Source organism: Melopsittacus undulatus, chromosome 14 (genome assembly GCF_012275295.1).
Source record: "Melopsittacus undulatus isolate bMelUnd1 chromosome 14, bMelUnd1.mat.Z, whole genome shotgun sequence".
Lineage (NCBI taxonomy): Eukaryota > Metazoa > Chordata > Aves > Psittaciformes > Psittaculidae > Melopsittacus > Melopsittacus undulatus.
Genome location: NC_047540.1, coordinates 1,688,806 through 1,821,301, shown reverse-complemented (window position 1 = coordinate 1,821,301; position 132,496 = coordinate 1,688,806). Strand labels below are relative to the sequence as shown.

The 132,496-nt window shown below is 47.5% G+C and overlaps 8 protein-coding genes across 11 annotated transcripts in view; 6 read left to right on the top strand and 2 right to left on the bottom strand.

Moving 5' to 3' along the window:
- The window catches only part of DNAJC8 (DnaJ heat shock protein family (Hsp40) member C8), an 8,373-nt gene extending 7,362 nt beyond the window's left edge, over window positions 1–1,011 (bottom strand). Inside the window, exon 1 of the mRNA XM_034069319.1 lies at window positions 782–1,011. Within this exon, the coding sequence (XP_033925210.1) occupies window positions 782–850 (69 nt within the window). The 5' untranslated portion in view covers window positions 851–1,011. The remainder of the gene's footprint in view (window positions 1–781) is intronic.
- A 144-nt stretch (window positions 1,012–1,155) lies between these two features.
- On the top strand, window positions 1,156–1,966 carry ATP5IF1 (ATP synthase inhibitory factor subunit 1). Its single transcript, XM_034069320.1, has 3 exons — window positions 1,156–1,302; window positions 1,481–1,593; window positions 1,672–1,966. The coding sequence occupies exons 1-3, from the start codon at window positions 1,213–1,215 to the stop codon at window positions 1,811–1,813; spliced, it is 345 nt and encodes a 114-aa protein (XP_033925211.1). The 5' UTR covers window positions 1,156–1,212; the 3' UTR covers window positions 1,814–1,966.
- Window positions 1,967–4,861: 2,895 nt separating this feature from the next.
- LOC101869197 (heterogeneous nuclear ribonucleoprotein R) lies at window positions 4,862–22,649 on the top strand. 3 transcript variants are annotated; one of them, XM_034069119.1, is made up of 11 exons: window positions 4,862–5,015; window positions 11,015–11,180; window positions 13,441–13,559; window positions 13,975–14,082; window positions 14,733–14,846; window positions 15,972–16,148; window positions 16,785–16,920; window positions 17,999–18,204; window positions 18,868–19,017; window positions 21,020–21,141; window positions 21,329–22,649. In XM_034069119.1, the coding sequence occupies exons 1-11, from the start codon at window positions 4,941–4,943 to the stop codon at window positions 21,939–21,941; spliced, it is 1,986 nt and encodes a 661-aa protein (XP_033925010.1). In that variant the 5' UTR covers window positions 4,862–4,940; the 3' UTR covers window positions 21,942–22,649. The 3 variants fall into 3 exon arrangements, with proteins under 3 accessions (XP_033925010.1, XP_033925011.1, XP_033925009.1); XM_034069118.1 differs by having other exon boundaries at window positions 4,874–5,015; window positions 11,012–11,180; XM_034069120.1 differs by lacking the exon at window positions 11,015–11,180 and having other exon boundaries at window positions 4,867–5,015.
- Window positions 22,650–39,448: 16,799 nt separating this feature from the next.
- On the top strand, window positions 39,449–46,575 carry CNKSR1 (connector enhancer of kinase suppressor of Ras 1). Its single transcript, XM_034069435.1, is given in 21 exon segments — window positions 39,449–39,547; window positions 39,801–39,958; window positions 40,123–40,313; window positions 40,398–40,482; window positions 40,700–40,741; window positions 40,971–41,168; window positions 41,261–41,320; window positions 41,476–41,544; window positions 41,928–42,047; window positions 42,178–42,257; window positions 42,682–42,851; window positions 42,854–43,014; window positions 43,240–43,270; window positions 43,367–43,539; window positions 43,621–43,694; window positions 44,037–44,108; window positions 44,202–44,275; window positions 44,461–44,525; window positions 44,593–44,683; window positions 44,840–45,015; window positions 45,706–46,575. Coding segments are annotated over 21 exon segments (2,343 nt in total). The 5' UTR covers window positions 39,449–39,495; the 3' UTR covers window positions 45,907–46,575.
- A 1,668-nt stretch (window positions 46,576–48,243) lies between these two features.
- Window positions 48,244–73,766, top strand: RLF (RLF zinc finger). Its single transcript, XM_034069282.1, has 8 exons — window positions 48,244–48,456; window positions 53,371–53,525; window positions 57,749–57,830; window positions 61,931–62,063; window positions 63,471–63,673; window positions 64,667–64,803; window positions 66,278–66,419; window positions 68,468–73,766. Exons 1-8 carry the CDS (start codon window positions 48,244–48,246, stop codon window positions 73,199–73,201), a joined length of 5,799 nt encoding a protein of 1,932 aa, XP_033925173.1. The 3' UTR covers window positions 73,202–73,766.
- A 4,458-nt stretch (window positions 73,767–78,224) lies between these two features.
- Window positions 78,225–92,096, top strand: ZMPSTE24 (zinc metallopeptidase STE24). Its single transcript, XM_034069376.1, has 10 exons — window positions 78,225–78,360; window positions 79,683–79,829; window positions 82,728–82,814; window positions 84,958–85,074; window positions 85,300–85,452; window positions 87,009–87,150; window positions 88,080–88,240; window positions 88,664–88,768; window positions 89,873–90,016; window positions 90,316–92,096. Exons 1-10 carry the CDS (start codon window positions 78,244–78,246, stop codon window positions 90,538–90,540), a joined length of 1,398 nt encoding a protein of 465 aa, XP_033925267.1. The 5' UTR covers window positions 78,225–78,243; the 3' UTR covers window positions 90,541–92,096.
- A 1,340-nt stretch (window positions 92,097–93,436) lies between these two features.
- Window positions 93,437–118,990, top strand: LOC115946430 (lysine-specific histone demethylase 1A). 2 transcript variants are annotated; one of them, XM_034069351.1, is made up of 20 exons: window positions 93,437–93,737; window positions 95,114–95,279; window positions 100,078–100,137; window positions 102,913–103,046; window positions 105,394–105,472; window positions 106,187–106,279; window positions 106,946–107,052; window positions 108,341–108,422; window positions 109,001–109,095; window positions 110,550–110,692; window positions 111,230–111,320; window positions 112,027–112,161; window positions 112,899–112,972; window positions 113,819–113,930; window positions 114,328–114,460; window positions 115,208–115,395; window positions 115,574–115,688; window positions 116,593–116,720; window positions 117,349–117,495; window positions 118,179–118,990. In XM_034069351.1, the coding sequence occupies exons 1-20, from the start codon at window positions 93,477–93,479 to the stop codon at window positions 118,362–118,364; spliced, it is 2,529 nt and encodes an 842-aa protein (XP_033925242.1). In that variant the 5' UTR covers window positions 93,437–93,476; the 3' UTR covers window positions 118,365–118,990. The 2 variants fall into 2 exon arrangements, with proteins under 2 accessions (XP_033925242.1, XP_033925243.1); XM_034069352.1 differs by lacking the exon at window positions 100,078–100,137.
- Window positions 118,991–119,996: 1,006 nt separating this feature from the next.
- On the bottom strand, window positions 119,997–132,199 carry RNF19B (ring finger protein 19B). Its single transcript, XM_034069417.1, has 9 exons — window positions 131,540–132,199; window positions 126,587–126,792; window positions 124,631–124,775; window positions 124,102–124,264; window positions 123,380–123,494; window positions 122,802–122,942; window positions 122,295–122,502; window positions 121,176–121,307; window positions 119,997–120,704 (listed from the first exon to the last, which is right to left on the bottom strand). Exons 1-9 carry the CDS (start codon window positions 132,121–132,123, stop codon window positions 120,278–120,280), a joined length of 2,121 nt encoding a protein of 706 aa, XP_033925308.1. The 5' UTR covers window positions 132,124–132,199; the 3' UTR covers window positions 119,997–120,277.
- Window positions 132,200–132,496: the final 297 nt, after the last annotated feature.

Sequence of the window (132,496 nt, the reverse complement as noted above, 5' to 3'; positions counted from 1 at the left end):
CTGCCTTCCCGGGGGATTACTACACCAGTCATCACTGTTGCGTACTACAACTCACAACCCCCTTGTGCATCTGAAACATGCATTTCACTCACACACAGCAGAGCAGCTTTCAGTCAATTTTACAGCATGACAGTGTTGTTAACATTTCATTTTAACTGTACAAAAGCGCTTCTGCTTGGGTTTTGTACAGCTGTGGCTTTTCCCCTCACTTTGCTCCTACACCATCACTGTCATCCCGATTCCTTGGAAACCTGCTGCGCTGCTGCTTTCAACCCACCTATTGAACACCTTAAGTGACACTGGCGCACGTACCCAAGCCTGCTTCATTCTGACACAGCTCATTTAGCTCTGTTCACGTCGCAGCATTACCAAACCAAACTGTGCTTTTAACACTTAACGTTCACCTTTATTCAGACAAACAAGCACCCAGAAACCGGCCCCACGTTCGTGTGGACGGGCTCAGCAAACACCTCCCCGGGCTGCCGGAAGGGCTCGTCCCGGTAAAAGGCCGAGCAGCGGCGCACGGTGGAGAGAGCCCCGGGACGGCTCCCACGGGCGCTGAGCGCTCGGCTCCGTCCCCGCTCACCACGGAGGCTGCTCCGGAAGGAAGCGGCAACAGTTCCGCCCCAGCCGCTCGCCCCCTTCTCTTCCCTCCACCCACCATTCGCTCCCCGCCCGCGGCCCAGGGCCCGCCCCGGGGCCCCGCTCGGTGCGGCCGGGCCGGGCCGGGCAGGCTGGGCCGGGATCGGGGTGCGCTGAGGCCGCGGCTCGGTCCCGGTACCTCGCTATAGAAGGTAAGGAACGCCTCCTCCGCGGCACCGCCAGCCCCGGGCTCCGCCGCCGCCGCCATTGCCGCCGCCACCACCACGTGACGCGACGCGACGCAACGCAACCACACGTGATCACGGCGTTTAAGCCGGCAAGGGAAGGGGCATGTGACGGCGGCGCAGCGCTGTTAGCGGCAGGCGCCGGTCCCCTCACTCCCCGTGGTGCGGCCTGAAGGGACCGAGCGGCCCGGTCCGGTCCGGTCCGGCCTGGCCTTGCCCCGGGGGAAGGAGCTACCGCTGCCCGGCCGCTCTCCGTGCGCTCCGCACCGGGCCGCAGCACCGCAGGCAGCAGGTAGGAAGCGGTGACTGCGCAGGCGCGCGCCGTGACGTAGCGGCGGCGGGGGGGGCGGGTCCCGTCCGCGCAGCGCTCCAAGGGCAGCGGGCGATGGCGGCGGCAGCGGCGGCGAGGGGCGGCCTGCGCGGGGCCCTGGTGCTGCAGCAGCAGCGCTGGAGCTCGGGCTCGGGCGCTGACCAGGTGAGGAGGGGGTTGCCGGTGTCCGGGGGGGGTTGCCGGTGTCCGGGGGGGGTTGCCGGTGTCCGGGGGGGGCTGCCGGTGTCCGCGGGGCTCTGCCGGTGTCCGGGGGGCTCTGCCGGTGTCCGCGGTGCCCGCTCACCGCCGGGCCGTGCCCCGCTCACCGCCTCTCTCCCCGCAGCTGGGTGAGCTGGGCAAAGGCGCCGGGAAGGGCGGCGGCGGCGGCGGCGCCATCCGTGAGGCCGGAGGGGCCTTCGGGAAGAAGCAGGCGGCGGAGGAGGAGCGGTACTTCAGGTGAGCGGGACCCGCGGCCTCCCCCCGCAGCCACCGCCGTGTGCGGCTGCTGCAGCGTGCGCCGCCCTTTGCTTGCAGGGAGAAGGAGAGGGAGCAGATCTCGGCCCTCCGGAAACACCATGAGGAGGAGATTGATCATCACCAGAAAGAGATAGAGCGGCTGCAGAGAGAAATCGAGCGCCATAAGCATAAGATCAAGGAGCTTAAGCAAGATAACTGAGCCGACACTGAATGTACCCGGCCAATGCTGATTGTGGTGTAAAGCAGCGTTGAAGACTGTATGTATGCTTTGGCCAACATAATCCAAATTCCAATTATACTGTGGCCTGTAACAATGTCAAATAAACTGCTCAGTCTCTTTGCTGTTCAGTAACTGCTTAGAAATAATCCACTGTTTTGGGGTTAACTATAAGTGTGATTCCAATGTAATGCTGTACTCCTGAGCAGGCAGGCCTGGACAGAACTGCCCTGCTTTCATTAGTTACAGCAGTGGAGTCACTGCTTACACTTGGTGTCATAATTTTACAGGTAAAGCTGTGAGAAAAGTTGGGGGAAATAGTACCTGTGTAGAGAGCCCTTCACACTAGAGTCACATCTTAAGGAAGCTGTCACTGGGTGTAAAGGGGAGGTGACGGTTCTTTTGTTATGCTTAGTGTTCAGTGTCATAAACTGGGAGGGGAGCTTAACCATTCTAAGTTCCAGTGACTTCACATGTGGTGGTGTGGACTCCTGAGCAAGACAGATGAGATGCTGACTACCACTTGAAGGTTCTTTGTGGAGGTAGTCACCTGGTGGTGGGGTTTTTCTGTCTAGTTCTCAATGTTCCTTTTGTAAGTCCCTTTCCAAAGAAGGATGCATTGAGATTAATGTTCATAGAATTATAGTCACAGACTGGTTTGGGCTGGAAGAGACCTTAAAGTGCATCCAGTTCCAACCCCTGCCACAGGCAGGGACCCCTTCCACTGGAGCAGCTGCTCCAAGCCCCTGTGTCCAACCTGGCCTTGAGCACTGCCAGGGATGGGGCAGCCACAGCTTCTCTGGGCACCCTGTGCCAGCGCCTCAGCACCCTCACAGAGAAGAACTTGTGTCTAAGAGCTCACTTCAATCTCCCCTCTCGCAGGTTATGCAAGTTCAGTCACATCTGTTATTTTAATGTAAGAAATCTATCCTGAAACATACAGTGGATTACTGGAATGTGTGTGTGGCCTTACTGCACCAAGACTGACAAGAAGGGGTTTTGCGTAACAAGAAGGGGCAGGTGAGAAAGCAGCCTCCCTGTCCAGCTCTGCACTGTCAGATCCCCAAGTGCCTGAACAGGTTTAGTTCCTCCCACTGGTAAATCCACCTCTTGTGAGGTGCTACAGTGGAGCTGGATGGAAGTAAGTGGCTGAAGGACCCTGTTTGAACAGAGCCTTTGATGCAGAAATTGCTGTGGTGAGTGGCTGGTACCTGGTACAACCCCAACCAGCTGCTCTGCTTGGGCTGCTCTCACTGAGGAACATTGCAGGTTGTGGTTGTCTGCAGAGTAACTGATGGCACCAGTGACGAGTCCAGGCCACGTCATCTGTGTGATCAGGCAACTCTGGAGCAGAGCAACCAAAATCTAAAGCTTGAAACTGGTAAGGCTGCAAGGATGGTGCTTCACTCAGAGAACAGGCCATAGAGAGCTTACTGTTCTGGGTTTCCTCAATTGCTCTGGAATGGCTGATGGCATGAATAGCCACCACTCCATCCCACAGGCACAGGGGTACACAAAGGAAGGGATTCTTCTCCCTGCCAGCACTAGTGCATCCTGGTCATTCATTGCTCCTCAGGGTTGGACTGACCCTGCTCACAACACCCAAACCCTCAACAGCCACCAACACCCCAAATTCATGAAGAAAAGCTTAATTTCTTGGAGTGGCCTTTATGTTTCAGTGAGATGCACATCTCTCCTTACCCCTGGACCCTCTGTCAGTATCTCATGCACATAGATCATGGCCAATACAGCAGCAGGAAAAATGCACTTATTTTCAGTTGAACCCAAGCTTGTGATGATTGCTGCAGTAAACAGAAGCTTCTACCCCAGGTAGTTTCTGCTGTGTCCTATTCAAATAGAGGGTAGACATAGACCAGGCATTAGGCACAAGTTCTCCCCTGTGAGGGTGCTGAGGCACTGGCACAGGGTGCCCAGAGAAGCTGTGGCTGCCCCATCCCTGGCAGTGCTCAAGGCCAGGTTGGACACAGGGGTCCGTTCCAGGGGACACTGCCACGGATGGGGCAGGTACAGCCTCTCTGGAACAATTACACCTCCTTCACACTAGGTTAGACCCCGCATCCAGCAAAGAGGAGCAGTCACTACTGCCAAACCCACGGAAGTAAGTCACAATCCACACGACAAGCAGCACAGCTGCCACCGGGCAGGTCCAGCGAGGCATCACACTCCACACCAGGTGAGTTTGCCTCGGCTTCTGTATCAGAGCACTTCTATTTCCATCAGGCAGTGCACGCAGTGTACCCATGCTCCACATGAGCAGGGATGGAAGCACACATCCTCAGTAAGCCGCACAGCAAACACAGTCTTCGGGAGCGTCACTTCGTGGTTAGTCTCCTGCAAGGGCCTCCTCAGAGTAGAAAGCTGCAGTTTTTAGCTCTTCACCAGCCCCAAGAGGGACCGATCCAGCCGCACGCAGACGCTGTTGGACACGGAGCTCCGGGTTGCAGCCTGCCCTAACCCATTCGTTGGCTCTCCCGTTATGCAGCGGCGAGACCAGGAGATGAAGGCAGCGCAGCCCCGCCGGTGCCAACAACCCGGTTTCCTCCAGACGAGCATAGCTGTGGCAGCGAGAGCCTGCCCGACCCACCCGGCACCCGCACGGAGCCCTCACACACAGGCCCTGAGGGGCCTGAACCGCAGTTCCTGCCGTTCCCTCCAGCCCTGCGGGGCCAACCGAGACCGGCTCCCCAGCACCGGCGGGCGGCAGCGGGGCCCGGGGGCGCTGCCGTGTGCTCCGGCTCCGCCCGGCCGCAGGGGCGGTGCTCCCGCTCGCTCCGCACGGCAGAGGCGGGGCAGGGGCGGCCCCTCCGCGCTCCTCTCGGTCCCTTTGTTCAGGGCCCCGCGGCCGCCGCTGCCCCTTTAAATCCGCCCAGCCCCGGCCCTACCGGCGCGCCGGCTTGAAGGAGCTACGCGATTGGTTACGTAGCCTCCCGCTCATTGGTCCCCGGCAGGATCCGCTCGTCCCGCCTCCCCCTTCCCATTGGCTCCGCCGGGTGCCCGTCCAGGCCGTGCGCTGCTGAGTGGGTGAAGCAGTGGTCCCTGGAAACAGTTCCGGGAAACCCCGCGTGTTGCCGGGGTCGCGCCGCCGTCCATGAGGAGAAGGAGGAGCGCGCGCCATTTGCCGTCGCTGCTTGGGCCCGAGCTGCGCCGCGCAGGCCCCGCTCCGGTGAGTCCCCGGGGGGCGCCGGGGCCGCCGGGGTCCGCCCCGCGCCGACTGCGGAGCTCCGCGGCCGGGGACGAGGGCTCCCGTGTAGGCCCCCGAGGCGGGGCGGGCAGCGCGGGCCCCGGGTAGGCCCGGCGCTGTTGGAGGCGGCCCCGGGGCGCTCTCGCCGCGGAGGGGAGTGGGGCGGGCGCGTTCCCGAGGCCCGGCCGCGGTGTGCTCGCTCCGCAGGCCGCGGCGGGGCGGGCGGGCCGGGAGTTGGCGCCGGGGAGCGGCCCGGGGGCGGGCCCTGCGGCCTGGCGGGGGGAGGGCGGCGCGGCCGCGGGCCGAGGATGGCCCCGCTCCGCCCGCGGTGCGGGTTGGGTTTGCGGGCGGCCGGCAGGAGGGACCCGCTCCGCTCGCGGTGCCGCTGGGGGCTGGAGGAGGCTTTCAGCGGGAAGCGCGTCGGTGGTGCCGGGGTGAGGCAGGGCGCGGGGGGAGGCAGAGCTGCCGTGCTCGGCTCGCCGCCTCGGGGTCGCGTTCAGCACTTGGGTCGGGAGAGTGATCCTTGTCAGGGGCTCCGGAGGGGAGAGGCTCCAGGATTCCGTTGAAGACGTTGTGTTTTCTTAAATGATATTTTACTAAATGCCTTTACCGAATCTTCAAAAGTTTTGCTAAAGTACGTCATTGTTACTGTTAGCTTGAAAATCAAGCTGTAGTCACTGGGTTGTAGCGGCCGTGGTACCTGTCAGTGTGTGAATGGGGTTAATTCTGTATTTAAACTATGCTGGACTTGCTTGATTCCCTTTCCCCGTGTATCATACTGAGGGATCCCGCTGGCAGTTTGTGCTGCAAAGGATGTTAATGCTCATGAAGCTCTTCTTTCATTTCTTTTCATTTTGCTTTTTTTCAAGACTGCACTTTGTTTAACACTGAATTTTGACCTGGCTTGTGAAAGTAAAGGTAATCCAACCTTAGTTGTGCATCGTGCAGTGTACTGTGCTTTTCCAGCCTGTGCAAACTGGGGTTTGCAAACTAGCAGAGTGTGCTTGATAATTTTGTATCCTAGAAGCTGTTTCCCAGGAGTGTTTAATATCCTTCCTTCTTGTGTTTACTGTCTAGATGGGAACACTCTTGGGATACCGTTTGAGTCTGTAGCTGACGCTCAACCGACCGATTTTGTCACAAAAAGCAATACTCCTTTCTTGCTTAGGCAAAGTCCTCAGGAATTCTTTGAGGATAAGTTAGACCAAAGCTTGTGTTTTTGGAAGTGTTGTTTTGAGCTGGAGTGCCATCAAGGCTGTACCTACAACTCAAACACCAGGTGTGTGAATGGCCAAGGACAGAAATGAGCATGTACAGATGTTACGGTTTGGGTTAGCAGCTGCTGATGCCATCCGTGTTGTATTCTGTTGGTGCTGTGTGCACTGTGCTAACCTGCTGTGGTAAAGCAGTCTCCAGTGACCCTTGTGTAGATACTGAAGTGTAATTTCTCTATAGGCTGTGCTAGTTTCTTGCTTAGTGTTATGATGGAGGTTCTCAGAGTTTTTCATTCCATAAAGTTACGGAATGGGGAAGGCTGAGACCTGTTGGCTGAAGGGATGAGGGTGCTGAATATGTTGTAAAGAGTGTCTGCCACTGAAATGCAGGGATGGAAACCTGGCTGATGTGTGAGGCTCTTCAGGGTGTTACAACTTTGGAACAAGTCATCATGTAATTCGTGCTAATAAACACTTAGTATATCATAATTAAGCTATTAAAATGTACTTTCTGTGATTGAATAAGCTATGGCTATGATGCCTTCATGTAAAAAATAAAGGATGTGCCAGTAATGTTTGTGAAAAAGTGAGGCTTTAATAAATTTCCTAGTCAGTCTTTTAATCGAGTTCTTATCTTCCTCTCACTTGTGTTTCTTCCTGTTTTGACAAGGATCTTCTTGAAGTGTAAGGTGTAATTATAGGGGCTACATTTGTTTTCTTGTGGATCATTCAAAACAAAACTCTCCCCCCAAAAATACTCCACAACTTTCCCTCAGTGCTGTTTTTAATGTAGGATAACTTGAACATTTGAAACATGATGTATAGAAGGCATAGTAACATAATCAAGTTGAATGGCTTTGGTGCAGAGTTTTTACATAGGATTTAGCTATGCTTCCTGTGCAGCTGAGCAAGCCAAGTTGAATTCCTCCATGAAATCAAGTTAACTAACAGAAGGGTGGAAACAAACACTGATGTATAATCACTGGGAAGTTGGTTATGGTAGTTTGAGGTATTGCCCCTATGCCAGCAATTGCCATTCCTGCTCAGATAAGCTGTTACCAAGCACATTTTGAGTTAACCAGACTGTGAATTTATAATTAATTGGAGTTATACTTAGATAATCTGTGGGTGGCAACCTCTGTTAGAGGCATGGTATAAAATACAGGGAATAGTGATACTGCTGTTTAACCAGTGTTGGATAGAGGCTGAGATCAAGTTTCCGTTTTCAAGATGCCATTTGCTATCAGGCTTAGGTGTGTGATAATATTTTGTTTTCTAGGAAAAACACTATTTGAGCCATTTGATTTATTAAACATTAAAAACAAGGATGTTTCTGGGTAATTTGGAAGCACCTGTAGTTTTAACACCTCCCTCTTGTCATATGAGTAAAGCTTCAAAAAGGGACTAATCACTTTGCAAGTTACTCCTCAGAGATGCAGGAGTTCAAGGTGAAAGATAGTGGCTGGCTAAAAAACATGTTTTATATCATGAAGTACTCACATTGCTGGCAACAACAGCATGAAGTTCAAAGCAAGACAGCCCCCCCTTCCCCATGCACTCAGTCCTAAGGTGATGAAGCTCAGGAGCTTCTCCGGTACTGGGGGAAATTCTCTGTGCCTGTATAAGGTTGCCCCCAGTGTGTCTTTATTGCAGCTGCTCACTTGGTAAGCACATTTTTGTGTATGCTCTTTTAAATTCATCCATTTCTGCATGTTTTAAAAACAAATACATACCCACACATACTGATATACATAATCCTTTATTTATAATCCACACTTAAAATCTTTCCAGTTCAGCCAGTCTCCCTCTTTTCTAGAGTTTCAGTTCACTTAGATGAAAACCTCTTGAGTGCAGGTGGCCTGTCATGGGCTGACTCACATGGACATGCTGCACATGCAAACAGATAGCACTCTTTCTTAAATATGCCTGTAGTATTTTTTAGAGGAGAAACAGAAATGTTAATAAAATCATTGTGTGTTTTCCATTCTGATAAAATTCAGTTGAATCTTCTTGACAACTACATGAAGTTGATATTATCTAAGAGGGTGAGCTAAGTGGTCATGCAGAGCTGTGACTATCTCTGCTGAGCTGAGAGTGCAGATTCAATATTGTAAGAGATGTCATTTTGCTTGTTGGTGATCATTCAGGAAGAAAAGACAGTCTAATCTCAGATTTCAGGCCAAGCTTGCAATGTGTTACTATAGCTGTGAAAAGAAACATATTTCTTCTGGATGCTTTTGAGGCCTGAATATTTTGACATCCATGTCACTTCAGAATTGTCCAGAGTAGATTTCTTTAAGAGTTTGTGTGACAGGAAGTAGCTAAAATTTGAGCACCCAAACTGCACTTATCTGGCTGGTGAGCATGCACTGCATTTGACTTTGAGGATACTAATTCTTAAGCTGGTGAATTAAGATGCTGAGACTTAATTTACATTGTCTATGAACCTGCTTAAAAAGGCATCTGATCAGCTGTGGTGCTGTGTAATAATCTGCTACTTAGGGGTTAGATATTGCTCCACACACTGGTGTGTGTTTGTGATGAAGGCAGAGATCTCGTGCCATTGGGCAGCAAATCTTGCCTGTCAGATGTTTGGGTTACTGAACTGCTGATGAAGGCTTTCTGCCTGGATGCAGAAGAGCTGTCACCCTTCTGTTCAGCTATGGGCAATGCTGAAAGCAGTGCTGAGCTTTTAGGTATGTGACACTTGGAAGCCACTTTGGGGTCACAGAAAGAAATGTCTGAGAGCATCACCATAAGCCGTTGATGTTTAGAAGGTACTTGGAAATGTTTCAAATCACTTTCCTGTATTTATGTATTGGCCTAGCCTCACAGTTCTTGGTGGATTTTCTTTTGTGTGCAGAGAAGACAATGTATGTGTAAATAACTGATTTTACAAGGCAATAAAAAGGAGAGAACACAACGAACCCCCCTCTGTATATCTTTCTTGTGTATATTGTCTTGTGCATTTTTGAGATGAGGCAATGAGGATGATATTGTCCCCAGAGCATTGTCAGTTTAACTAAACATCTTCTGCCCTGTGCTGTTTCAATCTTGCAGAGGCTGGCTAGTGAGCAGACATGGGGTTTAGTTTCCATTATCTTTGTAAGCTAAAGAAATTTCAGTTAGTGTTTGAGAGTTCAGTTATGATGAGTTCAGTTGTGGTGATAGATAAACATTACTGTAGTAGTGCTCTGCAGATGGTGTTTTTCTTTTTTCTTCAGTCATCAGGCTCTAGTCATGGTTACTTCTAAGTAAACTGAATTGCCTAGAAAGCAGTTTCTCTGCACCAAATGATAGAATGTGTGTATATATGTGTATGTGCTGTGTAGCTAAGGAAAACTTTCCCTTACTAATTGCATAAAGAAGTGTGGTACCTGACAGAGAAACAGTGTGAGGCTGCATTACATCTCTTTAAAATTGCCCTTCAAGTCAAGGCATATTTATTAAAATTATTATTTTTTTGTCTGAAGAAAAATGATTTTTTTTCCTTGCTCAAGCTTGCAGATCTTCATAGGATATCTTCCAGCAGCTCATGAGCTGTAGTCTAGAAGGGATGGGTATAGGGGTGGCTGCTAGAGGTGTGGTTGTGTTTGCAGACTTGTCTTGCAGCATAGTAAATAGCTTGAGGCTTCAGCATAAAATACCCGACTGTTCTTGAATCGTCCTCATACCTGTATTCCAGTACTTAATTGCGTTGCTCCAACCGTGCTGCATTTGTCTATCTGGTTATCATTTCACTTCTGATTATTGACTTCTTCTGTATCTTTTGAAGCCTGAGGCTTGTTTTGTTTCTATACCTAACAGCTGATCAACCTAATGTTCTCTGCTGGGTAGTTGAATTGTCTCTTGTCAGCCTTTTTATTTTGAGAGTATTAAATATCAGTTGGCTGGTGAATTGAGAAATTGAAACGGGTTGTAATGAATTGGGCATAGCCCACTGGAATTGTCTGAGAAGATAGTTGTGCATTTTTCAGTGCACATGTGTAGAATCAGTTTGTTGATTCTGAAAGCAAGTCTTTTTATTGATACAAGAACTGAAGATGCTGCAGTCATGGCTTCCTTTTAAACCAATAAGTTATGTATTATAAAAAGTAGCTATGATTTGTAGAGCTCCTATTTCAGTAAAACTGCAAACATGGAAACACTTCAGTTGCAGTTTCGAACTATAATGTGCAGTAGAGTGCAATTACTCCTTTTCTCTCCTTCCTGAGTCCTACCAGTGTTGTGGGGAAGTGTTGGGTTAGTCTTCTGCAGCATGCTGGGTTGGAAGGAAGACACGGCAACAAGCCAAGAAAGCAAAAACTAGCAAACAAGTATTGACATTTTTATCCATGAAGCTACCCTGCAGGGTTGTGTGTTCACTGCGTTTTGAACGATTGGTTTTGAAGTAGAGGAATGGGAAATGAAAATAGCACTAGTTCTTCTGGCTCTTCTTGGTTGAAGGATGTTGTTCTCATGTCCCCGTACATTCTAGCTGCGCTGGTAACCAGTAACTTACTGACAGTGAAGTTTAGACCTTGTTATGTACATGAAGTACATTTTTAAAGGAATCATGTCAATTCTTCCATGTACATTTTCCATAGTATTAAGGGTTTTACTTTCTTTTGAAACTTAGATCAGCTGCATCCAGAAAGTATTAAATAAAACTTTTGATACAGGTCATTTGCAGCATGTATACAAATTAGTTTAGATAAATCATGCATTGTCCTACAAACTAGTTATTTCTGGCTTATTGTAATATAGCTCCTGAATTTTTTCCAGCAGCATAATAAAATGGCTAATCAGGTGAATGGTAATGCGGTACAGTTAAAAGAAGAGGAAGAACCAATGGATACTTCCAGTGTAACTCACACAGAGCACTACAAGACACTGATAGAGGCAGGCCTCCCACAGAAGGTGGCAGAGAGACTTGATGAAATATTTCAGACAGGTATAATATGCATTTCTTGTTTCTGATTGGTTATGAAAGTGAGGGCATACCATTTTCAAATTTTTTTATAGATTAAGGTTTAAAAATTCATTGTTTTTGATCTGTGTAGCTCTGAATGTTTTGCTACTTTGACTTCCCTAAAGGCAAATTGGGTTTGACATTGACTAATTACTTGACACATCCTTAGTGTTGTATGTGATATCTTAGTTGCTTTAGGGCACAGAGCACTAGTTCTAGACATCAAATAAAGATGTATGTTTGAGAATACTAAACTGTACATTTTTTTGGTTTTTTCCTTCAATCCGAATCATTATTTTGCTTTTACTTTTCTACTGTCAACTCCTCACAGTGGTTCTTAAACACTCAAAGGCTGGATAGGTAACGTAGCGAGGGAAGCAATTAGCTTGTCTTGCCTGGGACTACATTTGAATTGAGTCTGCCTGTGGATTTTTTGTTCTCTCTAGTTTTGAGTGGACAGTTTAATCCATGATGGTTATTACACTGAAATGTTCAGTTTGACACTAACAAAGTTGAGGACTAAGCTATCTAGCAAACCGAGTAATACCTTGCTGGTAGCAAGTGGTCTCTGCAACTTCTAGAGAGGTGTCTTTATATACAAAGGTTTTCCTATTTTGTTTTTGTACCCCCCCGCCTTATTACTATTTTGTCCTATAGCCAGAGGCTTCCTCTTCCTCTTTAGAGTGTGTTCTGTGAACAGATTCATAAGAAGCAGTAGTACTGCTCTATGTGCTTATCTTGAATGCCTTGGTGGCAAGGTGACAGTTTTTGTTGAAGAGAGTCAAAACTCCACTGATCCAAGTGAAGGCGGTTCAAAACCAATACCTTCCCCATCTTCAGTATGATACCTGGCTCACGTGGGTGATGTCCTTTGGAAGTCATTCACTGTGAGCTTTCATCAAGCCTTTACCAGCTTTTACAGGCTTTAGACACAATTTCTAACTGTGGATCACGATGATGTGCACTTGATGGTTTGAGACAAGGTGTAAGTGCCTGGGCAGAGGAACTTGTGGGGCTCTAACACGTGTTGCAGTTAGGTTGTGTTGTGAGGAGTTCTCAAGGGGTTTTAAAAGCTTTTCAGCCCAGAACCTGACTACCTAGTGTAAATCCAATGCATGAGTAACCTGAAAGCATTTATTCAGACTTCCTCAGTGCCATTGCAGATGTTCGCTTTGTGCGGGGGTTTGTCAGTGAAGCGAACTACTTCTGACACCCAAGCTAAATTTGGGGTTGAATTTAAGGGATTTTTAATCTGCTGAGGTCTTACATGAGAGATACAGGTGCCTTCCAATATGCAGGATCACTTCTGAAATGTAGTCCTTGGGCTTGGCACTACTGTGCGTTTTTGAACTCTGTATTTTGGAGGTCAAGCTGTTGCAAAGCATGTGGAGTTCTTGGTATCTCCTAAATTTTGCTGTGTAGTTTAAAAAGTGCAAATCTTAAAGTCTATACTTCTTGCTCCACAGCTTATGCAAGTGCATTACAAAAGGGAAGAAACTACCTGTAAAGATCCTTAAAAAGAAAAGAGTGTTTCAGAACTGGTCCAATGTTTCTTGGGGGATTCTGTACCTGTAAAATTAACATTAGCCTTTTCGGGTACATAGCAGGGCTCGAAATAATACCTTTTTGAGTTCTGGTTCTTGGAACTGCACAGAGCACCACAATTTTACACATCTAGCAAGTCCACTGATTTTTGCTTTTTGAAATCGGAGGAAAGAGGAAACAAACCATTCTACTTCCTTAAATTTTCTGGAGCTCAGCTTCTCAAGGGTCTGCTTGTCAGTCAGGTAGCTCCTTTTTCAGGTACAACAGGATACTTGTAATGTTCACATGTCAGCTTACTCTAGAATAGCTCCACTCAAGAGAGGGAAGTGTGAAACTTAAAACGAAAGACAAACAAGCTCCAAATTACTCGAAGTGAGCCAGAGGTCATTGTTTCAAACCCTGGTGTGTGATACTGCCTTTGTGCAGCAGATTGCATTCCCGAATGTTAGAGAACTCTTACACATGGGCTATAAGCTTGTATATTAGTTAGTGCTAAGGTATATACATTTTAATTTAACTTTTTTCATTGTTGTACTCATGTTCTTTCATATACTTGTGTAGGAATATGTAATTATATTAAATGTATAATTCTATTGCTATGGAACGTAACTTTTTTGACTTTAAAAGCAAACTGCATAGTTCTTAGTTTGTATGAAATTCAATAGAAATCTGTAACTTCTTTATCTTTAACTTTTAGGGTTGGTAGCTTATGTCGATCTTGATGAAAGAGCAATTGATGCTCTTAGGGAATTTAATGAAGAAGGAGCCCTCTCTGTATTACAGCAGTTTAAAGAAAGTGACCTGTCGCATGTACAGGTAAGGTGAGAGCTCCAGGTGTGCGAGCACATAAGTGTAAAGAGTGTTCTGGCACTACTGGCTGGAGAGTTGTAACTTAAAAATTCATTGATATTGTTGTATTCTTATTTTTCAAGCCCAAATCACAAGCCTGTTTAGAATTGCCTTAAATGTGTAGGTATTGGAGTGCAAAGCTAAAGCTCCCAGATAATAAAAGTGAGTGTACAAATAAGAAAATAAGGTAAAAATACTCTTTGGAATCTGACCAGTTTTTCCAATCTGACAAGTTTGTTCAATTGATTGTTCTATTTTGCTAAAGGATTTGTTTGTTGCACTGGTGTAGGATGTAGTGACCTCATGGTCTGGAGGGAGATTCAGTGGATTCCCAGGGCTTGTCATACACACAATTGAATTATTTTGTAAATTGTATCTACAGAACAAAAGTGCATTTTTATGTGGAGTTATGAAGACCTACAGGCAAAGAGAGAAACAAGGCAGCAAAGTACAGGAATCAACGAAGGGACCAGATGAAGCAAAGATTAAGGTAACATTTAGAAGCTACTGATTAGTCTGTACTACCACATACATCACGTGTACAGAGACTGAAGTAATTCTGGATGTACTTAAAAAGCATCAATGCTACCTGGAGTAGTTTATTCCCACTTGGCTTTAAAGACATGTATGCATGATAGAGACTTGGGAGTGTGCTTGTTTGAAATGCAGAACTTCCTGATGACATCATTGCCAAGATGTATGAACTTACATAAGGTCATTGAAAACACTGCTATCTGTGTAAGAATTGTCTTAGTTGTCCTTTTATATTAAATCTTTTACATATTCATAAAATTACTTTGAGACTGATTTGAACAAGGTATTAGTGCATTAGGAAAGTTTTCTGTTGTGCAAAGACCTAACTGTGGCCTGGTGTACTGGAGTTCTGAGGGTACTATGTATGAAGTGGAAAAGAGAGTTATTTCCAGGCACCTTGTAGTATAAAAATGATGCTGTTTGTGGTGGTAGTTTTATAAACCCCCATAATAACATGTTTTTTTTGTAGGTTCTGTCTGTCCATATGTACCTTGTGACAAGGAGCAGATAAGGAAATGCTTATTTTAGGCCACTTTTTTTATTCTTTGTATTTTATCTGCTATCCTCCCCCCTGTAACTAATGTGACTGATCTTTTACTCTTGCAGGCTTTGCTAGAGAGAACTGGTTACACTTTGGATGTAACTACAGGACAGAGAAAATATGGGGGCCCTCCTCCAGATACTGTATATTCTGGTGTTCAGCCTGGCATTGGAACAGAGGTTAGTATGTACAGCCTAATCTGACTGTTGTGCTGTATTTTTGTGCGAACTGATAAGAAATACATGACAATAAACTGTATTACAGACAAAAGTTCAAAAGTATTGCAGAGGAAGACATTCTTCCATGTGTCTTAGTCTTCCTTACTCATCAGTATCCTGCAAAAGGCAGATAATAGGATGATGTTGGGAAAGCAGATGGAATATAGTAGGAAAGACTATGTAAAATTTTGAAGATGAAAATAGTTTATTAAATTGTCAGACTTCGTGGTCCACCCTACTAAATTGTGTTGTGCATCACTTAGAAAGTGACCACTGTAGGTATTAGCTGTATAGATAGATAGAACCCTGACTTGTAGGTCTTTGTAAGACTTCAGGTGACAGCAGCAAGGTTTATTTCATGCAGTGTGCAGAAAGTGAAGAAGACTTTGGTATTATATAAAGACACATACAAAGTTTTGAAGGGGGTGGCTGAGATTAGTAATTATTAAGGAATAATTTATTGTCTTTGTGTTCAAACACTGGAGCATTCTTCCTGCAGAGGTTGATGCCCTGAGCCTGTTAGTATTTAAGAAGCATTTGGATGATGCCCTTAATGTGCTTCCAACTGAACTATTCTGTTCTATTCATGACTGAAGATACTTGACTGATGCCAGAGAGGGACTCTTCCTCAGGGACTGTAGTGACAAACAAGGCGTGAGGGGTTTAAACTGAAAGGGGAAGTTCAGGGCAGATACAAGGAAAAAGTTCTTTACTGTGAGGGTGGTGAGACCCTAGCATGGGGTGTCCAGAGAAGTGGTGAATACTCCATCCCTGACACTGTTCAAGGACAGGTTGGACAGAGCCTTGGGCAACATAGTCTAATGTGAAGCTTCCCTGGCCATGGCAGGAGGTTGGGATTGAATGAACTTTAAGGTCCTTTCCAACTCAAACCATTCTACGATTCTATGTAAGGCCAAATACTAACAGTGGGAGGTTTAGAAGACTCAGGAGATGTTGGAATACTGGCTGCAGTGTTTCTGCTGTGTTGGTTTCTGGGCTACGTATCTCCTTTCCCAAGAACTTCTAAGTATCAACAGTTTGGATTTCTAAAAAGCTTGGTTTAATAAGTGTCCTCTTCCTTTTTAGGTTTTCGTTGGCAAGATTCCCCGGGACTTGTATGAAGATGAACTGGTACCACTCTTTGAGAAAGCTGGTCCCATTTGGGATCTGCGCCTCATGATGGATCCTCTTTCTGGTCAGAACAGAGGTTACGCTTTCATTACCTTTTGTAGTAAAGATGCAGCACAGGAAGCAGTCAAACTGGTGAGTAACCTACTTTCCAACAGATAAGATAACGTAAACAGCGTATTGATAATCTAAGATAATGAAGTCTTTGAAGTGTTAAAGCATCCATTGAGACACTCAAAATTTTCCTTTCTTAAAAACTGCCTCTTGATTTCATTAAATGTATACAAATAACCCACTTTTAGGACCAGTCTGCTATATCCTACTGCAGTCTGCTGGAGTACTTGGGTGATTATACTAAGAGCTTACTTTATTCTTTAAGCTTCACTGTGTTTAGGTTTTATCACCCTTCCTACTATAAAGAGCTGATTGCAGATGCTTCATTGTGCTGCTGTGCTGGAGGAGGTCTGCCTTGGTGCTCTGTGGTTTGTGGTGGCCTTTATTTCTTTCCAATGGCAGTTCTACAGTCAGCTGACTGCACGGAGAGCTGACTTGGCCTGCATCTGCATGGTTTGGCAGTGGACACAGAGCAATCCCTGGAGTGAGAATGAGAGACAGCAATCTGACTGGGGCCCTGGATCAAAAAATAACGCAAAATACTATGACTGAAGTAGTATATAATGAAGGAAATAGCTGATACTATGATTTTGGGGATCTTTTTATCTGTATTCTTGTGGATAAAGCAAATGAGTGGCCTTTTTTTCTTTTTCTCAGTGTGACAACTATGAAATCCGTCCTGGGAAGCACCTTGGAGTATGCATCTCCGTGGCAAACAACAGGTTATTTGTTGGGTCAATTCCAAAGAACAAGACTAAGGAAAACATACTGGAAGAGTTCAGTAAAGTCACAGGTAAGTCCTTCTTAATGATTCCTTCACACTGAGCCCAAAATACCATTCAGTCTCTTTTGTAGGTCTGGTTATTTGACAGATGTGTTCAGCCATCATTTAAACTATTTCCAGGTTGGATTCCAAGTTTGTGTCAGGTAGAAATTTTATAACTCAAAAGATACTTGATGGTGAAGTATGAAGAGCTTAGTGTCTGTTTAACTAATTGTTATATTAATGATGTTGTAGGTTTACAATTTGGGATAGAAACAGCACAAAGGATCTCAGGAAAAAAAATCAATGGTCCCAATTGTGTTACCTGTTCCAGCTTCCTGTGTATTTGTAACTGAAGCTGCTTTCACAGCTGAGATGTTTTTGGGGAGCCTCAAATGTATTGATGAGGAATGATGGGAAGAGGGAATACTGAATCAGTTTATATGGAATGTTACTGTAGAAATGGTTAATGACAGGTAAATTTCTGTGCCGGTTCTTCAGTGTTGTTCCTCAGTATATGCCACAAGCAGGAAGAAGAAAAGTCAGCTCATCATTGAAGGAGGATTCTGCTTTAAATATTAGATTGAGGTCCTGATCGCCTGCTCTTCTTGTTCCTGTAGGAAAGTTTTAACCTACTGCTTCTTTTTTAGGGTTACTATCTATAAGTACTTCAGGGAAGTGCTAAAAACAGAAGGTGAATTTTCATTTAGTTGTCTCTCCTTTTTTTGGAGAGATGTGGAAGAAATTCTTTCCAGCTTCCCTTGGAGACAGGGGAAATGCCACTTGTTAATGCTGACTGCTGCTCAAAAGTGTAAAACTGGTTAAGCAAAAGACAGAGAACTTGCACTGTGTGAACTGTTCAGGTTGATGTTTTGCAGAGTCTTAAGTGTGAGGTAAGTTTGTTCTGGAGCATTTCACCTGCTAGGTGACCTCTTTCTGGGTAAATTGAATGGACATCTCGTTTGTTCTGCTTTTCTGGTACTCCCTTCCCCTTTCAAGTGCTAAATTCAAAGGCTGTGTAGTACAAAAACCAGTGAAGGCATTTTAGAGTAGACTGTACTACTTTTTCTTTCCCTTTGAAGCTAAATAGTAAAGACCTGTTTTTCAGAGGGTTTGGTGGATGTAATCTTATATCATCAACCTGATGATAAAAAGAAGAATCGAGGATTCTGCTTCTTGGAATATGAGGATCACAAGTCAGCAGCACAAGCTCGCCGTCGCCTCATGAGTGGCAAAGTAAAAGTGTGGGGAAACGTTGTGACAGTGGAATGGGCTGACCCAGTAGAGGAACCTGATCCAGAAGTCATGGCAAAGGTAAGTAAAAACTGAACAGGATACTCTTGTGCCTTGGAAGGGACTTCTTTGTGCCATAGTGACAATTATTTGTTCCACTGAGCAATGTTAGTTTTGAGGCAGAAAAAGCAGTTAGAGGCTGTGGCATGGGCTGAGCACAGCAGGTTGGTTGTCATTGTAAGATGTTCAGAACATACTGTTGCCATTGAAACTCTTAGTGTGCAGTGTTGTCCTCCTGGATTGGCACATCAGTTTGTCATATGCTTCTGTGGATAATAAATGTGAGGTGGGTGTTTTGTAAAGCTGTTTTCCAGAGTGAGGTGAAGATGGAGTTCAGCATAGGGAATGACGTGCTCTTTGTCCCTCTGTTCTGGGATAACTCTTTGCTGCTCTTGAAGTCTGTTACTAAGATTTTACTGGGATTTGTAGCATCCCAGAAACTGAAAGTTGGATATTCTTCTGGTGATGGAAGGGAACTGTGGAAGAAGTTGTAGAAACTTCATACAGGTAACTGAGGCCATTTTTATTTATTTCTATATTTTTAATAGGTAGAGAACCTTTTATAAGGTTACCCAAAATAAGTTAATGGAGAGGAGACAGGAACAACATTTCATTGTTTTCTGTTGGTTTCCTCTGTGGTTTGACTTCTAAAGATTTCAACTTTCATTGTTATTTTTTCACCAGGTGAAAGTTTTATTTGTAAGAAATTTGGCCACGACTGTGACAGAAGAAATCCTGGAGAAATCCTTTTCTGAATTCGGAAAGCTGGAAAGAGTAAAGAAGTTGAAGGATTATGCTTTTGTTCATTTTGAGGACAGAGGTGCAGCAGTGAAGGTAGGTCGAGTATTCTTTCCTCTCAAAATCGATACGAGCAGTTGATTTTGTACAAGTGGGTTTAAGCAATTCTGTTAACAGTTAATGTCTAGATAAGACAATTTGTAGAGCCCATTGAATAAGGTTCCCATTATGAGAATTTTAACACTAATAATTTTGTTCCTATGATTTCAGTAGCTAGGAGGATGTGAAACTTGCAGAGTTAACAAGTAGACTGGAAAATGAGGTATAGACCAATGCAGGAGAGTCTAGAGAAGAGGAAAATAAAAAAAGAGCAACCTAGACAATATTTCTGAGGAAACACTGACAGAAGGTATCAGTTGTCTCTCAAAGACCCCTATTTAAAGTGTGTAGTTTTGCAGTGCCAAGGTATTAACTAGAAGTTGCAAGGTAATTCTGAATCTCCTTGTGCAGGGGAGAAAAGTGGCACTAACAGCTCCTTTAGCACATTACCTGTTTTGAACTGTACATGCTCCTGAGGAGGTTTCTTAAGGTTATTACTAAAGCTTCAAAGGTATCTTCTTTTGTATCTAAGAGCAGTTGAGAAGGTCATTAATCTCTGCTACTTGTACTTAAATGGGCTGAATTGCATAGAAATTACTCCAACTGTTTTCAAAGCCATAGTTTATGGGGGGAAGGAGGAGGGGAGGGAAGCGTTTTGCAGCTGGGAGTCTTGTGCAAGTATATTTATTGTATGTGGTGTATGTGGCTACATTGGCAGTTCAAAGGCTTTTTAGTCAACCTTGTTAATAACTTTATAACAATTTAATTGCTTACAATTTTCCTACCCATCAGAATATGGTTTTACAATACGGTTGAGTTTGGCTTCAGGATGAATGTCACTCGTATTTGGTGAAGTTGAAGTCAGTTTGGGTAGGTTTAGACCATGTCCAAAATGAGGGTGAGAGACTGTTGACAGAAAGGGTAAGTCAGAAAGACCTCTAGGTCTTTAACACTCTCCAGTCCTTTCCCAGTAGACCTTAATTGTAAATGCTTTGTTATATTTGAGCAACTGAAAACAGCAGATGAGAAAGCAGAGATCAAGTGTGGAACAGCAGAGCATCAAATGCTCGCCTTCTCTGAAACAAGCTGGAACACTGCCACATCTGCCCCATGTGAATGAGTTATGGCCACTAAACTGGTGTATGAATTTTGTGAGATACTTTTGTGTATGGGTGTGTTGTGTTTTTGTGAAAGCATCATGGTATCAGTGTATGGAATTGGCTCACTGATTCCAGTGTCTGTGTTTTCATACCTTCTTTGGAAACAATTGCTACCATGTCTGATGGTTTTGAGTCATGTGGCTGTACAGGTGTGCAAATATTAATACCCGTAAATGTTAAATGCAAAGCAGGTAACTCCAGGTAAAGAATTAGTGGGTGTAGTCCTAATCATCCTCTGTGTATGAAATTCTCTTTGTGTATATACTTGATCATTACAAATTGCACATTACTTTTCTGGAGGATTTTTGTCTCACTTAGTGGAATCACCAAGCTTTTGTCTTTTCCCTTAAGTATGTGTCCTCAGATACACTCTGTCCTCAGAGGCACTCTGAATGTAGCACATTCAACCAGCCAGGAAGCCCAGCTGTAAAAATACTTTCTTGTGTGTGTGTGTATGTGTGTACTCTACCTGGCTTATAAATCCAGTGAGTGTTTATATCAATGTGAGTAGTGAGAACTTCTGTCAGTGTGTTTCTGAAATGTTTCTAGGGGATATAGGAACATAAAAAGCCATGGAGTTATGTCTTGATTTGTGTAATGCTCAATATGCTTTAATCCCATTCCTTTATGATATAAATAGAAACTTCTTAAATGCTGCTTCACTGTAAATGGTGGGACTTGAAAGAATGCTACCTAACATTCTGTTGAAGTAGCACAGCAATGAAGCACATGGCATAGGTCAGCCTGGAGCAGCTCAGCCATCTGTTTTCTTTCACTAAGTTTGCTCCCTTTTAAATGGAAACAAATTTTTAGCTGTTTCTCTTCTAATTTGTGTACAGGCTATGAATGAAATGAATGGGAAAGAGATAGAAGGGGAAGAAATTGAAATAGTGTTAGCAAAGCCACCGGATAAGAAAAGGAAAGAACGTCAGGCTGCCAGACAGGCCTCCAGAAATACTGCGTGAGTGTTCATTCTTGCACGACTCTATCACTGCAGAGTAAAGTTTGGCTGTAAAATAAGAGCTAGTTTAGAAGAACCTAGATGCCTTTTCTCTGTGTTGTGTGTTATTAATCAACAAGGGGAAGTTTATGCTGTGTTTTCAGACACTTTTGAAGATAAATAATTGCATGTTTCTTTTTCTTAATAGGTATGAAGACTATTATTACTACCCTCCACCTCGCATGCCACCTCCTATTAGAGGCAGAGGCCGTGGAGGGAGAGGTGGATATGGCTATCCCCCAGATTACTATGGCTATGAAGATTATTATGATGATTATTATGGTTATGACTATCATGACTACCGTGGTGGCTATGAAGATCCCTATTACGGCTATGATGATGGCTATGCTATAAGAGGAAGAGGAGGAGGAGGAAGGGGTGGGAGAGGTGCCCCTCCACCACCTAGGGGGCGGGGAGCACCACCACCAAGAGGTAGAGCTGGCTATTCACAGAGGGGGGCACCCATGGGACCGCCGAGAGGAGCCAGGGGTGGGAGAGGGGGTCCTGCACAGCAACAGAGAGGACGTGGTGCTCGTGGAGCCAGGGGCAACCGAGGGGGCAACGTAGGAGGCAAGAGAAAGGCAGATGGGTACAACCAACCTGATTCCAAGCGCCGTCAGACCAACAACCAGCAGAACTGGGGCTCCCAACCCATCGCTCAACAGCCGCTCCAGCAAGGTGGTGACTATGCCGGTAACTATGGTTACAATAATGACAACCAAGAATTTTATCAGGATACTTATGGGCAACAGTGGAAGTAGACAAGTGAGGAGGGATTGAGAATATTGGAAACATAGAATTGGCAATAGCTCTACATCCTTCAAAACAAAATTGGCTTAATGTTTCATCCTTCAGTAGCGATTGGCTGCCATTTGTATTGGGCTGAAGAATCACTCTATTGTGTATATACTCGAGTCTCTTAGTTTTCTTTTTTCATAAACGCACTTGGACATTACTGGGCTTGCAGAATTCCTGAACTCCATATGGGGTTTCAATGCTATTATCATTTTAGCTTCATTTTAGCAGTTTAAAAGCAGGAATGGCACACTGTTCAATCATGATTTTGCAGAACCTCTGGTTTTGGACAGGTTTTTTTTGTTTTTGGTTTTTTTTTGGTTTTTTTTTGGATTTGGGATAGACTACATAGGGGTATGCTGTACATAAAAGTAAAAGCTAGTGCTTTGTCTCAGTAGTTTTAAGAAATTACAGCAAATTAAGTTTTCTTGTATTGAAAATAACATGATTGTATGTTTTGCATTCCTAGAAGTAGGTTAACTGTGTTTTTAAATTGTTATAACTTCACACCTTTTTGAAAATCTGCCCTACAAAATTTGTTTGGCTTAAAAAAAAACACGTCAAAGCCGTGGCAATTTGTTCCTTGATGTGATTGTATTTCCAATTTCTTGTTCATGTAAGATTTCAATAAAACTCAAAAATCTATTCAAAACATTTACCTATTTCAAATTCAATTGTGTCCTAAAACATTCTTTCATTGGTAATCCTTGCGAAAAACATTGTTTTCAAAGTCGAACTGCCTATGTGAGTGATCAAATTCGTGCAAAATTCGTTGTGCTTTCCAACATGTAGCACTGTGGACATCAGACTGAAAACTAGGAGAAATGACAGCTTGCCCAAAGGGCGCTCTTTGTTTAAGTGCTGTTCAGTAACTTACCAGCATCTAATTTTGGAACTTTATTTTTGTTGCCTTTTTCAAAGTGTTGAAACGTGTCCAAACATTCACAGCGATCTAATTGAAATCGAATCTGCTCACGTAATGTGGAGAAGGAAGCAGAGCCTACAATGGTGTTAATTTGGTTCCTTTTTATTATGCGCTATGGAGTCCTTCCACATTGGAATATTCAGCGTACAGACATGTAGGGAAATGGTTTTGATCTCAAGCATCTTAGTCTAATTTAAGATTCTATTTGACTAGGAATGAGGACTATAAATGCGCTGCTGTGGCACAGTAAACTTGACTTCTTGCTACAGAGAACACAAACATACTCTCTATATTCTGCTTGTTTCTGTCTTGACGTTTTAATTTGATGTTCTGCCATGATGAACAATTTGCCGTAGAATTCTCATGCCTTGTAATAGAGGCTGTTTAAAAAAATATGGAATTACCTTTTGGGGGCATTACTAGCTACCTTATTGGGGTATTCTGTGTTGTTTTGACCCTTGTCTTGGACATTCCCAGATGTCAATTTTAACTGGCAAGTCATGACATTACTCGTCTGTTGCATCTGAGCCATTCTGTACCCCAATGAAGAACATTTGCTTCTCAAGAAAAAAAGAGAAACAAACGGATTGAAACTTTCTCTAAAGAAAACTTTAAAGTAAAAAACCTTGATTTACAGCATTCTAAACACAGACTATTGAGGAAGTTAAACTTCAGTGGTCATACTCCTCCCTTTGTCTTCTATTCCTGTCTGGTGTCTCTCAAGTGAGTTATGTCAGAATGTGAACAGGCAGATGAGCCTTCCCATGCCTCACTGTCGTGGGTCTGGTAAATGATTGCATGGTTTGAGTTTTGACCTGAATTAACATGAGGATGTATATATATGGTTCTCTCACAGTTTGCCCTTTGTTAGGCTCTTCTTTTCAAAGTAATAGAATTGCTCATAAATAATTTAAAGTGCTTTTTGAAATTAGCTTTTAGGATGTTAAAGCCTTTTTTTGGGGTTTTTTGGGGGGGGATGTTAATTCATAAAATTAATGGGGCCAAGTACTGTCCTCTCTGTTCCTTACTTGAGCAGTGAAATCAGAGGGGTATTGCCCAGGTATATGTTTCAGGCTTTTCCTTGTGGTAAGCATCTGGCTTGTAATTTTGTTTTAATACAGGGGTTTGCTGTCCTACAAGTATGACTTTCTAGTAACTGTATAGAATTTGTGGTGGTGAGAAGAATCCTGTAGTCCCAATAAGTATTTGCTTTTCAGAAATCATTGTAAAGAGGATCTGATACAAGGCAGCTTAACTGGAATCAAATTTAAAGTGCTCTTCATCCTGGAAGGAAGATAGTGTTCATGGACTGAAGTGTTAGCCCAGGAGAGGTGAAGTGCCAGTGCTGTTTATGGGGGGTGTGGGGAGGAAGAGAAACACTTTGTTATAATGCTCACAGAACAACTAAGGAACAGAAATGTTAAAATTGTCTTCCTTAAGAACTGCAAAGCTACATCTTGTATTTATTTCTGCCCAAATCACCATTTATCCTATATTTTTATTGAAAGTGAGCTCTACGTTCTTAGAATTGAAAATTCAAGTCAGTAAAAGTTTCTATTTGCAAGATACGCCAAGTTCTTTGATTTCCATGGATAACTCAAAATTAACCATTGAAATTTGCAGCAGGACTTTACTGCTAACGTGTACTGCAGCTTACTCAAGTAGTGGTGTATGCTGAACTTGATCTTAAAATCATGGCAAAAAATCATTGCACAAAGATACTGTAGCACACTGGAAAACTCTGCCCTGCCTGATGGCAGATACTCAAAGGAAGGAATTTTGCACAGCTTTTGATATATAGTCAAAGCATAAAGAAATAAATTTAAATTGACTCTCATGCATCTGTTTTGATCATTTCTTCAGTAGAAAGTAATAAAAATGCTCTCCTAGAATATGTTGAAAATGGATTTCAACTTACAAAGCCGTATTAAGCTTTCATGAGTGTCCTGTTGGCGCTGGAGGAAGAGCCATGAAATGGGATTTTAATAATCATTTGATCACTCATTTACAGCAGTTGCTTAAATGTCTGTATCGAGAAGGTGTTTGACTTGAAGTAGGTTGCCAGATTCATAGCAATTCCAAAACATGAGCAAAAGCTTTATACAGCTATTGTGTTACAGACTGACCTTCACCTTATGAGCAAATCAGTTCCTTAAACTCAGCTTTTGATTTTCCTGATTTGTAACCAGAGTTGCATTCTCCCAAAGCATGAAAGGTTTAATTTTTGTAGTGCTGGTTTATTTTCAGGACTCTGTAGTCTAATTATGAAATAAATGACAACTGAATTACTTAAACCTGCTCAAAATAAAGTAGAAGATCACCACATGATTTTGGTGACTCTGTATAAAAACGTGATCGCTCTTTGTCCGCTCTGCATTTGTTCATGAAGCCCATTTCTCTATTTTGAACTACACAGGCAGAAATACAGAGGGCACTCTTATTATAAGGCTAGCAGGAAAACAGATTTGAAGTATTGAGCAAAAAGGCGTAAACCTCTTGATAAAAGATGTTTGGCACTTGGATGTAAACCCTTAATGCAGATATACGTACTTTCAGCAAGGCTTTTGTTACCCAAAAGTGATTGTGGCCCATATGTAGGGACCCTCCTGCAGATCTGTCCTGACTAATCTGGGATGGTGCATGAGTAGAGTCGAGTATTTGTGTCATTAAAGATTGCCAGTACAGTGAAGATTTGCCAAGTTGAATTGTCATTCACACGTAGATCAGAGCCTTATAGAAAGAGTGTTCCAAGTGGTGTTTCCTGTTTGTTCTAAAGAAAAAGTGAGAAACCCAAAAGTTAGAGCTTCTGTTAACTTAGAATTAGAGCGAAGCTGTTGTAATCTAATGGCTTAAAATGTCTTTTGAAACCCAGAGTGGATATGATGAGTGTATATTAGTTCATAAAATGTTTAGAGTAGGGGCAAACCCCAATCATTTGCCTTAAAAGGGAAACCTTAAACTGTTGTTCTCATTCAAACAAACCAGTCGAGGTGGAGCTGCAAGATTTGGTTATTGATCGGGAACTGGAAATTTTAGAGCAGGAGAATCCCTCTGAAGAAATGTTTTAACAACTCGGAGGTTACCAGAAGCTCTCAAAGACAGTTCACAATATATTGCATCCCGTTTTCTGATGTCCAGAAATCTGCAAGTGTCAATTTTGTGTTTTAACTCCTTCCTTTTACCTGACTATCAGGGAAGTGTGCTTGAGGCTGACCTGACATGTCATGATGTGGACTTGCTAGGTGGGGTTCGCAAGGGACAGTAACCTTGGAGTTATCGGTAAGACAACTTTCTTTCTCATTTCCTTCAGTAAAGGGCTGGGGTGGGAGGAGGGAGGAGATGAGCTCCACAGCCCTGAGCCCTGGAATATTGTTGAAAATCTGCCATTACCATGGAGAGATTCCAAGCACTGAAGGTAAAGGTTAACTTTAAATACATCCATGTCCAGGAGGAGCCTGGCATAGGTTCATACAACTGCAATACATGGGAGAATAAAGCTGAGTTTCACTTCAGAAGAAAACGATGTTGTTTTAGGGATGCCAGAAGTGTAACATATTTTGAACACTAAATTGTTTAATGAATCCAGGTAGGGGTTTGTCCCCTCCCCAAAGCAAGCAAACAGCACACTTCCTCACAGAGAATGCTACTGAGAAATGTGTCCAAGTAGATTTCTGTCAAAGAATAAAATCTGATCTTGCAAAGAACAATAAAACTGGCATATCATGAGTTTGGCTCATTACTGATCATGATAATGCTTTGAAGGCATTAATTGAGAGAGAATTGCCATTAAACCAAGGGACAGCTGTAGCTGATTGTGATATAAAACCATCTGGGTTTACTGAGCATCATTTGTGGTGGGCATGATTCTAGACCAAGAGCAAAAGCTGAAGAACAGCAGACTCAAACCTGAAATACTTGGGCATGTTGAACCCTTCATGGCCCCTGCTCACCTTTTGCACATTCCCTCAGCCAGAAGCATCAAGACCTTTCTTTTCTTGATTGTACATTTACGCAGTACTTGGAAAGGAGCAGAGAAGCTGGAAAGAGCTTCCTAGGCTATAGCAGCATTCCAGGTTCAGTCATTCTTTGTCGTGGAACTGAATAGCGTTGCCAGTTCTGACGCCAACTGCCGAAGAGATGTAACTGGTGAGTAGAGGTATTTTGTAAGGATTTTTGAGATCTGAAGTGTTTGTTTAATTCCAGCTGCTCTTTGCTTGGCATCCCTCAGTCTGAGAACAGTTTTGATCTCACAGAGTTGAAGGATCCCTGTTAGCTCTGGGTTCTCCAGTCTCTCTAATCACATGGAGATCCTAATGAGGAGTAGAGTAGGACTTGTTGAATGTGCTCTGGTTCCGTATGCTTCATGTCCTGGTGATGAAGCAGATGGCAAGGTGGTTGTGGGGGGCAAAAACCCACCCTAAGTGGATTAGCTTTTGGACTTATGGAAGTGGGAGATAACTGTAGGAATACACAGTGGGCTGTACTTGCACAAAGCAGAAACATCAGTCTCCTACCAATGAGGTTTATGAACTCAAAACACAACTTCAAAATGTGTTTCTGTGATTATAATCTGACAAATTACATTAAATGCATAAAAAAGAGCAGACCAAACTTCAGTTCTGCCCTCCTTGTTTCAGACACAGCAACACTGTGAGAGGTGGGTTGATTCCCATTTCAAGGAATGAGTATCTGTGGCATCAGAACCTGTTTACAGGATACCCTGACATTACCGTCAGACATTTCAAATTCAGCAGGAAATGAATACCCACCTTGAGTTTAAGAGGGAATGTAGTGTAAGCATTAGTTTTGTGATAAGAAAGGAAATCTAATCTGGAGAGCACTCAGGTGTCTTGGCAATGGATGGGCTTTTCTCTTCTCACATTTCCTGCTGTGCTGCTTTAACTTCTCCAGAACAAGGGGAAGTGAAACATTGCACGAGCTAAAAGTGCTGTAATTAAAAATAGTTCAAGTGCATAATTGAAGATAGTATCGGAATGCCTGTACTCAAGAGAGCTCAGTACGTGTGGCAAGGCAGTAATTCAGTGTTTCTTAGGCTCATTTTTAACCTATTCCTGGATGCAGACTGCTTCCTGAAAGAAGCCCTGGAAGCACATTCTAAGGTGCTTTAATCTGGTTCCATAAGTCAGTATATTGAACCAGTGAGGCAGAGAATTGGCATAGCTTTTTGATGGAAGTACCTATAGAACAAGCACCAAAAAGGGTAAGAGCACCTTGTTTTAAGTTCCATATGTGGAGTAAAAGACCAGAGTTCTTGAACTCATCCTTGTGCGTTTTCAGTCCATGTAATTGCTATTACAGCTTTTGCTCCCCATTGTTCTGGGTGAGCTCTTTCCTCCTCTTTGTTCTGCTTGGTGCTGGCAGTAGCAACACTGAGACCACAGGAGAGCAATTCTTCCTGCTCTCAGTATTGTGCATCCATGAGATTGTAGCAGCTCGGAAGAACCATTGCAGTGAGCTTTGTTTTCATCAGTGACTTGTGCTCTGTAACATGCCAGTACTGCAGGAGCTGGTCTGCAAGGAGTTGATGCAGTTATGTTGAAATGCTACCGACCTCATCATCCAAACCAGCTCAATTAGTAGCATTTTCCTAGAGGTCCTGGCTGAGGGCAGATACTCAGTGTGCAACAGGAAGAGATTCCAAGCAACTGATCACAACCTTGTGAGCTGGTGATGATATTCCTGTTAATTCAGTTGTCAGTCACTGATCCCACCACTTACCCAGTAAAGCCTAGAACAGAACAGAAATGATTCTTCCTGTAAGGCAGCAGGTCAGGTCTGTTAGTTAATATTTTATTTATCACTGTATTTCCCCCATGAACAGCCAGCAGGAGTAGCTGTTCTTAGGGTATGAAATATGCATTTCAGTCTTCTTTCCTTTGTGGCTACTTTGCTTTGCTGGCTGTTACTGTGCACTCAGGTGTTTAGGTGGTTTCCAGTTGAAGGAATAGGAACGAAAGTGTTCTGCTTCTTCATTCTTTGATGGTGTTGGAAAGAGCAGAGGTAGAAAAACCATTTAGCTGAGGAAGTCTTAAGCCTGTGGCCCATTACGAGCTCCTGGGAGAGGTTCTGCTTTTAGCTAGAGGGAAAATTTCCTCTTGTCCAGCTTCTCATGAAGTTCATATTGAAGAGCTTGTGCTGATTTGGTGCTTCTTGGCAGATCTTTGATGCAGAGCTCTTCTGTGAGCTTGCTGCAAGTGGGAAGTGTGCTGGAACTGCTGCTCTGAAGGCTGGGATGCATTTCAGGCACATCCTTGTTTTCAGTGCAGAGGAATAAATCACTCTGTTAAATACATAAAATTACATCATTAGATGCAGAACAAACTCTTCCTGTGGGTGTCTTTGCACAGGTCCTGGGTATTGTGCATCTAATGAGAACAATCTAGATGAGCTCTTAGGCGCAAGTTCTCCCCTGTGAGGGTGCTGAGGCGCTGGCACAGGGTGCCCAGAGAAGCTGTGGCTGCCCCATCCCTGGCAGTGCTCAAGGCCAGGTTGGACACAGGGGCTTGGAGCAGCTGCTCCAGTGGAAGGGGTCCCTGCCCATGGCAGGGGTTGGAACTGGAGGAGCTTTAAGGTCCCTTCCAACCCAAACCAGGGTGGGCTTTGATGATTCTGTCTACATTGAAGTATGAGATCTTGAGTTACTAATCTTGTCAGCACTTCTAGATGATACGTCTTGCATAGGGATGTGCTTATTATCTAACTTTGCATTTAATTTGCCCATTTTATGCAAATAAAACTTCATTATTCCTCATGCCTGTGAAACATTACACATGCATTTTCCTTAATGTTCCGTGTACACATTAAATATTTTCCAGTGTGTTTCCTCCTGTGTGATTTCTCTAATGGCAGCTGATAGAAAATAAATGTGCTTTTTCTTCTCTCCTTTCATTTGTTGCTTGACTTACTCCTGTACTTCAGCCTCTTCTCTCATGTCAAATAGATGTCTTCAGCTGCGTGTGTTCATGAGGATGTGCAGTGTAGCGTGTGACATCTAAAGGTCATCCGTTAAGCCTGTTTCACGGGGCCAAAGTAGGATCTGTGCAGTGAAGACTGTACCTTCCACATTGCAGGAGCCTGCTCAGGTGTGAGAGGCAGCTCCACAAATGTAGGTCATCTCTCTTTCATTGGAAATAGCTTCAAAGCTGCTTTAGCAACTGAGCTGAGCTTTAAAAGAAAAGCTGCTCAAGAACATCAAATGTTTGGATGCATCACTGGAAGTTGCTGAAATGAGATAGAAACCTGCAGGTACATGAGTAGTGCAAAGTGATCTTTCTAGTATAAGATCTGCCTAGTGTGGGACTGGCCGTGTGTGTTAACATGCATGGAAGAGCAGCAGTGCGGTTGTCCGGCTCCGTGTTGCTGGGAAGAGTTCCACCCCTCCTTCAACCAAGAAACAGTAAATAGATTTCAAAATCAGTTTGAATTTAAGACTATAAAAATCAGTGCTCTTCTCTTACAGCACAAAGTGCAGAGTCTGGCATGGAGGGTTTAGGTCCAGTTTTGCAGTGGGAGTCACCGTCCTCAGACGCAGCACTTAGAATGTTTATTCCTTTCACTTGCCTCATTTTCACTGACTTTTTACACTACTTTAGTGTTTTCTGCTCTCTCACTGTATAAAAGCCATGTAATGGTGTGCTTGGGATTGGGGTATGATAATCCCGTAAGGCTCTTCCTGCAGGGCAGAGGTTTCTGACAGATGAGCAGAATTCCTGGGTTTGCTAGGTTTGTGTGGTTTGCATTTGCAAGTACAACTGAAAGAGTGTCAGCAACTGGGGTCTTGTGAGCATAAAGGTTTTCTACTGGATTAGGCTGTTTTCAGTGCTGTTTGTATGAGAGAGAGAGGAGTTGAGGTGACTTAGGGAAGTTTTCTACTCAGTACTTCTACAGAAAGACTCTGGAGAAACAGGGGGAGAGAGGAAGTTCTACATCAGACCAGTACAATCAGTCATGGCCTTCATTAGTGGAGTAGATGTAGTTTGTTTCATCTCCTTCATTAGTGGAGTAGATGTAGTTTGTTTCATCTCCTTCATCAGTGGAGTAGATGTAGTTTGTTTCAGAGGCAAGTAACTTCTTTTTGCTGGGTGGAATAGATACTGTGTGTTTGAGTGGAGAAGCACGAGTTCCCTTATTTCTCACTAGCAGTGAGAGACTTCTCATTACTTAGGAAGTGGCAGTAATACTTCAATATACAAAACAATGAGAACAGCATCCAGCCCTTCTGGCTTATTGCCCATAGCTTCCAGCTCCACATTATGGGGAGCTGGAGGGTGTGTTTGGCGTGCTTCAGAGAGCCATGGCTGGGGAGCTCCAGGAGACCTCTTGCTGGAGAACAGGCTGGGATCTTACACTCCTGTTGTGACACTTTCTTCCTCCTGCTGCACTTCTGTCTGGCATGAAGTGAACTGTGAGTAACTCTTGAGAAACTTCTGGTTTATTATAGACACTATTTTAGGCACTCAGGTTGTGTCTCTGTACCCAGGGGATTGCTCTTTTTGCATAGCTGTGCTCTTCAGTTGATAAGAATCTTGCCCAAGAAAGATTTCCATGTGGGTGAGTCCCAGCCTGTGGCGATGCCGCAGGTTGGGGCTGCAGGGCAGAGCTGCTCTTCACCTTCTGATGCATCTGTCGACTGATGTTCTGCAGAAGAGTAAATGAGGGGAAAGAGGTTGCTAGAGCACAGGTACACATCGCGTGGTTTCTTATGTTGGGTGTCTTCTTAAACCTGTTAGACTAATATCCAAGTTCAGTACTTTAATCTAGCTCAATTGTAGCCCAGTGCTTTTTGAATTGAAATGGCTCAGGCAAACCTTTGTTTTGAAATATTTCTCTTTGCTGCTTACAGTTTTGCACACAGATTTCAGTTGTATCCTGATGGAAGGAATTTTGGCATTCCAGTAGATGGCTCTTCAGTGCCCCTTTTGCAACCCACACTAGGAAAAGGATGGAAAAAGGAACTGACAGATAGAGGAACGGGACAGAGGATTTGCAGCACTCTCCAGCTTCTTATCAATATTTATTATTGTATTCAGTATTTCCCTTTTCTAGGTGTTTTTTAGGTTTCCTGGACTTAGACTCTGCTCCTTTCAGCCTCCTGTGTTCCCCATGCATCCTGCCAGCACTGTCAGAAGGCTTGACTCATTTGCCTCCCAGTTTAGAACTGATTCTCCTTGTGTATGTTTTACAGAAGGGAATGAATGATATTTCACTTCTTCCTGGCTTTCTGCACGTCTCAATGGGAATGTTCAGGAAGCTTTTAGGGAAGATGAGGTAGAGAAGGATTTGTGTGACTGCCCATTGTATTTGAGAAAACCTTTTTGGGTATGACCCAAGTCATCGCATTGATTACAATGAGGGTGGTAAAACACTGGCACAGGTTGCTCAGAGAGGTGGTGGATGCCCCATCCTTTGAGACATACTGGGCCAGGCTGGATGTGGTGCTGAGCAACCTGGTGTAGTTGAAGATAACCCTGCTCACTGCAGGGGGGTTGGACTGGATGAGCTTTGGAGTTCCCTTCCAATCCAGCCTACCCTATGATTCCAACACAAACTATTATTTGGTGATCTCGGTGTCTTCTGAGATGCCTGCAGCTTTGCAAGGCTTACATGGAATATTTGTGAGACTTGGTAATCCCATGTACTAAGAAAGGCAGAGCAGGATGAAAATCGATTGTATTCTTAGACATGGAGTTCAGTGCCTGCTTTTTTAGCATGTCATTTGGATTGAGAGAAGGGGAATTGAAAAGAACAGTTCTGGTATTGACTGGCATGAAGAACTGAACAGCACTGCATCTTCTGGATAGAGAAGAGCAGACTTTGGGGAGCTGACAGTTGGTAAGACACTGGTGCAGCTTTGCTTTGCCAGCCTCTGTGTCCCTTGCAGTGTTAAAAGTGGGGCTTTTGTAGCTTCTTTCTTCTGCTGCTGGTTTGCCAGTATTACTGATGAGAGGTATTGGCATGTTCTTAACACCAACCAGAACCTGCACACCATTACCTCCCCAGCCAGTACAGCTGTTGCTGTGGAGGCAGTGCAGCCCCTGAGGGCTCCAGCATCAAGCCATTGACCCTCCTGATAGGAGGTGTCTGTGCTGGGTTCCCCAGAGCAGTATCACATCAGGGTGTTCACAGAAGGGTCCAGGCTGTGTGCAGAGCAGATGGAACTCAGAAAGCAGCAGGGCCAGACTCATCCTGTGCTTGGCTGCAAAAGCCTGGTCCTCAAGTGACTTGACCTCCCTCTTTGTTCACAAACGTATCGGGCCCTGTACAGAAGTGTTCTGTCCAGTTTCTCTGGTGAGAGGGAAGTTCCTGATCTTACCAAAACACAGACAAAAGCAGGGTATAACTTTGCTTGCAGCTTCTTATGCTTCCTCTTTGTGACCTTTCCTCCTTGGGGCTCAGGCCCTTTCCCCTTTTCACAGGTCTCTCAGCCTCCCACCCATCTTAGGTTTACAAAGAAGTAAAACCTTTCCAGTCCTCTCATTCCCTTTGGTGGGTTCTTGTCCACGGATACTGGTAGAACCTCCAGACATTGCTTAGAGCCTTGGTTGATGCCTGAGGTGTGGCAGCAGTAGGTAACATTTGGAGGTGATGCTGCTTCATGGACTACAAACATCTTCCCATTCTGTTGAGCTCATCCCACCTCTGCAGTGCTGCCTTCCTAGCACTGCTGAGTGCCAATGCAGAACTTCTGTATTCCAAAACAAGAGGCAGCAGGAAGGCTTTATTGGCTCTGGGGTTTTGCTCTGTTGTGCAGGTCCTTTTTGATTGTCCTCTTGAGACCCAAGAGATGACTTGGGTCCAGAGTTCAGCTTGTTTTGAGTGAGCTTTTGAGCTTTATACCTAAAATATGATGGCAGAAACCCATGAACCGACTTTCCTTGTTGGAACAGTTAATTTGCTGCTCAGATCCATTTGAGGTGAGTGCTTTTCTCCTACATCCCTTGTTATCAGGGTTGTGGCCTGTGCTGGATCATCAGCCTGGCTTGACAGGCAGCTCTTGACATCTTTAGGGTTTGAGAAATGATTTGCACTGGTTTAGGGCAGTGATTATGATCACAGCTGTCAGGTGGCTCTTGAATCCTTAAATTTATAGTTTCTCCAGAGTTGGTGGTTGGTTTCTATTCGCTGCTTTTGGCCATTAGTGTTAGAAGATGCTCTTGGGGGAGGGTGGTAGAGCCCTGCCTCCTGTGATAGCGCCTTGCTGACGGTACCTTGACAGGTATCATCACTTAGACTTGCGTAGGCAGTGAGAGATCTTGCAGCCTGGTTGGTTGTCATTCATCTGAGCACATCAGACTCATTTAAGGTTTTCAGTCCTTGCCTGTTTTTAGTGGATTTGTCTTTATATAAAGAGTAAGTAAATGCCAGATAATGTCACTACTGCACAGCAGCCTGTGTAGACACTGGGGAAGTGACTTGCATTTTGTTTCCTCTGCAGGATATTCAGGTTGATCCATCTTTGACTGAACAGTTTCTCTCTCCTTGATGGGAAAAATAATGATCTGCTCCGGAGTAGCTGGGATTTCTTTTTACTCTGCATACTTAAAAGAAGCTTCCAACATGTGGTAGGAGAAACAGTTCAAAGAAGAAGACCTGATTTGCAAAGCCAAGGAACACAGATACTTTTTACATACCCTTACTAAAGCCTCAGACCAAGTGGCAGTCAAAGACTTAAGTGTCAAAATGGCTTAAATCAGCTCTGGCAGTGTGTAATTTCTGTTAGGGAGCTGAAGCTGTAACTCAGGTAACTGTGACTGTCTTGCTCCAATTTTAGTCCTAAGCTCTAGTTTACAGGCAGTTGGACAGCTGCAAAGAGTTGTGGCTTGTTTGGAAGAACTCATCAGGATCCAAGTGTACATCAGTGATTCAGGCCATTGGATGGCATGTAAAACAGATGACTTGCTTCATTTCACTTACCTTTGGCTTTACACTCGCAGAGGTGGAAGGACAGTGGAATGCCTGCTCGGGCTAATTCCAGTTCATTTAAACCCTGTGTGTATATGGCAGTTGATTAGCTATGTTCATCTGAATATGACTAAGCAGCAGTCTCAGTTCAGTTCCTCACCACATTACTGAAGAGGGCAGCAGAGCCTTTCCTGAGGCTGTGCAGTCTGTTTTAGTCACATTATTTATAATAGAGATCTCATTTGCTGCTTTGTTATTACCATCATTATGGTGCCAGCTTCCTCTTTTCCTTGGGGTAGGATTAGGGGACCTGTGCTCTATTATAATAACCTTTTCCCGTTTGAAGTGTAATTATTTCTACTCTCATCTGGTTTTAGGTGATGGAAGGAGAGACACTGAGATGGGCACATGGACTTGCAACGTGAACTCATGACAGCAGGTACTTGTATCAGGTTCCAGTGGTCTAAGGTACCTGGGTAAGGCATGGGTGCTGTGTGTCTGTTGGCCATGGTTTTCTCTGGTCTCAATGTGTTAATTTCAGTGTTCATAGAAATGTTTGTCTTTATTTATAGCCTATCCAAGAGCTGTGCTGCGGCAGAGAAGGTAAGAGCTTGGGTGTTTTACCTCTGGGAAGGTGGGGATATGAGAACCAAGCCTTTGATAGTTAGTCTTGTCTGGTTCTTTCTCATATAATCCCTCAAGTTTTATGGACAGATGTTGGATTGATCAAGTGGCTGCTGAAACCATAACAAAATGTCAAGAAACGGGGTCTTTCCAACCCTGACCATTCTGGGGGGGGGGGGGGTCTGTGGTTTTAGCATTGGAGAGGCAAAGAGACCCATTTGAGACTTAGATTTTTAACCCTCTCTGAAGTGTTGTTTCTTTCTGTCCTTTGAGTTGCAGACCCAGATGAAAGTGACCCATCTGTTCAGGGAGCTGGTACCTCATTGTCTTCATTGAGCATCAGTGTCTGTGTAGTGCTTGTTGCTAGAACCCATTGAGTTACCTGTGCTCATTCCTTTGCTGTGAGTTTAGCTGAGTGTTGCTCTCTGCTGTATGGGGGGACACTGCTGGTTGTTATCAGCTGTGCTTTAAAGAGAGGAATTCCTGTTTCTGGTAAAGTTTAGGTCACATCTCTTCTGAAATTGCTGTCTCTATTCTCTGGTTTGGGTGATGAAGGCCCTGCCTGTGGATCTTGTGTCAGCAGGTAAGTCTGGATTGCTTCCTTAGGTAACCAGGCAGATAGTCTCAGTTACGCTTTGCTAGGTAGAACTCTGTGTAGACAACAAAGTTTTATTGCTTATGAAGAAAAACATGTAGTGTAAAACCTGAAATCCAGCTTACCTTGAATTAAAGCACATAAAATCTTAGGAGATACAGTATCTTAATGGCACAGCTTGGAAGAATGATGTAGGAATTCTTAAGCATGAGTCTTGTTGTAATGGCCATTACATCTCTACTTTTGCAGCTAAACACACCAGGGATGAGCTGTCCTCTAGAAGAACCCCTGCATCTGCCTCTCTTGGCAAGTGGTCCAAGCAGTGACATACCCATGTTAGCAGTTCCAGGTGGGTGTGTTACGTGTATTTGAAGTCTTCTCTCTTGTTCTCTGCAGTGTACTAGAACCTACACGTGCTTTGTATAACTCGTTTCCTACCTGCTCCTCTTGTAATGTCCAGTTTTCCTAATAAACATCTTTTGAAGTCATTGCTTTGTGCCTGTTTTCCAAGGGTCTGAGTGTTCTCATGTGTTGCTTGTCCTCAGTGATGTATTCCCTTTGGATCATGCAGGGAAGAGAACAGAAAGGCCTAATGGCTCCCGTTGGGTGAGAACTTTAAACTGCCAGGTCAAAATATAAGACCTTTTGTAATAGTTTCTCTGTTCTGAGTATTTTCTTGGAGCATCCTGATGACTGGAAGATGATGAGGAAACAAATTGGAAGTTGTGATGTGGTTTGATTCCTGTGAAGTGCCAGGCCCTGCAGGGAAGTTCAGCCCTATGAAGTTAAGAGTTCCCTGGCACTTCCATGGATACCAAGGCTTTGGCTTCATCCTGGTTGGTTTTTGCTCCAAAGGAGGACTGAGCAGAGAGCAGAATGCACCCAGTGGTCCTTAATGTGCAGCCCCTCACTGTGGTTGCAGTTCAGATTGCTGCCGGGGGGAAGTGGCCTGTGTGCCCACAGGAGGTGACAATCTGTGTGTGTGCATGTCTGTATTTACTTACAGATCCTTCTGCAGAAGCTCCCTGGTGTGTTGTGTAGCTCAGTTTGGCTTTGTTCTCATTTCAGCTGTGCAGCCATTACCAGAAGCACTCAGAAATACACCTTTTTTCCATGCTTAATCTTTTTCACATACAACGTTGTACTTGTCTTGCTGAGCAGCAGAAATGAACAGTCCATACAAACAGCTACTGCAGAAGCAGTAAGTTCAGGAGCTGCCATGAGATGATTTTGGAGCCTTGCCCAACCAAGATTACAGTAATCCTATAGCAAACATCTTCAGCACATTACAAACCATCCCAAAGTTGTGCTGTTTGCCTCAGCAATAACCCTCTTCAAACACAACCTGCTCCAGTACCTTGGTTTGGCACATCCCAGTGTTGGTGCTGTGTGTGTAGCACTGGTGTAGTGGGCTGGGAGGCAGCTTGCTCCCTGGGAAGAGGATGCTGTGATGTTGGATGCAGTAGAAGTTCAGTGAATACCTCTTCTTAGGGGAAACAAATAGGTTAAATCTTGTAGCTTTACTATCCTTTGGGTAAACAAACTTCCTGCTTCCATGGGGTGAGAGGGGAGACACTTTCAACCAGGTCTGGCCTGGAAGCATCATGGGCTGCTTGCAGATGAGGAACCATCCACTGCCCTTTGAATCCACCAGAGCATAAATAAACCTGTTTTATATCTGCTTTGATTGTGTGAATTCCTGCTTGTTGCAAAGGTATCTGTGAAGTGAAATCTCATGTCTAAGTTGTATTTTGGGGAAGGAAGAGGGCAAAGAGCAATGTGCACACCTTGTGCTTTCTATAAAGTCACAGAATGGTTTGGGTTGGAAGGGACCTCAAAGCTCATCCATTGGCAGAGACCCCTTCCACTGGAGCAGCTGCTCCAAGCCCCTGTGTCCAGCCTGGCCTTGAGCACTGCCAGGGATGCAAGCTTTCTCTTAGCTGCACATCAGTGGTGTTGCTGTGATGCTCTATGAACTGTAGGTGGCAGGGATGTTCCAGCGTCGCAGCATCTCTACAGCCCTGCGTGGAGAAGTTTGAGCAGCGAGTTGATACTTGATGTATCAGACACAGTTCCACAGGGGAAGCAGGGATTAAAGGAGATGGATTCAGTCATTTTAACCATCCTATTGTTCTATTTATAGTGAGTTCTTGGTTCTTGGACAAGGTGTGGAGAGTCTGGGATTTGGTTCATTCACAAAGGCAGCGTTTCTCCACAATGAATTCCTCTGTTGTGCCAAACACAGAATGAGAACCTGTTTAAGAATCTCATTAAGGTTTGCTTCTCCTTTCAGCAGACCACTCTATTCAAACTGTGATAAATCTATTCTGACTTCTTCCTGCTCATCTGAGACTCTTCAGTCTCCACAGAATCTGCTTTTCCTCATCAGGAAAGCAAATAAAGCCAAGCTAGAACTAATCTCCTGCTGCTTCTAAGAACCATGTCATTCCTTTGTGCGTGTGTCTTCTTACTAGCCCAGCAGTGGTTACTGTACATGCCAGAAGGACCTGTTACCATGCAGCTTCTGGACACAGGTTAACAATGTAAGTAAGGGGCTACAAGGAACCTGGAGAGGGGCTTTGGACCAGGGCCTGTAGGGACAGGCCAAGGGGAATGGCTTGAACCTGCCCGAGGGGAGACTGAGCTGAGCTCTTAGGCAGAAGCTGTTCCCTGTGAGGGTGCTGAGGCCCTGGCACAGGGTGCCCAGAGAAGCTGTGGCTGCCCCATCCCTGGCAGTGCTCAAGGCCAGGTTGGACACAGGGGCTTGGAGCAGCTGCTCCAGTGGAAGGGGTTGGAGCTGGAGGAGCTTTAAGGTCCCTTCCAACCCAACCACTCTGTGCCTGGACTTGGGATGTTTGTTTTAGTGGAGGACAGGTCCTTGGGGTGTTTGGTTGTTTCAGTGTCAGTTTCAGTACAGGACTGGAATTTTGAGTGTTTGTTTCAATGGAGAACTGGACTTTGGGGTGTTTCTTCAGTGGAAGACTGGACTTTGCAGTGTTTTAGTGGAGGACTGAATTTTGGTGTGTTTGTTTCAGTGGAGGACTAGACTTTTGTATGTTAGTTTAGATGCAGACCTGGACTTTGGGGTGTTTGTTTCAATGGAGAACTGGAATTTGGAGTGTTAGTTTCAGTGCAGGACTGGACTTTGGGGGAGGTTTGTTTCAGTGCAGGACTGGACCATGTGTTGTCTCTGGTGCTGGGCAGCTGAGTGGGCACTGCAGTTTGTGGGTGCAAATTACCTTTTAGGTAGGAGGAGTGACAGGAATGCGGGTGGCACCATCCCGATCCCTGCCGGTGCCGCCGCCCGGAGCAGGCCCCGGCTCCCGTCGGTCCCCGTGTGACTCACGGGGCCGCGCCCGGGCCTCGCCCGCAGCCCGTCCCGGCTGCGCCAATGGGGCCGCCCTGCGCTGGGCAGGTGAGCGGCTGGAGCCGCTCCTGTTCCGGCCCCGCCGCCATGGAGCCCGTGGGCACCTGGGGCCCTGCGCAGGCTGCGGCCTGGCTCCGAGGTGAGCACCGGGGGGGGGGACCCGTGGGCTCCGTCCCTGGGTCCGGGCCGGTTGGGGGGGTCTGTCCCCGGGTGCCCTATGGGCTGACACCGGCTCCGCTGCCTGCATGGGGCCGGCGCTGCTGCAGCCGGACACACCGGGTACAGCCGGACACACCGGGTACAGCCGGACACACCGGGTACACCGGGTACAGCCGGACACACACACCGGGTACACCGGGTACGGGTGCACTGACCCGGTGCGGCCCGGGCAGGGTTGGACGGTGCCGTGCAGGGTTACCCGTTCGAGGCCTGGGGGCTGGCGGGGCCCGAGCTGCTGGGGCTGGGAGCGGAGGCGCTGGAGGCGCTGGGAGTGCGGAGCCTGGGGCACCAGGAGCTGCTGCTGGAGGCCGTGGAGCAGCTCCGAGCGCTGGTGAGTGCGGCAGCCACGGGAGGGAGGACGGACACGGGAGGGAGGACGGACACGGGAGGGAGGACGGACACGGGAGGGAGGACGGACACGGGTGTGCTATGGGCTGCGGTGCTCGGGGGCAGGATACGGAAGCGGCTCCGCTGCCCTCACCCCTGTGCCCGCAGGAAGCAGGGCTGGGGGGCACCAGCCTGCGGACCCTGACCCGGAGGCTGCGGGACCTGGCGCAGGGCACCCGGAGCCTGGTGCTGGGGGGGCTGCAGGCAGGGGCTGCCCCTCGGCCGCCCTCCCTCACCCTCCTGGCTCACGTCGTGGACCTGGTCCGGGCTGCCAAGGGGCTCTTCTGCTGGCTCAACAGGTGTGGGGTGGGTACGGGCAGGGGGGGTGCTGGGTGCCCCCCACATGTGGGGCTGAGCTCTCTGCCCCCCACTTCCATACCCAGGTACCTGTTCTCCACCCTCAATGACTTCTCGGCCAGCCAGGACATCGTGGTGCTCTGCGCCCAGCTGGCAGAGACACTGCAGGCGGTGGGTGCTGCCCCGAGGCCATGGTGATGGGTGTGATGCTGGGGGGGGGGGGGGGGATAGAGCCAGTCCCTGCTCTATGGTCCCCCAAAGCTCTGCCCGTTGGAGTGGGGCAAGGGGGGATGTGGTACATGAGGGGGGTCCCTGTGGGGCCTGCCCAGCTGGGATGGAAGGGGCTGAGCCATCCTGTCCTGCTCAGCCCCATGTGTTGCCCCCCCAGGACTGTCCTGCGGCCAAGAGGGACACCCGGATCCTGCAGATTGTGAGTGCTGGGTGAGGAGGGGTTGGCAGGCACGGGGGGGGGTTAATGCTGCCACAGCCCCTGCTGAGCCCCCCTGTCCCCTCCTGAGCCCCCCCTGTCCCCTCCTGAGCCCCCCCTGTCCCCTCCTCACCCCCCCTGTCCCCTCCTCACCCCCCTGTCCCCTCCTGAGCCCCCCCTGTCCCCTGCTCAGCCCCCCCTGTCCCCTCCTCACCCCCCCTGTCCCCTGCAGTGCCAGCACATCGAGGGTATCTGTGAGAGCATCGTGTGCTGCAGCCCCCCGGCCCTGCTGGACCGCAGGGCTGTGCTGCAGCGTGTGGAGCTGCAGGGCAGCCCCCCCGTGTCCCCTGGCACCCTGATGCTGCCCTGTCCCCTAACGCCACCCTCCGAGCCCTTGGGGAGCACCCCCCACCTCTTCACTGCCCCACTGGTGAGTCCCCACCAGCCCAGTGCCCCCCAGTGCCCCCCAGTGCCCCCCAGTACCTGGCACCCCCCTCACACCTCCCTCCTGTGCCCTCCCAGGGTCTCAACATCACCTCCACCACCTCCTGCCTGCACTTTGTGTCTGCAGCTACCTCGGAGGTGAGTGAGGGGCTCCCTATGAGCCCCCTGAGCCTCCCAGTCCCGAGCTGGGGGAGCACAGCCTGGCCATGGTGGGAGCCCCCCCTGCACCCCAGTGCACCCCAGTGCACCCCAGTGCTGTGCCAGCTCAGGGGTTAACCCTGCCTCTGCCCTAGGCCCTGGCTGCCCATAGGGGCCTCATCCTGCCCGGAGATGAGATCGTGCAGGTCAATGAGCAGATTGTGGTGAGCTGGAGAGCACATGGGCACGAGGGTGGTGTGGGTCTAACAGTCATGGATGGGGAGCTGCAGGGCTGGAAGGAATTGGGGGGGATGGGGCCTGTGGGGGGGACATGAGGGGTTGGAGGGGGTGACACAGGAGCTGCATCCTACAGGGATGGGAAAGCTCTGGGGGTCACAGAAGCCTGGGAAGGTGTGGGGAGCCATGGGAGTGCATAGGGCTGGGAGGCCATGGGGCAGTGTGGGGCTGGGGGGCTATGGGGCAGTGTGGGGCTGGGAGCCCATGGGGCAGTGTGGGGCTGGGAGCCCATGGGGCAGTGTGGGGCTGGGAGGCTATGGGGCAGTGTGGGTCTGTGTGTCCCCTGTGGGTCACCAGGCAGTGCATGCAGGTGGGTTGGACACGCGTCAACCTGGCAAAGAAGCTGCTGGAGAACGGGAGCAGAGTGACACTGGTGCTGAAGAAGATCCCCCTTGACCCACCCGGCTCCCCACCCCCTCCCAGGCAGCAGGTGAGTGATCCCAGCGCTCCCAGTACAGCCCCAGTGCCACACTGGGAGCACCGCAGGGATGGGGCAGCTCCCATCACCTTGGTGGTCCCTCAAGCCAGGACATCACCTGCACCTGACTCTCCATCCGCAGCTCCTGGAACCATTTGTGGATGCTGCAGAGTCCTCCAGCACCAGAAGCAGTGAGTGCAGCCCCATGTCCCTGACCCCCAGGTGAGCCTGGTGCCTGGCACCCTGACTGCCCCAGCCCAGCCCCATGGAGCCGCATCCAGGGCTCCTTCCCGGCAGGATCGGTGCCGGCAGCGCAGCCGCTGCTGCACATGTGCTGGGAAGGTGCCAGGGTCTTAAGGAATGGAAAAAGCAGCAGTTGTGTTTGTAACTCATTCACTTGGAGACGTTTTCATGGCGCTGGGTCTATATTTAGATGTGGCTTTTCTCGCTCCCGGAATGGAAACACACACATGGAGCCGGTAGCAGGAGCCAGGCTGGGCTCTGACCGAGCTGGTGCCGTTGCCTCCAGCCCCACTGCTCCTTGGGCAGGGGGAGCTGTGGGTGCCTGAGCAGTGTGGGGCTGCTGGAGTGGGACCCCCACGGTGCTCAAGGGGGTTTGGGGCTCAAGGATCCCTCTTTCCTCCAGTGCTGCTGACTTTGACTCGGGGCCAGACTCTGCCCTGGACCCTGTCACGGACGAAGAGGCAGGAGAGGACAAGAGCCTGAGGCTGCCCAGAGAGGCTGTGGGGCAGCTGGCAGCACTGCCCTGCTATGGTAGGAGGGGAGCAGAGGGGGTACATGGGGTGCAGCGGTTACCCTGGGGCAGAAGCTGCAGCCCCCATTGCTGTGTGCAGGTGCTGCAGAGGAGGTGGCGCAGGACAGGGGCTCCCCTCCGGGCACCCCTGCTGCAGAGCTCAGCCCCATGGCAGCCCCTGCGGATGGGGCTGGGGGTGCAGAGCTCAGCCAGCACCGTCAGGAGGTGAGAACTGGTGGGAGAGGAGCATTGAGCCTTGTGGGGGGACACAGACACTGTGGGGCACACAGGACATGAATGAGCTGGGCAGCAGCATGTCTGTGTTGGGGGTACAGGCTGGGGGGGTCTCGGGGCTGTGGGTACTGCTGGGGGGCAGTTGGGGTTACCTAATGCTGCTCTGTGCTCCCCCTGGTGCTGTCCCATAGCACTTGGCTCTGTTTCCCTATCCAGGGCAGCCCCCAGAGAGGACACAGACCCAAAGGTGAGTGAGACCCTGTGTGGCTGCTGTGCACAGGGGCTGGGGGCTCCCCCTGCTGCCCCCCCCCCTGCTCTGACCCCCCCATGCCCCTGCTGCCAGGGGTGGCGACCAGGCTGAGCCGCCGGCGGGTGTCGTGCCGGGACCTGGGCCGGGTGGACTGCGATGGTTGGCTCCTCAAGAAGAAGGAGCACGTGGGCTTCATGGCCCACAAGTGGAAGCGATGCTGGTTTGTGCTCAAGGGACACACATTGTACTGGTACCATCACCCCAACGTGAGTGGTACCCCCGGGTGTGCTTGGGGCTCCTGTCCCCAGTGCTCGCATGGGTAAGGGACACGGTTGTCTCCTGTGCAGGATGAGAAGGCTGTGGGACTGCTCAATGTGGCCACCTATGACCTGGAGAGCACAAGGGAGCAGAAGAAGAAATAGTGAGTGGGGTTTGTCTCACCATGGACATCCTGGCTCTGGTGGGTGATGCTGTCCATGGGGCACATGGGTACCAGCTGCATGTCCCTGTGCCCATGATCGGGTCCCCCTGGGGCTGGTGGTGTCCCCATAGGGCTGCAGGAGTGTCCATCCCACAGCATGGGAGCCCCTGCTCTGAGCAATGTGTGTTGTGCTGCTGGTGGTACCTGGGACAAGGATGAGCTCCAGAGCAGCTTCAGTGCAGGGAAAGCTGGGTTGGGATGGTTGGGGCTGTGGTGCAGGAGAGCCTGGATGTGGGCTCGGGACTGGCTCTGGTGCTGGGTAACCTGCTTGTCCTGCTCCAGCGTGTTCCAGCTCTGCCATCAGAGGTACAAACCCTTCATCTTCGCTGCAGAGACGTTGGCTGATTTGAGCATGTGAGTAAGGCACCAACCAGTGCCCACCAGTGCTGGCCCCATAGCACAGGGCTGGCCATGACCTGACTGTCTCTGTGTCCTTCCTTTCCCCAGGTGGGTCAGTCACTTAATAACAGCCAAAACAAAGCACACGCTGGCACACCAGTCAGTCCCAGACAGGGAGGAAGGTAACCCCCGTTCTGGGGCTGGGAGATGGGGTTGGTTCCCTGGGGCAGATGGTGGGACCCCCATGCCCGGTCCCTCATTCCCATCATCTGGGGGAGATGTGGGGATGCTCCATGACAGGAGGGCTGGGGGGGGCCAGGGAGGGGTTCCCACTCCCTCTGCTGTCACTGTCTCCATTCACCTGCAGACTGCTACAGTGAGACAGAGGCTGAGGATCCTGATGACGAGAGCCCCAGGCCTGGCTGTGACCTGGTGAGCTGCCCTTGGGGACACCATGGGGGGGATGGAGGATCCTGGTCTCACCCCATGTGTCCCTCAGCCAGGGAAGAGGTTACAGAACACCCCAGATAAAGCCCCACTGCCCCCGGCTTGCAGTGAGCCCAGCAGCCCCCAGCCCTGTGCATCCACGGGTGAGTGCTGGGGGTGACATCTGTCACCTTGTGTGCACCCCTTCAGTTGGGGCCTCCCTTTGGGGTGCATGGGGTGTAACCGGATTGGGGTTATCTGGGTGTGAACCATGGGGTGTGTTGGGATTCTCTTGGGGCTGAAACCTGTTCCCCACCCAGAACCTAGTGGGGAGGACCTGGAGTGCCTGATGCGGAGCCTGAAGCAGGGGGGGGTGTCCCTCATGGGGCGGCAGCTGACGCAGGAGCAGTACCGCAGGTCCTTCATCCGCCGCAGCAAGAACCCCCTCATCAATGCCAAGGTGCACATGGTGCGCGCCCTGCAGAGCACGCTCAAGGTGGGAGCCTGCGGCCCCCTTCACCCCACAGAGCCCCCCTCACCCCACAGAGCCCCCTTCACCCCACAGAGCCCCCTTCACCCCATAGAGCATCCTTCACCCCACAGAGCACCCTTCACCCCACAGAGCCCCCTTCACCCCATAGAGCATCCTTCACCCCACAGAGCACCCTTCACCCCACAGAGCCCCCTTCACCCCACAGAGCATCCTTCACCCCACAGAGCCCCCTTCACCCCACAGAGCCCCCTTCACCCCACAGAGCACCCTTCACCCCACAGAGCACCCTTCACCCCACAGAGCCCCCTTCACCCCACAGAGCACCCTTCACCCCACAGAGCCCCCTTCACCCCACAGAGCCCCCTTCACCCCACAGAGCACCCTTCACCCCACAGAGCACCCTTCACCCCACAGAGCCCCCTTCAGCCCACAGAGCACCCTTCACCCCACAGAGCACCCCTCACCCCACAGAGCACCCTTCACCCCACAGAGCACCCTTCACCCCACAGAGCACCCCTCACCCCACAGAGCACCCTTCACCCCACAGAGCACCCCTCACCCCACAGAGCACCCTTCACCCCACAGAGCACCCTTCACCCCACAGAGCACCCCTCGCCCCACAGAGCCCCCCTCACCCCACAGATCACCCTGCCCGTGTGGGGCTGCCCCACATCACCCCCTCTGTCCCAGCAGGCGAAGCTGCTGGAGCTGCAGGCGCTGGAGCAGCTGCTCAGTGATGCTGCCCTCACCTCCGAGAGCTTCTCCCGCTGGAAGCAGGAGCACCAGGAGCTGTACCAGGAGCTGCAGCAGGGCTGGACCAGGCGGCAGGGCCAGGACCAGGACATGGGGCTTGGGGCTGAGCGAGGCCTCCCCCAGGAGGGGGCTGAACCCTGAACCCCCCCCCGATGTGTCTGCAGTGCTGTGGGGCAGAGCGGGTGCTGTGCCCATGCAGGGATGTGTGCAGGACATGGGTGAGGCTCAGCCCCCAGCATGGACCTGCCGCAGGAAACGTGGCTCCTGCTCCATCCCCTTCCCTTGGCTGGGACCTGCCCTGAGCAGTGACTGTTCCCAAGGATGTTCTGCCTCACCTGCTGCTGAGGACATGGGATAGACCAAGGCTGCAGATCCCCACTGGGCTTTGGCCTATCCCCAATGCTAACCCTCCATCGCTCCACTTTTCTCCCCTTTGTCTCTCCATTTTCCTCTCTCATTACACTTCTCTCTTGCTTCCATCCCTCTCATTCTCAGTATCCCCTTTCCTAGCTCCTTGTGCCACACTTCCCTCTGTACACCACCTCGGATGCCTCAGAACCTACCTGCCAAAGTGCAGGTGTCCACCCCCTGTTCCTAACCCTAAGTGGCCAGGACAGGAAGCTGGTGCTGGGCATCACCTGCAGATGGTGAGCTCCGGACAGTGCCACCACCATGGCAATCCAGCCTTGCCTTGCCACCTAAAGGACCCCACCTGGGTCCTGCCCCCTCAGGTGCCCCAAGCCCAGCTCTGAGTGCACCCATCCCTAAACAGCCAGTGCTAACCTGAAATAAACTGGTTTTGTGTAAGGATACCCACTGATGGATGCACTGCTGAACCCTAACACATCCAGGAGCTCTCGCTGCAGAATTAAAACCCTGAGCAGGAGCAATGTCCCCTTTTCCCTATAGCCATTACTGTGACCCTGGGGAGGGGATGAGCTGTGTAGTGACACCTCACAGGCATAGGGAAAGCTTAACCTAAACCTCCAAACACCCTCTGGAGTCCTGGAGCCCAGCTCAGAGTGAACCCAGGCCCTGCTCCCACACCTGAGGTTACAAAGCTGCTCATGTCCTTGCCAGGCCACTCTCCATCATGTTGGAAAAGCTGTGGCTGATAGAGGGGAAGCATCACACCCGGTTCTAGGTATACATATACATATATAAGATATATATGTCTACAGATATGTAGCTGTACTATGAAAAGGGCTTGTAAACAGCCAGTGGGAAGGGGCTGTGAAATCCCAAGTACCTGCCATGGGACAGAACACAGGCTAAGGACAATGCCCTGGCCCTAAGGGCCTTTAATGTTTCTCCAGGATAAGGTTTCTCTTCCAACTAAGTCAGTGGTTCCCATACACATACATCAGTATAAACATGTGTTTTATCTGTCCATATATGTGGGTGACCTGGTTTAGTGTGAGGTGTCCCTGCCCATGGCAGGAGGGTTGGAACTGGGTCATCTTAAACTCCTTTCCAACCCTATTCTATGATTCTGTGTATGCTTTAAACACGTATAAGGTGTATGAAGGTGCATAAACACATGTAAAATGTCAAACACATCCTGCAGTGTCTGCTGTTTGCCTGCAGGTGTACTCGAGTCTCACTCCTCCCCCTGCCTGTCCAGTGTGCCCAGTTCCTGCAGGATAAACCAGAACCATGGAATTACATTGGAAAAGACCTTTAAGGTCCCAAGTCCAACGCTCACCCCTGCCCTGCCCCATGGCCCTGAGGCTGTGTGAGCAGGGCCGGGGGCCGCAGCCCGTTCCACTGCCCGAGCACCCCCCGGGGCCGGGATCGCTCCTCAGCCCCGGTCTGCAGGCAGCGCCTGCCCTGCCTCAGCCGGGCACCGGCACCGGGACCGGGGCAGGACACAGGGCCGGACAGCGGCCGTTCCAGAACGTTCCGTTCCGCTCGCTGCGTCACAGCCACCGAACCCGGGGCCGGGGGGTCTCCGGGGTAACCGCTCCACGCTCGGCAGACGCGGAGGCACAGAGGCACCGAGCCACGGGGTCCCGGTGCCACCGGCTCACGGATCCACGGATCCAGAGATTCCCGGATCCAGATTCCCGGATCCACAGATCCACAGATTCCCGTATTCCCGGATCCACAGGTTCCCGGACCCACAGGTTCCCAGATTCCCGGATCCCCGGATCACGGACCCACAGGTTCCCGTATTCCCGGACCACGGATCCTCGGATCCCCAGGTTCCGCCCCCGTTGAGTAGCCCGAACCGCAGCTGGGTAGCCCGGACCCGGGTCCCTCCGGGGGCTCCGGTCGCTGCCGGTACCGGACCGCTCCCCCCCCCTCACCGGGTGTAAGGGGGGGGGGGGGGGGGGGGGGGGGCGGCCGCCCGCTGCGTCACGTGACGCCGCTGGCCCGGCCCCCCTCCCGCTGCCCCTGCCGGCGGATCGGTGGGGACGCGCGCCGGGCAACGGTCACATGCCCCCCTCCCCCGTCACGTGACGCCGTCCCGGGACGATGAAGTCAGCGGCGGCGAGTCACGTGATCGCTGCCTACGCGCAGCGGGGCCGGGCGCAGATGGCGGACGCCGAGGCCGAGGCGGCTCCGCGGCCGGAGGTGCCGCGGGTGGTGACGGCTCTGCGGGCCCGGCTGTGGCAGCTGCAGGCCGAGCTCCGTGAGCAGGAGGTGTCGGAGCCCTCGTCCCGCAGCTACTGCCGCGGCTTCTGCCAGGTACGGGACCTGCGGGGCTGGGCCGCGCTGCGGGCTGCGGGCCGGGCCTACCCCCGGCCGCCGGAACGGGGATACCGGGGTGGGGCCGCTGCTCGCTGCGCCCCCGGGGGTGCTCCGGTACCGGCACCGCTGCACCACCGGGCAGGCCGCTGGGCTCCGGCAGGGCCTCGGCCGCGGCCGTTGGTGCGGCGGCACCGCGCTCTCGGCTCCGCTGCTGGACCTCCGCGGTGCCGCTTGGTTCGTTCCGTACCGGGGGTCAGGGCCGTGGGTTCGGGGTCGGTTGGGGTCTGCCGTGGAGTGAGCGATCCGTGCTGGTCGGTGGGAAGGCACTGAATGAGCTGCTGTGGGCTGGGGATCTGGTCCCAGTGCTTGTTAATGCAGCTCAGGCTGAGGATCAGCAGGGTCTGAATTGAGCCGTTCGCTTCCAGAAAAAGAGCAGAATTTGGTTAAATTCGCAGTGATAAAGAGAACTTATTCTTAAATGAATTCTTTCAGTGGTTCATTAGTGTTTGCTTCCACCACCATCATTTAGCATGAGCTCTAAGGCTGTGTAAGTGTTGCTGGGCTGGGGAGCTGTCCCTCTTGAAGCTGAAGGGTTTGTGCTTTCTAAAATGCAAAATAAAACCTGGTTTATGAGCTAGTTTAACCACCTTCATCTGACACAACCATTGTGTTTGAATGGAGATTGGCAAAGCAGGGCACCAAAACAATCCTCCTGGTGCATTATAGGTAAGTGGCGTTCCCCTTCAGAGTCCTGGGGTTTACATTCACAGCCTGTGTACTTTGCCATCCCATGCTGGGAGGATGGGTAGCGCATCCCTTACCCCCACAACAGGAGTCTGTTTGTCAGGTTCCAGGACTCTTGGTTCTCAAACTGCAGGATGCTGTTGCCTACTGCTGGGTATGGCCCAGGTGAAGCCAACTGCTCAGGTCTGTGGTCCTGCAGTGACACAGAGCCTGGGATAACCTGGGTGACTTTCTTGCTGCAGTTGTTTCCAGGGGCATTCATGGTATAACAGCAAATACTCAACTGACACTTCATAGAGGTTCTCAAGGTGGTCAGCATACACAGACATCCAGTCACTGCCTTAGTTTGGTACAGAGGAAGCTTTAGAGGTACTTGATGACAGACAGTTCTGTTACCTGAAACACCCTATTAAAGGCTGTTGCTCAGAATATGCACCTCTTCAGGCCTTTGTGCCGATGTTAATGGTGATCTTGTTTTAGAGCTCTGTGATAATCCAGGTAAAGATGAAAACCATTTATCCCGGGTTGCCATCAGTTCAGGACATTTCTGAGTGTCGTGACTGTCATGACACCAAGAGATACAGTGGAAGGTTAAATGGTTACTCTGGTACAGAAACTTCAAACTTGAATTTGTGATGTTATTGTGCAGTGAAACCACTGTGTTCAGGATGTACTTTGACATCTTGGTTTCTCCTGACTGGGGATGTTTGTGACTGTGGCATTGAGTTTGAGAGAGAGGACTTAACAATAACTTAAGGTCTGTCCCTATGAAATTGAAGGAGCTCAACTTAATTCTGTATTAATGACTTGGAGGGTACCACTGGTGTCTTGGCACAAGCTTATTAAACTACAGCAGAACATGCCTAGAGAGAGGCTGAACTTGACTGGCCTTAAATACAATCTGGGGAAGTAGCTGTGATGAGGGTCATCGCCATGGATGTGCCATCATCCTGTGTGTACATCTGTGGTAAGGTCCTGGAAGGTGTTTTGTGTGCCATGGAAGTTCATAAAGTTGCCAAGACACTGCCAGATCAGTAGCTTTCCTATGCTTTGAGCTGTCCGGATGCTCTGTTTTACTGCATGTAAACCCATGCTGCCATGTGCAGCTTTCCAGTAGCTCTCCCTGGAAGTGATGCTGGATGGCATGATTGCCTTGAAGATCCCTCTTTTTGGAGCAGGGGAGTAACACTGATGTCATGAACCTCATGAATCCTCACTAGTGGCTTGGCTCTGCAATTTTATACTGTACAAGCATGAATGCTTTGCATATTCACCTTAGGGAAAACCTGTTTGTTGTGAACACTGTGTGAGTGAGCTTGTGCTATGGAGAAAGTTACCAGTGCAGCAGATGATGTAGGACATCAAAGCATCCCTTCTGCCAATGCCCAGCATGTGCTGGCTTTCTGCAGTGATTAAAGGTGACACAGCTGAGGATTGTCAGTTGCAATCTGGTGGTTTGAAGAAGTGGAAGTTGTTGGTTTCTCGTTTGTGTTTTTGAGGTTTTTTTCCTTAAAAGCTGTAATAACAGGTCAGGCAACTTGGAGTTGTTTGAATAGGTTCTCAGCAAGGAATTGATGCTTCAGAAGAAATGCAGCTAAGCAGGTATCCCAGCATTGCAGGACATAAGGACCTAGGCACTGTTGAGGACCTGTAGATGACATGGTAGGTGGATGTGTGTCCTCAGAGCTTTGCACCCCACTCATGGGTTAGATGTGTGATTGTAGTCCAAGGAAAGAGGATAGGATAAAGTTGAAGTGGTTGTGTGTTAATCAGACTTAAAATGCTTGAATACTCTCTTCAGGTAATGAGACTGGAAGGCAGTAATTGGTTATAAAACTGTTACTTGACTGTTCCTTCAGCACGTGGGTTATGTGTTTCTGACAAGTTCAAAATGATCTAATTTTACCTTTATAGCCTGCCAAGAGAATTACTGAATTAGGGGATTACTGAACTTGTATTGCTTGTGAAACAGCAAAAAAGGCTTTTAAGAGCCTCTGTAATACAGTTACTGCGTTTTGCTTATTTATTAGCACACTGATACTAATAGCACAAGAATGTTCAAACCCATGTATCTTTGAAGTCCAACTTGTTAATAAGCCTCTTGCCTTAAACCTGTCTTACACACTGAAACCAGCAGTGCTCGTCTCTGGGGGCAGGTTCTGATAAATGGCTACTCAATGAATGGCTAACATTAGCTGCAGGACTCTTGGTCTCTGCTGGGACTGCACTCAAGCAGTGGTGCAGCATTTGCTGGTAAGTTTGTTTAACCTTAGGGAACATTCTGCCATGTGTTATGGGTTTATACAGACCAGATCATTGATGATCTCAGGGTCTGTCTATATAATTGAATACTAAATTTGGCATTTTAAATAGATTGGGTTTAATGGATGTATTTTTAGAGGAGTGCAGAGTTTTGGATGTTTGTTTCTGTAGTTGCTACAGGAGCTTTACTGCTGGGTTTACTAAGCATAATAGCCATCAATTGGGTCTCTCTAGAGACTACAGCTTGACAGGCTTTGAATGTAATTTAATGCTTCTCATGCCATATGTAATTTGAGTTACATGGTCAAGTCCTTCATTAAGCTGTTAGAGAAGCACTTAGGCTGGGTTAGTTAACTAGTCATTGCTTCTGCTAATGATCTTTGAGCTTTGTTTAAGGAAGATCCTTGTACGCTTTCAATCTTCCTTATGTCTATAACTGTTAATGTTGTGTGGTCCTTTGGAGAGTTGGAACTTTTCATTCACCTGAGATTTGTGTTACTGAGTTGTAGGAGAATAATGTAGGAATTGGGCTTCATTTTTACTGATGCTTCAATGGTATTTTTTGTAGAGAGTGTTTTTTCTCTGAAGCATCACACATGGTTGTGTCAGTCTGATGGATAGCTGTGTTTGGTTTCTACCCTAGGGCTAGTGTTGTACAGCTACATCACTGATGTAATTCCAAATAGCCCACAGAATAGTGTGAAGTTGGCCACTTGTTTCTTGCTGTGTTCAAAGTTAGGCTTCATCTTAGAGGCTTCTGACTCTTATGACCACACTTGGGTTTAGGAAGCTCATTGTAGGATCATCAGTAGTGTCTTCCTTCCAGTCATAATCTGATATGATCCTATGTGTGTGTTTATAGGTGTTAAAATAAATCCTTTGACAGTCTCAGCTTGAAGTAATTTGAAGCCTGATATGACCTGGTCATCCTCTTGTGACATTTTGGCTTGTATTAAATGATAGGATGGAACACTCTGAACTTCTTTTCCATACGATCTTGGCCCTAAGAGTTGCACAAACCACAGTCATCATCTTCACTGGTTTGTGTTTTCTTTGCAGCTGGTACCATGTTTGGCTTAGAGAGGGATTGTAACTGGTAAGGACACAGGCATAGTGCTGTGGAGTTGCAGGAGGACATGCATGAGGATGTTCTGTATGAAACAAGCTGGTAGTGGAGCTGAGGTCTCCAGTTCAGGGCCCTACTTGCTCTCAATGTTCCTTTACAGCTGTAGGAAAACACCAGTTTTATAAAGGTTGGGAGATAATTCCTGCCATCCCTGTGCTGATCTTTGAAATGACTTTGATTTCTCTTTAACCTGCCTACATTTTCCGTTGCTTCTTCATTGCTGCCTCTGGATAGTGTAGGATTGCTGTGGGCAAGTAGTAAAATGTGGGGTAATTCCGCATGTGAAAACTGACTACATAAAAATGATGTGGGTTTTGTAGCCCTTGTAAGGGCTTCATCTTTAACACACCACAACCGGATGGTTTGTTCTTCATCTTGAACTTCTCCTGTATGTGTCTGCATTCTCTCTATAAATAAAGATTCCAGTGTTACATGTGGGCTTCTGTCTCCATAGCAGTTGAAGCAGAGTGCAAAACTCCTCCCTGATTTTTAGCTAAACAGTTCACATTGTGCCAACTGCATCCAGCTTGTTCCTCAATAGAAATTCTGGTAAATTCATCAAAAATAACAAAATAAATGCAATTATTTTTGTTTTTTAACAAAAAGGAGAATTTCTTTTTGGGAGAAAAGCTACAATTTTATTTCTCCTTCAGAGTAAAAGTTGCTCATTTCCAGGAATCCTTCCACTGCATGTGCTCGATATTGCATATTGATGATTTGGTTTGTAGCTGAAAGTGGGTGATGATGAGGACTTCTAATGCTGACTCCTTTTCTTTCAGACACTGCTGCAGTATGCCAGCAGCCGGGGTGCATCCGAACACATTTCACCTTTTCTGGAAGTGTATCGCATCTCCATCCAAAGCTTTGCTAATGCACGACCTTACCTGACTACCGAATGTGAAGATGTTCTTCTGGTACTTGGCAGGCTGGTGCTGTAAGTTTTAAGTTGGTACATTATCTTCTTAATAAATACATAAATGAGAATATGGGCTTTACAAATGATAGAACAGGTGGTTGCAATAATGGGGTGCTTCATTTGACAACTGTGTTTGATTTATTATCTTTGATTACTATTGAATGTCTTAAGAACTGGGTTGGTTTTCTATCATACCACAAAAATGTGCTTGAGTATTGCTAATGGATGTGGACAAGCTGTGAGGCTTCATTCTGCTGTGTCAGCATAATCAGGCAGGTACTGGAATTCTGAATGTAAGAATGATTTTCTGTAGAAAAAGCTCAGTGTGGTCCTCATGGAACAGAAGCTTTAATACTAGACCCATGCATGGATTAATGACCCTGTATCACTTGCTGTGTGGTTGCTGCTGTCACTGTCCTCTCAGCATGTTCCTTCTGAAAAGGATGAGCTGGTTTGTATTTATGGCAAGCAAGTTGTGCATGTGGGTTGTTGCTGCAGGATAGCAAAGTGGAACACGGTAGTTCAGCCTGAGCTTTTTAACGTGTGCCAGTAGGAATGACTTAAAGCACAATGACTTAAAGCACAGCAATTCTTGGGACAAAAGAGACAACTATTTTACAGGCCATCAGCTAAGTTGCAATAGTGTAGTAGTGCCTCCAAGTCTGTTGGAAGTGGGAAGCTGCTATTTGTGATTGAAAAGAGTAGCCTGAGGCCTTTCATACACATTGGAGGAGAATCAGTTGCTACCTTTGACCTGCAAAGATAACTTGATGTGCTGGTCATTCCTTGCTGGTAAGGTTTTATCCGAAGGAGGAGGATGAAGATCTAAAACCTGGAGTATAAAGGTCACCATGAAGTAAAAGTAATTCTAGGACAGGTTTTGAGGGAGCTGTTTTCTCTTTGTTGTCAGGAGCTTGCTCACTTTGTGGTCTGAAATCAAGTGTTCTTTTCCAGAAGGATTTTGCAATGAGCTCCTTGGTCAGCTGTGGGGCTTTTTGTGATGTTGTAACTTTCAGTCCAAGCTCAGAACCAGATATCTCTGTTTGATGCCTTGAGTTCTTTACGTGGGTTTGTTTTGAGTTATGAGAAATATGTGAACTAGGAGTGATTTTTGTTTTCCTATTTAATCCTTTATGAAGAAGGAGAAAATTTGTCTTGTCTTCTCTGAGGACTTCAGCTGCTAAATCATTTACCTGGTACATAATACAAAATATCTGTGTTGCTTTTGCAGACTGTCCCTTTATGGATATTGTCATCATCATCATATTATTGCTTATTAGCTTGTGTATTCTGCCTGTTTCCCACTCGTGTCACTTAAAAGCTTGTCTTTCACTGTCTTTGTATGCAGGTCATCCATCCCTGCTGCACTTTCTATGTGTTTTTGCCACTGTTAGATAATTTGAGGCAGGAATCCCCATTCTTTGTCAAAATTGCTTTTCTCTTGTTGAGAAGAATCTGAATCTTCTGTCTCTGAGTGAGAGGAGTTTGTTTGCTGTTCCTTGTGTATTCAGATAACTTTGTGCTGGAGGACAGAGCAAGGCTGACTTGCTGGAATCTCCCCTGTTCTTGTTATGATTACATTTGAGAGGAATCTAAAGAATGATCAAGACAATGTGAGGTTGCAGATAGGGTGAGGTAAACAGCATGACTGAAGTCAACTCTCCCATGGTTTTATTGTGCATAAGAGTTTCCAAGGAAGGGAGAGAGGAGTTAGATGAGGGATTTCAGGGGGAAAGTTAAGTTCCATGAGGGAGGAAGGCTGTTGTTTGGGTAGGGACATGAAAGTGTCCTGTTGCCTTGTAACTGCAATTTTTGGGTTGGGTTTCATCATGCATGCTGTATATTTTGAGACTCGAAGCCCAGTCAGAAATGAAACAAGCTTCCTGTTATAAAGCAAAAGTGCTCTGCTTGCTACTTCCCTTCCAAGAGAAGGGAGGAAGAACTCAGCAGGGTGAGCCACTAACAGCAGAGCTTGGCATTGCTGTGGTTTTCCTTGCCACCTGCCCAGTTGTGTGCTCACAGTAATAGGTGACCTGATGTAGAGACTGTGCCACCCATAATGAAACATGATACAGATGCAGCGTGAGACCTTGTTGGAGCACTCTCACTAACCTTAGGAAGTAAAAGGAAACCTTGGAGTGCTGCCTCTTTAGTTTACAGGTTTGGCAGATGATTGTGGTGAACAGGAATGTTCTCCTTAGCCATGGCCATGAAGGGACATACCTGCCTTGGTCAAGGAGAACTTGGACTTCTTGTTCCCACAGCCCAAAGAACAACCCCCCCAGTATTACCATACCAAAGGGGTTGTCCCTCTAGAAAAACTAAGGAATTAACCATCTTAAACGTGTCTGTCCCTGAGCTGTGATGAGCTGACTGTCCTCAGAGATCTCTGGAAGCCCTTGGAGCTCATCTTTCTCTCTTCTGCAAGCACTCTTCTTTCTGAGTGTACTGTGTGAGAGGGATGATGCATTCCTGTTACCAGCAGTAGGACCACAATGCTTTAAAGATCTAATTTCAGCTGGGTTTTTTCACTGTCCAAGTAGCACCTTAAGGGTTAAGTATAGAAAAATGATTTCTAAAGCCCTGCTTTGACATTTTGTTTGAAACCTGATATTTTATTTAACCAATATATCCATGAAAAAGTAATAGTCGAGAAAAAGTGTTCCCAGGAATTAAGCTTGGAAGTAGACGGGATTGGTTCACTTGTAGTCTGAAAATGAGCTGAGCATCAAAGACCCTCCACGAGCACATTGACCATGTAGTTTGCAAACGTTTTATTGGTTGCAGATCGTCTCTGTATGATGTCCATGAAAACTGGACATGTAGCAGGTCCCTCTTTGGGTTTGTTTGTAGGGGGTTTGCTTATGTTAAAATAGAGTTCAGTTACTGGGAGAACTGATGAAGGTTTTTGATAGTCTGATAGCAACCACCTGGGTCTGGACATCTGGGCTGGTGATAAACTTGTATTGCCAAGCTTGGGTACAAGGGAGAAGTAAGTCCTGACTCCTGTGTAATACTGAGGCCTGTGGCAGCTGGAATATCTGATGGTCCTGTTGCCCACTTGATGGTGAACACAGCAGTGATTGAGATCCCAGTGCCTGATGTGAATGATGTCTCCACTGTGTTGTGTAGGTAACTGAGCTCCTCAAATACAGCAGCTCCCTGAATTAATAAACTTGGAATTCTATAATCTGATCTAGTGCTGATTTCAATTTGAACACCCTTGATGTGTGTTCTCAATGTGGATGGGGTGTACTTGTGCCTGGTAAGCTTTGCTCTTCGCACCATAGATACTTGAATGCTCCCATCCCTTTATGAAAGATGTATAAAGTGCTTCTAGGAATCTGTTCTGCTGGTCCTTGTCTGTGCTGAGGCACCCCTTGGTACAGCTGCTGCTGCGAGGTTACTGTTGGGAAGATGTTCTCTAGGTCAAGCTGTTCTGTAGCTTTGTTTTCTTACCTATTTCAGCACTGACACTGCTAGGTAAGGCTGACTTTTATTCTCCCTCCAGGCAGAGACCTTGAGGGCTCAAATGAGTTTTATTCAAGATGAATGTTAGGATTCTTTTGTGAGAGGAAGGAGCAGAAACGCCGTACTGCAGTGAGCAACACTGAACAAAATAGTTGGGGCTCTTCAGCCTGGAGAAGGATGAGTGGAGACCTCAGAGCAGCTTCCAGTGTCTGAAGGGGGCTATAGGGATGCTGGGGATGGACTCTTCATTAGGGACTGTAGGGATAGGACAAGGGGTGATGGGTTCAAACTGAAACAGGGGAAGTTTAGATTGGATCTAAGGAAGAAATTCTTTCCTGTGAGGGTGCTGAGGCACTGGAATGGGTTGCCCAGGGAGGTTGTGAATGCTCCATCCCTGGCAGTGTTCAAGGCCAGGCTGGACAGAGCCTTGGGTGAGCTGGTTTAGTGTGAGGTGTCCCTGCCCATGGCAGGGGGGTTGGAACTGGGTGATCTTAAGGTCCTTTCCAACCCTAACTATTCTATGATTCTATTCTAAAATACCTTGGATTATAAGAGTGACTGTGATCTCATCCTAGCCAGGCTGTACACAGTAAAAGGAAGCACTCTTTCCATATAACTCCTGCCTGATTCTGGGGCTATTTCTCACCTTTGTTTTGTGCAGGCAAACATGTTTCAATGTGACTGTCATTTCTTACCTGAATGCTAAGTAATGCCACAGATGTTCAGAATGTGTTCAAGAACAGCTTCCTTACTTGCTTTTACTTTTCCAGGAGTTGTTTTGAGCTACTGCTTTCAGTTCCTGAAAGTGAATTGCCACATGAGGTGTGGTTGGGATTCCATCGGTCCATACAGGTAAGTGTTCTGAATTTCCTTCTTACAACCTAAATAAATAAAGCTGCTGTTGTGTCCCTCCTCTCCCCTCCTTCCACTGCACTCCAACTGGCCTGGATTGCTGTTTTCCAGGTAGCAAGAGTTTCTGAGCAGCAAAAACCAACTGCAACAACAGTGTTGGCAGCCTTAGGCTGTAGTTTATAACTACATAGTCAATGACAGTTGTAGCAAATCTTGGTCTTTCTAATGGTGTGTGTGAGAGAAGACTGAGTTAGATGAGTCTGGCTGTGTTTGTACATAGACTCTTCCAGGATGAGGGCCAGATCTGCTGCTGCTATGATTTTAACTGTGACTGTGACGTGTGGATGTGGTGCTTAGGGTCAGTGCTAAGTGTTAACCCCAGCTGGGTTAACAGTTGGACTTGATGATCTTAAAGGTCTTTTCCGATCTAAATGGTTCTGTGATTTTTGTGAGTCCACTTTTGTTGTCTCTAAGCAAGACGAGGGTAGCCTGTGTGAAATGAAAACAACATGTGAGGTTGTGTGGCAGGAATCCAAACACAGACATTGTACAATGGCAGCAGTGAAAGGATGTGAATATAGATGAGCAGATGCTGTAAAATACAAGTGAAAGGATTGGGCAACAGTCCCCAGCAACAACAGTCAAACACCAACAGGGCTCTTGATGCATGCAAACCCAGTCTAGGGTCAGAACTCTGGAGAGGCACTGTGGGGATGGATGTAATCTGGTCAGCTGAGGAAGATAAACCAGTGCATTCAGAAATGGCTTTAGTGGCAGTAGAGATGTATTGTCGTGGGAATTGAATATGGGTGATGGAACAGGGTTCCCTTCAAACCTAACAGAGTGTGAATGCTTCCTTTAGACAAGTTTTGTGTATTGAGGGTGAGCATAAAGTGAAAACCTTTGTGACCCTGTACTAGCTGGTGATAGCACCCAAGTCTGAGGATAAAATGATGCACACAGACTTCCTATATGATCCTAAATGCCACTTACAAAACTCTGCCCAGTGCTTGTCTACTTGATAGGTACAAATTTAGGTCAGTTTGTTGGTTTTCACTGGCATATTTAAAGTTGTCCTGAGGCTCTAACGAGCATCTTTTGGCAGCAGCAGACTTGAGTCAGGTCTGCAGTTCACCTGCCTCATCCTCCTGGCATTTAGCTGCATGTGAAGTGGGGATTGATTGTGCTTTAAATGTTAAAAACAAAAGAAGAAACAACCCCACTCGTCCCCTGAGGCTCTTTCTGCTAAATTTGGTTTCCTGATCCAGCTTGCACAGGAAGGAAATAGTTGAGAGGAGGAGCAGCTGTGTGACTGTCAGGGTTGTTTAAGTGATGTTTTCAACTGCTTAAGTACAGTCTGAAAACCTTGTGTGTTGTAGCTCATGTATTGGTCTCAGTGCTGTTAGTTAGGAGCAGTTTGAGCTCTGGTTAAGAACATACAAAGCTACTCACATCTTTAGGGTGCAGCTGTAACAACCCTTTGTGAGCGATGCTTCAGGCTCCAAGCCAAAAACCAAGCAATTGGGTATGATTTTAAGCATCATACTTTGCTCTCTTTGCATCTGCAATTAGCACCAACTCTTCTACTGATAACAACTGATTTTTATGTGGTCTCACCAGTAGCTCACTGTAGTAGTAGTAGCTGTGAAGGAAGTTGAAATGAAGGTATCAAAACTGCTTGATTGTTGCATTCAGTTGTGAGGCTTTTTAGCTGTAGTGCTCCTTAGCATGTGGAATCCTGCAGTACAGTTGTGTTTGGAAAGAACTGATGTGTGCTTTTTCTGATGTTGGTTTTGTTCTTGCAGCCAGAGAAGAACTAGTGTAGGACAGAAGCACCAGTTCCCACTGAAAGTGCTTCCAGTATGTCCAGTAAAGGCATTGAATATGCAGTGCTCTGAAGGTGTCTGTTGTGGGAGCTGGAGCTGGAAGGGAGCTCCAGTTACCTGATTCAGCTCTTCCTTCAGAGTAAGGGCTATGCTGAATCAGGTTCCTTAGGGCCCTTCCCCACCAAGTTTTAAGTGTCTGTAAGAATGGAGATAGCACAAAGTTCACGTAGTCCTTTCAAAGTGAGGGTATTTGAACAGTGATACACTTCCCACACACACTCTTCACAGACTTTCCCTTTATGTGACCTGTTGACTCTGGACAGCAAGAGTCCAGCTCCAGCTGGGGAGTATAGTGAAGATAAGGCAGCTCTAAAATTTAGAGGCCCTCCGTGGCCTTGGCTGGACTTGCTCTGCTGTGGCAAATGAGGAGTAGAGGACAGGCAGTGGAGTCTCAGGAATCCTGCAGGGGAATGAACCCTTTGCCAACCTCCTGCTTGTGCTGTGCTTGGAAGCGTTCAGCACAGTTTGCCTGCTTGCATAAGGGCTCACTGCTGACCTGTGCTTTAATTACAGACCCAAGAGGCTGCTTGTGCTACGCTGGAACCTGTAGCCAGCTTGTCACCAGCCTGTACTGACACCTGGGGTTGTGCCAGATGCAGCCTTTGGTGTTTGTGTTGAACTTCAGTACCTCCCTGTCAGTGATGCTCTGCAGCCTGATCAGTGTCAGGTGCTCTCCAAGTCCTGCACAAGCTGTGAGCTGGCAGAGAATGTGCTTTGTCCCTTTATTATCTCCCTTGGCTTCTGTCTGGTAACACATCCCAGCATTTCATCTGTTGTGCTGCTTTGTGCCCCTTCTCTTCTCCAACTCTGACACTAGTTATAGGGTCCAGGAAGGGCAAAGTGCAGACCTTAACAGTAAAACGTGAGGCAAAGTTCCTGAGTACTGTGGCCTCTGTTATTTGATGCTCTGTCTTACTGAGCTGTTCTCAGATTTCTCTTGAGCTTTCTTTTGCTTTCAGTCATGTTTTCCTCAGCAAAGTGAAGACCAAACAGATGCTCCTGTCCTTCTGTTTGGACCCCAGGCACCAAGCCTTGGGAGACATGAAGTCTGATAAGCACCTGAAGGTGGCAGACAGTCAGATAGGATTTTAACAATGACAACTGATAACTTGTTTTGTTTCCTTCCTCCTTTCCCATCTTGCCTATTACATTAAAGACTGGTTATAGCTGAAATCAAGTCTGTTCAAAGGTCAGTCAGGACATTGTTACTTTAATGTTATGACTAGCATAGGAAGATTAGCCCAGCAGTGGAATACAGTAATACTAGCTTCTGAAATCAGGAATACATTTTGTGCTGTCTTATCAGCTTACACAGGAGCATACAAAATGTGCATTACTTCTCTTGTGAGAGCCCATGCTGCAGGTCTGTGGTAACTCTGGTATTTCCAGTGGTTATAGCATTAGCTCCATTTAATTCTGATCATTTAGAACATGGAATTATGCCTGATGTATAACATACAGAGGCTATTGAAAGCCAGCCTGAGGTTAATAACAGTGTTAGAAGTACTGCCCGCTAAACCCACAGCTCAGTAGAACCAGGGGACATGTCATGTATCAAATCAGTTCCTCAATGTGAGATGTGTTGTGGCTGCTGTGAGAAGCAGTTTTACTGACTCTGGAGTGAAACTGCCTTCAGTTACCTTCAGTTTTTCAGTGCTGGTCACCCTGGATGGGTTTTCCTGATGGAGACCTGAAATGCTGGAATCTCTTTGCAGTTGCCTTTTTTCCTGCATTAGACTCTCAACTTCTCTGCATGTGAAATGTTTCATCCTTCACTCCTCAGATTGCCAGAATTAAAAGTGTTAGGGCCCTAATCTCTCGTGGGTGTTGTGCTGTGGGCATAGGGTTGGTGGATGAACCCTGTTGAGGTTGGGGGGTCTCTGCATCAGCCTTCACAGCATCAGCACTTACAGGACTGGAAATCTCTGGATGTTGGAGTGAACCATGGGCATGGTTTATTGTATGAGGAAATCTGTCTTCAGTACAAGGATGTTTTCATCTTAATAAAGGAAATTATTTGTGATTGAGTTTGGGCTGGGTTGGGAGTGTTGTGCATTGCAGAATTACAGCTGCAGAACAGGCTTTTTGACTTAAGCCTTTCCAGTACTTTCAGTACGTTGAGATTGGGAAGTTTGGGACAGATAATGTAAAATGACATCAGTTTAATTTTTAGCAGAGACTTTTAATGACTTTTTTTGTTGTCCCATTTTGTAGGATTCCCATGAGGCTTTGCTGGAATTTGGGAACAACAACCTCCAAATCCTGGTGGATATCACAAGGGAAGGAATATGGAAACATCCAGTTCTTATCAAAATTCTATCCCAGCAACCAGTAGAAGCTGAGGAAGGTAAGAAGGTGATTCCAGAGATGATGTGTGGGTATTAAGGAATGACTTGGTGCAGTTTTGGTGGGGAGCCAGTGATTTGAAGTCAAAAGAGAGCTGCATTTTAAATTGCATTGTGCAGTAGGATTCATGTGTGGCTAAAAGGTAGGTGCATAATGTGGCCTTGCTAAATCAGCTTAGCTTGGGCTCTGCTAGCCAGCAATTGGAATATTTTGAAGCTCCATTTTTTAATCCTTTCCATCATAAAAATAGGGAAATTTTGCTCCCTGAGGTGGTTTGTTCTTCAGAACTTTGTTTTTAAAGTGTGTTCCTGAATGCATCCCAGGGAGGAACTGTGCCTCCCCACACCCTTCAGAGGTATGGCAAATGCAGGAGGGGCAACAGGAGTGTGGAGGTTTTAGTGAGCTCTGGGCTTGGAAGCTCAGTGTGTTTAGACTATGGAAATATGATCCTGAATCAGCAAATGTTGAGAGGTGAGGAGGGGAAGGAGCTTTTAGCTTCATGGAATTTTTGAGTGTGTTCTCTTAAACTCTTCATTTACTCCCTGAATTGTTTTCATATCTATTAGTGGTACCAGTAAGTACTTGCAGGTATTTTAATCCCTCCATTAACAGTACATAAACCACATGTACAGACATGATGATGAGTAATGTGCTTCACCTGGATAGATGTTGAGTGAGCAAGCCTTGAGTCCTTCCTTAATGGGGATCTTAGGGCCACCTTGTTGGGATAGCATTCTCTTGCATCAAACAGGATGGAGATTGAAGCACTGTTTTCCTTGATAAATATGAAGCACAGTGGCATGTACAGATGTAAATTTTAAGAGAGGAGGCTTGTTTCCTAGCAACTGGAGAGCTTATTCCCAGCTTTTTCTACCTTCTCTGTTGAGGTTACTTTAATGTGAAGAGTCAGCTATGGCAGGAGCTTACTGCTCAGAGGTTTTCCTCCCAAAAATGGAATCTAGCACCATAGACTTGAAGCTTAAGTCTATATTTAGAAAATAAAACCTATATAGCAAATAAAATCCAATGGCTCATTAAGCAGACTTCTGTAGAATACTAGTGAGTCTCACTATGACCATGTAGTACGTACATGGCCCCTAAAACAGGTTTTCTGTTTAGGTGCACTTTGAAACCCTTCTGCTCACTGGTGTAGTGTCTGTCAGGAGATGATGTTCTTTCATTAGGACAAGAATTTAAGTGCAGAAAGCATGAGATTGTTCTTGCCTTGTGTTGTGTACAGTCCTCTCTGATTACTACTGATTCCTTAGCTACCCATCTCACTCACACAGATTTTATGCAATGGTTCTTCCTAAGCAAACTGACCAGGCTAAGACAAGTTTGTAATAAAGTACAATGTGATGTCAGTGAAATGTGAGCTGTACATTGGTGTTCTTTCTTCTTTTCCTAGCCAATAAACTGATCACACGAGAAGGGCCTTCCTTTCTGCAGATGCGAATAAAGCATCTGATGAAGTCAAACTGCATCCCACAAGCTAAATACTTGTCAAAACTGTGTGCAGAGTCCTCAGAAATTGCAAATGTCTCCCCTTTTCGCCAAGCCTACATCACATGTGTGTGTTCTATGCTGCCTAATGAAGATTCCATTAAAGAGGTTAGTAATCCACAGTCCCTTTTCCAAGTACATTTATCAAGGTTTTTATCATTTCTGTAATACTAAGAACTGAAGCTGAAGAGTGAAACTGTTGCAGCAGAGTTCCAAAAAAGAAATGAACTCTTGCAGGCTGCAGTAGGGAAGAACATTTGTATTAACTGCTGGTGTCTTTCATGCTTACATTCATAGAATCATGGAATGGTTTGGGTTGGAAAGGTTCTTAAGATCATCCAGTTCCAGCCCCACTGCCATGTGCAGGGACACATTCAACTAGACCATGTCGCACAGGACTCTGTCCAACCTGGCCTTGAACACTGCCAGGGATGGAGCATTCACAACCTCCGTGGGCAACCCATTCCAGTGCCTCAGCACCCTCACAGGAAAGAATTTCTTCCTTAGATCCAACCTGAACTTGCCCCTGTTTCCCCTGTTTGAACCCATCACCCCTTGTCCTGTCACTACAGTCCCTAATGAAGAGTCCATCCCCAGCATCCTTGTAGCTCACTTCAGACACTGGAAGCTGCTCTGAGGTCTCCACGCAGCTTCTCTTGTCCAGGCTGAACAGCCCCAATGTTCTCAGCCTGGCTCCATACAGGAGCTGCTCCAGCCCCTGAGCATCCTCGTGGCCTCCTCTGCACTTGTTCCAACAGTTCCATGTCCTTATGCTGAGGACACCAGAACTGCACACAATGCTCCAGGTGAGGTCTGACGAGAGCAGAGCAGAGAGGCAGGATCAGCTCCTTCGCCCTGCTGGTCACGCTCCTTTTGATGCAGCCCAGGATACAGTTGATTTCTTGACCTTTTTGGATCAGAACTAACATAGATGAACCCATGCCATGCTGTAGCTGAAATGTGTGGTATGAACTCTGGGTATTAAAGGAGATGCAGTGTTTGTTTACACGTTTGTGAGACCATTTCCTTTGACGTGGTAACCACACATTTGTGTTGGAAACATGCTGAGAATAAAGTACCTTTTCTTTTGTTCTCTTGCAGATTGCAAAAGTGGACTGCAAAGAAGTCCTGGACATCATCTGCAATCTGGAATCTGAAGGACAAGAAAACACTGCTTTTGTTCTGTGTACAACATACCTTACTCATCAGCTTCAAACAGCAAATGTGTATTGCTCTTGGTAAGTACTGCTGCTACTCCTAACTGTTCCTCTCTGTCCTCAAGGCAAGAGAATAGAGCGAACACATTAGAAAGCTATGTAGAGAAGGTGGATCTTTAACTTTAGAAGTACATCAGACTGAAGTACTTTCTAGGTAACTTGTAGCAAAATAAATAGGGACTCATCTTGCTACAGCAATAGAGCAGTTAGAGAAAAATAATGTTTAAAAAGGAAACTGTTGGCATTGACAGTAACGCTTCAACAGTGTAGCAGCTCTGTAAGGAGTGCTGTCTGGGTTGATATTAAAGCCCTAAGCTTTGTGATTCCACAAAGTATCTTGTTATTCAGTTCTTCACTCTTAACACTTAGACCCATGAGAGTTTTTGCCTTTTTTAATGTCATCAGCAGCAATAGAAGTAGTAGGAAGGTACTAGTAGGAAGGTACTAGTAGGAAGGTACTAGTAGGAAGGTACTAGTAGGAAGTAGCAGAAGCAGCCCCCCCCCCAGCATTTATTGTTAAGATCTCTTTGTGACAACTGTGGCTGGATTTTTGCTTACAGGAACTAAAACTGGTTAGAATTAGGTCGTGTAACTGTATAACCTACAGTTCCTTCTGACTAATGAGTCGGGAGCGATCAATTAGAGCTGTAGATCTGCCTACATGAGGCATCCCAGTCTGGACCATGATGGGGCCTGCCTGAGGTTGACTCTATGCAAACCATGGTGCAGCTGTAACATGAGTAGGTATTTCCACAGCTTTAAACTTGGCTAGCCTAAGTGACAAACAGTGAAGGCTTAAGGATGTAAATGTTGGCAGAGTCTAGTGACACAAGTATGTTCCTACTTACTGAAGATGTTAGCAGATTCTTGTCACTTGTGCTGAAGTCATGTTGTTATGTCTACACTATTGTTAGTGGGCTGAGCTAGTGGGTGGCCTTAGGGAGTCAGGCAATTCAGTCCATAGAAGAATGTGATCCTTAGCATTAACACAAGTGGCATTAAGTATGAACTGTAACCAAGCACAGCTGCAAAAAACTCTCCAGACTGATCTGCTGGTATAGGTTTGAGTTTACTTTGAAGTCTAAGTAGATACCTTTGTGGAGGTGCTGAGGCCCCAGAGAAGGTGTAGCTGCTCCATCCATGGCAGTGTTCAAGGCTAGGTTGAACAGAGCTTGGAGCAGCCTGCTCTAGTTGAAAGTGTCCCTGCCCATGGCACAGGATTGGAACTAGAAGAGCTTTAAGGTCCTTTCAACCTAAACTGGTCTATCATCCTCTGATTAAATAACAGGATATATGTGATGTCTTGATCTGATGCTTGTTTAGGAGTAATGTATAGTAACAGTTCTGTGCAGCATCTCAGAGACTGGGACCTGATTGAAGTGTCTGCTGTCTTTTACTAACACATTGTTGTGGTCAGCTCTGGACTGAAGAGTGCAGACTGGCCAAACTCTGTATATCCACAGTGGTTTTATGTTCTGTTTTTAACTCTTTACAGGGAACTGACACTTTTCTGGAGCAAACTGCAGAGAAGAATAGATCCCTCTCTAGATTCCTTTCTGGAAAGATGTCGTCAGTTTGGCATCATTGCCAAGACTCTACAGCATTTATTCTTCTTGATAAGAGTCATCCAATCTGAAGTAAGCAAGCTGCAGTCCAGTCTTTGGACATGCCCAGAACTGTTTATGTGAATTTACTGTTTTAATAATTCTTCTGAACTGATCTGAAACACAGCTTATTTCATTAGTCATACTTTGAACTGATCTGAGATACAGCTTATTTCATTAGTCACACTTCCTGATTAAGTGCTTCATAAGTTACTAACAAAAACCTCTGAAAAATGCCTGCCCTTGTAGGTTTGGGTCAGCCTGGCACATCTGGACTTGTGCCTCCTGTTCTGATGTCCATCTTCAGGAAGCTGCAGAAAGCAGTTTTTATGAACTTATAATCTCTGTTTGAGGAGTAATGGAAAGACTTTGATACATCTACACAGGAGGAGGGTGCAGTGGGCTCTTTATAGTAGAGCAGAAGGGATGACTATGGTTAATCTGGTATTTGCTCCATAGGAGGTTTCTGTCTTCCCTTGATTGCTGCTCTGAGTCTTGGAATTGGCTAGACTAAAGCTTTCTGTGTCTGGTCACTGTGAGAGCATAGATTTTTGGAGAGCTGTCCTGCATTCAGCAGCAGCAGTCATTTTTCTTCCCCCTTAGTAGCTGGTGCAGTGCTGTGGTTTTGATTTTCAGCTGGGAACAGTGCTGATAACACCAATGTTTTTAGTTGTTGCTCAGTAATGTATAGTCTGACCAAGGGCTTTCTGAGCCTCATGCTCTGCCAGGGAGGAGGAAAAGCTGGGAAGAAGCAGAGACAGGACACCTGACCCAAACCAGCCAAAGAGGTATCCCATACCACAGCACATCATGCCCAGGATGTAAAACTGGGGGCAGTTACCCAGAAGGGCTAGATCACTGCTCGGTCAGGCTGGGTATTGGTCAGTGGGTGGTTGTATTCTCTTCCCTTGTTATTTCCCTTATTACTGGTGGCAGCAGCAGTGGTTTGTGTTATACCTTAGTTACTGGACTGTTCTTATCTCAACCCATGGGAGTTACATTTGTTCCATTCTCCTCCCCATCCCTCTGGGAGCTGGGGGAGGAAGAAGTGGGAGGGTGAGCAAATGGCTGCAGGGTTCTGAGTTACCAGCTGGGCTTAAACCACGACAAGGACACATGAAAATGAGTCAGGCACACTTTAATGGAGGAAAAGCAAGCTCACTGATGACAGGATTTGATGGTGACAGCTCCTTCTCCTGGGGAAATGGCTTTTTGTATTGCTGTCTAGCAAATAAACACTGTACTGAGTTAAAGAAGTATTGCTTGACTTCCAATGCAGTGCACAGAGAGTAGAGAAGCTTGCTAATTCTTTTAACTTCTTAGCTCCTTTGGATCTTTACCATCTGAGCTACAGTGGATGTGGTTGAGTCAGCCACTTGTCATCTCTCTACATTATTCATAAGTATCTTAACTGTTGCTTTACTAACAGTGACTAAATAGTTCATGCATTCAGGTTCTTTATGCTGAAAAGTATGTTTTTGGGACAAGGTAACTTCCAATTTTGTCCATGTAGAATTTGGAATACCCTGCTTTTAAAGCCAGCATGTGAGTAATATTTGTAGGTATCTTCCTGATACTGTTGAGCAGCACCTCAGTGTTGTAGACATTCCTCAGAAGATGTTTGGAAGTGACATGCCCATTGTCTTCATCAGGAATCATTTCTGCTACTGTGCTGCTTATGCTGTTGAAGGTTTTGTTGCAGGGTGTGAATTGACATTCATTTCTTTATGACACCGTATCACATCTTCTGAATTAATAACCTGTGTGGATGCTGTGGGAGCAATGCCTATGGAGGATGTACTCCATTCTCTTTTGGACATCTGAGTTATGGGTCAGAGTCAGTCGAGGAGAGAGGAATTAGAAAGATGTTTTGCAACACCTAATGCCTGAACTAGTTTGTGTGGCTGCTCCACAGTGACTCAGGCACTTACTGCTCAGGAGCCTGAACAGATTCTGACTGGGCTGTAGGCTCCTGGGTGTTCTCATTGTATGTTTTTTTTTCATAGACCAGTTCTAGAGGGAATGTGCTTATCCAAGAGAAGTAACATTTGTTTTGTGGCTGTTTATGTGTGTTTGAACAGGCAGAAGAAGCAGGACTCGCAGTGTCTGTCCTGTTATGTGTGAGAGCCCTTCAGATCCGCTCAAATGGAAGCGATGAGATGAAGACATCAGTCTGTAAAACAATTGCATGCCTTTTACCAGAAGACCTTGAAGTCAGAAGAGCTTGTCAGCTCACGGAATTTCTACTTGAGCCAACTTTGAGTGGATTTAATGTGTTGGAAGAGCTCTATATGCAACCAGATCAGAAATTTGATGAAGAAAATGCACTGGTTCCAAACTCCCTCCGTTGTGAACTGCTCTTAGCTTTAAAAGCGTATTGGCCATTTGATCCTGAGTTTTGGGACTGGAAGACTTTGAAGCGACATTGCCTTAAACTGTTAGGGAAAGCAGCTTCTGATTCCGAGGACGATGCAAGTTGTAATATGTCAGTCAATGAAACTGATATGCTAGAAACTTTCTTTAGTGACTACGAAGAGTCAAAGGAACATAAATACTATGATGGAAAAGACACAATGTACCACCCTAAAGAAAAAGTAAGAGTAAAAAAGCCAATTGGTTCTTCAGAAAGATACCAGAGATGGCTTCAATATAAATTCTTTTGCGTGCTTTGCAAAAGGGAGTGTATAGAGGCCAGAATCCTGCATCATTCAAAGATGCATATGGAAGATGGTGTTTATACATGTCCGGTGTGCACAAAGAAGTTCAAGAGGAAGGAGCTTTTTGTCCCTCATGTAATGGAACACGTTAAAATGCCACCCAGCAGAACACACAGACCTAAAAAGAAAATAATCCTGAAGAAAGAGAGATCCCCCCAGAAGATAACAGCTTCCAGCAGCCCCCCCCCAGCCTGCCAGGACAAGTCACATCAGCTGCCCGAGAGCTTTGACAACGACACACAGGAGTACGTCACATTCAGCCAGCTGGAGAATTGCCAGCTACAGGACAGAGACATCTACCCCTGTCCCGGAACGGATTGTTCCAGGGTATTTAAACAGTTCAAATACCTGAGTGTACATCTGAAAGCTGAACATCAGAACAATGATGAGAATGCAAAGCACTACTTGGACATGAAAAACAGGAGAGAAAAGTGTGCTTACTGTCGCCGACACTTCATGACATCCTTTCATTTGCGGGAGCATGAACGGGTGCACTGTGGACCTCAACCCTACATGTGTGTGTCAATGGATTGTTATGCCAGATTTGGGTCGGTTAATGAGCTTCTCAATCACAAACAAACACACGATGACCTTCGTTATAAATGTGAGCTAAATGGCTGTAATATTGTTTTCAGTGACTTAGGGCAACTTTACCATCACGAGGCACAGCACTTCAGAGATGCATCGTACACCTGCAACTTCTTTGGTTGCAAAAAGTTCTATTATTCCAAATCTGAATTCCAGAATCACCTCGCTGTGCATAACATTGAAGTGTCAAATGGGGAAGTGAAGCAAGTCAAACTTGAAGAGTCAGTTTCAAAAGACAAATGCAGTTACCTTCCAGAGTCTCAGCTGCTTGAACAGTCTGAAAATCCCAGTCTGAATGATAACTTGGATCCTTCAGGCTCTCAAGAAATCACACAGATTAAGGAAGAGGCTCTCTCTGACAGTGAAGATCTAGACAGTGAAAGTAATTGCAGCCTTCATAGTGGTGAGCACAGGTCAGGTGCTGCAGTAAACCAAGGCCAGATGTCTCCTCTGCTGATCGAAACAGCAGCTCACCATCAGTCAGTTCCCGGTTTTCTCATGTCCGAGGAAGGAGTCTTCCATCCAGCAGATGTGAAACAACAGTGTTCCAATGTGGCAGTTTGCTTTGATGGAAAACGAATCTCCTGTGGTTTTGAAGGCTGCTGTTCCAAGCACAAAAGTACCAGAAGTATGCAAAAACACCTTCGCAGGGTCCATCCATATAACTTTAAAGGGAAAAGAAATATGGAGATGAAAACTAAAGACTTTCTCAACCTGTTGAGTGAGGCTCAGGGCAGTAAATCCCCTACAGACATTAACACACAGTTAGGTCATAGCTCAGATACAAATGCTGACTCTCCAGAAAGTGTGTATGGTAGTGTAGATGCTAAAGGAAGCAATGGCCTGAAGGAAGAAACTTATCCTTCTTCCCCAGAAACATCTTTTTACAACAGTTCTAAAGACTCCAGTATTGAAGATAACATGATGGAGTTAATGTTAGGCTTAAAGCATCTGAGCTTAAAAAATTCCAATATTCAGAATTCTTCAAGGCACAAGTCGTTTTTGGGTTCTTTACAGCCCTATTCATCTAGGGATGGCAAGTCCCCTGAGTCAGAAGATGAAACTACCTCAAAATTCCAGCTTCAGGAGCAACAAGATAATTTACCCAGCCAGTACCTTACTCAGCTGGCAGCTAAACCCTTCTTCTGTGAATGTCAAGGGTGTACGTGCGAGTTTGTGACCAGAGAAGCTCTCCTAATGCATTATGTTAGAAAGCATAACTATTCAAAGGAGATGGTTCTTCGGTTAAACATGTTCCAGCATCGGTACTCGCCATTCAAGTGTCATATTTGCCAAAGATCATTTACAAGGAAAACCCACCTTAGAATTCACTATAAAAACAAACATCAAATTGGCTCCGAGAGGGCAGCTCACAAGGGGTGTTCCAATGAGAAGTTTGACCATGTAGGTTTATGTAGAGATGACATCCATAAAGCCAGCAGTGTCCCAGCCCCTGTCCGTGCACCCAGTGTGCAATTCAATGAACGTTCCAACCCCTCTGAGCAGCCGTGTCGTGCGAAAAGGGAAGACTGTAGTTCTGAGACAGATCTGGAGTCCAATGAAGAGACAGACAATAATGTGGCAAGAAAACCCTCTAACATAGCTTCTCTGGACAGCCACAGGGAAGAACTGGAAGCAAGACAGGGAAGAGGAAGCAAAAGAACGGTTGCTAAAGGAAACTTATGTTATATATTGCATAAGTACCACAAACCATTTCATTGCATACACAAAAGTTGCAACTCGGCCTTTACTAACCAGAAAGGTTTGATTCGCCATTACAGAACTGTTCACCAGTACAACAAGGAGCAGCTCTGCTTAGAAAGAGACAAAGCAAGAAAAAAGAGAGAACTTGTCAAATGTAAAAAGATATTTGCATGCAAACACAAAGACTGTGGCAAACGTTTTCTGTGTTCTAAAGCTCTCGCTAAGCATTGTAGTGATTTCCACAACGAACACTTTGAGGATCAAAAACTGCTTTCTGAAGCTGAATCAGCAAGGTTTGCTTGTAACCAGCCCCACTGCCCTGCTGCATTTTGTACCTTTAATAAGCTCAAACGGCACCTCATAGATGAGCATGCCAGTGAAGAAAAATTAAACAAGGACTTTGAAATCCATTGTGACCTTAATGGCTGCGATCGGATTTTCACCAATTACAGCCACTACTCTCAGCACGTGTATTTCCGGCACAGCGAATACTACGACAGCCTCTTCAGGAATCAGAAAGAGGAGGAAGAAGAGCAAGACAAAGCTAAAAATGAGCAGAGTTATTTGAAAGACGGTTTTGATGTAAGCAAGCAGAACGGGAAGCCGTTAAAAGCTAAAAGACCCAGCAAAAGTAGAGAAAGGCATTTGATGAACTTCAAAACAAAGGAGGAAGCCCTGCAGATGTGCAAAGAGAAGTCCAACCAGACCCAGTACCCTTGTATGGTTCAGGGATGTTTGTCCGTTGTCAAACTGGAAAGCAGCATAGTGAGACACTACAAGCGCACGCATCAGATGACCAATATGTATATAGAGCAACGGCTTCAGAGGCTTGTTGTGTGTGTTAAGTGTGGTGTCATGACTGAGAAGCAGTCCTGCTCCGACACGGCTCCAAGCTCGGATAAGAAAGGTGTCGATGCTCCTCCAGAGGATAAATCAGCTCATCCTGAACCTGCGCAGGAAAGTGACAAACCTCTCGTTCCAAATACTGACTGTGAACCTCAAGACGTAAGCAATGAAGACCAAAAAAGACTTCCATCGACTAATGTGAGTTTTGATGATAGTGCCTTTATGTATTCGGGCACTTTAAAATGTAACCACAGTTCAGAGAACACCTCTTTTGAAGAGCAAAACATCAGGGAGACAGTTACATGTAAAACTGATGAGCTGTCTGAAACGAGTGAAAAAGAGACTAGCTCTTACTTGCCTGGTTTACAATTAGAGTTGCCAAGAAAGAATGATCCAGAAGGAGGTCAACATAGTGCAGTAAGTCAGACTACAAAAAGAAATGTACTTTGTGCTACAAAAGACAAATTTCATAAGCCTCCAGTGTCCAAACCATTTGATTTAAAGACATTTAAACCAATGGGATTTGAATCTTCATTCCTGAAATTCATTCAGGAAAGTGAGGGGAAAGATGATGATGATGATGACGATGTGGTGGAGGAGGCAGAATGGGACTCTACTGAGCAGATGCCAGTAGAGGAGACCTTGAAACAAGAGGGAGACAATCAAGGGGAGACACCAGTAAACAGCTTTGTAGATGACAAAAATGTAATCATAGCCCCAAATTCCCCTGAGCAGCTAACAGAAATCCAGCCCCTCTTGTCAGAGTCATCATCTGCCCCTTCCTTAGAAAACCTGAGGGCTATCTTGGACAAGGCACTAACGGACTGTGGGGACCTTGCCTTAAAGCAGCTGCATTACTTAAGACCAGTGGTTGTTCTTGAAAGATCCAAGTTTTCCACACCCCTCATAGACTTATTTCCAACAAAGAAGGCCGATGAGCTTTGTGTAGGAAGTACATAAGTAGTTTTGCTTAGAGCAGATTGCCTCCACTACTGCTATATGGGGAGAACTTCAAATTAGAACAGTAATTGTTACAGTACACACTGTTTAGGTTAGTTTAGACTGTTTAATTCCATGAATGTATAATATCTGTCAAAAGTATTGGCCAAGTTAATTTAGCTCCCCATTTTTTTCAATGAACTATGCTGATTTTGGTGCTATTTAACACAACAGAATACTGGGGGCTTCCTCTTGAAGAGTAAATGTGCATGATTGTATATGGAACACGTACTAGGGTACCAGGGTTTGGGGGGCGATGGAGTTATTACTTGACTTGAATGTGCACCCTTGGGTGCTTTGTGTAACATATTGTACACTACAGCATCTTATATTTTTTGAGTTATGAGTTTCAATAAATTACAGTTTTTCACCCATTTGTTTACTGTACAGTAAATCTTTAATGTAGTTTACTTGTAATTGAATTTGGGACCATTCTGAGTGCATTGGACAATGTTGCTTAAGTTTTATGCATTTGTAGATAATTTATCAGACTGAAACAGTATAGATAAAGTAAAGTATTATTTTATCACATTCTCTGTGCTTTTTTCAGACTTGTATTATAATGAGTACAGGTAGGAAGCGCTTGTCACTTGCAGATGAGAAAGTCCCAGTTACATCTAAAGCGAGAAGATGCTTCTTGAGACTGTACGGCACAAAAGGGTTTGAAGAGCATTGGCAGATTTATGTCACGTGAAAGTATCAGTGCCCATTTCGGGTTCCCTCGTTAGCTTTTTTGATAACAAATAAACCAGCTGGAAGTTTCACCAGAGGAGTAATCTGATATTTTATCATCTGTTTCTTGTTTTTCTGTGTGTCATTTCTTGTTGTACTTCTGGATGCACCATGAGGCCCAGGGTCTCTTTCCCTTACTGGTATTTTCCAGTCTCTCATTAGTGAGGATGCTAATGACCAAACAGCAATCACAGCAAGCCTTGCAAATGTTCATCTTCTCCAGTGTACCTGACCGTGCATCTCTCTGCCTGTTCTACCATGAACATTGGAGTGGGCTCACTTACAACTGATTGTCAAAAGGCACAATTCAAAATGTAGGTTTGTAGGTACCACACATCCTTGTAGAGTGAGTAACAAAGTAAAATACACAGTGGTGCAGCCTTGCTACTCCCTTTGGAGCATAGCGTCCTACTTCCTTCTGTCAAGCTCCAGTCTGTGGATCTAGCATTTTAAAACCGAGTTTACATTTCTGGTATACTGTTAATGTGAAGTCCTGCAAACCTGCCACCAAAGACTTTGCCACAATGCAATACAAAATCACCTTTATACAGTCCTGCTGTGCTTAAGCTGAGCATTAAAATTCTTCAGTGTTCAGCTTTCCTATGAAAGTAACTAATCCTGCCACTTGTACAAACAAATTTGCATATGAAGCATGAATTTTATGACAGTTGTATTTTGTAATCCCACAGCGTGGTCACGTGTGAAACTTTCAGTTCCTCGAAGGTAACTTGCTCTTACGTAGTGAGAGTTGCTCAAGTCTGTAAACTACCACCCCTATACACAGACAAGCTTTGGCAGGTTACATCTCTGAAGTATTCTCTAGACCCTGGTGAGTTAGCTGCTGTCTTGAATTGCTGTGGGCAAGGTAAAGAGACAGGCATCATTTCTGTCTGTCAGGTATGGAGACACTTCCTGCTCTGTTCTTCAGCCCAAGAGCTGTAGTTAGGAAGTGGTGCATGGGTTTTCCTCAGTGGTCAGACACAAGCACCTTGAAAGCATTTTCCTCTGGTTATGTGGCATTCTGGGCACAACTGGGGTTTTTTAATACAGAGCTCTCAAGTTGTATTCATACTTGTTGTGAAAGATACCAATCAGAGGCACAGAATGGTTTGGGTTGAAAGGGACCTTCAGAGCTCATCTAGTCCAACCCCCTTGCAAGCAGCAGGAACATCTACTTCCCACTTAAAAGAGATTGTCTTATGTTTCAGATACCAGATGATTTGGTTCAACTTTGAACTCCATTATCACCAGCATGTATTACCTTCTGAGCAAGGTGATGATGGATGTCTCACCATCCAAATGACACAGTTTGAGTGCACATGCTGATTTCTTCTTAGGCCCATTTATCTGATCTTTCTAATTGCCTACCAGTGGTGGGGATCAGGAAGGGGGACCTCAGAAGGATGTGTCCCCAGTACTGCTACAGCAACCTCTGTGGATTTCAGCACCATCTATTGCTGTCTTCACTTAACATTACAGTACCAAATGTGTTTTGACTCCAATACTTGATTTCCATAAGGGCTCTGTATCTTTCCACTTCCTAAGATACTTCATCTGGTTCATGCCTTCAGAGTGATCTGGGTTGGGCAAAAACCATGACAAGAAAGGCTTAAAGTATTTTAACACTGATGAATTCTTTGGTCCTTGCTACAAAACCATGTAAATGTGCAAGCAGAGGGAGTGGGAGAGGGGGAGAAGGGGATTGCTGCTCTGCTATTGATGGCAGTGCTGGTACAAGTCAGCTCTGAATGCTCACAGAGGTGCCTGAGGCACTGAATGTTACCACCAGGAGGGTTCTCTGCTTCTCCTCTGTTCCTGGCTGTAATCTGCTTTCATCTGTGTCTGGCAAATGAAACAGCTCTGGCACTTTTTAACTCCTTGAAACATTAGAAAACTAACCCAGTAATAGCAGCATACAGTTGAGTACCTCTAGCATTACAGGGCAAAGAAATAGGGCTGCAACTCAAAGATGCAAGTTATTAATGCTATTGGGGCTACAACTAATGTGAGAGGTATGTATCCCATTTGGATGCCTTCACATGCCTGCTTAGGCCTTGCTCAGGCTCAGTATCCTGACATCTCTCATTACCCCAGTGTCCCAAACTCCGTATGTCAGTCCCTAAGCAGGATTCTCTGCTATAGTCCAGTCTCTCCAGTTTTCTTCCTGAGCTTGTTTCCCATCTTGTCCTCCTTTACAAGAGTAACCTCAGGCATTGTCTCCTCACCCACAACTGCAGGTCCTGCCCTTTGCTTACTCAGTGGCAAAAATTAACAGCTCAGACTGGAATCACAGCCCTCCTCATTGTCCTGGGCTCAGCACTAACAGCTGTGTGTCTCCTTCCTAGCAGCTAGTGCAGTGCCATGTTTTCAGCTTTAGGCTGAGAACAGTGCTGATAACACAGTGATGGTTTAGCTGTTGCTGAGTAATACTTACCCTGATCAATGACTTTTCAGTCTCTGCTGGTGAAGATCAGAGAAGCCGGGAGGGATCAGATTCGGGTGTGAGTGACCAGCTGGGCTGAAACCACAACACTGACGTGAATGTGCCCAGTTCTGCTCTCTCTGGGGCAATCTCCAGTGGCTTGACCAGGAGGGGCCAATTCCTTTGGATTCTTCCCTGGTTTAAACAAGGAAAGAACCCACATCATTGGCATTCCCCTGCAGCAGTGTCTGCCTGGCTGCAATGGGAAGTCCCAGAGCAACCAGCCAAACAAATGACTCTGTGGAACATGTGCTCTTCCAGCCTGGTTTATCTTAAACAGGACTTAACAGTTTCCCCTAGAGGAGTCATTGCAAGACTTCCCCATAGGCGTCCCTTCTGGGGAGGGCAAGGACAAACCCATCCAGCCATCCCCGCAATGCGGTGTGGAACTCACCCCCACTCAGGTGCTAACCCCATGTACCTTTAGGCCTTGTTAACCATACTTGCACAAGGTGCTGTGGGCTGCAGGGTGCTCAAACCTTTGCTGGCAACCATTGCTTGTGTGACCTGCAGCTCGAGTCCTTGCGCTGTGGCCATGCTGGCAACAGAACTTCTGCCCCCTCCATGTTCCACCTCAGCACAAACCACCAGGCCTCAGCATGGCCTCCATGTTGCTGCAGTCACCCTGGGGCTCACCTTGAGCTTTGGCATTGCCTCCAGGGGTTTTATGCTTCCAACAGTTCCCCTACAGAGGCTCTCATGGAGGTTTGGGTGGATCACCATGGTGGTGGCACTGCTTCAGAGCTCCATGTGCTGTGTGAGGCCCAGCACCTCCTTCCTGTCCTGGTACCTCGTCTGTGGGAGCAGGGATAAGGTGTCCTCCTTTATCCTTCATGGGCAGCTTCAAGCCTCCAGGAAGCAAAGTCCTCATTTCCAGGGCTGGGCTGTCCTTGATTCTGTTTTATTTCAGTATGAACTAAAGTCCCCAGAGAAAGGAGCTGATCCTGCCCCTCTGCTCTGCTCTCATCAGACCTCACCTGGAGCATTGTGTGCAGTTCTGGTGTCCTCAGCATGAAAAGGACATGGAACTGTTGGAACAAGTCCAGAGGAGGCCACGAGGATGCTCAGGGGCTGGAGCAGCTCCTGTATGGAGCCAGGCTGAGAACATTGGGGCTGTTCAGCCTGGAGAAGAGAAGCTGCTGGAGACCTCAGAGCAGCTTCCAGTGTCTGAAGGGGGCTACAAGGATGCTGGAGAGGGACTCTTCATTAGGGACTGCAGTGACAGGACAAGGGGTGATGGGTTCAGACTGAAACAGGGGAAGTTTAGATTGGATCTAAGGAAGGAATTCTTTCCTGTGAGGGTGCTGAGGCACTGGAATGGGTTGCCCAGGGAGGTTGTGAATGCTCCATCCCTGGCAGTGTTCAGGTTGGACAGAGCCTTGGGTGACCTGGTTTAGTGTGAGGTGTCCCTGCCCATGGCAGGGGGTTGGAACTGGGTGATCTTAAGGTCCTTTCCAACCCAAACTCTTCTATGATTCTATGATTGTAAATGCCACTGCCTCATCACACTGTGGTCAGCAAAGCTAACACACTTGTACCGCAAACACTGAACTTCCATAACATCGGTCCCTTCATCTTCACCCGTGAGCATCAGGGGAGGCTTCTGCCTTCCCACCCCTCGCCGCTCTCCTCCTCCTCGCCCAAGCCCCTCTGGAGCAGCCGCTACCGGCCCCCGGCTGAAGGCCCCGGCTCAGCCCCGCTCCGCTCAGGCCCCGGCCGCGCCCCTCCTCGGTCCTCCGGCCGCCAGGCGGCGCCGCAGCGGGCGGACGGGCGCTGGCTCGGCGCGGCCATGGCGCTGCCCGGTGCGCTGTGGGCTGAGCTGCCGGCCGAGCAGCGCATCTTCTGCTCCGTGCTGCTCTTCTCGTGGGCCGTGTACCTGTGGGAGGCCTTCCTGGCGCACCGGCAGGTATGGGGGACGGGGGCTGGGCCCGGCTGCTTGTGTGGGGCCGGCCCGAGCGGTGTGGGGAGAGCTGGGCCCCGGCCCGAGCGGTGTGGGGAGAGCTCGGCCCCGGCCCGGCCGAGGCAGCGGGGCTGGGGTTTGCCCCCGGCGGGTTCCGGGTGCTCTGGCAGGGGGAAAGGGCTGGGGCCGGTCGTGGATCCCCTCTATGGCGCTCCCCACACATGGGGAAGCTGCCCCGGGGGCCGCTGACCGGCACCGCTGTGAGGAGGGGGGGTTGGAGGAGTCTGACCCCGTGCGGGGTTGAGCGGCAGCGGCTCCATCACCCAACAGGTTAGGGAATGGGAAGAGCAGGAGTGGGAGAAACCCCCCCTTGGGTTGAGGTAAGGGCGGCCTCATATGTGAAGGGGATGGGGAAATAGGCCCAGTAGTGCTGCAGAGGCAATTGCTCACCGCAGCCTGCGAGCAGGGCACTGCCGGGTCAGTCAGGCTCCAACAGCAGCCACCTTGGAAGTCACCTCCCCCCCTCTTCTTCCTCTGCTTCATGTGTTATGGTTCAGTGTAGTTTGTACAGCATGGGATGTCCTGTGGGTAGCTCGGGTCCCCTGTCCTGGCTCTGTCGCTTTTTGGCGTGTTCCTGGGGTGGAATAGAGAGGGAGAAGCCTTCGGTGGTGGTTGGCAGCAGGCAGCAGACTGGTGTTAGCCACACTGGTCACACATGCAAAGCAAACCAGCACCCAGGCTGCTGTGAGGAAGTGAACTCCATCGCTGGGGAAAGCTCTTGTGAGCCATGAGATCAGGTGAACGAGCTGCCCGGTCCTCTGCTCCCAGCAGGAATGCATTCTGAGCTGATAAAGGGTAGGAGCCCTTCCTTGGAGAAGGGATAAATACACTGGGACAAGGCAGTGGGTGGGATAAGGGCTTTCAGTCTTTAAAACTGTGGAAGTTGTGAGTACAGCAACGGAAACGTTCCTTTGTGCAGCACATCACAGAGATGTTTGCTGGTGAAGATCTGGTGTGTAGCTTCAAACTGCTGCAGGAGGTCACATCCTGTGGAAATGGAGTTTGTGTGATCTTTAGGTAGAAATAAGAAGTAGGCAGCTCAGTTTCTGATTGTAATGTAATAATAATGCCTCAGTTTTATATTTGGAGCTTGATGGAAAATAGGATTTTAGGAGTATTTGTTATCTGTGGGTTGTTTCATTTCTTGTTCTCCTTTTGTTTTTAACTTCCTGGGCTGGCCCATGGGATCTGCTGTGTGTTATGTGAAAATCTCATTTATCTCCTTAGAAACAGTCTCTAGACCTTATGTTTCTCTTTGCCTTTCCCAGAGGCGGGTCTACAGAACAACAACGCATGTACCACAGGAGCTGGGGCAGATCATGGATTCTGAGACCTTTGAGAAATCTCGTCTCTATCAGCTGGACAAAAGTACCTTCAGCTTCTGGTCAGGCCTCTATTCAGAGCTTGAGGGCACTGTAAGTACCTAAGCTCTACTCCAGCACTAGTATGATACTTTCCAGGTACTTAAACTGTGCAATACTTTGATTTTGGTGGTCCCATGCACCTGCAGTGGTGGCATTCTGCAGTCTGATGTCAAACACGGACATTTGGAAGGCCTAGAATTTCTTGGTTGTAGCTGTATTTACCATATAAAAAGAAGGAATTATTCAGACAGCAAGTAATTTCTCTATGCCATGCTGAGTCATACTGTACAACTGACACTATAGTGTGCTTTCCACTGCCAAATAAGCAACTTTAGAATTACTTCACATTATCACAATACAGGCCTTTTTCTGTGTTTGGAGGCATGTGACTCCTTTAACTTCTAGAGAAGAAAGCCAGGTAGAAAGAAAAGCCTGTGAGAACAAGAAGAGTACCAATGGATACTTCTTAAGTGGAAGAACAGTTGCACTGGGCCGGTAGCGTTCACATATATGAAGAACCAGACCCACTGAGTTAAAACAAAGTATTTCCATGTGTGTTTTACAAACAGTCTTAAAGATTTTCTGACTGAAATGTGCTGCTCATCAGTAGCACAACTGGGTCAAAAAGGAATTCCAAAATGTCTGGCATTGCAGAATATAATTAGAGTATGATCTACTATGTGATGAACTTAAGGAAGCAAAAAGGTCCATTATAAAAGGCACTGAAAATAGTACTGTTAAGGTAGTGTAAGTGATGTAGCTCTATAACATAGAGCCTTGGGTGACATGGTAGAGGCTTGGGCGACCTGGTATAGTGTGAGGTGTCCCTGCCCATGGCAGAGGTGTTGGAACTGGATGATCTTAAGGTCCTTTCCAACACTAACTATTCCATGATTCTATGATTCTCTAACAGAGATTCGAAACTTGCACTTAAGCATTGTAGCCCCTCTTAATGTTTGCATTCCTTATCTCTTTTGTGCGGCCTAACCTGGACCTCGTTTCATTTTGTAGGAGCTTGTCAAAATGTACATGTGTCCAGACAGCTGAGAAGGCTGATGGCATCCTGCATCAGCAGTTGTGTGGCCAGCAGGGCCAGGGCAGTGATTGTCCCCCTGCACTGGGCACTGGTGAGGCTGCACCTCGAATCCTGTGTTCAGTTCTGGGCCCCTCACTGAAACAGAGACCTTGAGGGGCTGGATGGGGCCAGAGAAGGGCAATGGGGCTGGAGCAGGGCCTGGAGCACAAGAGAGATGGGGAATGGCTGAGGGAGCTGGGGGGTTCAGATGGAGAAGGCTCAGGGGCAGCCTGATGGCTCCCTACAAGTGCTGACAGGAGGATGGAGCCAGAAGGGGCTGGACTCTGTTCCCAAGGAACAAGGGATGGGACAAGAGGAAACGGCCTCAAGCTGCATCAGGGCAGGTTTAGATGGAGCTGAGGAACAATTCCTTCCCTCAGGCATTGGGACAGGCTGCCCAGGGCAGGGCTAGAGTCACTATCAGTGAAGTAGATGTGGCACTGAGGGACATGGTTTAGTGGTGGCCTTGGCAGTGCTGGGTTAACAGTTGGACTGGATGATCTGAAAGGTCTTTCCAACCTAAATGATTCAGTGCTTCTACTCTACAATCAAGCTGAGGTCTCTGATGTGTATGGTGTATGCAGTTTCTTCTTGACATGTATGTGATGATGAGTTACTGTCCCTTTCTGGGTTACTGAGTTGTGCCTTTCCATTTCTCAGTATCTGTCTGGGATTATCAGATTCCAGCAGAGCTGAAGTGAGGTGGCCTCTGCTCTCTGGGTTTGCCACTTCCTTAGAGTGTAAACTGCATCTTTGGTTGGCTTCGAGAACTGCCTGAACTTGAAAGAGGCTTTTATGGCCAAAGTTGATGAATTGGATGACAGTTTGCAACACTTTCTAGAAGTATGATTCAGTTAACCAAGTTAATTGAAGGGGAGATGCTGAGCTAGGATTACTGCTGTGCTTTATTTCAGCCTTTAATTATGTGGGTTTCTTCTTAACTAATAAGTAGGGTCAACATCATGCTAATACCTGTCATTGTTCAGGGTGGTACTTTTGGGATTTCCAGGTCTGAAACTTACAGGTAGCCTGCAAAGGAGAACCAAGCCTGCTTTGATCCTTTCCATCTCCTGTTGACACTCCAAAAATGCAGGTTATAAGAGTAACCCTTTTAAAAATAGCTAAGTAAAAACCAGGTCCTGCCTATACTGGAAGCCTTGAAAACTGATTTTTATGTATAGTGATGCATAATGTGCTAAAGAAGTCAGTATGAAACATTTGGAAGTCAAGCTGCTTAACAAACGCTACCAGCTCCTGCCTTGAACTACAATTAGCACTTACTTCAGTAGCTCTGTCTCAAGCCTTTCTTTGATGGTGTGTCCTGAGTAGTCCACTCCCTTGGCAGCCTGTATGGCAGGAGGCATTGCCAGACAGGCACAAGGCATAAAGCTTCTTTAAAATGGCTGAGGCAGCACTAATAGTGAAAGTGTGATTACAGCCTGATTCTGAATGCCTTTCTCTGGGTAGGGAATGCAGGAGAGACTGTTCCAGCTCAGACAAGCTGCTGAATCTTGTATACTCCTCCTCCTAGAGATGTGTTATACAGCCAGCCACCTGGCAAATGAATTTTAAGGTCTGAAAAATACACCTTATGACTGAGCCAATATAGCAGCAAAGTCTGCAGTAAATTGGCTTGGAAATGTGCTTGTGTTTCCCAGGAAATAAAGAAGCTGGACCTGATCTCTGCTTCTCTAAAGTAAAAATGAAGCATTGCCAGATGCTCCAGGCTTTTCTGTGCACTGCTAAGATCAGAGGGGGACAAAAAGCCTAATTATCAAACTTCTGTCATTCACCCTTCAAAGGTCCTGAAATTCTAGTGGAATAAGATGCAGTCTGTTTCATATTGCCTCTGTGGTATGTGCTTTTGTTTTCAGATGATCCTCCTCTGTGGAGGAATTCCTTTTCTCTGGAATCTGTCTGGTCAGATCTCTGGCAGTGCTGGGTTTGGACCAGAATATGAGGTGAGCAGCTCTTCCATTTTTAAGCTTGCATTTAAGTGGGATTTAGCTACAGGCACAATATAGTGAAAATAACAGATTTTCTGGTGACCAGAACAATTGTGTGAGTCTGAGAAGCACAGCCAGTGTGTGACATGCAAGTTACACGTGACTGTGAGAATGGAGACCTTAGGCCCACTGTAGGAGAGGATCTGGTTTGAGGCCATGTTAAGAACCTGAATGTGCACAAGTCCTGATGAAATCCATCTTCAGGTCCTGGAGGAGCTGGTGAATGAAGTTGCTCAGCCACTGGCCATCCTGGCAGTCAGGTGAAGTTCCCAATGACTGGAAAAAGGGAAATATAACCCCATTTTCAAGAAGGGGGAAAGGGGTGACACAGGGAACTACAGAGCAGTCAGTGTCACCTCTGTGCCTGGCAAAATCTGGGAGCAGATTCTCCTGGAAGGCATGCTAGGGCACATGAAAAACAACCAGGTGCTTGGTGACAGCCAGCATGGCCTCACTAAGGGGAAATCCTGCCTGACCTGTTTGGTGGCCTTCTATGATGGGGCCATGGAAATGATGGACAGGGGTGGAGCAGTTGACGTCATCTACCTGGACTTCTGCAAAGCGTTTAACACTGCCCCACACAACATCCTTGTCTCTAAATTGGAGTGTCATCAATTTGATAGGTGGAGCACTCGGTGGATAAAGAACTGGCTGGATGGTCGCACTCAAAGAGTTGTGGTCAATGGCTCAATGTCCAGCTGGAGACCAGTAATGAGTGGTGTCCCTCAGGGATCGGTGTTGGGACCAGTCTTGTTTAATATCTTTGTCAGTGACATGGACAGTGGGATTGAGTGTGCCCTCAGCAAGTTTGCCGATAACACCGAGCTGTGTGGTTCTGTTCATACGCTGGAGGGAAGGAATGCCATCCAGAGGGACCTTGACACACTTGTGGGGTGGGCTGATGCCAACCTTATGGAGTATAACCATGCTAAGTGCAAGGTCCTACACCTGGGTCAGAGCAATCCCAGGCACAGCTGCAGGTTGGGTGAAAAGGAAATTCGGTGCAGCCCTGGGGAGAAGGACTTGGGGGTGTTGGTCAATGAGCAAATGAACATGAGCAGCTGCAGTGTGAGCTCACAGCCCAGAAACCAACCGTATCCTGGGCTGCATCAAAAGGAGCGTGACCAGCAGGTGAAGGAGCTGATCCTGCCCCTCTGCTCTGCTCTCGTCAGACCTCACCTGGAGCATTGTGTGCAGTTCTGGTGTCCTCAGCATGAAAAGGACATGGAACTGTTGGAACAAGTCCAGAGGAGGCCACGAGGATGATCAGGGGCTGGAGCAGCTCCTGTATGGAGCCAGGCTGAGAAAGTTGGGGCTGTTCAGCCTGGAGAAGAGAAACTGGAGACCTCAGAACAGCTTCCAGTGTCTGAAGGGGCCTATAGGGATGCTGGGGATGGACTGTTCATTAGGGACTGTAGTGACAGAACAAGGGGTGATGGGTTGAAACTGAAACAGGGGAAGTTTAGATTGGATCTAAGGAAGAAATTCTTTCCTGTGAGGGTGCTGAGGCACTGGAATGGGTTGCCCAGGGAGGCTGTGAATGCTCCATCCCTGGCAGTGTTCAAGGCCAGGTTGGATGAAGACTTGGGTGCCTTGGTTTAGTGTGAGGTGTCCCTGCCCATGGCAGGGGGTTGGAATTAGATGATCCTAAGGTCCTTTCCAACCCTAACTATTCTATGATTCTGTCTCAAAGCTGCTTGTCAAATGAGATGATGGGTTTGGGTTTTGGGAGACTTTTTGTTTGGGTGTTTCCTTTTGCTAATCCTGGCTGTGATCTTCCTGCACAGTAAAAGAGTGGGAAATTGGAGGCTACCATTATGTTGTCTTTGTGCTTTGGATGAGGTATCTATCCTAATTCGTATCCCAAATCCTTATATTTAAATTTGTTGCATCAGTGTATTTTTCTTTAACATAGGAAGTATTAAGTAATCTGATCCTCACAATCATGTAATTCCTGTGGATTTATTCACAGAAATCATTCTTTTAACCAGTTTCAGTTAAACCACTGGCATAAAATCCATTTTTAACACCTGTGATATTAATGACAGTACAGGTCAGTAATGATGAGGTGTATTTTGACTTTGTTTTTTTCCCACAGATTGTTCAGTCATTGGTATTTCTGCTCCTTGCAACACTCTTCAGTGCAGTGACTGGTCTCCCATGGAGTTTGTATAACACATTTGTCATAGAAGAAAAACATGGCTTCAATCAACAGGTACTTCAATTTTTCTTTCTTTCTTTAATGAAGTATGTATGTGCAACACAAAATAAGGGTTCTGACACCTTTTCTTAACTGACTAATTTCTTCATCCCATTGGTATTGCTGTTGTGTGATCTGTCTTATTTTGTTTGCGTGCATCCCCTGAAGGGATCAGTTCATTACCCACAGTGGCACATCAGTATTTACATTGCAAACATCACTGATCTCTTCTCTTTACAGACACTGGGATTTTTCTTTAAGGATGCTATCAAGAAGTTTGTCGTGACTCAATGTATTCTGTTGCCAGTGACATCCCTTCTGCTTTACATTATTAAAATAGGGGGAGACTATTTCTTCATCTATGCCTGGCTCTTCACATTAGTTGTTTCCTTGGTGAGTATGAGAATGTGGTGGGATTTCTTCCAAATGGTAATTTAATTGCATGGCTCAGTGTGCAAAGGAAATGGAGAAAAATCTACATCTCCCAGGAGTTTAGTGTCTACAAACTGTACCTGTGTGTCCTGCTCTCAGTGTACTTGTTCAGGAAGAATAGCTCATATTAATTGTTCACATAAATGTATTATCTTAGATTTTCTGTATTTAATACTGGAGTGTCTTCATCAATTGAAAATTAAACGTTCAAAAAGCTTTAATACAGATACTGGAAGTAGAACACACTGGTGAGAAGTTCCTTTTTCTTAAGTATAGAAAGGGCACAGGGAGAGCTGCCAGCAGTTTGGCAAGGCAAAGCAGCATGTGCTCTCAGCAGTAAAGTTTCCGTGGGGCTTTTCCTGCAGGTTATCAAACACCACATCTCAGTTGCATTTCTTTGTATTGAGATGAGTGGCAATTTTCCACTCCTGGTTCTGCTTATAGAGCTGCTTTGCTACACTGAATTGGTAACTGATGTTTTCAGGGCTTATATTGAAAGGGTCTTTTCATATACACCGTAAGCCTCAGTGGAGCAGTCCATACTTGTGGGTTGTTCTAGTATAGCCATATGATTTGCAAAACCAGGGAGATATTAGTTCCTCACTGATATTTAAAGTCTTTAGTCTTAAAGGCTTTCAGGACTTGCTTTGTCATGGGAGGATTAAGCTGAAATATTGAAACAACTGATAGTTTCAGGATTGAGAGAAGATACAGGATCTTCTGCAATGGCCTGCCCTCATTCCTACACCTAAGTGGTTTTTTACCCCTTAGCTTCCTTTATACCAGTCATGGACTGCTTTTATTCTTCCTGTATTTTCCTTAAAATAAATATAATAAAAAGTGTTGTATGATCTCATAGGAAACTTTCTGAATGGTGATATAGTCAGTCTCACAGGCCTCCCCATATTTGTACTTCAGGCATTGTCTTCCATACCAGAGAGGCTTTAACCACTTGGCTTGCTTAATTGCAGCATATTCACATTCATGAATAACCTGGACAATAGTGTCCATTAAGCACACCCCTCGATCATGAGCTCATCTATATGTTGCATCTGTGCCTCGGTGGCCTAAGATGTCATGGGCCCACTGGGCTAGAAATAGTTCACTCTTGTATTGCCAGTCTAAATCCATCTGAGTGACTTCAATCTCAGCTGCTTGATCCACCTCTGGGTTGTCCTGGTGTTCCTCAGTGCCCTGACTCCTGGGTACATGAGCATCTCCATGGCGTACCTTCACCACCAGGTTCTGCACCCAGGCAGTGACATCTTGCCACAGTGCAGCAGCCCAGATGGGTTTACCTCTGCATTGCCAGTTGCTCTGCTTCCATTGCTTCAACCACCCCCACAAGGCATTTGCCACCATCCACAAGGACCAGAACTGATACCACATTTCCTTGTCTGCCACTTCACTATCCCAAACTAGTATTGTTTTTTGCTTTGCCAGCCCCTTGAAACTGAACTCACCACACATTTGTGTGTCTTGTTTGTAACATCTGTATCATCTGGATGTGTTTGCAGGTGCTTGTTACAATCTATGCAGACTATATTGCACCTCTGTTTGATAAATTCATTCCGCTTCCTGAGGGAGAGCTCAAGCAACAAATTGAAACCATGGCAAAGAGCATTGACTTCCCCCTGACGAAGGTGTATGTTGTGGAAGGTGAGAATTTGGTTTTTTTAATAAATAAACTTTGTAATTTTGCATTTGTGGGTTTTTAGCTTTGATTGTGGACAATTGTAGGGCAGTTGTTTACATTCCTCAGCTACTGTAATACCTGTCAATGTCTGTACCATTTCCTTTTCCTCACTTCGAGGTCAGGAAAGGGAAGCTGAATGTACAGCCTTAACTCAGCAACAACGTGGAAGACTTATTTTGGCACTGTAGGCTGGAAACCGATAGCACAAGTCAGAAATGGAAGCAACAATTAAAATTTTCCAGTTTTAGAACTTCAAACCAGAGGAAAAGTCTATTATTCTTTTTATCTTTTCTTGTCCCAGCTTAGCATCAAGAGAGGGCTTGCTCAGCCTGGAGAAGAGAAGGCTCCGGGGAGACTTTAGAGCAGTTTCCAGCGCCTAAAGAGGCTACAAGAAAGCTGGAGAGGCACTGGAATCTGTAGCTCATCTCTTCTTCTCCTTATCTGTTTCTAACCTCTTCATCCTTATCTGTTTTGAGTCATCTTTGCTGGCACATTGAAAGAATTGTAAACATACTGGTCCCAGGGCCTTTGCTAGGAGGGCAGCAGTTGTTCTGTGCAGAATGCTGTTTCCACTCTGAACCTGAAACTGCAATGGAAATGGCTTTTTTCCTGGATATTAGATCTTCATGTGACAGCTCTTTTGTTTTTAGTGATTTTAGTAATTAAATGTTATGTATGAAACAAATTCTCACTTGGAGTCAGTAAATGAGGTCATCATTACATCATTTTAAAGTATGCTCCAACCTGCATATTTATCTGCTTGAGTTTGTGTGCTCTTCATCTGGGGACTTTGAGAATTCATTCGGAAGAGTCTGTTCTATATAATACTGCTCAGTCTTCAGTGCATGGGATTAGTCACATCATGGTCTTTAATGTACATTTTTCTCATCAGGTTCTAAGCGTTCTTCTCATAGCAATGCTTATTTCTATGGCTTCTTCAAGAATAAGCGGATAGTACTCTTCGACACCCTCTTGGAAGACTATTCTGCCTTGAACAAAGAGCCAGCAGAAGGAGAAGAGGGTGAGAATGAAGATACCAAGTCTAAAACCAAAGTGAGTTCATCTTTGGTTTTCATCATATTGTTCACATTAGCTTCTTGGTGGGATATTCCCTTGTGTTTTCTAATGTAATTTAAATGTCCTGAGTGAGATGCTAAAATCCAGAATCTAATGATTTTAACACCAAAGTATCCTTGAGCTTCTGTTTGGAATTTATGGGGCTGTGTGAGTGGTACAGATAGCACCAAAGAGACCGCAGAGATCAACAGGGGCTTTAGCAAAACTCTGGTTCCCTGTGTGTAAATCATGAGCCTTCCTTGAAATTGGTTGAATAAGGAACCTGTTCTGGGTTTTAGCTCATGTTCCTTCACACACACTCACACACACACAGATCCACACATGCATAATAAGTAAGAAATTTACTCACTTGTGTTCAGTCCTAGCTGATATTACTTCTGCCTTGTTACATTCTCTCAGAATAAGAAGCAAGGATGTAAAAATGAAGAAGTTCTGGCTGTACTTGGTCACGAATTGGGTCACTGGAAACTAGGTCACACTATCAAAAACATTATCATCAGCCAGGTAAGTTATGATAAACGGGTGGTTTTCCTGAAGCCTTCTGTTACTATTGCCATTTCCCAGTGCCTGCTTCCAGATTTGCAAGTGCACATTCACACAATATACTCCTGCTCTGCAACAGAATGTGTGCTTGGTTTTTTATTTTGCTATGCCTACAGTGAACATGCACTGGCCTTCCTGCCCCTTCTTGCTCCAGCTGGTTGGTAGTGTTGTGCCAAGTCTGGGCTCTTTTATCAAGCATGCAGAAAGCCAGTAAACACACAGGGTCGAGGTGTTTATTTCATGTCTGCAGGGATGGGTGCTAGGTTATAATTCCACAAAGCTATCACACCAGTGCTGCCCAAATCACAACTACGCCAAACATTAACATATTCAGTCGTGTAATACATATGTATTGTTGTTCACTTACATGATTGGCTAAAACTTACTTGCCCAACATGTAGATTAATACACATGCTCCCTACACTTTGCAAGATTCGCACCTCCTTAATCTTCTGAGGAGGTGTTATACCTGAGGTAGGTGGTCTGTGAGTTGGTGGTTGTGATCTTCCCCTGCCAGAATTACCCTTCCCCTATTTTCATCTGCTTTTGGCAGTTCTGAATGGTACTTCATAGAGTGGTGCCCTAACAGACATTACTCTGGAATGGGTTGCCCAGGGAGGTTGTGAATGCTCCATTCCTGGCAGTGTTCAAGGCCAAATAGGACAGAGCCTTGGGTGCCCTGGTTTAGTGTGAGGTGTCCCTGCCCATGGCAGGGGGTTGGAACTGGACAATCTTAAGGTCCTTTCCACCCCTAACTATTCTATGATTCTGTGATTCTATGATTCACTTCCATGGTCACCATCTGAGACAGACAATTTCCTACCCATTGCTAAAATTCAGGCAGGTCCACCAAAAAGTTTAGCTAAGTTAATGTTAACCTTTGAGCTCAGAAAATGTTTCTTTAGTGTATGTAAAAGCCAGATGTTTGTTCCTCTCTGTGTATTTGTTCTGAAGTATCCATTTGTGGGGTTTTATTTCAGTGGCTTTTCCATGCAAATCTGCAATGTGAATAGGCTGTGTTTTAGACTTAGATCATAATCTAAGAATGTTGTTTCCTTTTTCTAGATGAATTCCTTCCTCTGCTTCTTCTTGTTTGCTGTGTTAATCGGTCGAAAAGAGCTCTTTGCTGCATTTGGTTTCTATGACACCCAGCCTACCTTGATAGGCTTGATGATTATTTTCCAGTTCATTTTTTCACCTTACAATGAGGTAAATTGATTTCAAGATATATCATACTCTTTAAATAATGATTTTATCTTGACTTGCATGGGGGAAGTTTGAGGTTTCTTGGGGCTCTGTCTGGTATCTTGTTCCAATAAGACTTATTGCTCCATGTTGGGAAGACCCTCAGTTTCAGGTGCTGCCTGGATAAGCTTTAGTGGGGTCATTCTACAGCCACAGTGATGTGTGGGATGTGGGAAGGTAGACAGTAAAGTACTTACTGCTACCATAAGGAACCTGCAGATATCTGAATTGTATAATCAGTTTTAATGTATTTCTCTCCACAGGTTCTCTCATTCTGTTTGACTGTATTAAGCCGTCGATTCGAGTTTCAAGCAGATGCATTTGCCAAGGAACTCGGGAAGGCTAAAGACCTATATTCTGCTTTGATCAAGCTGAACAAAGATAATTTAGGATTCCCAGTTTCTGACTGGATCTTTTCCATGTGGCATTACTCCCATCCACCCCTTTTAGAAAGACTTCAGGCCTTGAAAGTTGCAAAGCAAGAGTGACAGGAATCTTTGCTGGTTCAGAGACAGTGCTTCCATCTCAGAAGCAAAGTTCAGAGCTGCATTTTAATTTCTTTTTATTAAATGGATGATGCCAGTTAAGTGCAATGTTAACAGCTCCATAATCCAAGAATCTTGAAACAGGTATTAAATTATAAATTACTTTTTTTTAACAAAAAACAAAACTGTGGAAATGTAAAAGAAGTACTGGGTGAAGATCTTCTCCCCACACACACACACACTGGTTTTTCTCTCTGTATCATAGTATAGACTTGTAAAGGGAGGAAAACAAAACTTGAAAGCACCTGTAGGTTTCGGTTTGTGTATGCCTTGAATGTTGCTTTTGATCTTTTTTCCCATTCCCAGCATTCTGTGAACTTCCCCAGGCTGAACCCTCTTCACAGTGAAGAGGGTTGGAAGGACTTGATTTCTTGTATAACACTGCTTGTGCTTGCCAGTCACTGCTGGTTTAAAAAGCTGAATGCAAGTACAGGCCTTTCTCCTGGGTTTATGTCTGTCATAGTTCAAAATGCTCCTTAATAAAACCTCCTTTCTCTGAAGTGTGGGAAGAAGGATGAATTATAGCTGAAGAAACATGCATGGCTTCCTTGGTAAGGAGCCATAGTCGGTATTTAGTAGCATTGTAGTGGGATTAGGTTCCTCTTCCACTCTGCTGCTGGGGGTGTGGAAGGATGTTATTGGGAAGCAGAACAGGACCCATATGGTAGAAAAAGTTGCTCATTCTCAGTTCTTCTCCCTTTGGCCTGTGAGCAGAACCATTGACAGCTTTTCCATACCTCAATTCCTCCATTTCTCTTGTCCTTTGCCTAAAGTTTCTGGGATAAGGAAGCATCAAGTCTCTCAGAGCCAAATTTTCATCCTGAGGTTTGTCCTCTGCTCCATGGAGGGTTTCCCATTAATATGGGTCCAACTAAAAGAGCAGTGCTGGAATACTTAGAAAATATTCCTTGATGTTGTTCTGATATAAATGGCCCAAGCCACAGTTTATTCATACAGATCAGCAAAGGACAAAGTGGTGGGAATGGCTTCTGCATTGATGAGCTCAGATTTTTCTGATGAAAGATGGAACTAAATTTACTTGTTAAAAGCAAGCTATAGATTTATATATAGATTTAGAATGGTTTGGACCAGACTGAATGCAAATACTTCACATAAGCCCCAGATTTGTGTGTCTGGGGTACATGAAAAGGTTCTGCTCAGCTCTGTACAAAGAGATAAGTTGAAGCAAATTCCTATTGTTTCAGGTGCCAGAGTATTCTCAGAGGATTCACCACAGCTTAAATTTGCTTTTCTGATTATAGGGAACAATGCCTTCTAAGATGATGGGCACAATGATGTCTCAGGTGCAACACGATACAGGATGTGTCTGGAAGCCCTTTGTATGCCTTATTCTGTTTATACCCTAGTGAATATGAAGCTGAACTATAGATAATGGATTTAGGAGAGAGTTTCACAAATAGGGGGAGCCAGTATTTGTCATGTTAACTGCACTTAATAAATGGCCCTTTAAAATAAAAGGATTAACTTGAATCTGTGAATTCAGAAGAGTAAACCAATGTGTCAGGTTTTGAGTTTGAGATGTTGATTGGCATAAACCTGTGTTACATGTGCTCTGAAGAACCCATTTGTCTCATCCATTAGGTAAAACTGAGGCTCAAAACTGAATTTTGTGACTGTTTCAAGAATTCAGCTTGGCACAAATGAGAGTAAAGTGGGATAACGGAGGAAATGCCACTTCCTATGGAAGCATGGAATACTTGAATCCAAACCAGCACGGTGGCAAGGTGTGTGTCCTGGAGTTAGGCACACATCCCTTCTGGTTAATGATCACTTTTGAAGAGAGGCAAGAAAATCAGCAAGAATCAGGTTTCTGTCTTCTGTTACCTTTAGCTGATAATGCTCAGGCTGCTCAGGGCAAGCCCAGAAGGTTGCTGGCAGCACGCTCCACACCAGCACCATGGGGCTGGTGAGCAATGACCAGCAGTGTCATGCCCAAAGCCTGATAGCTCCAGTGTCCCATTCCCTGCCTTACCAGCTTTTCCTGCTGGTGTAAGGAGAGCCTGGAGGGAGGACATGGTGAAGGAAAGTCTCAGGCCTCAGAAGGAGAAAGGAGGGGGACTAAAATCGGGATGTTGGATGGAAATGGGTACAAATTCCTGCCTTGCAGCAGTTTCAGCCCATTTTGAGTGTCTGAGCCCAGAACCCTCCATGTTCTGGGCTGCACCACATGAGCAGCAGCTGAGGGAGGGGATCCTGCCCCTCTGCTGTGCTCTGTGAGACCCCCCCTGCAGCCCTGATCCAGCCCTGGGGCAGCAGCATAAGAGGGACCTGGAGCTGTTGGAGTGAGTCCAGAGGAGTCCATGGAGATGCTGCGAGGGCTGGAGCAGCTCTGCTCTGGAGCCAGGCTGAGAGAGCTGGGCTGGGGCAGCCTGGACAAGAGAAGGCTCCTGAAGGGGAGACCTGAGAGCAGCTCCAGTGCCTAAAGGGGCTGCAGGAAACCTGGAGAGGGGCTTGGGACAAGGGATGTAGGGACAGGCCAAGGGGAATGGCTTGAACCTGCCCGAGGGGAGACTGAGCTGAGCTCTTAGGCAGAAGCTGTTCCCTGTGAGGGTGCTGAGGCGCTGGCACAGGGTGCCCAGAGAAGCTGTGGCTGCCCCATCCCTGGCAGTGCTCAAGGCCAGGTTGGACACAGGGGCTTGGAGCAGCTGCTCCAGTGGAAGGGGTCCCTGCCCGTGCATGGCTGGGGCTGGATCCGCTCTCGGGTCCCTCCCCCGCTCTGGGGTCGGTGCCTCCATAGCCCCCACTCCGTCCCCTCGGGGCTCTCCCGCCCCCGGCCCTGCGCACGCGCCCCGGACGTGACGTCATTCGGCGGCGCGGCCTCCGTCGGGTCGCGGCTCGGGCTCCTTTGTGTCGGGGCGATGCTGTCGGGGGGCAAGAAGGGCTTGGAGGCGGCGGCAGGCGGCGAGGGCGGCCCCGAGGCTCCGGTGCCTCCGGCCGCAGCCGCCCCGGGCTCCGCTGCCGAGGAGCGCACGCCCCGCAAGAAGGAGCCGCCGCGGGGCTCCCCCCCGGCCGCGCTGTCCGAGCCGCCCCCCGGGGCCGCCCCTGCGCCCGGCGCCGACACCGCGGGGATCGCAGAGACCCCCGAGGGCCGCAGGACCAGCCGGCGCAAGAGGGCCAAGGTGCGTGCGGGGGGTGCTGAGGGGTCGGGGGGTGCTGAGGGGTCGGGGGGGTGCTGAGGGCTCGGGGGGTGCTGAGGGGTCCGGGGGGTGCTGAGGGGTCGGGGGGTGCTGAGGGGTCAGGGGGTGCTGAGGGGTCGGGGGGTGCTGAGGGGTCAGGGGGTGCTGAGGGGTCAGGGGGTGCTGAGGGGTCAGGGGGTGCTGAGGGGTCAGGGGGTGCTGAGGGCTCGGGGGGTGCTGAGGGGTCAGGGGGTGCTGAGGGGTCGGGGGGTGCTGAGGGGTCGGGGGGGCAGCATCTCCCCACAGCCCTTCGGGGTCAGCGCTCCGGGAGCGGCTGCAGGGGGAGAGCAGCCGAGCGGGGTCCAGCCTGGAGTGAACCTGGGGAGGAGCTGGGAGGGGTTCGTTGGACTCGGTTGTTCCCTGAGTGGGCTCAGGGAGGAAGGAGGCTCCGGAGGCCCCAGGGCAGCATCAGTTTGTGCTGGGCTTAAATACGTGTGGGAATGTGCTGGTGGTGCCGTGGGGTCACTGGAACCTGCTTCAGAACCTGGGGTCACAAGGTCCTGGGGGTGCAGCGTTTGCTGGGCACTGAGAACTGAATGGGCTGGATGGGACCGTGAACATGGCAAAGGTGGCTCATGGAGCACGTTGGTGCTTTACTGAACTCAGGCTTTCCTGTACACGGACTCCCCAGTGCTGGTGTGAATTGTGCCCATTGTTGCCCTGTCTGAATGAGCTTGGACTGTGACAGATGTGTCCATCTCCTGAAGATACATGGAGAGTCGCTTTGGGCATCCCAAGGTGACCTCTGGGATGCTGGAGGGTCACTGCTGCCTTCTCTTTATTTTCCCATGGCTGGGTATTGAGAAGTGTTTTTCCCCCTTTCCAACAGGTATAAATACACAAACTTCCTAACTTGGGGAGAAAAACCTGGTTTCTGAACCAGTGTGAGATGTACCCAAGGAAATCCATGTGGGATTTCCTCAGGAATCTTGTGTACAGGTCTGGTCACCCACGTTTGACAGATGAATTCAAGCTGGGATGTATGGGTTGGACATAGAGATGATTTCTTACCCCTGGGTTTGACAGGGAGGTGAAGAAGGGGGAGAAGGACAGGGAGGTTGAATGATAATGTAACAAATACCAATAAACTGGGTTCTGTAGGAAGTTCCTATTATTGGACAGTTGGGTACCAGAGACTTTAGCAGAGGTAAGACAGGGAACTCACTAAGCTGCTGGAGGTTTTATCACGTGGCAGCTGTAATAAGACAAGGTAACTGAGGCCTTTTGAGCTGTAAGCAGTTGTGTTGTCTGAAGCATTTGTTTTAGCAGTGAGACTTAGAGACATCCTCAGTGTGTTTATCCTCTGGTGCCTCTTACAGGTGGAGTATAGAGAGATGGACGAGAGTCTTGCAAACCTGTCAGAAGATGAGTATTACTCTGAAGAAGAGAGAAATGCTAAAGCTGAGAAAGAGAAGAAGCTGCCACCACCACCTCCCCCAGCTCCTGCAGAAGAGGAGAATGAAAGCGAGCCGGAGGAGCCATCCGGTGAGTAGAGAGACCTTCTGCTCCTCTGACACTACTGACCTGTGCTATTGCCAGAGATCAGGTGGGGTCAGGGGCAGCATCATGAATCTTGAGTCTGGTTTTGAATGATTGTTCTGCAGTGTTTTCTTTGCTGGCCCAGTTTGGGAAGGAGGGGGAATCACAGAAGAGCAGCCTGGGAAAGATGGGAATATGCATGATTTAGTTCCAGATTTAATAAGCCAAACTTCTCATGCTGTATTCTCATTATCCTTATTGACTTGTCTTTGGAAGCTTATTGACCAGAATAGCCTCTTTGGCATTGAGCTGTCACACCTGCTCGTGTACCAACAGTCACTTATTCCTCTGAGAGGTTCCATTTACTGAGGGGATCACTGTGCAGGAGAACAGATGTAATCTACAGTGATTCCTGTGGCTTTAAAACTGACTCTGATCTTCAGTTCTGGTTGGATCCTGTTTGCTTAAACTTCAGTGCTTTCCTTAGTGCCTTTGACAGACTTGTCAAGCTTCACTTTTCATTGGGAAGGTTTTTGGTCAGTCTTGTTCAGGAAGCAGCTGCTTTGAGATCTCATGGTGTTAGCAGTGCCCTCTCCCTCTGCTGTGTTTCTGGCTACCACCAGTAGCTAGGTCTGGTGTTGATGTGTCACTCTGCTATGTACAAAATCTCACTTTGGCAAAGTTTAGTTGTTGCAGAGACTCTGAGGTGATGTCTGCACCAGCTGGTTTTAGACACTGGCTGAAATCTTGTAATTGAGCTTTTGGTAGTTCCTCACTGATGTGGGTAACTGTTAATGTTCAGTTCTGCTGTTCTTATTTGGGTTCTTTTGTCTGGCAGGTTTGAGAATGGAGACAATGTGACTGATGTGGATTTGGGGATACTTACCTTCAGTGTCAGAAAATACATTAACAGCCACAGTGGTGTGCTGTCTCTTGGGATCTGCCCCTGTAATCTCTCCTCAGTTGTGGCTGTTGCCTTCTGGCTGGATACTGCAATAGTGCAGCTCATCTGCTTGACTGAGATATTTACAATGATGAAAATCCTCCCTGCCCCCAGCTGAAGCTGATCTGTCAGAAATGGAACTTTTAATATGTGTAATTAAGCAAATATCTTGAGGTTTTCAATTTAATTTAGGTCAGACTTTGGGTTTAATCCCTGAGACCTCATATTAACACATTTCTGATGTTCTCAGATGCTTTGTGAGAGATCTTTCAGATACCTCTGCCATTTTGCACCTCTAGGAGTGATTACTGGAATCAGTTTGAGGTATAATCAGTGAAGTGTTTTATCCTGTGAAGGAAGAGTTGTGGAAAATAGGCAGTGATGTACACATGCTCTTCTATACATGCAGCAGTCTGTTAGGCAGTTATTCCACAAGCACTCGATTTAGTCATCTAAATACAACCAACTTGAGAACGGGCTGTATCCAGCTGCCTAGACATAAGATTTCAGGTCAATGTATCCTTTCTCCATTCCCAGAAATGCTGTGATATGCATGAAGCAGTGATGTAGGAAGATGGCAGATTTTCCATTGTCATTCCATAGTTAGTCCCACTGTATTTCTAAAGGCTTCTGAAACCATATACATTGGTGGATCTCTCTGTCCATGTTAATACAAGTGTCAGGAGCATCAGGTCATCTCTTGCTGGCTGTTAAAGTGCACTGAAACTTCTAATTCAAACAGCTGTTAGCAGGAAAGGGCATTGGAGTCTGCTGTGTATAGAAACAGTGTTTGTGATTGAGTTGTTTTTCTCTCTGTTGCTGCTTTTAAGCAAAAAGAAATGTCCAATAAGAACTGTTAAATAGGATGATAATTCTAGAGCAGGATTGCATATTGAAAATACAACAAAATACAACAAGTTGTTTGTGTATTGCTGTTAATTTATTCTCATTGCAGACCTGAATAATTTCCTTTGTATGCCTAAAGCCTGTAAAAACATAGGTAGTGCAGTAGAGGTGTAGCTGCCATGTTACAGGTTATGACCTTTTGTGTTGAAAAGCCAACTTAAGTGTGTAATAGGGACAGTAGCTGGTGTTTCATTAGTCCTCACTGTCAGTTTACAGTAGAAGGAGGTTGTTAAATATCACACTTCAGGTGACAGCAAAATGCTGGTTGTATTTGGGGTGGGCTCCATTGATGTGTTCCCCTGTGGGAAGTTCCAGGTGTTTTGGCTCTGCAGATTGTTATAGTCTGGATTTGCAGGATCTGCTGTTTTATGCAGAGCAGTTTGAAGGTGGAAGAGGATTTCATGATTAAGGCAATTTCCTTAAAGTATCTCTCCTCTTTTTTAATTGAGAAACATTTTCTGTTGCCAAAAAGCTTCCAAACTCACTGTTGGTGCTGAGCGACATTTGTGGGGTTTGCCAATAGCCCTTTGGAATGAGGAGCTTGCTGCTCTCATTTTTCTCTTCTAAGGATCTTTCTTGTTTGTCCTTTCCAAACGGGGTTTTCACTTTCTGGCCTCCTGCAGATCCTCTTTACCAGCTCCTTCTCTTCCTTTTGTCTGTGGGCATCTTGTGTTCCCAGCTGCTGTTTCCAAGAGAGCGTGGGACTGATCGTGGTGCAGATGGACGTCAAGTGAACAGTCAGACTTAGTGCTGCTCTCTCTGCCTTCCGTCTGACTTGTCTGTGTTCCTAATGCAGTTCAGTACACAGTTGGGATCATGGGCCACCAGTCTTGGTTTTAAGACAATATGAAGGGCACTCTTTTGTTGCCCTTCTTCCTGCCTGCTCCTCAGCTGTTATCCTGTTGCCTTGGGACTTCCAACAGATTCTGCTCCTGCACATGTTGTGTTGGGCTGCAGTAACTGATGTCAGCAGGGATCAGCAGTTCACTTGCTGCTCTGTTCCTTTGCAGCTGGAACCTGACTGTCTTACGGGGATTGAGAGCAACCTGAACTAGAGACCTTGTTTCCATACTTCTGTACTCGGACTGGGTAGTGATTAGAATTGTGTCTGAGCAAGCAGTAATAGTGATGCTCTCTTTTTTGACCTGCTTTAGCTGTTCCTAACAGAAGAGGGGAAAATGCTGATGTCTTCTTACAAGTAACCTGGGAGCAATTTTGTCCCATCTCCTCATTGTGATTTAGAGATCATGAATGCAAGAGGCTGATGTCAGCATCTTTTCAATTTCTCAATTTACAGAAGGCATAAATACACCTTTTCCTGCAGATGAATGGCCTGTGCTGGAGGTTAAATATGAACGTTTTTGTTGTATTAGTCTTTCCCAGAATGGAAGCAGGTCTTGGGATGTTCCCAGCAGAATAAAGTACTTCCAGTGTTGATGAAGTGAGACTTTTTTTTCTTGCTGTTCCAGATTTAGTTCATATAATCCTGATTTTGGGACTTCTGAGGCCTCTGAAAATGCAGTTATTTGTCAGGGTCTCTCTTGTGAGTTTCTGAACATGTTACAACATTCCAGATGTTAATCCAGGTTATCAATGCATGAAAATGTTTGGTTCACTTTCTGTGCCCTTGCTTTAGGGGTGAGATTTGTAATTCAGCTGCAGTTGCAGTGTCCCCTGAGAGCCTCACATTGCACTCTGGCAAAATTGGCCACCAGTTTCAGCCTCTGCAGAGTAATCTGAGCAGTTGTGTGTTCAGCCTTAGGTTAGGCCTTACTCTTGCCTGTTTGGAGATGACCCCTTGGGCAGTTCTGCTCCAGGAAGTGACTGTTCCATTTGCTACCATGACCTCAGCAGTTTGTTTCAGTGGGGGTTTGCTTGGACTGGAGAATGCACCCATTTGCTGCCTGTTGAAGCATTGGTTTGAAGGAGCCTTGGTGCAGCAGCAGGCAAACAGTGCTGGGCTGTCCCTGTAGCCTTCTGTGGCTTCCTGCTCTCTGGAGATGAGAACAGTCGGCAGATACCTGACTGTGCAAGGATACTGCTGACAAGCTGAATGTGGAGCTGTTCTATACATCTCTTGTGAGGATGAGCAGTGTGTGAGGTGACCTACATTGCCTTTGTTCCTGCAGATATCTCGCTGTACTCCATCTCTATTCCTTGTGCTGTATGCCTGTCAAGGCTGCTATTTAGGACTTGTGTGCAGGCTAAGGTAGTTTTGGGACTTCTCCATATCTTTTAGATGAGTGCTTTGCCTTTCCTCATGTTTCCAACCCTGGACACATTGGGAGACTGATGTCTTTCAGTGCTGGGTATCGGTCACACTGCATGGATTGACATGTACTTGATTCGGAGGTGGTCTTTGTATGTTAGAACATTGTTGGTGGATCAAGGGCACTGAAGCCATAAGAAGTGGTCTGAGCCTTTCAAACCCAGTTCTGTTGTCAGGCTTCAGGGAAGGGTTTACGGCAGAGTACTAAAAAGAACAGGCTCTTTTGAGAGTAAGAGGCATTTTGGAATGGTTCAAACTATCCCCTTGCACATGGAGAGACACGGGACAACAAGGGCAGGATCATCAAATTCCTATGGTTTGTGACCCATGGAATGTGATGGTACCCACCCACCAGATCTTGGCAGTAAGAAATGTAAACTTGTTAATCAAATCCTAGACATTCATGAAGTCGATCATAAGTATTTAGCCACTAGGAATGCTACATGTTGTGTACTTCTTTATGTCCCATTAAGTCTGATGTGACGCGTTCCAGTAACATGGATAACACTTAGAAGACTGCAGAGATTGGTGCCCTGAACCTAGGTTCCAGCAGATGGGATTCTCAGGAAATGGGTTTAGCTGGTTGGTGGAATTTAACATCTCCAACGCCAACTGCTGGGCCTTTATGTCCAGAATGGTTTAACTTATGGAGTAAGGTCCCTGAGTTCTCCTCTTTCCTTCCACAGGGCAAGCAGGAGGACTTCAAGACGACAATTCTGGAGGGTATGGAGACGGCCAAGCATCAGGTGAGGGTGGTGTTTGATGCTTGCCAATTAGCAGCAGGAGCCGCAGGTTAGGGAGTGATGCTTGCAAGCGCGTGCGGTTGTTCAGGACTTAGCCAGAGGTACAGGAGCTGTTTAACAAGTGAGGGGTGTTTGCAGCTTCAGTGAGGGCTGTACCAGCTGCAGGGAGGACACTGAGCTCTGCTGAAATGCCTCAGGCCGATCTCTCATCCCTCCACTCCTCTCCTTGTTCAGAGGAGTCCAAACGTCCAGAAGGATGTTTCTTACCTGGCCAGTTTCTATCAGCCTGAGTGACACCCAAAGGCCTGGGCTCCAGCACAGCAGAACCTTCCCTCTATCTGCTGAAGGAACCTAGCAGGGAGTGAGTGTCTTTGTGCTCCTTTGTTCTTGTGCTTGTTTCTGTTGAGAGGTTGTGCTCGAGCCAGTGGTGAGCCCAGAGTTATCTGTCAGGGACAGGCATAGTCTGCTGCTGGGTTGGGAATTCACCACTTGGCCTGAGTTCTGATGCTGGCAGCGTGCACTTGCTGCTCCATTCCCACAGTTGGTGTCTTTGCTCCTAAGTGCTTTGAGTGCAAGGGAAATCTTCCTCCAGCTCTGCCACTTCTGCTCTCACTTGAGGACTGAGGAGTAGGGTTTTAAGCAAAGGAGCTGGAGGGTCCAGAAGCTGTTCTGTACCTCCAGGTTGCTCTTTCTGAAGCAGATACAACTTCAGGATGCTCACCTGAGAGTGCATCCTTGCTGTTCTAAGTAAGGGAGTTATGGTTTGGATCTTACCACTTGCACGGGGTTTCTGACTCTTACAGTGGGGTTAAGGATGTGTTGCCTGCTTTGTTTGTAGGCAGGCACTGGCTGTTTGGAAATCCTGCATATTTTTGCATTTGATATATATATGTTGCAGAAGTGAATTCAGGGACATGCAGGTTTTGGAAGATCTTCTGATGGTTGGGCCAAATGAAATGAAGTGTTTGCTGGGTTTGGGTATTGCACAGACATGTGGCCCTAAAAAACCCCAAACCAACAATCCCATCCCCCTGCTTGGAGTTATTTCCAGGGCTGTTTCTCTGACTTCTCAATTGGAAGAAATAGGTTCCAGAGCTTTCCAAGAAACTAGTGAGTTCCCTTAATGCACATGTGTGCGAGTTTCTTGGTAGTTGACCACTGCAGCATGGGTGATGCTCTTTAGCAGATGTCAGGAGAAGCACACTCGTATCTGCCTGTAAGAGGGAGTCAGGTTTATCACTGGAGAAGCTGGAATTCCAGCAGAGCTGCGGGTGTCTGCTCATCACTGAATATTAGTGTCAAAAAGTGTTGTGGTGTGTTAACTTCCCCTGTTATTAATTCCATTTTACTTTCTTGTAGTGCTCTCTTGCCTCTGGTACTAATTTCCTCTTGTAAAGTTCCTGTGAATGATCACAGACTGTTTTCTTTCCCTTGAGCCATCATGCAGTTAGGTCTTATCTTTGCTTGTGACTGAACTGTGGGGTTTTAGCTTTACCATTTCCTTGCTTATGTTTTTTCCTTCACCTTTGGGATGTAAAAGCCCTCGGAAGTTAAAGGTGTCTGTGCCTGCACCAGAACTGAAAGAAGAGAAGTTTTCCCCCCAGGACAGCCCCAGGTGCACCTCTGCACATGAGCCTCAAACTTGCAAACAGTTGTCTTGGTTACTGTCATAAACTGCAAGCTTGTCTTGTCTTTGCCATTGGTAGGATCTTTTGGAACAGTTCTGGTTTCAGTGGATGATCCTGATCTTACTGCATCACCTGTGTGGGTTTTCCTCTTGGGCTGTTGGTTTATCTCTTTCCAGGTTGAATGTCCTCTCCTCTGTCCCGATCTTAAGACACTTCCTAAGAGTTTATCTTGTTCTTGCTGCATTTCCCATCTCAGTATTGCATTTGGCTCACGGTGCCTGCAAGGTTTGCTTTCTGCACTGGTAACACTCTATGCAGCTGTGTCTTGGTTTGTTACCTTAGAATATATTATATAGTGTATAGTATTATATAGTATAACATTCAAATGAGATTGAGGAATGTAGGGTCCATGACTTTGTGGTTACGTCATTGCCAGTGTTTGAATGGATAGAAGTGCAGGTGTCTTTATGAATGAAGTCCTTCCACAGATAAAATGCCTCCTGTATATATTCAACGTTGGTCTTTGACATGTGGAGCAGCACTAGGGGAGGGGGCACAGGAAAAGCATAAACAGGATTGTTTGTCATTGCCCTGCTTGTGGGGAATATGGCAAATATGGAAAAGGAGAGGTCAAGATGTGTTCGTCCAGGTTGAGGGGTTCAGTGCAAAAGGAACCTTGGAAAGCACACGAGGGGCTGTAGGTGCTGTGCTTGTGTCTCACTGATCTCTTGGCTTTGAGCAGGCTCCAAAATGTTTTTCATGTTCTGGTAGAAACTGGAACCCACACAAATAAAGGACAGGTTCTAAAGCAGTTTTATTGATACTGTATTATAGATGTGTTATATTTGATACATGTTTTATTGGTATGTGCCCCAGCCCCCTTTATTTCTGAGGGTGTTGGTTGGGGTTTGTACTTGATTGCAGTACAGTTTGTTCATTAGCCCTGGCTGATGCCTGTACTTCAAGAACTGTTCACCTGGGAGCCTGCTTGTCTTGCAGAAGTAAAGGAAAGGGCTAACTGAAAGCATGACATGGAACTGGCCCCGTATCCCATCGTGGCCGGATGCGCTGGCTAGGGAGGGTGGTGTGAAAGCACTTACCCAGCAGTTGCTGTTGCAGTGCCTGTAGACAACTTGTCTTTTTATTGTAGGTGTGGAGGGTGCAGCTTTCCAGAGTAGACTTCCACATGACCGTATGACATCTCAAGAAGCTGCCTGCTTCCCTGATATAATCAGTGGGCCCCAGCAGACCCAGAAGGTGTTTCTGTACATCAGGAACCGCACTGTAAGTTTATTGGGAAAGTATTGATGCCAGAAGGGCAGGACATTGTGTACCTTGCAGAGGCTGTTTGGCAGTTACCCTGTCTAACAGCTGCGGGATTTCCTTGGGTTTGAGATGGTGGGGGTTCATTTCTGTGGTCGCTTCATGCTCTGAGTGTCTAAGGAAGGAGTTGTCCAGCTCTTGATTGAGGCAGGGCTGTGAGGCAGCAGAAAGAATCTTTGGTACATTTCCAATCCCCAAAACATGGTCATAACAACCACCAAAACTACGTGATTCAGCTGCTGCAGCTTTTAAAAGGTAAGCAAACAGAAACCTGGTGCAAATGTTCTTTTGAGCTCAGCTGAAAGAAGTGTCTGTAGAATACTTTAAGGTAATAATCACATACGTTGTTGCTTAGAATGAGTCACACCTCTGAGCTTTTATCTTCTTGCTTTGCTTAGCATTCAGTTGCTGTAGTGCTGAGCTTTTAACCCAGTCTTGTGGCTTATTCTCACAACAGAACAGTTATTTTCCAGCTTTGATTTCATGAAAGAAGCTGTAACCTTGAAGAAAGGAAACTGCTTCTGACTGAGCATTTCTGTCTAATTCAGAACTTCACACACCGTAAAACACAGAAAGAAGGGGCAACACTCAACTAATTCACAGGGGAGTTCATGCACTTGAGTTCAGGCCAGCACCTGAAGGTTAAACCTTAACAAGACTTAGGCAGTGGCATTGTGTTTTGCAGGTGATGTTTTTAAATTGTGACACTGCTTTTGGGTTTTTTAGCACAAAAATGGGGTTCAAAGAAATATCCTGAAAATTGCTTTGTTACCATAGTTAAGAGAGAAAACACCTTCCTGCATTCAGGATTTTTTATAGACTTAAGATGCTCGGGGCATCACCGTGTGTTAATTGTGGTAGCCCCCAGTGCTTAATAACTTAAAAGAGTTATGTGAGATTTCTGCATGATGGACATCATCTTGCTAAGAATGTGACTTCTGCTCTTCCTGTGAAACTCTCCCAAGTTGTACCTTTTGGGAAGTCATGAGATACATAAAACCAGACCAGAACGTGAGGAGGGGGGAAAGCTTGGGAAACAGCGTGCTCATGTGTATAGTGAGTGAGTAATCCCTTTACAAACACATCAGAAGCAGAGAAGCCTTCCACTGAAACTGATAAATGGCTGTCCTGGAAGAGCTGCATTGCTGGTCTTTGGTCCTTATTCACTATGGAGGAACTTAGAGATGTTCCTAAGCAGGAATCCCTTTCTGAGGAAGACTCGTGAGAGGATCTCCTCCAGTCAGGATAGCAGAGGTTATAGAACAGCGGATGAAGCAAATGGTAATATAAACCCAGTGCTCAGCAGGCTCTGGGGAGCTGTGAACTGCAGTGTGCATCCTCTTACTTACAGCTGGCTCAGTGTCAAGGGATTTGAAAATATGGAAGAGGGAGTGAAGACAGAGAGTTCCTGGAGGTTAGAGGAGTTAGACTAGTCAGTCTGATAGTTCCAATTTGCCTGGTAACAAATGGAGTCAAGAACTGAATGAATCCCCTGGTAACTAACAATGTAGTTTGGAAGGCTCACAGTAGCTTTTCTAAAGGGAAGTCATCCTTCACAATGCATCCGAGTTCTTCAGAGGGCTCATAAGGAAGTGACCAAAGGAGATACACTTCATTTGATCTTCTCCATTAATCCCCCCCACCCCAAAACACCCAACCATCCCAGGGGGAGGGGAGGGGGGTACACCACAGACATTAAAGCTGTTGCTGACTTACTGTTGGTTAAAGCATATCATGAACATTTGCAAAGCAGAGTGTAGGCTGACTGATCTGTTGTGGCAGGGCAGCTGTGGTTTGAAGCTTTTAAATCTCCTAAGGCCTGCCCTGTTCTGTGTATTTGTAGAGGGGCTAATGGGGGGTGGAACCAGATCATCTTTAAGGTCCCTTCCAACCCAAACCAGTCTGGGATTCTGTGATAATTCATATTACTGGGTTTTGAACTGTAACTATTCTGTAAGTGTTCTTGAGGATATGTGGGCAGCAGAGCCCCTGGTAGTGTCTTGTATCAGTGAAGATGGAGGAGGTGATTCTGGCACTTCTGTTTTGTAGCTTTTGTTCTGTGTGTGTTTTGTTGGATGTGTGATGAGGAGGTTGCTGGCTTGATGTGTTTCCACTTAGTTGAACTGGTGCAGGAAGTTCAAATGGACTCTATTGCACCTTAAAATACACTGGAAGGCAAAGTTCAGTGTGGCTGGGATAGCACTGCCGGAGTGTGACTTGTTAGAGGGTTTCATCTAACAACATTTGGGAACACACAGAAAACACCTTTTGTGTTACTTAATGTGTCTTATTGTTTGTTTAAATGCAGCTGCAGCTCTGGCTGGATAACCCAAAGATTCAGTTGACATTTGAGGCAACTATCCAACAATTAGAAGCACCCTATAATAGTAAGTGAAGTCTTTTACTACCAAAACCATACTGTGTGTATCATTGCTGTTGATTTTCAGTTTTGGTTGACTAAAACCTGCTTAAAATCAGGAGAGGGTTTCAGATGGGTCCTTTTGTTAGTGGAGCTCTGTGAGCATTCATGTCAAGAATGGACCATTGCAACGTGCTCATGTTTCAGGTTTGTTCAGGTTCATTTGTCTGTTAAGAAATACATCCTTAGCATACTTCAGAAAAAGCTGGTAACAAGGTGGCTTGGTACAGAAGTTCCATGGGAGTGAATTCCCATAGAGCTTGTAAAGTTTGCTACAGCTTCATGGTGCTTTGCAGCTGTGAGATTTGCTTAATCACAAGGTTTCTGGGAGACATTAAGAAGTTGCATAAATCTTGAATGGCCGTGATGAAAGAAGGTAGTAAAAGGGAGGGACTTTATAGAAAGGAATGTGGTGATAGGACAAGGGGGAATGGGCATTTCATGTCCTGTGCAGCTTTTCAGGCAGGATTCAAAGCTACAGGGTAGCATAAAACCAGCTTCGGGCATCCAGAAAACTCCTCAGCCTTTCTCAAGGGGATGGGTTCTTGTGTAGGGCAGCTGGGGAGCAGGAAGGGCTCTGTTCAGGGTGGTTGTGCTGCCTTGCTGCTGTGATCTGTTTGCTTGTGAAGATGTCCTCAGTGCCAAACATGCAGAGTGACTGTGAAACGTTCCCATTCTGCAGGTGATACGGTGCTGGTTCACAGAGTGCACAGCTACCTGGAGCGCCACGGGCTCATCAACTTCGGCATCTACAAGAGAGTGAAGCCTCTTCCCAGTAAGAAACCTGAAAACGGTTTTGGTTCATTGTTCTGTGATTTTTCAAGCCAAACTGCTGAGACTTCTTTTTCTTTTAGGACAATCATGCTGAGGAAATACAAACCCTGACAGTGGGTTTGGCTCTAGGGGTCCATGGGTTTTATTTGGCCCTGGAGGAGCTGTTCCTTCAAGTAAAGCACTTTGAGAAGGAAACCATTTACAAATCTTTGGCAGATAATTCAGGGGCTGTCACTGTTGAATGAGTTATCCTAGTTCCTCATTTGAGGAACCAAAGACACAAACTCAATCCTGTACTTGCACCTCTTCTATGAAATAGATGCAATAATTAATAAGAATTAGTTTCTTCTTCACACATTCATTCTTCAGAAATATTTTTCCTCCTGTTTTCTTCCTTGCCACAGATGCACTCACTACTGGTGTGTTTTCTTGCACCTGTGTCATCAGGGAGATCTTTGAAGTGTTTTACTACTACCATGTTATGCACAAAATTGCTTCCATTTTCTTCTTAGTGTCTGTTTGCTTGGTTGAAGTGTTTGTCAGAACTGATGAGAGAGAAGCTGCTTTTTGTTCTTGGTGTCTCTTTAAATGCAACTTCAACATGACTGCTTGCAGTGTTGGAATAAAGCACATGCAGAGCCTGGAGCTTCCTTTTCCCTCTCCTTAGCCAAGAAGACTGGGAAGGTGATCATCATCGGATCTGGAGTCTCTGGGTTGGCAGCAGCTCGCCAGTTGCAGAGTTTTGGAATGGATGTCACAGTTCTGGAAGCCAGGGTATGAATTTCTGTGCTCTTTCACTTCTAGACAGAAACTTCACCCAGTAACCACATTCAGGCCTAGTCCCTAAGACCAAGTGGCCCAGCAGCATGGCCAAGATGGGCAAGCTTGTGTGTAGTTACAGGCAGCCGGATGTGTTGCTGAGTGCTAAACCTGTCTCACTAGGAAACAGTCCTCTCTGTCCTCTGAGGGAGCTGGCTAATGCTTTCTCAGGGGTGAACTGTATCGTCAGGTGCTTGTGTCATCAGCTTAGATCAGTAACGAGTTGGAATCTTCTTTCTTTCACAAGCAGGAGCTGATGCTTTGCTGGAAAGCAGAATGCAAGTCTGTACTTGACAAAGTTCCCCATAAAATAGAATCATTGTTTGGGATTCCCATACAGTGTCAGGCAGGATATTGTTTTGTACCTTTTAATCTACATTAAGTCTTTATTTATTACTGTGCTTACAGAGGCTTTAAGTTTTATAGAGAGCTGCATTTTGTGGTGTGTGAACAATTGGACTTTATTGGATGTTTTACTTCCTGACTTCATTTTGTTTATTCATTTACTTCTGATACTTTCCTAGCACAGCCTGAAATCATCTGCTTAGGTTAGAGTCACATTTCAGGCTTGTTCCTGCTCTTGTTGCTGGGGAGCACGGGCTGGTTCTGGGCTCAAGCACACACTGAAGCTGGGTCATGGGGAGCTTCTCATCAGCCAAGACCCCCGAGTCCTCCCAGTTCAGTTTAAAGAGGTGGGAAGTCACTTGTATGTGTCAAGAATCCAAAACCTCTTCCTGCTGCTGAACTGGGCTGTTGGTTTGTGGTTATCTTCATTGGTAGCTGGCCCTTCTGTGGAGAACAGGCAGGAGTAAGTGCCTGATGGGTTTTCTTACCCTAAAATTTAGTTTCCATCAGCACAGTTGACTGATTTCCTATAGAGCTATTGGATTTGGGTAGGAAGTCAGAGGAGAAAATGTAGTATGTAACTTAACCAACTGGTGGGCAGTGAAGGTTTGATTGTAGAATCCCAGTAGATCCCAGTGTAGATGTGGCTACATCCAACCAAATCTATTTTTATTTCCTTTTTTCTCTCTTTGTTAATGTAACTCAAACGTTTTATTCCATAACTTGGATGAATTCAGACCAAGTGTTCATTTACAGAGGTTCTTGGCAAAGCCTACATTTTATCTATTGACCCCTTGGGTAAGAGAATCTTACACCATGCCATGGGGAAGTACCAGGGGTTATATCTGGGAGGTGTTGCTGATGTGACTGGAGGTTTAATGCATTGTGCTTTTGAAAGGACCGAGTAGGAGGAAGAGTTGCGACGTTCCGCAAAGGGAACTACGTTGCTGACCTGGGAGCAATGGTGGTGACAGGACTTGGTGAGTGGGGAGGCAGATTGTGGGACAGGATGTTACAGCTGTGAAACCTTTCGCTATTGCCTTTCATGGCCAAAGGAATTGGGTGGGTTTAACTGTTGAAAGTAGATATTTCTGTTCAGCCTCTTTGGCAGCTGGCATTTCTCATCAGTGAATGCTCAGAACAGATGGCAGCCCCACTAAACACTGGGATTTGTGTTGGTGATGCAGCTGTCATCGGTCACTGAAGTCGCAGAGGTGCTGCTCATGTCATCAGACTGTTGCAGATCCATCCTTTTACAGTTTGCTTGTGCTTAGGAATTCTTTGCTCTTTCTTTGGCATGATGTCCTTCTGTGTGTCTGTTCCTTTGCCCCCTTCCTTCATGGTGGTATCTGTGCTGGCCTCACTGCACTTGGTGAGCAGCTCTTTCTAAAGCTGCTTAACCCAGCTGCCAATGGCCTGTGACTGAATTTCTTGGTAACTCTCATAGTTGTTCCCTTGGATCTTCCAAAGTATCAGCTGAAATTGAACATGGATTTCTTATTTCATTGCAGACAAACTTTGCAGGAGTACTCTGTTAACTCTGCACCATGTTTTCCAGGAGGAAATCCCATGGCTGTGGTCAGCAAACAAGTGAATATGGAATTGGCTAAGATCAAACAAAAATGTCCACTTTATGAAGCAAATGGACAAGCTGTAAGTCTGATGCTGTTTTCATTAACCTGTTAGAACAGAAATAGTATCTCAAGTGTGTTTGTTACCAGGGTGTTGGCCTAGCAGGGGATGGCTTCCAGGAAGAGGGGAGGGAGTAATGAAAATGTGTGTCCCTCTTTAGGCAGTATGGGAATATTCCAGCCTATCTGCACCTATTCTAAAACCAGTTCTTTCCACGTGAGTTTCTGACTTTGAGTTTCAGATGCTTTGTGGAATCTAAGTCCCTGTTTGTGTTTTGTAAGTTCAGGACTCTTTTTCCTTAGACAGTTGTTTTGCTGCACTCTGAAACAGTTGTCTGCTGTGCAGGCTCTCAGCTTCTGTTGGTGTTGCTGTTCCTTTTCCCTGAAATAGGCTTGTTCTGGCTGTTCTGCTTATGTTTTGTGTTTTAAAAACCTAATTAACCAGTGTCATCTGGTTGAATGCATGCAACAGTTCAGCACTAATATTCTAGAGTTGGGATTCCCAAACTTAAATAGCCTCTGTGGTGTCAAGGAGTGCTGTCAGAGATAGAAGTGGTATGTTCTAGTTTAGTGCTGAATCTCACACATGTATTGACTGGAAGTGTTCCTACCTCCTGAATGTTAAATTATGGTACTTAGAGTAACTTCTTTCAGAAGACAGATGAGGATACTTTGGCTTCTTGCTAGACGCCTGAGAAAGTGATCCTTGGCACAGATCTGGTGTGATCTGTCACCTGCATCTTTTCCTGCTGCATCTGAGTGAATAGGGTGAATATAATGAACTCAGGGAAAGCCCCCAAGGCACTGTAGACAGTTCTAACTGTCAGTCTGCTCTTATGTGGGGAAGCTTTTTCCATCATCCTAGAAAAGCTGGATTGGTAGTTTTTAGTCATGCTGACCAATCCAAAAGATAAGTTACTCCACTGAGCTCTGCCAGGACTTCTAAAGCCTTGTGATTGCATAAAGCTGTCTTACATCAGAGCAGTCTTTTGTCCCATTGGCAAGTTTCTGGAGCTTTGATGGACCCCATTTCAGTAAGGAGATCTTTGTGTGCCCATAAGTTGGTTGTCGTTGTGATTCACCAGCTCTTATTGTAGCTCTTTGGCCAGACATCCTGGCAAAGTGACTGTGTTGAACAGACCTTGGTGTTTGACTGTTTGAGAGCAGAGAGCATTAAATTTCTTGGCTATGTTTTTGTTGTGCTCTTGAAGTGTCTCATTCAGGGCATGTGGCACCTTTTCTTTGAGTATTTATCTGTACCCTGGCTTTTTCATTCCTCTGATTTGGGGAGTGGTGTTTTGAGTTTGAATTTACACTGCAATAGAGAAGGTAACCGTGTCCCTGCTCTGGGTGCTTGTGAAGTTTTCTCTCTACTTCTCAGTTGTCCCATCTCTGAGGCTCTGAGCTTTCAGGATCTCTATTTTTCCTTTTTACTATTAATTTCTTATTCAGAAGGTCTGTTCTTTTGACTCCTAGGTCCCAAAAGAGAAAGATGAAATGGTGGAGCAAGAGTTTAATCGTCTGCTGGAAGCCACATCCTACCTCAGTCATCAGCTGGATTTTAACGTTCTCAATAATAAGCCTGTCTCCCTAGGTCAGGCTCTGGAGGTTGTCATACAGTGAGTGACTTCCCTCTTCATGGTAGACTTTCCTATTCTGTGGGGGATGTTCCTAAAGATACCTGAGACTTGTGATGCTCCTAGGATGAGCATTACCCAATTCTACACTCATTTGGTCTTTGCTGGGCTTTTGTGTGTGTGTGTGTGTGTGGTGTTCATTGAAACAAGATAACATTGAAACAAGATGGCTAAAGGAGCAAACATCTTTTCTTGAAAGCTTCTGAGAATCACTACAGTAACCAATAGATCATTGACACTGATATCTGAATTGGAGTACAGACATCCCAGTTATGCTACTTGAAAGCTAATAGTATTTGTTGCCTTTTAATAGTAGTAGGTAACTCCAGACTCATGTTTTAGCTTGTCAGGTAGCTCTTCTTTACAGAAATGTCTATTAATTTTCTAATCACCATGGAGTATTTACTACAATATCCCATGATGTGCATTTACTGCATTACAGTCATTAGGTTGTGATGAGTTTTCTCCATATTGCAAGGATTTTATGCTGAGCTGACTCTCACTTCTCACCTTTTCCAGGCTGCAGGAGAAGCATGTGAAGGATGAGCAGATTGAGCACTGGAAAAAAATTGTGAAAACACAGGAGGAATTGAAAGACCTTCTTAACAAGGTTAGGGGGTGACATTTAGAGCAAGAGGAGAGCATTGGGTTCCTCAGAAAGTGGCAAAATGGACAAGAACTGCCATGGAAAGCAGCAGAAGGTTGCCACAGATGCTGTTCTTAAAGATCTTTTCATTTAAGCCTTGCCTAGAAGCACTGTTCTGACAAAGGACTCTATTTTTGAGGAGGGGTCTGTAAGCAAATTAGGCAGGAGACTGTAAAACATTAAATATGGGAAAAGGAAGGGAGAGGTTGGACATAAGCAGAGCTGTGCAATAGCTTCCTGTAGAGATGCTGATAATGACTGGAGCTTCTGGGGGGAGTGTTTTAAAATGTGAACTTTCTTTACCACAAATCTGTTGTAGTGCAGAAACAGTGGTTTCTGTTTACAGTGGTTTTGGTTGTGGTAGATGGCATCTTCACTGTTCCATGGAAGTTTCTCAAATTAAACATGTCTAAGGTCAGCTCTTATACCTTAAGTTATTTACAACATTCTTTGTAAGAAATCAGTGATGTTGGGGTTCAGCTATGTTGTTTTGGGGTTGGTGCTGTTTATTACAGCTTCCTGTCTGTAGAATTGGGTATAGCTAACAATTGGTAAAACCAGGACATCTCTTTGGTATAATGGCATAGCTTGAGATGAATATCCATTTTACACAGTCACTTGCACCAAATCTTCTTTTAATTCCTCCCTCTTCTTTCTCCACCTGAAAAAGATGGTGAATTTAAAAGAGAAGATTAAAGAACTTCATCAGCAGTATAAGGAAGCATCAGAGGTGAAGCCACCTCGAGATATTACAGCAGAGTTCCTCGTGAAAAGCAAACACAGAGATCTGACTGCACTCTGCAAGGTAAGGGGTGATGTACATAGAGTGCTTAAGTCAGTGGTTTCTGAGGGCTTCAGCAGCCAGATAAAATTAGCTGGGATAAATGTTACCACATTTCTCACTCCAGCACTCTCAAGAGAATGCAACTGATGGTAACTCTGGGTTATAATGCTGATAACTGCATTAAGTACCTTTAGGTACCTGAGCTTCATATTGATGTGTTGAAGGCTCACTTTTAGGTAACAGTCTGTGCTGGTTCATGTCAGGCAGCATTTAATGCTTTGAAGGCTAAATTTTAGGTCAGACCTGGTCTTTAGTACCGCTGGGTCTCAAAATGGAAATAAAATCTGAAGAGAGAAGTCCTTTTTCTAAGAAAAATGTGATTCCTGAATAAAAGACTTCTTTCTATCCAAAGAGTACAATTTAAAGGCTCTATTTTGACAAGCAGAGTTCTTCCCTCACTCTGTGTGTAGCTGGGAGTAGAAATATGCCTTAAAAATGAAATCTTGAAACCTGTTCTTTCTGTGATAGTTAAGTCAGGTAGAATCAGGGATCATCTGTCAGCTACTTGTTCAACTGATGATAGGGCAAAATATGCTGGATTAAATGTTAAAGAAAATAAAGAACTTGATTTAGATTCTGTTAAAACCATTAATCTTCCACTGATTTCTCTTGAGATTTGCTCTAGTCTGGTGCTACATGATGTGTTTAAGACCTTTTACATGGAAACTGATTTTGATGTTAGCTTTTAATCTTATTAGGAGTATGATGAATTGGCGGAAACACAAGGAAAGCTGGAGGAGAAGTTACAGGAACTTGAAGCCAATCCTCCAAGGTAAAGACACAAACTGTAAAAAGAAATACTCAGGAAAGCAGGATTTTTACTGCTTTGCTGTGGAAACTGCTGAGTTCCAAAGATGCAATGGTTTGCTTTGTTCTGATTATGGTAACTCAAGGGGTGAGGAAGGTACAAATGTGAAGTTTGAGCTCCTGAAGCTTTAGAACTCCTTTTCCTTGGTTTTGGAGGTGACTTGGATAAAAAGGTGGTTCTTAGCTAGGCTGCATTTCAGTAACATCCTGACTGTAACCGGTGCCTTGATAGTGGGAAGCCTTTGAGATTTGAAATCCCTCTCAATGGTAGCATGCCAATCCTGCCTGTATTGGCAGAATATTACTGTTTTGTGCTCTGTGGGACTGCAGTCGGGTTTTTGTCATTGTCTTATATATGGTACTTAAGCCATTATTTATAGAATCATGGAATGGTTTGGGTTAGAAAGGAGCTTAAGATCATCCAGTTCCACACCCCTGCCACGGGCAGGGACCCCTTCCACTGGAGCAGCTGCTCCAAGCCCCTGTGTCCAACCTGGCCTTGAGCAGTGCCAGGGATGGGGCAGCCACAGCTGCTCTGGGCACCCTGTGCCAGCGCCTCAGCACCCTCACAGGGAAGAGCTTCTTCCTTACATCACACTTGAGCTTCCCCTGTGTAAGCTTAAACCCATCACCCCTTGTCCTTTTGTTTTATTTCTGAAGTTAAGTTTCTGGCATCACTGAAAATACTTTACCTGAGCTCTGCTTTGCAATGTGACTTTGCTGGGTTTGATGTTCAGCTTTCATGAAGGAGGCTCGCAGGTTTGAAGCAGCAAACTGAATGTCTTTGTGTTGTGTTTGGGTTTTCTCCCAGTGATGTTTATCTGTCATCAAGAGACAGGCAAATACTCGACTGGCACTTTGCAAACCTAGAATTTGCCAATGCTACACCCCTGTCTACACTGTCACTGAAGCACTGGGACCAGGTAACTAATTAATGGAGTCATGCACCAATAGACTAAGAACTTAAACTGTGTTTATTTCATTCTCATGGAAGCTTCTCAATGCTAACAGTGTCTAAACCCTTAAGTGCTCTCTGCTTTTGTGCAGATCCTGAGCTCTTACACGATGATCATTTGCTGATGAAGTTCCAGGCAGCTTTTTGTTAGTGCCAGATAAAAACCCCTCCAATAATACTGAGTACTGGAAGTTCCCATACTTATTTCTTGACTAATAAACAGAATTTCTAATCTATTCAACTCTCAGTGTGTGTGGGGGGAAGTTATGGGTAAAAAATGCCTTTGTGTAGATTTGCTGATTATTTTCTATTGAATTAATGCAATTTCATTATAAATCCAGGCTTTCTATACATTTCTGTTTTAGGATGATGACTTTGAGTTCACAGGCAGTCACTTGACTGTGAGGAATGGCTATTCCTGTGTGCCTGTAGCCTTAGCAGAAGGCTTGGATATTAAACTGAACACAGCAGTTCGCCAGGTTCGCTACACAGCATCAGGTAAAGCAAAGCCCTCCTCTGGAAAACTGCTCTGAGGGACCATGCTCATTGAAATGAGATTTCAGTGCTGCCAGAAGCAGATGTGAAAACTGACCTCTTAAAAACCCTCCCATTATGTATTGTGGGTTGGATAAATCACGTTTGTGATCGTAATGAATTATGAGGAAGCTCTTAGAGATGTACTGATCCTCAGTGGGTTTTGCTCATTCCTGTGGCTGGTTCAGCATGGTGCTTTTCAGTTATATTTACTGGTTCACACGTTCACATTCATGCTCCCATTTCTTTACTCAATGATTGAAATGTTTGGAGTAAGAGGTCTTGGACTGCTCTAAGACTTGGTGCCCCAGGATCTGGTATTAGAAGTATAAATGAATGGCACATGAATTCAGGCAGCTGGAAGGACTGTATCTTTTTGATGTTCTTCTGAGCACTGGGCTTGGGAAACTGTCAACTGGGAGAGCAACTCAATGGGAGGCTCACTGCTGACTTGCTATCTGTTTATGCATATATTTAACTGGCCTAGATGAACCTTCAGGCTTATCCCAGTATGGCCATTTTCAGATGCTGTGTAAATTGCACTTCTGGAAGTGAACTATGTGGTCCGTAACATTCAGTAAAAGTAAAGTAATTGTTAGTGTAAAGCTCTCGTCTTCTGTTGTGGGTATGTCTTTATGGGAGTTTCTCTAATTTTGATGCCATGCTCTTGCTGCTGGCCCATGGAATGATTGTTTTCTCTCCCCTTTCCAGGTTGTGAAGTGATCGCTGTAAACACGCGCTCTACGAGCCAGACTTTCATTTACAAATGTGATGCTGTTCTGTGCACTCTTCCCTTGGGAGTGTTGAAGCAGCAGCCTCCAGCAGTACAGTTTGTGCCACCTCTGCCTGAGTGGAAAACTTCAGCAGTTCAGCGGATGGGATTTGGCAACCTTAACAAGGTGACTTGGTCACGGAGGGAGCTGCAGCAGGGCAGGGGATGCTCAGGAGGAGGTGGCTCAGGCTGGGTGCTGTAGCTCTTGCTAACCAGCAACTCTAACCTGCAAGAGCACACTAACCTAGGGAAGGCAGAATGTTTTCTGTGCACTCCTCCTCATTCCTGGTTCTTTTTGTTCCTAGGTTGTGTTGTGTTTTGATCGTGTCTTCTGGGATCCGAGCGTCAATTTGTTTGGTCATGTTGGTAGCACTACTGCAAGCAGAGGAGAACTCTTCCTGTTTTGGAACCTGTACAAAGGTAGCTGTGGTGCCTCTACTCTTGTCAGGGTCTTATTTGTGAGTTTCAGGTCTAGAAAAGAGCACTTTTTAAAATGCTCTTGGTGTTCATGTATGGGTATGATGAGAAACCAGTGTTTGTAGGAAGACAAGGGGAAGTATTGAACATGCAGGTTTCAGTGGGGCAAGCTAGAGGCTTTGCTATAGCTCTGTTCCTCTTCCTGAGCATTACCATTCCTGCTTGATGGGCTGCAGATGCATCCATATGGTTGAGATGCAGTGAAATGCAAGCTGAGGTGTCTCCAGTGGATGAGCTTGTTTCCTGTTTTGAACAGCAAAGCAGCTTTGAGTAGACTGTGAGCCTCAGACTCAGGTTTTGGTTTATATAGAAAGACAAAGGTTCTCATACAAAGGTTCTGCTGCTAGGTTCATCTTCATGGCATTTTGGGCAGAACCTGTTGAAACTGAACAGATTGAACAATCCAGGAAACAAATCCAGAAGCAAAATCCCTGGAACTATCACAGCACATCCTGTATTAGCTCTGTGGGAGTTCTTTGAAGGTCTTATGTTGGCAGAGAACTGGTCCCTGAGAAGTATTTAACGGTGGGTGTGTGAATGAAGTGGAGCTCAGATGAGCAGAACTGCCTGTGCTTGTATGGCTGCGGGTGACCTGTTGTAGTGCAGACAGGAATCCTCCCAGTGGTTTCAGTCTGTTTGAGGTAGTGACTGCTGAGAACCTGCAGCCTCAGGAGCACTGCACGTCCTGGGGCAGCTGGTCTGTGCTGTTGGTGCCTCTTGCTCCACTGTGCTGTTGGGTTATTGAAGTCTCTCTCAGGCCGAGGCCTGTTGGAGTCCAACGTGTCAGATTAAGATGGTTGATGTCAGTGATTCAGTTGTGTTTTCTCTCTCCTTCCCCACACCCCAGCACCAATTCTGTTGGCCTTGGTGGCAGGAGAAGCAGCAGGAATCATGGAAAACATCAGTGATGATGTCATTGTTGGCCGGTGCCTTGCCATCCTCAAAGGCATCTTTGGGAGCAGCGCTGTGCCTCAGGTCAGTACAGGCATCTTCAGGTACCTCCTCCACGTTGTACAGTCTACTGTGTTCTATAGGTAGTGCCCTGTGTGTTCAGGGGGTTTGTGAGAAGAGGTTGTTTGCAGGTTTGGGGTTGTCTGGGGCTGTGTTTTGGCTGGGCTGTGGGTTGGGTTGATTTGGGTCTGGGTTTGTTTGACTCCAGCATTTCCAGACTGTCAAATACTTCAGTTCATTTTCTCCCTTTTACATTGCTGGGGTTACAGCTGAGCTGTCCCTGGCTGCTGACAGTGCTGCTTGGGTACCCCCTGCCATGGTCTGCTCCTTCTCTAGAGTACAGTGAAGCTCTTGACCAGTGAGCTCCACAAGAAACTGGTTTGGCTGGAAAAGAGCTGAAGGGGAGGAAGGGAGTGAGCAGCATCTGAATGCAGGAGGTTCTCGTGATGTATTGCAAAGAACTGAGGTGTTGACAGCAAAGACAAGTTATTTACCTTGGTGTGTACATTCTCATGGAGCACAAACTTGGAGCCACCATTAATGTTGGCCTGAGGGCTTCGTGCCCTTTGTCCTTGCAGTTGTGTAGTTTGTGTTTTACAAGATCCATAGACCTTGCCCTGTGCCAGCAACTGAAGCTTGTGCCTTGTCTCAGCCTAAGGAAACGGTGGTGTCCCGCTGGCGCGCCGACCCCTGGGCCCGGGGCTCCTACTCCTATGTAGCAGCCGGATCTTCTGGCAATGACTATGATCTGATGGCTCAGCCCATTACTCCCGGACCAGCCATTCCCGGTGCTCCACAGGTGAGAGATGCTCTGTTCTCCTCGGTAAGACCTCAGCCAGGGGCACTTCTCTAAGTGATTCACACCCATATCTGAGCACAGGTTTAGGTTACCTGCATCTTTTGGTGATGATTAGAACCTGTAAAATGACTCCATTTTCCACCCATGATTTCTGCCTGCCCAGGTTTGGTGTCATTTCTTTACTAGAAAAAGGACTGGTTTACTCCAAGTCAGTTTGGTCATACCCGAACAGATGATTATAATACCATGCATTTATTGTGTTCACACTCCATATTTATGTTGTCCATCAACATGTTTAAGTGAGTTATAGTGATTTGAAAGAGGTTTAAGGCCAGCATGAGAAGAACAGGAACCCAAAGGGGTCTCCCAGACTGGGAGTGAACCCAACGAGGCATTAAGTCATCTCCAGTTCACTTGGATGAGGTTTTGAAAGCAGCAGCCACTCTGATGGCACCAGCAGAGAAGGATGTGCAGCTTTGGCTTTATTGAGGTTCTTGTCCAGTCCCATAAGTCACTAACAAACGTAGCCATGGATAAAATTGTTCTCTGCAGCCTATAACAGGGAAGTTTTTCTCCCTTATTTTCTCTGGAGGACTCCTCAGGTTCCTCTCGCAGTGTGTTTGCTGCAGCTGGGGAGGAGCCTGAGCAGCCCCTGACAGCTCTGTCTGTGCTCTGCTTCCCAGCCCGTTCCTCGCCTCTTCTTTGCTGGGGAGCACACGATCCGCAACTACCCGGCCACGGTCCATGGGGCTCTGCTGAGCGGGCTCCGGGAAGCCGGGCGCATCGCAGACCAGTTCCTGGGGGCCATGTACACTCTGCCTCGCCAGCCCACGCCGGGGGTGCCCCCCCAGCCAGCAGCCACCATGTGAGGAGGTACCCGAAGAGGAGGGACAAGACCCCAGTGCTGCTGTGGGGCCTCCGTGGGGTGAAGATGCAGAGTCTGCAGCGGTGCCTGAGCCACAGCTCAGCCAGGAGTTCTGTGGACACTCCCATTGGATTCCTGTGAACACTCCCATTGGATTCCTGTGGACACTCCCATTGGAATGGGCTCACAGAAGCTCTGGCTTGGCAGGATCTCGTGGAGCTCTTTGAAGGGTCTGTGCCCACAGTTCTGTGCTGCCAGGCTGGGCAGGGGCTTCGTGGGACCCTGTCAATGCTTCCTGAAGGTCAAGCTTGTAGCTGGAGGATTTTTTAGGTGTGTTTGGGGTTTTTGTTGACTTTTGTTTTCTACCTACCCGTGGGTTTACAATGTGGTAACTGCACAAGGGCAGCTGGTACCTACACCTGGGGGCTTAGTGTACAATTAATGTTATTAATAATAACTATGTGGGTGCTTTTTATTACTGTTTGAAGAACAGTATTTATTGACCAATTCTTACCTGGCATTTGAGTTTGATGCAACTGTTTCCCCCCTCCACAATGTCCATTTGTTGCTACCCTGTATGCATCCTGTTCTAGAAAGAAAGCTGGTATTAAATACCTTCAACAAACGAAATCATCAGAATTGGGTATTTGTAAGTTTAAAAATGATTTGTTTCTAAATGTTTCTATAGGAATAGAGTTGCCCAGGGAGCAAGTTAGCCAAAGGACTTGAGCAGGACAGACTATGGGTACAAAGAACCTTCTGGTGCCTGGTACGGGTACCAAGGCACACCTGGGAGCACAGTGAGCAGTGAGAGGAGTGGGGGCATTCTGTAGCTGAAGCCACCAAAAACAGTCCCGTGGGTTTATGAGGACTTACGGAGATACCTGCTTAGTTTCCCACACAGGGAGATGGGTTCCGCAGCTCCCCACGCGTAGGGGATGCGCATCTCCTGCAGTACCGCTTGTGGCCACACGATGGCATCACCCCCTTACTGATGTGGTACTGGGCAGGCAGCGCCCCTCGGCTCCCTCCCATCCTCCTTTGGTTGCCCGTTGCCAGGCAACACCCTCCGGGACCTGCATCTCTGGTGCCCACTGTCGGTCCCACCGCTGCTCCCCCAGCCGAAGAGCCAGGACAGGAAGCTGGTGCTGGGCATGGTTTACACGCGGTGAGCTCCACAATGGTGCCACCACCATTGCTCTCGCTCCTTGCTTTCCCACCTCAAGCTCCAGGTGCATCCTGCCCCCCCCTCCGGTGCCTGCTTCTGGGTGCCCTGAAGCACTGCTCCCAGGGTGAGCCCTGCTATGTGAACCACTGCACAGCCCTGTCCCACACCTGCCAAGCCAGTGCCATACCAAACACCATGCCACGCTGCCTCATCCCTTTCCCCATCCATCCCCTCCATCACCTCTTCCTGGGGGAAAAAGACACCTCCCCCTGCCCCAGCTTCAGAACAAAGCCCCACATGGCACGTGCAGTGTTCCCATCACTGCTGCAGCCAGAACAAGGCTGTTCCAGCCCAGTTCCTAAAGGCAGAAGAGGAAATGTCCCTGTTCCCCCATGCCTTGGGCTAGGAATCCTTGAGCAAAGGCAGCCAGAGTGGGTCCCTGTACATCACTGGAAAAGATGAACTGGATGAGAGTCGAATGACAACCAGAGGCTTTATTCCAATAGTCCCTTAGGATGGTTGCAGACGTACAGACACACGTACATATTTACACTCGTACACACCTCACAGAGCTGGGATCAATAAATTAAAACAAAAAGGGGGGGCAGGAATTGGGCTTTTTTTGTTGTTTTTCCTTTGTTTTTTGTCACATAAGAAACAGCAGCTCCCTGGGGGGGGGGGAGCTGGAGACTCACAGACAGAAGCCAACACGAACACAACCCTGCCCCAGAGATGCAATGACCAAGTGCTCACACCCTGGCTTCGATGCACTCCAGCTTGACCATGTCATCCAGCCTGCAGCCCTGGGCTTGGGCACAGTGGCTCAGGGGGGCACTTGGGCTCTGTGGACAGGCTGCTGCAGGCGGGGGGGACTCGCACTCGTCCGAGGTAAGGTCTGGCACATCATCAGACTGGCTGTCGGAGCTCTCCAGGTCGCTCCGGATGCTCTCGGGCTGGGCCAGGCTGATGTCCCAGGTTCTGCTGGCAACACAGTCCTTTTGCTCACAGCTTTGGTGTTTGCACGTCTGCTCCTGCTCCGCATCCTCCTCCTCTTCCTCGTTCTCTGCCATCTGAGTGTGGACGTGCAGAGAGTCCTCTGTGCTGCTGCCGCTGGCCAGCTGGTAGTGACTTGGTTTGGCTTCGATGTCCACCTGGATCTCCATGTTATTGCACTCCCTGCAGGAACAAGCACCTTTGTGTTACTGGGTTCCACTGGGTCACCACTGATCTGGAAGGATCACATCTGCCAAACACGAGCAAGATGCTGCTCATCACCCTGCAGCAGCTGGGATACAGCAACACTTGCAGCTGTCCTTGAGTCCTCCCAACAGCAGCCAAAGACCATCCCAGGCTGTAAGCCAGGAACTCAACTGACCAGCCAGGAACAGCCCTTGAGGATCCTGAGCTACAGCCTCCCTCCTCAGCCTCCACACCACACACTGAGGCTGCTCCCACATTGAGGCTGCTCCCACACTGGCCCCAGCCCTCGTGCCGGGCTAGGAAAAGGATCATTCCACTTGCCAGCTACCAAAGAACAGGCTGGAACCACTGCAGTCATCTCCCTACCCACAGCAGCACCCCACAGAGCAGAGGCGATGCCAGGACACCCATTGCCAGCACCCTCCTCACCAGTGCACATCCTCCTACCTGTCCTGGGGGTTGTAGGAGCTGATGATGGACCCAGCCATGGCCCTAGTGCTGGCATTGTCACTGATGGCCCCCAGGCTGACAGAGTCTTTGGGGAAAATCTCCTTCTGGACATCGGCCTGAACTTCCAGCCTGCAGGAAAGAAGAGGCTCAGGAATGCCTTAGAGGGGCACCAAGCACTCACTGTCACAAGAGGCCCTCGGTGCTGGTGCAGCTCAGCTTGGCAGAGTTTCACCCCAATGGTTTCTCTCATTAAGCCTCAGTTTTGGCTCTGTTTAGGTAAAACCATTCTGTTTTCCATGACGAAGGTGAAGCTGTGTCCATGACTCACACGATTTGCACAGCTCCAGCACGGAGCCGTGATGGGCTCCTGGCTGCCACCTCAACACATGGCTCCAATCACCCAGACTGACTCATAGGCATGTTCAGAGGACTGTGGTGCAGCCTCCTGACTTGGCAAGCAGTGACCCTGCTTGCTGAGACCCTGGGAATGGGAAGCATCAAAGCCTCCAGCCTGGGATGAGAACTGGAAGAGCTTTAAGCAGGACACGCAGGCAGCTCTGCGCCATTCCCAGTTAACCTGAAGCATCAGCTCTGCAGTCTGAAGCTCAGGAGGGACAGAAACCCCTGTCCTTCTTGCAGGAACCAGTCCAGCACTGGCTCCAGAAGCAGCCTGAGCTGCAACTGCTTATTCTACATGAGACCAAGGTGCCCTTTTTACAAGGGCATGTAGTGATTAGACAAGGGGGAATGGCTTGAACCTGCCTGAGGGGAGACTGAGCTGAGCTCTTAGGCAGCTCTTCCCTGGGAGGGTGATGGGACACTGGAATGGGTTGAATGGAGAAGCTGTGGCTGCCCCATCCCTGGCAGTGCTCAAGGCCAGGTTGGACACAGGGGCTTGGAGCAGCTGCTCCAGTGGAAGGGGTCCCTGCCCGTGGCAGGGGTTGGAGCTGGATGAGATTTAAGGTCCCTTCAACCCAAACCATCCCATGAAAACCTACCAGGACACAGCAGGGGATGCACTCCCAGCCCTGCAGAGCTCCCCAGCAGGCGCCTGCCCAACCACCCCCAGCCTTGGGAGCCTCTCCCCTTTCCCTGTGTGCCCAGCAGCTCACTCACCGGCTGTACTTGCCCTTGCCCCCCGAGAGGACCCCCCCATTGAGGGTGCCCCCCGAGAGCGCAGCGAAGCTGGCTGTCTCACTGTAGTTGCCCTGCATCACACTGAGCCCATCAGTGGGGCTGCCGCTGGTGCTCAGCACGCTGGTCAGCCCCTCGATGCTGCTCTCCCCAATGCTGGGGTTCTTCAGGGCTCGCCAGGCATCGGCCACTGCGGGAAGAGCAGCACAGAACAGGAATCAGACAGGGAAGCATCCGGTGCTGGCAGAGCTGGGGTCAAGCAGCATGTGCCTCATCTCACATCGGCTCCCGGCCTCATCCAGGGCAAGGAGGAGCTGAGATGTTGCTTTGAAGAGCTACAGAGCTCATCACCAGGAGCCTGAAGCAAGTAACTGCTTGCAGGCAAACACAGAGACAGACATTCAGGTCTCAGTAGCATTAAGATTACATTACAAGAGGCAATGGCAGGGTCTTGCTTCCCCCCCTTCCCTTCCCCACTCATCCCATTACCTGTGATGGGTCCATCATCTTCATCAAACTCGATTTTCACACCCTTCCCATTGGCAGTGCTGACCCCACAGCCACCGCCCCGGCACAGGGAGATGGGCACCACACCATACACATAAGCCAGCATGATGGGGACACCAATACCTGCAGAGGAGGATGTGGTGGCATCAGAGGAGCTTAAGCCTGAGCTGTGCCAGGCAGACAGAAACCTCTTGCAGTTGTGTTCATGCTGCTCTAAAGCCCCAGTTCTCAATGCTGCAGACAGGGCAGAACAAGGGAACCCCACGAGCAGAAACAGCCTCAGCTGAACCCACAAGACATCAGCCTCCAACCCCATGGGCAAGAGGCAGCTCTGCTGTCAAAGGGCTCCCCTATGGGCTGTGCACCAGCAGCTGGTGCTGCAGACAAGCCCTGGGCTGGCTCCAGGCAGCCTCAGGCACACTGGGATGTGGATGTGAAACGGAGCCATGTGCCCAGAAGAGCAAACCCACCCTTCAGCCCCCCCCATCCCACAGGGCTGCTCTACCCCTTGTCTCAGTGACCACTGCCCCCCAGAAGGGAAAGGGACTGTGCCCACTTACCCACACTGACAGCAGCGATGACTGGAGAGGCAATGACAGACAAGGTGACCCCACCAGTAATGGCCAAATTCCTCTTGTGCTTAGAGGTTTTCTTTCCCTCGTATCTGCTGTGGATCTGACAGAAGGAGAAGCACCAGGTGAGAGCAGAGCCCGGCCATGAGCAAACACCAGCAGAAGACATTAATAAGCTTGTGATTTTACAGCCTTGTCAGCTGGATTAGCCCTTAAAGAACCTTATCTTGACCACAGATCAGATCTAGGACGTGGGTCTGTGTTGTAGGAAAAGGAGGAGGTACAAATACAGTGCTGACACACCATTTCTTCCCTCTCAGTGCCCTTTAGCAGCACAGACACACAACGGCATCACACAGGTTGGGCCAGCAGCTCAGCACCAAAACATGAGTGACTCATGCAAGACAAAGTGTGATGCTCAGGGTCCAGCCACTGTCCTATAAAGCCCATCATTATATGCACTGAAAAGGGACCAGGTCTCTCCTTGGATGCTCCTAGCACAAGGTAGAGGCACAAGAGTGATGCAAAATGCATCTGAGGGGACCCAAGGGTGATCAGCCACCACCTTCCCTCTCCCCACACAAAGAACAGAATTTGGGTTCCATGACCAGATCCACCCCTTGTATCAGAGCTCAGTTTCTGCTCAGATGCTCTGAGAGGAGAGGAGGCCCCAAACCCCTCAGCTGCAGCCTCCTGCTCTCCACACTCACCTTCCTCCCAACGTACACAGGGATGCCAATGACCATAGCAGGAATGGCGATGCCAGCGATGAGGGAGATGCCCACAGGAGCCCCGATCAACGTGCCCAGCTGCCAGAGAATCTTCTTTTTACGACTCCATGGCTTTTTGCCCCAGAATGTACAGCCAGAGGGGCTTAAGGGAAGGGGACAACAACACCTTTAGCACAACAGCAGTTCCTGACAGCCCCCATTCAACTTCCACATGGACAAAACTCAGGAAGCAGACAACACAAGTCAGGTGTCCCTCTTTTCTCCCCATCAAGATTAATTTGCTCCTCAAGGGGATGACCACACAACAGGGCCCGTGCTCAACACCCACTACCCCAGAGCCCCCCAATGCAGCTGTGTCAGGAACCTGGGGTGGGAGAGCATCCTCTAGAGCAGGAAGCTCAGCTCTATGGGGTCAGGCAGAGCATTTGGCTGCCTGATGGAGGATGCAGGAGGATGGAGGCCACCCCATGGGTGAACCCCAGGGCAGCAGGAGCTGCCCCCTCCTCACCTGAGGTAATGCAGGTCTGAGATCTCCTTCATGCAGAGCCAGCAGAACTCACAGCCACACACTGCACACGTCATATGGTTGCAGCTCCCATCGTTCATCTTGATGATGTACGCGCTGCAGCGCGGGCACGGCTTGATGTCATCGGCTGTGGGGAGGGAGCAGGGACTGAGCAGGAACAGGCAACAAGGGGGGATCTCATCATGGATCAACAACAGGAACAACCCTGAGAGCTGCTGCAGTGGGAGGTTGTGCCTTTAGGTGATCTTCAGGGTGAGAGGATGATGCTGATGGGACAGAGCCCACCAAAGCCATTGGCCTGGGCAGCAGCGACTGAGATGAGCAGCTGCTTCAAAAGCTTATTCTGGCTTTGAATGGGATGGATTCCAGAACATGCCTAACCGCTGGGAACAAGTCATACCTGCCCTGTGTTAGCCAAGGCAGCAGCAAGAATGAGCCATTCCTAAATTGCTCCACTGGTGATTCACAGGCCAGGAATGACAGAACTGGGAGCACAAGGATTCGGAGTAACTCTGAACCTGACCTTGGCAAGCAGCTGAACAGGGTCTAGAGCAGGGCAGAGCTTGTGCAGCCCCTGCTCTGCTGCTGGCACAGAGGAAGGAGCCTTCATCTCTTCCTTAATGCAAGCATCATCTGACAGTGGTTACACCACACTCCACAATATGAAATCCAGCTGCTGAGACCAGCTCGCACCTTATTAATGACCACATTGAATCCAGCATGAACAGGGAGGGGAAAACCCACTGTCTCTGAGGCTCCCTTCCAGCACTGAGCACCACACTTCCCAGCAGGGAGCTCCTTGGAAAGGATGGAGAAACTGGAACCTATTTGCTGCTGGTCTGTAGCACAGGCTGGGGTACAAGCAGAGCCTCTGCTGCCCATGACCAGAGCCCTCTAACTGGGGCATGTGGGATCTCAACACAGCACTGCCAAAATCTCAGCAACCCACAGCAGCTCTGCTCTAAGGAAGTGTGTTAATGTTTAAACTCCTGACAGAGAAGGGAGAGCAGAGGGTTTTGGTTAGGGCTAAGGCAGGACTCTATGGAACAGCCTCACTGCTCACTGCCAGGGTCAGGATGGCTGCTTTTAACCAACACTAAGTCAGCAGACACAGCAGCTCCTAGCAGGCAGTGTGGGAGGCTGTGGCTTCAGTCCCTGACATTACCAACACCTAACAGCACACAGAGCCAGGCTCACCACACTCAGCAAGGCATGAACGCTGCTCCTCACTACTGCAGCAGGCAGACTTGAGGCTGCAAGGGTGAAAAGTGCCTGTTTGTTCAGGGTTTAGATCACGAGGAGTGAGAACATCCAAGATCAAAGGAGCCACAAGCCTAGCTGGGGCGGATGAGGGGAGCTGCTGTGATACAGAAGGACCCAAAGCACTTCATCACCTCCTCATCTGTTTTGTGCTCTTGGAGGAGCCCATCACGAGAAGGGGAAATTACTGTTTCACAGCTGGGCTCACTGGTGGCTGCTGCAGACCCTCGGCTGTGCCCGGCAGCAGCAGTCCCTGCAGGGCACTAACACCCCCCTGCTTTGGCAAGAAGAGTTTTGCCCTCAGATGGCTGCTCCTCAGCTCCACTGGCATAACTGCAGCACAAGTAACCACAGCAAGGTGTGAAGCATAGAATCAGAGAACAGTTTGGGTTGGAAAGGACCTGAAGATCATCCAGTTCCAACCCCTGCCATGGGCAGGGACACCTCACACTAAACCAGGTCACCCAAGGCTCTGTCCAACCTGGCCTTGAACACTGCCAGGGATGGAGCATTCACAGCCTCCCTGGGCAACCCATTCCAGCGCCTCAGCACCCTCACAGGAAAGAATTTCTTCCTTATTTCCAACCTGAACTCCCCCTGTTTCAGTCTGAACCCATCACCCCATGTCCCATCACTCCCATCCCTGATGCAGAGCCTCTTTCCAGCATCCTTCCATACCTGGGCCCGACTCCTGTCCGTAGCTGAGGCCGGACGTGTGCTTGGTGCGTACCCGCAGCGCCTGTGCCCGCTGCTGCCTGGCCATGTCACAGGTCTGGTTGGGATGCCAGATCTGCTTGCAGTGGTAGCAGAACTCCGTGTGGCAGCCGTCCCTCTCGCAGGTCAGCTTGGGGCAGCTGGCACAGCCGTAGGCAATGACCGCGTACCTGAGGGGGGAGACACCAGGGGAGTCAGGGAAAGGTATCCAGAGACAGGGATGCTTTAACCCAGCCTGCAGCCCACACCCCAGACAGATTCCTGCTCTCTCCAGCCCTATGCTTTGCACTGCAGGGCCTGACATTAAGTAGTGCTAACAGGGTGCCAGCTTTGACACAGACAGCTTTGCAATAGTGGGTTCTGTCCTCAATCCCTCTTCTCACTGTCGGTTCACAGAGACCAGACCTGTCTTGCCCATGTGCCTGGTTAACAGTTCACTGCTTGTGATCCAGGCTCCTAGGACAGGCTCACACTGCAATTCCCACGCATCCCAGCTAAACACACACACCCCAGTTCCTCAGGCTAGGTATACGGGTGGATGCTGTATGGGTGGATGCTGTATGGGTGGATGCTGTATGGGTGGATGCTGTATGGGTGGGTGCTACATGGCTCGGATGAATCTAGGAAAGCTGAGGCTGTCCTGGGCACTTCTATCAAGTGAATGATTCTAAACAAGTGGCACAACAAGGTTTTCCATGTACAGACACCTCAAGAAGCATCCATCCTCCCCACAGCATTTCCTTCTCAAGAGCAGTGAAGGACAACACTATGGAGGGAGCCAAACCTGGAGTAAAACGTGCACGAGAAGAAGGCCAGGTTCAACCAGCTCACTGCTTCCCATAGGAGCATGATGCTTCCAGCAGGAAACGTGCTGTGTACACAGCAGTGTAACCAGCACCACCGAGCAGTGCTGCAGGAGAGCTCACTCGGTCACCTACACTGAGGTTGTTTCCAATGGCAGGGGCAGGACTGAACAAGCCCAGAGGTGCCCAGTGACACCAGGATGGCAAAGGGTGTTGTTGATCGTCCCCAGTGTCTCTGGTAGCAGCCAGCTCTAAGACAAGGGTTTATCTTTAGAGCCTGCGTCGCTCCAGTTGTGTTGCCTCTTCGCAGAGGCAGCAGCGTGAGAACCACCGAATGTGTCACACCACAATGATTCACATCCTGTGGGAGTCTGAGCAGCTTCATCCTGCCAGGGTACAGCATCATCATCACCAGAGGAACAGCAGCTCCGCGCCCAGCACGGCGCCGGGACGCACACGACAGCAGCCCTGCCTGCACATGGAGCTGGGACTGCAGGACAGATGGGATACAGGTGGGTTTAGAGGGCTGAGAGGGATGAACGTGGCCTGCATGGACTGGAAGTGGAAGGCATCTGGTCTAGAGATGAGCTTTGAAGTTCCTTCCAAGCCAAACCATTCGTAATTCTATGAAGATCCCACTAAGGATCCAGTGCCTAAAGAGGCTGCAGGAAACCTGGAGAGGGGCTTGGGACAAGGGCCTATAGGGCCAGGCCAAGGGGAATGGCTTGAACCTGCCAGAGGGGAGACTGAGCTGAGCTCTGAGGCAGAAGCTGTTCCCTGTGAGGGTGCTGAGGTGCTGGCACAGGGTGCCCAGAGAAGCTGTGGCTGCCCCATCCCTGGCAGTGCTCAAGGCCAGGTTGGACACAGGGGCTTGGAGCAGCTGCTCTATGGAAGGTGTCCCTGCCCGTGGCAGATCCTTTCCAATCCAAACCACTCTGTGATTCTAAGCAGATCCCACAAAGCATCCTTACCCTGCTGCTGACACGTGGCCAAAGACCTACCCCTGGCAAAACCCCCTTGATCTGACCAGCTGTGTTGTGACACTGCTGCTTCAAACCATAACAGCAGCCTAGGAAAGCTCAATGTAATGTATTAAGCAGCCCAATGCTCACTCACTCAACCCTCACTTGAAAGATGGGGTTTTCTAAACTCTCAAGCAGCAAATCCTATGAGAAATTACAATTGTCACCGTTTGTCTTTTATGCCTTGAGCTGAAATAACCAATATCATGGACAACCCAAAGCTATGGGGGAACAAACTACGTGACTGTGTATTAGGGAAAGAAATAACGTGTCCCTGCACTCAAGGCCAACTCAGAAGAGGCAGCCAAAGCAATGCCCCTAGGATTAACTGTGGCAGGATCTGGGTGGCCAACGTGTGGCCCTTCTCCCCCTGACTCCCAGCACATGGCTCAGTTCAACAGCCAGGAAAAGGGAAACTTTGCCCTCTCCCCATGCAGCAATGACTGCAAGAGCCTTCCCAAGGCTGTGGAATGGCACAGCTCTGCTGCCAGCCCATTCCTTGGATGGCCACGAGCTGCCTCCATCCCTCTTCCTGCTGCTCCACGCGAGTCAGAGCCTCAGCAGCCTCATTCACTGAGCTCAGCCTACACAGCTCCGTTCCTTTAATGGCTCTGTTATTCTCGCAGGCTCCAGGAGAGCTGCTGTGTGACAAGCACTAGACAGTGATGCCACCTGACTGTAGCAAGGAAAAACAAGAGCTGCAAACATGGAAAATGATTTGTACCGCAACTGATGGCGCATCAATTGACCAGCGTTTCCATGCCAACACGCACCGGTGTAGTGCTGCTGCTCCTCCTCCCCTTTCATTTAGGAAAGGCTGGTCCATGTGGAAGGCGCAGGATGCTGTGTGTCATGCACCCATCACCCCCTCACTGCCACCAGCCCAGCATGGGGGGCAGCCGGTGCTGAGCATCGCATGCCCCACTCCCGCTCCGTACACCAGCACTACTACTACACTACTATGGTGGGAAAGCCTGGTGTAAATAATTCATACCCTGATGTTCCAGAAGCAGGGAGACACAAGCTGGCTGGCAAGAATGAATAGGGTGATTAATTTCTCTCCCTGCCGGAGGGCTGAATTCCAGCAGCCTTTGTTCAGGGCTACAGACACACCAGCAGCACTGGTCCATTACACCTTATCCTGAGCACAGAGACACAGCACAGCAGCCAAGGAGCTGAGATTCAGTAAGCAAGCACAGGGTTTCTCTAGCCAGCTAACAGCACTGACAGCAGGGGCATTCCCCTGGTACAGCTCCAGGGCAGCACAACCTGCTCTATCGCCCTCATCTTATCCCCAGAGCTCCCAAAACAAGATCCAGCCCTCGATTTGGCTTCTGCAAGCAGAGAAGCTGTTGTTTGCTATTAACACTGCCCTCTGAAGAAACAAGCCCTTACAAAGCTGCTCAAAGCAATGGGGAACCTGAGCCAGGCTGGGTTTGCATAGGAAGGCTATTCCACTGCCCTGATTAAGTGTTCACAACCCTCCCACCACGCTTTCCATTCTGACTGCTAGGTCAGACTTTCCTTTCATGTTCTTGCTACAGATTGCAGGCCAAGCCGAGCTGCAGCTCAGCTTCACAGCACTTCTCCAAGTTCCCTGAACAAAGCCCTTTTCCAAGCAGCTCTGGCTTAGACTCAAACAGAAACCTAAGGGAGTTTGCTTGAAGGAAAAGAGAAGAGAAAATGAAAGCAACACACAGATAACTATAAAGTCATCGAGCTTGGCTGGGCTGACTTCTGGCCAGGCAGACGTTGCCTCATTCGGGTAATGGGTAATGAGGCAACATCCCTCCTCTGTGCCATGCACACACATCCTCGCTGGGAAGAAGTGACCGGTTGTGGTTCCCTCTTCCCCACCATGGACGCTGCAGGGTGTCCCCATGGCTCCCACGGCCGGGAAACTCCACACTTCCTATTTGTGCTTTCTCTTAAATGAGAGAAACTGTGGCTCAGCTAAAACCCCCTTCGAGTCCTATTACTCATAGCTGGGTTGTCTGGACTTCATTAGCCGCAAGGTCAAAACCTGGTGCTCTAGGAGGGAGGAGGGATAGACAGAGGGATGCTTTGGTACCCAAGGGCCACCAGCTGTCCTGGGGACCGCTGACAAGGGGCACAAGTTATTCCTGGGGGGATTTCGACTGGATACAAGAGGGAAAGTTTTCCCACTGGAATTATCCCTGCAGGGAAGTGGTGACTCCCCAGCACCGGGCACTGTTGAGGCTCAGCTGGACAGGGCACTGGGGCATCCTGTTTAGTCCATGCTTTGCCTAGAAAGGCTGGACCTGTTGATCTCTGAGGTCCCTTCCAACCTGGGATCCTAGGATACCCCACAGCACAGAGCTCCTGGCTGCAGGCTCTCCATCGGTAGCACTGGAGGTGCGCAGCAGCAGCAGCACCCCATGGAGACTGAGCCAGCCCTCCTGTGCCCTCCTGGCACCCAGATGGGAGCGGGTAGCACCACGGGAGGAGGCCACGTCCTGGGACCACCCCAGCTGGGATGGGACGTCCAGGGGACAGTGGATCCTGCATCACCCATGTACCCCATGTACATCACCCGTGTACCCCCTCTATATCACCTGTGTACTCCATGTACATCATCCACGTACCCCCTGTACATCACCCCTGTACCTACCCCCTGCACATCACCCATGTACCCCTTGTACATCACTCCTGTACCCCCTGCACATCACCCATGTACCCCTTGTACATCACTCGTGTACCCCCTGTACATCATCCACATACCCCCTGTACATCACTTGTGTACCCCCTGTACATCACCCATATACCCGCTGTACATCACTCGTGTACCCCCTGTACATCACCTGTGTACCCCCTGTACATCATCCACGTACCCCCTGTACATCATCCACGTACCCCCTGTACATCACCCCTGTACCCCCTGTACATCACCCGTGTACCCCCTGTACATCACTCCTGTACCCCCTGTACATCACTCCTGTACCCCCTGTACATCACCCGTGTACCCCCTGTACATCATCCATGTACCCCCTGCACATCACCCATGTACCCCCTGTACACCACCCCTGTACCCCGCACCCAGCCGGGCCATGCCCTGACCCTCCCGCACTCACCCGCAGTCAGGGGCCGGGCACCAGCGGCAGTCGGGATCCGCGGCGAGGCAGCGGCGGAGCATGAACTCCTCGTACTTGGCGACGAGGTGCGGGGAGTCCCGGAGCAGGCGGCGGATGTCGGCCGGGTTGAGGCGCTCGCTGCACTCGGGGCAGCAGATGTTGACCCGGGACTCGGTGATCTCGATGCGCAGGTACTGCCGCAGGCAGGCCCCGCACGACCGGTGCGGGCAGGACAGCAGGCGCGGGGCGTTCTCTGCGGGCTGGCGCACCAGGCACAGCGGGCACTCCAGCTCCTCCTCACCGCTGCCCTCCGGTACCGCGGCCGCTTCCTCGGTGGGTGGTGGTGGAGGAGGCGGCGGAGGAGGCGGCGGAGGGGCCGGAGGGGCTGCGGGGGCCGGCGGAGGGGCTGCGGGAGGCGGCTCGGCCTTAGCGCGGCGGCGGCTGCCGGCGGCCGAGGCGGCGGCGGCGGAGAAGACGCTGTGGAAGGAGAGGCGGCGGCGGCGGCCGCCGGGCTTCGGGCACTTGGCGGCGGCCGAGTGGAGGGACGAGGAGCGCGGGGACTCGGAGTCCCGCTCGGAGCCCATGGCGGCGGCTGGAGGGCAGCGATGTCCGGTCACGGCCGCGGCGGCTCCGGTGCCTGCTCCGCTCTGGAACGACAACGGCGGCGGAGCCGAGTGAGAGCCCCGGGAGCGCCGCGCCCGCCCAGCCCCGCCCCGCCCCGGCCCGCCCCGCCCCGCTCCGGCCCGGCCGCCGAAGCCGCCGCCGCCATTTTGGTTGTTGGCAGCGCCTGAGGCCCATGGGCCCCGGGGTGGCGGCGGCGGCGGCTGGGGCCGGGCCCGAGTCCCCTCAGCACCCTCGGTTCCTTCAGCACCCTCAGCACCCCCGGTCCCCTCAGCACCCCCGGCTCCCTCAGTACCCCCGGCTCCCTCAGTTCCTCGGCTCCCCTCATCACTCCCG

Bases quoted from the DNA above. Each gene is read 5' to 3' on its own strand.
- LOC115946430 (XM_034069351.1), top strand. From the start codon at position 93,477: ATGCTGTCGGGGGGCAAGAAGGGCTTGGAGGCGGCGGCAGGCGGCGAG. The intron at 113,931-114,327 runs GTAACTAATTAA...TTTCTGTTTTAG, and splicing joins CACTGAAGCACTGGGACCAG to GATGATGACTTTGAGTTCAC. The intron at 116,721-117,348 runs GTCAGTACAGGC...GCCTTGTCTCAG, and splicing joins GGAGCAGCGCTGTGCCTCAG to CCTAAGGAAACGGTGGTGTC.
- RLF (XM_034069282.1), top strand. From the start codon at position 48,244: ATGAAGTCAGCGGCGGCGAGTCACGTGATCGCTGCCTACGCGCAGCGG. The intron at 53,526-57,748 runs GTAAGTTTTAAG...TTACTTTTCCAG, and splicing joins GTACTTGGCAGGCTGGTGCT to GAGTTGTTTTGAGCTACTGC. The intron at 66,420-68,467 runs GTAAGCAAGCTG...GTGTTTGAACAG, and splicing joins TAAGAGTCATCCAATCTGAA to GCAGAAGAAGCAGGACTCGC.
- LOC101869197 (XM_034069118.1), top strand. From the start codon at position 4,941: ATGAGGAGAAGGAGGAGCGCGCGCCATTTGCCGTCGCTGCTTGGGCCC. The intron at 14,847-15,971 runs GTTAGTATGTAC...CTTCCTTTTTAG, and splicing joins AGCCTGGCATTGGAACAGAG to GTTTTCGTTGGCAAGATTCC. The intron at 16,149-16,784 runs GTGAGTAACCTA...TCTTTTTCTCAG, and splicing joins CACAGGAAGCAGTCAAACTG to TGTGACAACTATGAAATCCG.
- ZMPSTE24 (XM_034069376.1), top strand. From the start codon at position 78,244: ATGGCGCTGCCCGGTGCGCTGTGGGCTGAGCTGCCGGCCGAGCAGCGC. The intron at 82,815-84,957 runs GTGAGCAGCTCT...TTTTTCCCACAG, and splicing joins GGTTTGGACCAGAATATGAG to ATTGTTCAGTCATTGGTATT. The intron at 88,769-89,872 runs GTAAGTTATGAT...TCCTTTTTCTAG, and splicing joins AAAACATTATCATCAGCCAG to ATGAATTCCTTCCTCTGCTT.
- RNF19B (XM_034069417.1), bottom strand. From the start codon at position 132,123: ATGGGCTCCGAGCGGGACTCCGAGTCCCCGCGCTCCTCGTCCCTCCAC. The intron at 123,495-124,101 runs GTGAGTGTGGAG...TCCTTCTGTCAG, and splicing joins CTGTGTACGTTGGGAGGAAG to ATCCACAGCAGATACGAGGG. The intron at 120,705-121,175 runs GTAGGAGGATGT...TTGTTCCTGCAG, and splicing joins TCCTACAACCCCCAGGACAG to GGAGTGCAATAACATGGAGA.
- ATP5IF1 (XM_034069320.1), top strand. From the start codon at position 1,213: ATGGCGGCGGCAGCGGCGGCGAGGGGCGGCCTGCGCGGGGCCCTGGTG. The intron at 1,303-1,480 runs GTGAGGAGGGGG...CTCTCCCCGCAG, and splicing joins CGGGCTCGGGCGCTGACCAG to CTGGGTGAGCTGGGCAAAGG. The intron at 1,594-1,671 runs GTGAGCGGGACC...CTTTGCTTGCAG, and splicing joins GAGGAGGAGCGGTACTTCAG to GGAGAAGGAGAGGGAGCAGA.